Source organism: Thunnus maccoyii, chromosome 2 (assembly GCF_910596095.1).
Source record: "Thunnus maccoyii chromosome 2, fThuMac1.1, whole genome shotgun sequence".
NCBI classification, from domain to species: Eukaryota; Metazoa; Chordata; class Actinopteri; order Scombriformes; family Scombridae; genus Thunnus; species Thunnus maccoyii.
The window spans coordinates 36,778,120-36,919,789 of record NC_056534.1 but is presented as its reverse complement, the minus strand read 5'-3'; the positions used below and the strand labels follow the sequence as shown (position 1 = coordinate 36,919,789).

The 141,670-nt window shown below is 41.3% G+C and overlaps 8 protein-coding genes and 1 long non-coding RNA gene across 22 annotated transcripts; 7 read left to right on the top strand and 2 right to left on the bottom strand.

Moving 5' to 3' along the window:
- Positions 1-11,732: 11,732 nt before the first annotated feature.
- On the bottom strand, positions 11,733-18,576 carry utp6 (UTP6 small subunit processome component). The gene is made up of 19 exons (XM_042429093.1): positions 18,278-18,576; positions 17,592-17,676; positions 17,458-17,499; positions 17,188-17,280; positions 16,960-17,007; positions 16,809-16,872; positions 16,605-16,723; positions 16,436-16,513; positions 16,252-16,333; positions 15,883-15,964; positions 15,610-15,788; positions 15,357-15,436; positions 15,118-15,195; positions 14,708-14,887; positions 13,521-13,601; positions 13,093-13,202; positions 12,895-12,961; positions 12,602-12,674; positions 11,733-12,285 (listed from the first exon to the last, which is right to left on the bottom strand). Exons 1-19 carry the CDS (start codon positions 18,367-18,369, stop codon positions 12,131-12,133), a joined length of 1,788 nt encoding a protein of 595 aa, XP_042285027.1. The 5' UTR covers positions 18,370-18,576; the 3' UTR covers positions 11,733-12,130.
- Positions 18,577-20,753: 2,177 nt separating this feature from the next.
- suz12b (SUZ12 polycomb repressive complex 2 subunit b) lies at positions 20,754-31,258 on the top strand. 2 transcript variants are annotated; one of them, XM_042393367.1, is made up of 17 exons: positions 20,754-21,083; positions 21,320-21,464; positions 22,412-22,458; positions 22,559-22,623; positions 22,741-22,809; positions 22,966-23,015; positions 23,329-23,414; positions 23,507-23,738; positions 23,851-23,956; positions 24,041-24,146; positions 24,246-24,423; positions 25,462-25,547; positions 25,923-26,066; positions 26,180-26,337; positions 26,806-27,004; positions 27,477-27,556; positions 29,241-31,258. In XM_042393367.1, exons 1-17 carry the CDS (start codon positions 21,069-21,071, stop codon positions 29,554-29,556), a joined length of 2,082 nt encoding a protein of 693 aa, XP_042249301.1. In that variant the 5' UTR covers positions 20,754-21,068; the 3' UTR covers positions 29,557-31,258. The 2 variants fall into 2 exon arrangements, with proteins under 2 accessions (XP_042249301.1, XP_042249292.1); XM_042393358.1 differs by having other exon boundaries at positions 25,459-25,547.
- Positions 31,259-32,952: 1,694 nt separating this feature from the next.
- On the top strand, positions 32,953-38,640 carry atad5b (ATPase family AAA domain containing 5b). Of its 3 annotated transcripts, none has more exons than XM_042427332.1 (14): positions 32,953-33,804; positions 33,932-34,249; positions 34,328-34,424; positions 34,509-34,591; positions 34,772-34,920; positions 35,329-35,500; positions 35,594-35,862; positions 35,960-36,053; positions 36,133-36,197; positions 36,344-36,506; positions 36,623-36,744; positions 36,828-37,624; positions 38,006-38,161; positions 38,393-38,640. In XM_042427332.1, exons 1-14 carry the CDS (start codon positions 33,249-33,251, stop codon positions 38,469-38,471), a joined length of 3,120 nt encoding a protein of 1,039 aa, XP_042283266.1. In that variant the 5' UTR covers positions 32,953-33,248; the 3' UTR covers positions 38,472-38,640. The 3 variants fall into 3 exon arrangements, with proteins under 3 accessions (XP_042283266.1, XP_042283281.1, XP_042283274.1); XM_042427347.1 differs by having other exon boundaries at positions 32,954-33,804; positions 33,935-34,249; XM_042427340.1 differs by having other exon boundaries at positions 32,954-33,804; positions 38,396-38,640.
- A 95-nt stretch (positions 38,641-38,735) lies between these two features.
- tefm (transcription elongation factor, mitochondrial) lies at positions 38,736-41,718 on the bottom strand. Its single transcript, XM_042427379.1, has 5 exons — positions 41,436-41,718; positions 40,678-41,165; positions 39,681-39,830; positions 39,413-39,591; positions 38,736-39,283 (listed from the first exon to the last, which is right to left on the bottom strand). Exons 1-5 carry the CDS (start codon positions 41,662-41,664, stop codon positions 39,019-39,021), a joined length of 1,311 nt encoding a protein of 436 aa, XP_042283313.1. The 5' UTR covers positions 41,665-41,718; the 3' UTR covers positions 38,736-39,018.
- On the top strand, positions 41,668-48,342 carry LOC121907688 (arf-GAP with dual PH domain-containing protein 2-like). 7 transcript variants are annotated; one of them, XM_042427385.1, is made up of 13 exons: positions 41,668-41,734; positions 42,541-42,575; positions 43,240-43,536; positions 44,085-44,215; positions 44,783-44,874; positions 45,097-45,185; positions 45,295-45,407; positions 45,508-45,654; positions 45,850-45,933; positions 46,031-46,123; positions 47,177-47,254; positions 47,494-47,722; positions 47,837-48,341. In XM_042427385.1, the coding sequence occupies exons 3-13, from the start codon at positions 43,449-43,451 to the stop codon at positions 47,863-47,865; spliced, it is 1,173 nt and encodes a 390-aa protein (XP_042283319.1). In that variant the 5' UTR covers positions 41,668-41,734; positions 42,541-42,575; positions 43,240-43,448; the 3' UTR covers positions 47,866-48,341. The 7 variants fall into 7 exon arrangements, with proteins under 7 accessions (XP_042283319.1, XP_042283317.1, XP_042283316.1 ...); XM_042427383.1 differs by having other exon boundaries at positions 42,541-42,580; XM_042427382.1 differs by lacking the exon at positions 41,668-41,734 and having other exon boundaries at positions 41,834-42,575.
- A 988-nt stretch (positions 48,343-49,330) lies between these two features.
- On the top strand, positions 49,331-61,331 carry rhot1b (ras homolog family member T1). 2 transcript variants are annotated; one of them, XM_042427359.1, is made up of 20 exons: positions 49,331-49,732; positions 50,677-50,735; positions 50,895-50,976; positions 51,180-51,223; positions 51,339-51,392; positions 51,545-51,597; positions 52,038-52,146; positions 52,977-53,078; positions 53,211-53,309; positions 53,477-53,585; positions 53,696-53,816; positions 53,927-54,011; positions 54,322-54,467; positions 55,697-55,797; positions 56,104-56,234; positions 56,490-56,573; positions 57,264-57,386; positions 57,495-57,697; positions 59,133-59,255; positions 59,993-61,331. In XM_042427359.1, exons 1-20 carry the CDS (start codon positions 49,696-49,698, stop codon positions 60,108-60,110), a joined length of 1,983 nt encoding a protein of 660 aa, XP_042283293.1. In that variant the 5' UTR covers positions 49,331-49,695; the 3' UTR covers positions 60,111-61,331. The 2 variants fall into 2 exon arrangements, with proteins under 2 accessions (XP_042283293.1, XP_042283301.1); XM_042427367.1 differs by lacking the exon at positions 59,133-59,255 and having other exon boundaries at positions 49,332-49,732.
- Positions 61,332-62,042: 711 nt separating this feature from the next.
- On the top strand, positions 62,043-64,299 carry LOC121888824. The gene is made up of 2 exons (XR_006093307.1): positions 62,043-62,127; positions 64,133-64,299. It is a non-coding gene; the product is annotated as an uncharacterized LOC121888824 (long non-coding RNA).
- Positions 64,300-66,990: 2,691 nt separating this feature from the next.
- On the top strand, positions 66,991-127,507 carry rhbdl3 (rhomboid, veinlet-like 3 (Drosophila)). Of its 2 annotated transcripts, none has more exons than XM_042429362.1 (8): positions 66,991-67,488; positions 105,496-105,654; positions 112,563-112,787; positions 113,223-113,371; positions 118,182-118,294; positions 124,692-124,792; positions 125,506-125,566; positions 127,146-127,507. In XM_042429362.1, exons 1-8 carry the CDS (start codon positions 67,348-67,350, stop codon positions 127,415-127,417), a joined length of 1,221 nt encoding a protein of 406 aa, XP_042285296.1. In that variant the 5' UTR covers positions 66,991-67,347; the 3' UTR covers positions 127,418-127,507. The 2 variants fall into 2 exon arrangements, with proteins under 2 accessions (XP_042285296.1, XP_042285302.1); XM_042429368.1 differs by lacking the exon at positions 66,991-67,488 and adding an exon at positions 85,827-86,101.
- A 5,397-nt stretch (positions 127,508-132,904) lies between these two features.
- On the top strand, positions 132,905-140,483 carry LOC121908995 (BUB3-interacting and GLEBS motif-containing protein ZNF207-like). Of its 3 annotated transcripts, XR_006099344.1 has the most exons (12): positions 132,905-133,092; positions 133,676-133,802; positions 133,905-134,043; positions 134,362-134,547; positions 135,010-135,085; positions 135,207-135,268; positions 136,274-136,413; positions 137,463-137,711; positions 138,107-138,263; positions 138,375-138,551; positions 138,837-138,874; positions 140,125-140,483. XR_006099344.1 is itself a non-coding variant. In XM_042429347.1 (11 exons), exons 1-10 carry the CDS (start codon positions 133,052-133,054, stop codon positions 138,524-138,526), a joined length of 1,329 nt encoding a protein of 442 aa, XP_042285281.1. In that variant the 5' UTR covers positions 132,905-133,051; the 3' UTR covers positions 138,527-138,551; positions 138,837-139,178. The 3 variants fall into 3 exon arrangements, 2 of the variants coding, with proteins under 2 accessions (XP_042285281.1, XP_042285276.1); XM_042429347.1 differs by lacking the exon at positions 140,125-140,483 and having other exon boundaries at positions 138,837-139,178; XM_042429342.1 differs by lacking the exon at positions 140,125-140,483 and having other exon boundaries at positions 138,375-139,178.
- The last annotated feature ends 1,187 nt before the right edge of the window (positions 140,484-141,670 follow it).

The window sequence follows — 141,670 nt, the reverse complement described above, 5'->3', positions numbered from 1 at the left end:
AAGGAAGAAGAAACTCCACCACTTCCATCGACCACCAGACTCATCAGCCCACAACCAGGTCAGCCCGGCCGCCTGCTACCTGGCGGTATGGCGCTTTCTCCCGCTCAGCCTGACGCGGGTTCACTCATAGCCGCAGGAAGTAGAGGTGCTGGGGGAGCTGCGGCCTAGAGGCCCGTTTGTGTTGTCACAATAATTCATTTTTTTTCTGTCAAGCGTGAGCCTGTCTGGCAAAAACTGACCCTGTGCGTAACGACGAGAATGGAGTGGGGAAAAGAACCGGACGTGATACGTGCACGGCTCACGGACCCGGTTGACACATGCCAGTTAGGATTGTCTCTACTAAAAACTGTAGTTATCAACTTGACAGGACAGAGGAAACCGAATTAAACATGTAACTTCTGAAATAAATGTTTTAGACAGCTGTGATGGAGCTCAGCGGGGTGACCAGATGAGAACGGTTGGGGGTGGGCGGGGTCACATGGTCACGATATAGGTGTGGCCTCCAGTACATTACGTTGGGTGTTAATGAATGTATTATTTATCTCAATGGGGAGACGCACTTATATAACATTTTTTGGGATTTTTAATAGTCAGCACCCCCCACTTCCAACTGAAATCATGTTTTCGTGGCTACGGGTTCACCCGCCAATTTATGTGCCATTTATGAACCACGTTCACAGCTAAATTTGAACAGTCGATACTGGAAAATCAAGGTGCTTCTCATCAAAGTAGCTCAGACAGTTAATAGAGTGTGAGGACGCAGTTTTCTGTAAAATGTGCAGATTAGATTTTTCTCCGTGAGCTGACCGGTACTGTAGGCTGTAATGAATGCACGAGGGATGTGTTACATGTTGTCTGGGTTTATGTTTAGTGACAATAAAATGCAATAAAACAGTTCATTAACAGTACCGTGTGCTGTAGAGCCAATGCACAGCCGGTCTTGCTGTATTTTAGGTTGGGTAGGTGGGGGGGGTTTAGTTTGGCTTTCTGTCTATACTGTTGTGTACAGGTCTGATGCTCTGTTGGTGGAGCATGTTGGCAGTGTTCTCCTGTTATTGCCTTTGTGATGCAGAATGTTGCAAACTAAACCGGTCGCTTGTTTTTCAGTTTGTTCTTTTTTTCTTCTTGTAACTTTTCACAAGTCCGCTTTTCTGGGAAAAGCTGGCCCACCCACTTTTGCATTGGCCCACCCAAAATACAATTTCTGCCTACGCCACTGCTGTGACTCAACACTACTGGCATGGATTTGGCTCTGATAGAGGAGTTAAAAAAACTCCGTTATTATCAAATTGTCACTTGTGACACCCCGAGGTGCCCATACCGGAGGGCAACCCGGCTTTGATGAAACAATTTAGAACCCTTCACGTGTGAATTTGACCCCCAGCTCACCCTGATCCCCCCATCGTCACTCCGTTCTGGGTTAGTAAGAGTGAGGCTGATTGGTTTTCAGCCTGAGGGAGTGACGGCGGCTGGATGGCGGGTGAGTAGCAGCCATGAGGGAAGCACACTGTCAGTCCTGTGATAGCCGTATGAGATTCCACATGCTCTGATGAGTAATTCCTCCCTCCCTTCTCCATCACCATGTGGTTCGTGGCCCTGAGTCATCGTCCACACTTTCCCTCACTCCCTCTCCCCTTGTCTGTCTGTCTGCTCGTCTGTCTCTCTCTCTCTCTCTCTCTCACTGTCTTTCCCTCGATGTGGAGAAGATTCTTCCTTCCTTCCTTCAGCGGCGGCCGTCCCACAGGGGAAACTCAACAGAATAGCCTCCCTCCGATGACTCATTCACCAACATCGAGAGCTCCACTCCACACCACCCGCTCTCCAGCCACGACAGCCCACCACACCACACCCAGGCCTGGATCCCAGTCCTCCACGGCCTGCCTGCCTCCATGTCTTTCTCTGTCTTTACTTGTTTCTGTGTCTTTCTTGCCTTTCTGTCTGTCATTTTCTCTTTCCCAGCGTGCTCGACTCCTTCAAGAGGTCTCATTATTTACCTGTCTTTACAGTCTCATCTGCCTGCCCTGTATTTCAGCCAGCCTGTACTGTGTATCTTCATACTCTTCGCTGCTTGCCAGCCTATTACCTGCCTCTCTGCCTTTCTCTCTCTGTCTTCCAGTCTGTTCCTTGGCACTCAAAACGCAAAGTAAAAACACCGAAGGACACAGAGCGCCGTCGACTCCCCTGTCTGCATGTTAAACTATGAGGACTCGGATAGAAATATAATGACAGCGTAATTCATAAGTCTGCCAAAAGGGAAACATTGGTATTGTTTAGTTTAGAGATGCTTTTCATTCTGCCTGCGCAGTTCCCTGATACAACAGTGAACATTTCCAACTTTGCACTAATCGCCATCAGCAAACATGGTGTGAAAGTTTTGACAAAACCTCAAAGGTTGCTGCTGTTGCTGTTCGATTTCAGCAGCTCCCATGAGACTTCATCCTGAAATGCATGTGTTCAGTAATTCAGTAAGCCCTGTGACTTTCATGGGTGGTTTAACTGAGGAGAGAATCTGTGAATGTGACACGTTACATATATACATTGAATAGTGCCCTGGCCCTGCAGTGCGACAGGTTGTTGATGTGAATCCTCTACATGCTGCAACAGGAGATTTGTTGACCATTGCAAGAGCAATAAGGATTTTTAGGGGCATTATGACTGGGTTAATAAAACACAGCTGCCCCTAAAAGTCCCTCACTTTTCTTGCTGCCTTTTCTCTCTCTCTCCCTCCCTCCCTAGCTTAATCGTTCTATGTCTCATTCCAAACGTTTGAGATCAAACTACAGCATTTGCTGGCTCCTCGAGTGCGATTCGGTGCATAACTTTGGTATCTGTTCAATCGTGGCTGAAGAAATGCAACAACCTGCAGTGACCACAACGTCTGAAGTTTGACCTTTTAAGGGGGGGGAGGGGGGAGGGGGGAGGGGGGGGGGGGGGGGGGGGCGCTGGGTCATATATTTCACACAACGCAAGCATGCTTTCCAGTGTTTATGAATTGTATATTTATAATGGCAGAGTTTTATTGGGATTTGCAGTGACGTTTTTTAAAGGGAGTTGAATGAGTTCAGAGCAGAATTTCCGAGAAGGAGCGCTCCGTGTGTTCATTAGAAAGTTCAGCTTTCACAGAGAAGGTCAACACAATACCTTAGCACAGTTTTTGTATACGATGCTGGCATTAACATACCTGTGCACCGATAGTTGTGGTCAGTTGGAGAGCTAAGCGAACCCAGTGACCCAAAGCAGAAAGCAGAAACCTGGGAAATGTAGGCAAAATCTATTTAAAGTAAGTCTACAACCCTGCTAACAAATGGTGCGAGGAGAGAGAATATGAGACAGCCGTGCTTGGAAAAAAAAAAAAAAAAAAAAAAAAAAAAAAAAAAAAAGATGTAAGCAACACTGTGCAGCAAGTGGCGAGATGAGTCCGATCGGGCCTTTTAAACAATGTGAAATGCCACTGAGAGAGGCTTGGCAGGCGGTAGCAGCCAGCACTGTTTAATATCACAACTTTAATCAGCACACTTGGTGACTATCCCAGAGCTCCCCGTAGCCATGCTGCTTATTCAAACCAGGCTCATTCCACCAAGCCTCCCTTACTAGGCCCTCAGCTCTCATACTCGCGCTGGCTCCTACTCTCCTGCAGCATATATGGAGAGCTTTTGGCTGGAGTGGTTTTATCTGCTTTCTGTGATGTGTCATGGCACTTTAGTGGGCTACGTTGGAGGGAATCGATGATGACGGTTGAGAGCATCTCTAACAATCTGGGGAGCACTCGAAAACATTTTCATGTAGTCTCTACATTTGATTTTAAATATGTTTAACGATAACCATCTGACAACAAGGCCGTTAAGAGGGTTTGAAATATTTTAAACAGTGTTAATTAGCATTAGGATATCACTTACAATCAAAAGGAATTTAATTAGAGCTTTAAAAAGAACTTCAGTCCACAGCAGGTTATTACTTACTAACCTATTACTTAATGCTTATTATTGGAAGGAGGAATAGCAGGCATGTAAAAACAAATGACCTGCCACCCATTTGTTATACACAGACTATGAATAACTTATGATCACGCAGTGGGCTTTTTAAGAGGTAAAACTGACGGAAAGATTAAATATAAATGTAATGCTTTCCCACCTACTCTGACTGTCAGGGGAGCCCGTTTCATTTACAGGACTGCTTTAAGTGTGTTTTAATAATCACCGAGGTCTCGCTGAGTTTTTAAAATAAAAATCCCATGCTTCAGCGAATGTCTTACCTATGTGTCACTTGCAGCATGGAGATGCCACCGTGGCCCTCCGCTCTATTAATTACATAAAGCATCTAGTGTCAGGATGCTAAATTCATTAGTGAGGTATGTACGGCATGCTAGGGTCAGGACAGATATAGAAACAGGCCTCCAAAACAACTTCTTCCCCCACTTGACGCACTTGTTCAGTATAATAGAGGATTGCACGTCTTGTTTTTTTTTGTTGTTTTTTTTTTTTTTTTTTTTTGGACAACTCTTATCTGTTTCTGTTCATTTCTCTCCAGTTTATGTAAAGTTTGAGCTGTAAGCAGATAGCACAGACACGGTTCAAGTTTGGATTCAATTGTTCATCGAAATACCTGGAGATCAAGTTTTAAAGCTTCAAGTTTTGAATTCAATAAATCAGCTGTTTTCCTTGGATGTTTAACTTCTTTCTTCTTTTCTAATTTGGCCTATTTTAGTTCCAGCTTTTTTTTTCTTTCTTTTTTTTTTTTTTTTTTTAAAGCCAGGGGAAAAAAAATTGAGTTGTTTCAAAAACAATTTATCAAGAGCTGTAGAGCAGAATGGGGCCAGTTAGATGCAGAGAAATGACCCATGAAGGTTGTTCATCAATGTATGCAATGTACCAAAGAACCTGGTTTCCTGTGACACTTAATGGGCATGCTTCTCTCTCACGATTGGCTGCATGTGAAAAGTTCAAGTCTGACTAATCAAATGTGGAGGTTTTTTTAGCCAATTATTAAGCAATGGCATTCAGCGTTTGACCCTCAGCTTGATTTTACATTCATTCTCTTGTGTCGTTTCACAACCTGAAGTGAAGCCTTTACATTAAATATTAAAGAAGAAACACTAGAATGATCCCATAGTATCACCTGCCATTTATAACGATATCTGCGATATTAAATATGATATTACGGTATCTAGTTAATAGTGTGGCGATAATTGCACTCTTCCATCTGTTCACTGGGCCTGTTTCTGACCTTTAAAAGATGAATATTGTGTATTTCCTATAAGTTGGTGGTCACATGAGCCAGAAACTGGGACTTTGTAGGCCAGTTGAATGAATTGAGGACTCACCTTGCCCGCAAAGACCCAGCCTCTGACACACACCATCATCATCATCATCATCATCATCATCATCATCATCATAATCATCAGCCCCATCGCCGGGGACTCAATGAAGAGGAAACTCCAAACACCTATAGATTCTAGAAATGTCGTCTGTGCTACTACAAAATGTTACTTCCAGACAAGGTAATGAAGGAATGCGATGGCTTTCATCTGTGACCACGCCGATACATACCCAATCATCTGCTGTCTGTCAGTGTCTGGAGAAGTAGGTGATGCTGCCCGACTGTTGTTACCTGCGTACCGGGCAGGTGTCAGCATCCAGTAGCCATATGGGGGGATTGGGGAGATCGCGTAAGACGCGCCGACTGTCTGGTTGGTTGTATGGCTGCCTGGAGAGGAGATCGCGTCTGCAAGCGAAGTTTAACTTCACCCCGTCCATCCACCGCCAGCACCACTACCACCGCCGCCCCACTAATATCTGATCACTTGGTGTTGCACGCATCCCAAATTGAGCAAGATTATCCTTTTGGGGGTGGGGGGAACAAATTGTCTTTTTGGAATAAGTCGGACAGTCCCCCTGGCCTATCTTTTCCCCTCTGTCCAAGGAGAAAAAACATGCAGACGCAACAGTGTCGCGCCTTGTGCCAGTCTCCCCTCCTCCTTCCTTCCCTCCCCTCAAAAAAAAAAAAAAAAAAAAAAAAAAAAAAAAAAAAAAAGCTTCTTCGTTTCCCACCGAGAGATCCCCGGTGCGCACCCAGCACCCAGCCCCGTCACCCAGTATCCATTCTGGCAAGAGACAGCCGGAGAGAGACAGGAAGACGGAGAGAGAAGGAGCCCGCTGCTGCTATTGCCATGCTGCAGCCTCGATATTATGAGCAGGATATTCCCAAACAGCTGGAAGGAGCTGATAGCCTATATGGTGCTGCGCCCTCGTGTTGGGCCCTCCCCAAAATGGACCGGTGCTAAGTGGTAACCTGGTTATTTTCAGCGCGTCACTGGCTCGTCTCCAATTATAGGTTTCCGTCGGAGGGTGCAGCAATGTGGCCCCGTATTTCCAATTATTCTGAAAGGGGGGGGACTTGAAAACGCGCTAGACTGAGTTAAAATGTCCGAGTATGTGTGTTTGTCTGTAACTGCACACATTCCTGCAGTGTGCTGCCTCGGCGCTGTGCTCCGCTGCGGCTGCGGCTCGTCTGCGGCTCTTTCAAGGTGTTCCCTCTTTTATCGATGCTGTTCAGGTTAGACACAGGGTGCGACTTGCCGGGGGGGTGGTGGTGGGGATCACACACCCCCTCTAGTCTATACCTGCCTCTGCTGTATTGTTTTTTTGTCCCCGGTGGGGACAGACATGTATCCCCCTCATAATGATTCATGCTGCTTCACACATATACAATATAAAATATCTCAAATAAAAATAGGCTATTATAAAAAAAAACATGTAAGTAAAGCGCTGTCACGTGAGAACAGTCATTAGTGCAAACAATAATAAAATCAGAAATGGACTTTCACTGTCAGCGCTCGTGTGACAATAGAGATGACACCCCGTCTGGGCTACGTGATGACGCAGTACATGGACCAGGGGTTGCCTCCTGCCCTGCTGGGAGGTTTGCAGAGATGTGGGTAAAAGAGGGGCCACACGCCGCGGATGGACCCCCCCCCCCCCCACACACAGGAAAGCATTCAAAGAACACAGAAGTCTATCATCAAAGCAGACTGTTCTGTTAGTCTGACTAGTATATAGTAGCCTGTTTACTTTTATAATGACAGCACGTTGATTATTTTCTATTCAGTTCTGAAGTTTGCTGCGCACAGAGATGAATTAAACGGTGACTTGAAGAATGACATCAGGTGATTTAGCACATCTGGCCGAGTGGCGCTATCCACAGTACTGAAAGGAGCATTGAGGGATTTAAAGCATTTAATTCTGGCAAGTTCAATTAGCATTTAACCAAAACCCTGTATGATCACATCTCCTGTGTGAGCAAAGGACGAGGTGTGAACTTGACATAACATCGTTGCAAATGAAAATAACACAATACTTCATGAATTAAATAAAAAAAAGGATTAAAATGTTCCTGCAAATGCAGTGGTCAAGTTCAAGTCTAGTAACAGCTTTATTAAAGTTCATAATTATTGTATAAATGTCACAATAACAGCTGTAAGAAATAATCTAATGGGCTTGATAGTGTGTATAAGGCCCACTGTGGCTCTCATTTGTTTTCATGAAGAAAAACGTTTCAAGCCCCCTCCCTCTCTCCCTCCTCCTCTGATTTTTTTTCACACATCGCACCCTGGTCATACATCCCCAGGTTCATCACACCTCCCTGACAACCAGCAACATGTGAGTGAGCTGCGACCCCTGGTGGCAGCGACGCCCCACGACACGTCATTTAACGTCAAACACAAACCTTTATTGTTTTATTCAGATGACTGAGTGGTGGTCACGTGTCGGGGGGATTACAGCCTGATTGTTGTGGAAATTGAATAAAAGTCTCCACTCAGTCTGTTCTGTGCTTCATTCTCTGCTGTTGTGTATTCTATTTTCCTTTTTTTATTTTACATTAATACATTATGTTCTGTTCTTTTTGTCCCCCTCCTCCTCCTCTCTCCCCCCAGTTTATTTAGGCTATATTTCAAACAATAAATAAATAAATATAAGAACACAATTCTTCACAAACTATTCTTAAAACAACACAGCTTATAAAGAAAATCAAAATACACACGAAAAGGAGAAAAATAAACAAAAAAGTAGAAAAAGAACCAACAAGAAAAATAAGTCAATTCTCCCATATTTAGTTTCTGTTTGTGTCTTTTGTCTCTAATCTTCTGATTAACATCATTTTAGTAGTGGAAGTTGGAGCTTTAGAGCTTTTCTGCTGCCTCAGGATAAATCTCCATGTTGTGATTATACCCAGATTTAACACTTCAAACTGCAAACTCTGACTAATTCTTTCAATTCTCTTCTATTACGTCTACTTTACTGCCGTTTTCTCTTTTCTTTTCTATTTTGCTTCGTTGCATTATTTTTCATTCCATTCTGTTCTTTCTGATACTTTATTGTTTATCTGTTGCATTCTATTTGTTCTACTATGATATATTTTTCTATTCTGATATGTTTCATTCTATCACTTTTATTTTTTATTCTTTTCTATTAGATTCTATTCTTGTGTTTCTCATTCTATTCTCTTCTATTTCATTCACCTTTAATTTTCTGTTGTACTCTTGGGGTCATGCTCCACTTTCAGCGCCTGTGGAGACTTCTCATATGGCAACAGTCAGCTGCTTCACTGTAGTCAAGGAGACCACATTAATACCGGAAATGGGGCGATTTCACTTTCAAAATTCAAAGTATAACCTGACACTCTGTCCTGGATGAAGTGTTTTAGCTGAATAGCGATTATATTTCATCTGCTGGCCTCTCACCTCTTCCTTGTAAAACACATTTCTGTTCGCTTTCTGTCACTCAACAGCTTTGCAAGTCATGTTAAGTATGGAGTCATTTTATTTTGAAAGGTGTGACCGGAAGCGACGTGTTTACTTCAGACTGCTTTGACACTGACAGTCATGAGCCTGACAGGAACGGCCTGGCCTCTCCTAAACAGGATCCTTCCTCACTCCAGCTACAGCAGGACGGATGTTTATCCTCATCTTCATCATCACAGCGACATCTGACTCCTGTCGGTGAGTTTTGCTGCTCATTCATATTTGCCTTCGTCATGAACCCCGCGCGCAATAATCTCTGCTGGTCCTCGTTGTTGTGTTGTTCAGACCTTCAGACCTGTTGTCCTGTTGCACCGCAGATTCACATGTGTGTCTCTGAGGAAGGATGATCTCACTGAACCGGATCATGTGAATCCACTTCAGTACCGGAGCAAGTTTAATAGAGAAATGACGTCAACATGCGAGCTGTCAGTGCTCCAGAGCAGACGGTGGGGGGGTGGGGGGGTGGGGGGGTGGGGGGGGGGGGGATGTAAAGAGTTGAGGGCAGAAGGACAAACACTAACTCATACATCATAGTTGAAAGATATACTGCAGCTGTGGCTAAAGCAGGGAAATAAATACATCATACATTACTTAACTAAAAGCATCAATACCTCACTGTAAATTAAAAACAACAAGCAAGTAAAAGTACACAAGTATAGCAGTATCACCAGTAAAATCACTCAGTGTTGTATTATTTCATATATTAATCTGTTGGATTATTATTGTGATGCATTAATGTGGAAATCTAATTTGTTCTACTTTGTATCCTGGTTAGTTTCATCTGCTTCATATTTTATAACCTTTAGTTAAATCAGCTTTAGTTTTAGTTTAAGTAAACTCTTAAAATCTGCAGCAAAAACTACAACAGTCAAATAGATGTAGATCTCTTATGTATGTATCTAATTGAAATCAAATTGGCCCCCATAACATGATTGATTATGCTATAAGTGACTCCTAAAAATGAGCACAAATGCATTAAGATGCATAAAGATGGATAAAGATGGATGTGTTGATCAGAAACTTTTCCCACAGCAGTTCTGCTCTGACAAAGTTGTAGGATAGATTTTACGAGGATCAAATGATCTGAGATATCAGAAGTCTGTGCTGGAGGCTTTCAGCATTGCCCACACATTGCTTTCTCCTCACTGCACTCTCTCTTCTCTCTCTGTAGTGCTGTGGGACCGGCAAGCGGCGGATGCGGCCGACACCCGGCTGCAGGCGGCCCTCTCGATGGTCTCTCCCACCATGAAAGCGGTGGTGGATGCCGTATGGGCAGTGTGGAGTATCGGGGCCTCCATCTATGACTACATCCACACCAACGCCATGGAGGAGCGCATCCACGCCCTGGAGAACGTCATCACCATCCACCAGTGTGTGATTGGGCTGCTGTCCGCAGGCGTGTTGGTTCTCTTCACCTACATCCTCTTCAAGAAGCTCTGAGGATGTGTGAGCGAGAGTAGGCTGGGGGTGACATGACAGGGAGGTGGACTGACCAGAATCAAATGTTTGTTTCCAGTGTGGTAAAAGCGAACATCTACCAGAGAGTGAAAGGTAAAAAATCTAATCTTTAGGTATGAAAGAGGAGGTGGTGAGGGACCTCAGACATACAGGAGTGTTTTATTTAGACAGAGTGGTGAGATGCAACCAACACACTGATGGCTCATGAGAAACTTAACCCCCCACAAAACCACATGGGTGAATTTTTTAAAAACTTTTTTATCATCATTGGAGCAAAAAAACAGAGGTTCATGTCTTTCATCAGCATCGCAGTGGTTCTGTAGGAGGTGAACATGAGGCGCTACAGAGTCTGTGCAAATATTAAATATCTTTACATTTTCATGCCTAAAATGCCAAAAGGATTCATAGCCCCCCCCCCTCCCCTCCAAAGTGTTACCACTTGTGGGGTTAGAAAGGCTGTGAAACAGCGTTTAGATCATGATGACATGTAGTGATTCAGCAGCTCCTGAAGGTTTTTGCAGACCAAAGCTGTTGACTAAAACACAGTTAAATGATTCCTCAGGGTAGATATCTGATAGAACAACAGCCTCCTGTCAGCACAGAGAGCAGTAAATATCAACTGTCAATATCTTATTTTTAATGAAGTCGGCCTATATGTCAGCAAACCAGTAGATCTGTCAGAACTATTTCATCATTATCTAAAGGGATCATTTCACCATAACAACTCCTGCCTTAAAGCATCTTATGTTTTCACTCGTTTCCTCAAAGCTGGACAGACGTCTCAGCAGGAGTGAACTCTGCTGACACTAGTGTCTGTCAAACAGGTGACCAGAGAGCCTGGAGGTGATGTGATGTCTCAAAGACCTTTTGGTAGAAGACGTTAATAAGACAGAGACATCAGGGGAAAGAGTCATTTCCATCATTTTCTATCATAGTCCTCAATCACAGGCCACGTGGATCTCAGAGGACCATCTTTCAATGAACAGAGGAGGCCATTAAGTCAGATGACTGTAAGCATTTTGCATTTTGAGAAAAAAAAAAACATAATTGTATAATTGTACAGGTAGACTTAAAAATTAAATATCATGATTTCTACATTAACATCATGTTATACCTCATAGCTGTCACATCACTGTATAAAACACAACCATCTGAAGTGTCCTTAAAAACTATAAATATATTTCACTAACAGTTTTTTTTTTTTTGGACTGAAATATTTCATAGATGTGCTGCGGCTTCATATTTATGCTTTTGTTTTTTAAGGGTAATATTTTCTACCATGAAAGGTGAGAATGAACTTAGTATTAGACATGTTACTGTAAATGTAAATGTGAAATCAGAACTATATTTTAGCGGATAAAGGATGTTCTAGTAACTTAAAGTAACTTCACTAACCTACCAGGAGGACTGTTAAAGAAGAAACTCAGAAAGTGTGTTTATCTGTATGTTACTGTGCCAGACGGGACCACAACACCCATGAATGAGAGACTGTTTTAATATCATTATAACAGCATCAAAGCCAAATAAAATGTGGAATTCTCTTAAACAGGATCTCCTTAGAAGACTTTGTTTCCAACATCACTCTGATATCAAATGCAGCACAAACAGCTGTATATAAAAAATGGAAAATTGTATCACAGCTGTAAAACTCTTATCACCAAGAACACTGTCAGTCAAATGTAAGAATATATCTCCAAACACTGGAGGAACCTTTGATTGAAAGTAGACAGGCCTGTTCCTGATGGACAGCAAACTTCACAAGTAAAAATACTTAAAGACGTTGAAACAAGAAGAAGGCCTGTTCTGAGAAACTTTGGCTGTCGTCATCTGAGTTTACAGGCCTCGATCGACATGACTTGGACCTTCTGGATCTTCTCATAAGTGTCCGGTCTGAAGCAGAGTGTATCTGGAAATGAATCTTTCCACACTCTCCCCCTCCAGGAACTTCATGGCTCTCCAGTGGATCTTGCCGCAGTTCTCTGGCCGGCCGAGGTCTCCCAGCTCCTCCTGGATGTACTGCAGCCACAAATCTTTAGGAGAATAAAAACAACAGGGAAAAATGTTAAGCTAAATTTAAAAAGGTGGAGACGCACAGCTCCGTGTCTCCACTGAAATATTTATGCTCGTTCTAGCAGCCGCACTGTAAATTTTTCTTATGTGGGGGTCTTTAACGTCTCTGCTCCCAGAATGTATTTTCCTCCTGATCCTCTAAACTAGATCTGAGCTGCATCTGCTCAAATAACACAAATATGTCCTTGATACTTGAATAACAAGAATAATTGTGAATAAATATTTTGGACTACTTTTCTTTTTGACTCTCGTTCCTTTAAAAACGCATCATCTCACCGTCATCTGAGGAGCCGAACTCCTGCAGGGCCCGTTCGTAGTAATCCCTCAGATTGTTCATCCTGGGAGTCTCCTGGAAGATCAAACAGATCAGGATTATCTTGACTTATTAGTAATACAAATCATATCAGAGTCCACTGTCTGTCTCGACAAGTTCTTCACAACAATAATAACGTGTCAATCAAACTATCAGTGAAACCAAATCAATCAATGAATTGTGTAAAACAAGTTTAAACTAAACTAAAACCACCGGATGTCTCAGTGTTTTCACACACAGCAGTCTGGATTCTTACTTGTTCTTTCTCCATCTGAATCATCCTGGTGAAAAAGGCCTTGGAAAAGGGACGACTTTCCTGCAAGCTACAGGAAAGAAAAAGATGATTTTTTCCTGCCTCAAATCTAAAAAAGAGTTTGTTTTACATTTAAAGCCCCAAAGCATTCTGGGATTAATTAACACTTCCTTTTGTCTTATTTATCATTTAGCTTTTTACCTCGTAAAGGTCTTCCTCGCTTTCTTGTAGCCTCCAGTGGAATACGACCAATCAAGGTAGCTCTCTTTCATCTCCATGGCAACAGCCGCTACTGCAGACAGCAGACCTCTCTGGGAACAAACGAGAGAACAAACTGTCTGCGAGGTGTTTCGAAGGTAAAAGCGTTGTGCAGACATCAAGCACTATTAATCTTTGAGTATCTATCTACCAGTGTCCAGTTCTCTCTCTGCATTACTGAGCACTTCTCTGATGTCATCTGCACAAATAGAAACTACTAACTGCTTTGTTCCAGTGTAAACTAATACACAAATGCATGTGCTTTATAAGGTTTATAAGCAGCTCTTTTTGCCAGTTGTCATTGAAGAAACACATACTATCAGAATAGAATCACAGTGATTCTCACTAGCTGGTGGATTGAGGTGGATTACCTTGAAGACGGCTTCGGTTTCTTCAGGACTCTGGTTGGCAGCGCTCCACTGGACCTGCAGCTGCCAAAGTGGTAGACTCTCCTGTCCAGTCAGGAGGATATAGAAGGTTTGAGTGAACGACCATCAACCGTCTACATCTAGTGCTGCAGTAACTGGTTGTTTTTCATCTAACCGCATGTTTCCATTATATTCATACTGTATATATCATCTGTATTCAGTATCCTGGTCTAACAGGTATGTGAGCCTTTAGAAAGTGCAGTAAACTGTCTTGTAATGCTGTGTGATATGGAAACACATTATTGTTCAACATACCGGACGCCAGTGTGGTTTAACACTCTTTCCCAACACTTAAGGAGTGTGTTTATCTTGAAAGAATAGACTTACATAACGAGCGGCGCAGAGTTAATCCTCCTCACGCAGCTACTTCTCAGGGCCACGGTCTTGTGAAACCTCCACCAAAACAATAACCTGCTATTCTGTTCACTACTATGAAGCCTGTGGCCGAGGCGTTCATGGTGAAACGGTAGCATACTGTGATGTGCTGTGTAACGATGTAGGAGTCGTGTGTGTATAGTGAACGGCAGACGTACACCAGAAAAGATGAATTTGTAATAACGTGAGGAAATCGTCATTTATTGGCTTAATGATGACCAAGAAAAACATTCTGAGTCAAATATCGGAGGTGCAGTAGAGGATTTCTGAGGATTAGCTCGCTATCCATCCAAAGCCTGTTAATCTGTTGAGAGTATAGTGTTAAACAGTAATCCCAGCAAATTACCTTCATGTTAAATTAACATGTGAATCTGACTTCAAAAAATTAATAATAAGTCAACTCCAGATTTGTGTGTTGCGTTTATACCTGAAGGCTGCTGAAGTACATGCAGGCTTAATTTAAGATGTCTTCAGGTTTCCTGGCATATAGAGGGCGACGGAGGAATTCATCTGAGGAAGTTAATACGACAGGAGACTAATTGGGCCAAGGAGATGGCCCACTTACACAGCAGTGCTGGTGGCTGCTGTGTGTGTGTGTGTGTGTGTGTCTCCATTCTCCAAGGACAATAATTACACTAGCACTGTGAGCTAAACGGATGTGCTCAGTGTAAGCAGAGAAAATTACCAAATCTGACGTGATTGAGAATAAATGATGTGGATTCAAAGTGTGTGTGTGTGTGTGTGTGTGTGTGTACCTTGGGATTAATGTGTGTGAGAGCGTCCTGGAACAGTCGGCCCATGTCTCCGCTCCCCAGCTGCATTAGCGTCTGCAGGCTCAGGCTCCACATCGACACCGATTGGCTGTAGCGCTGCGTGGCTGCCATGGCAACGCTGGCCGCTCCCTCGCCGTCTCCGGATGAAAGCAGGATCTGAAGCTGGTCACGTGGAGAACAGGACATCATGTTGGTTGTTTCCACACATTAATGCAATGCTCTTTTTTTTAAAAACGTTTTTAATAAAACTTAATTTGGAAATCAAGATAGTCTCCGGTTTCCATCTTTTTTTGTTTTTATTATTTGAGCCCTGCTCAAGAACAAACCATAAAGGCTGATCCTGCTGGAGTTCTATGACACCCGTTAAACATTTCATGACGCTGTTATCTTACCCATTTCTTATAATAATCCTCCTTCAGCAGTGAGGAGTCGTGAGCGCGCTGCAGAACTCCCAGCAACCTCTCCTGCCTCTGTGATACACACACAAACACATGAACACGTCTCAGGATTTAACCATAAACATTTAAAGCCGCTGACGTTTTTCTGTGTTTCATTTCTATCCTCAGGAGCAAACAAACTCTCATAGTGACATAGTGAGGATGAACTGTGTTCCTTTCATTTATTCATTTACCTTTTCTTTCAGCTCTTGGACGTTGGTTTTCCTTTTCAGTCTTTCCAGGCAGAAGGCTGCATAACAAGTCCACATGGGCTCTAGAGCGCAACACACACAAGCACAGCTATGGTTTATTATACTCACACATCACGTTAGCAGGGAGTGTACAAGTACGGCATTAATAATAGTGCACTCACAGGTTTCAGTATGGTGAATTTAAGATGTTTTGTCAGTTTGGAACTATTCATTCTCTGTATGTGCGGGCGTCTACCTGTGTTAAGGCTCTTGACTCCTTCCTCATAGACCTGACAGCAGCGCTCCTCTCTTCGATTGATATCAGAGGCCCGGCCTTTAGCAGTCTGCAGCTCCTCTCCTGCCCCCGGCGCCTCCAGCTCCCTCTTGGCCATGAAATCCCACGTCACGCTCTCCTCTGTGTAGTTAGTCTGTAAGCTGGAAACAAGGGGACATACGTTTGTGCTTTAATGATGAGAATATATAGACTCTGTGTACGTGAGTGTGAGAGTGAAGTATAGTGGCGCCTCACTCTTGCAGGATGGAGTCCTGCAGTTCTTTGGTGAAGTCAAAGATAGCTGCGATATTCAGAAGTGTGATGACGAACTCTGCGTCTGTGGAGCAACATAAAGGCAGAGTTAACATGGCTGGGCACATACATAACTAAACCATTTAACAAAGTCAGCCCGGTTTTTCAAATGCATCAGTTTGAAGATCTTTGCTTACATAAAGCAGAGTCTGTGTTATCTTTGGAGCTTTAGTTTCTGATAGTAAATGCTGCAGACAAACTAATATTCACAGCCAGGTTGTTAAATGTAGTTTAAATGAGGAGTAAAAACTGCAACTTATATTACTAGAAAGTCTAAATATGTTACACTTTGTCATGATTTAGCACACCTACCTTTGATTTTCCCTGTAGCATCTCTGTACACAACCTCAGCCAGTTTACCACTCAGGATCTCTGGAGAGAATTCATATTCACCCTGAGAGGTGTGAAGAGTGACAGTGAGAGCTTCTGTGTATGCATGTGTATATTGACTTTTTTGCATTTCCTGCTGTTTGTGTTGAATGTGTTACACACTCACCGTGTCCATCTCAGCTTGCTCCAGCTCCTTCTTCTGCTTCCTCAGTTTCTCACAATGCAGCAGCTCCATACGGAAGTACTAGCACACAGTCCATCAAGAGAATGAGAATGTTAGCTCTGCTCTCTGTGAACAAAGGCTCCTTGTATAGGTGTTTATTTGCTTCTTTTACCTCCTGGTACACCTTCTTGTTGTTCGGGTGGAAGCGTAGAGCTCTCAAAAACAGGTGTCTGGCGCTTTCAGAGGAGTTTCTGTCCTCCAGCTCACTCTTGGCAGCCATAATCCACAGGGCTGAAGAGAAAGAAGTACAAAGTCATTTGTATTTGCAGGTGACATCCTTTTCCCACTTTGTTCATCAGCAAATAATCATGTGTACCTGGTTTGTCAGGGTGGATTGCTAACATGGATGAGAACACCTTGCTGATCTGACCTTTGGTGGCCTGATGAGTGAAACCCAGAACAGATCATTATAAATACGAGAAGACACAGATTTCTTCCTGAAAACAAATGATGAGATCTTTACGTACCCATTTCTTACAGAAAGCCACGTGCGAGAGCCACAGCTGCACATCGTCCTGTGAGGGAGAAGAAGATGTTTGTCTGTTTGTGCCTTCATTCATATATTAAAATGAAAAGTGATGACAATCATTTACACACTGTGTGTAAGTGAAAACAATTAGATCTGATTATTCCTTTTAGTGGACAGATGTGGCTGAACGGTCCATGTGATGAACTAACAGCAGCTTTTTAAATACCTTCCATTTGTTTGTTGCTCTCCTGAAGACACTATTTATTCTATGGATGATGGGGAACTCGATGTCTTCTCGTTTGAAGTGGTAGTGAATGTGCTGTAGAGGAAACATTCATCATGGTCAAAATTTCACAACATCATCTAACGGCACCAGATGTTTGCTGCGCGCTCTGTTTGGTTTGAATGTTAACCACGAAAATAGAAAAGAATATTTCTACCATTGATAGCAAGAAGAAACTATGAACATGAGATGAAGTGATACAACGTGACTCACCGCTCTTCTCTTCTTGACCAGCTCTAAAACGTTGATTTCATACTGTAATTAAACAAAGTAAGCATTTTAAACATCACTCACAGCCTTTATTTCTTTGTTTAAAGAGCTGAGGTTTCATGATGAAGACACTCTACCTGTATGTACGCAATGAAGTCCTCTTTATTTACAATCAGCCTGTGCAGTTTGTATTCCAGCGCAGTCGATTTCTTGATTATGGATCTATAATAGTGAAAAATAAATACAGATGAACTTGTCTGCTACTTTATCACTACATACAGTCCAGGGAACAGATCTTGTACCGAACCAAGAAACCTTTCTCACATGATCCACCTGAAAGCTTCGGGACAGAAAATGAGCAAAATGTAACATGAGACATTCTAATATACAGTAATGAATGAAGTGTATTGCACATTTTGTGTTTTAAACTAAATAAATATGTATAATTTGTAGGTGTAATGGGTATTATAGTGTTACAGGGTTATTATTGCACAGTGTCACTGTGAGTTAACTGTTCATAAGTCTGACTGAGAATTCACATATGAAACCTGTACAAATGTATGAAAACAACAGAAAGTATATGGGATTTATTGTAGGGTTTATTTTTCATCTAGTTCCTCTAACACCTCATGTGAAGTAGTGAGGACAGAATAATAAGAGGACAAAATGGATGTTCATCTCTCCATTTAACTGCCATTTAACTGCCAAATCATGACCTCTCACTAAAAATCCTCCGGTATCTTGTCACACAGTGTTCCGGTATCCGCTGCTCTGCTGTTCTACCGGAGGAGAGTGTCTGCAAACCCTCTGATGTTTGTCTTACTTAATTTCTTTCTTGGTGAACAGTCCCACTCTCTCCAGCTGCTCCAGCTCCGGGATCCTCTCCTCAATCCGCTGCTGAACGATCTCCGCCATCTTGACGACGCGGCCGTTACGGGTTCAGGTCAGGTGCGGCTGTTATTCTGGTGATATGTAACGTTATTAATGTCAACTTTATATTGGAATACCATGTACGTTATGTCAATGAGACCGATGCTCTCCCCCACACATGTGTGGAAGTTGTGATTCACTGCTCTTCCGGTTCCGTCAATAAATAGTTCCGTCAGGAAACACGATCGAGTGTGTCGGAGTGGCGTTATTTTTTCCCCACCTGCATTCTACGATGACCCGCCTTACTCTGCCTCTGATTGGCTCTGACCCTGATAATCTTACCCTAACCCAATCATCTCACTCCTCATGCATAAATATAACCAATCGAACCAAGGAAGGGAACGAGTACTAGCCAATCAGAAGCAGAGTAGGGCGGGTCTTCCCAGAATGCGGGTGGGGAAAAGGCCATGGTATAAAGGGAATAGAGAAGAAGCGCAGACAAGAAAATTCTCAAAATTCTTTGATTTAAGATGTTCAAACTGGCGAATTTATTTATTTAGGAGACATATACAGTATCTTCACTGTTTTTAAAGTGCATTAAATGACAAATATATCCGTCAGACAGTTCAAAGTAAATAATAATAATAATATACCTTATATAGCACATTCCATACAAGATATCAAAGTGTTTTACAATAAAGAAATGACATGCATTGAGAGCTTCACATAAAAATAGACATAAAATGAACATAAAAACAGGGGTTGAATGCCATAATTAATGTGACATTAGATGGAAAATAAAACTCACTTGATAATAATAATAAATAAAAAACAGAAGTGAAAATAGAATATATAGAATGCATAATAACAACAACAATAATAAAATAGAATAAAAATAAATTTAAGAAAATAGTAAGAACAAGGATAGAATGACATAATTAATATGACATAAGATGAAAATTAAAATCCACTTGAAATCGTTTATTTTTATTTATTTATGCCAATTCGGCAATTTGATTTAAAATACAAATCTATTTATGGGTAAATTCTAATAGAGATATGCTGATGAAACTTGTGTTGGTTTGATTGAAACTGTCATATTTAGTGGTTCTAAAGTTTTCCATTGCTTCAGCCTGAAAAACTTGAATATATAACTGTTGTATTGAATTGAATCCCACTCATAGGGAAATTAAAAGATTTCTAAACAGGGTTATGAAGAATCTCCTGACAATTAATTAATTTCCTCTTATGTTCTTGCTGTCTTACTTTCAAAATGATGTTCATAACCATACTGACAACATCAGTATACTAATGTATGTTATTAAAAAGTTCAGTTTTAATAAGAATTATTTTGTATATCTGTACCATACAGTGTGATGTTATTACAAACTAATTAATTATACCACAAAGTGGTAATTAATCTATACCATACTAGTTCCAACAGTAATATAAGAAATAATGTAAAAAATCACCCTTAACTCTAGTGATTACACATTTTTCTTACTGTAATAATTCCTCCTGTTCATACTGACCATTAGAAGATCCCTTCATAATGCACTTACAATGGAAGTGATGGGGGACAAAATCCACAGTCCTCCTTCTGTGCGAAAATGTATTTAAAAGTTTATCTGAAGCTAATATGAAGCTTCAGCATCCAAACTAGTCAAATCAAGTAGATATCTTTCAGCGTTAGTCTTTTTAGTGCCAAAGTTCCTCTTTTTGTTACTATACTTCCACAGCAGCTCAACAGGGAAACACTGTCCGAGGAAACACAAAGAGGGAATTTGATGCTGAAAAGACTGTAAATGTGTCAGATATCCACTTGATATGACTAACTCAGACTGCTGAAGCCTCATATAAGCTTCAGATACACTTTTAAATTCATTTTTGCACAAAATGACTGTGTGGTCACACACAGTCATGACTGTGTGTGGATTTTGGCCCTCATCACTCACACAGAAAACGCACTTGAAGGGGATCTTTTAATTGTCAGTGATTACAGCGGGGAAAACCTCTTTCAGTGTTCATTTAGGTATCTGGCTGTTGTTTTAAGACAAACTTGAAAAAAATGTGAACCTATCCTTTAATATCTTTCAGCTATATTGTATGTTGCAGTTGTTGTTTTTTTCATTAAATACAATCAAATGGAGGATAATCAGCATGGAGGGCTGTACTACCAACTGTCTCATGTGAATGATACAGTTTGAGCCGCAGGATCATTCTTCATCATTCATGACGTGAGTGATTATGTTTCAGTTGCGGGATCATTCTTCTTCACTCTTGATATGAATGATACAGTTTCAGCTGTGGGATCGTCTTCTTGATCTGAATGCTGATAAACTCGATTTCCCGCAAAATCGGAGAAAGCGAGAGCGGGTTGTGTGTCATCTCCGGAGGCCGGCAGCCAATCACAGCGCTGCATTCTCTCAGCTCTGACGCTATTGGCTGATAACTGAGTAATGCTCTGTTGTTCAGTACAAATTGAAGGAAACCAACCCGACAATAAATTACAAGATAGGCAACATTAATTTGATCCAAAAATACTCAAACCATCTCTGATTCCAAACAATATTTGTGACATTTGAATGCGGCGAAACCTCAGGCGTACCGAGGTTTGTTTTCCAGTCAACCATGTTAGCATTGGTAGCTAACTAGCAGCGTCTCGTCGCCTCCTCTTCATCTTCATGGGTTTCTGCTGTTGAGTCTGCCAGGCTGGTGCTGGAGGCAGCGAGGCTGACAAATTAATGCCATCAGCCAGGGTGGGTTGCCTTTCTTTATGTCCAATATCTACCCCATGCCGACTCGGAGGTTTTCGTTTAGACTAGTTTGAGTAAATGGAAGAAGTACGCTGAAACACCAAGCTAGCATTGTGCTTTTAGCCGAGTTAGCTCGCCGGATTGCTAACGCGAGCATTTTTGCCTCCTGGCTACAAGCTAACTTGTGGTGCTGCCATGATTTTGGTGTGTGATAACATGTGCTGTTGTTTCTCTGGCAGAACTCAGGTCATATTATGAGTGGGGCGAGTTGCAAAGCTAACGGCGCCGTGTACCCTGCCTCATCAGCAATGATGAGCTCTGTAAAGAAGCCGAAGATGGAGCAGATTCAGGCCGACCATGAGCTGTTCCTACAGGCCTTTGAAAGTGAGATTTTCCCACTCGACACTTCGTAATTTAGCGTTTTTTTGTTTTCGTGATTAACTTTTCTCTTCAATGTTTTCATTTAGCATTTGGTGACCCGTTGGACTTCCCTCTGTCTTAATTTGTTTTTACTTTCTGCTTATGACAGGCCTCCTTTAGTTTAACTTGCTCTGATAAAGTGAGTCCTAGATAGTGTTTGGTAAAGTTTACGTGTATAATGATAGCTGTATTTAAGAAGAAATAATCACACTGCTATCAATTTAGGATATGTGTTTTGTTTATACAGCTTTGCTTTGGAAGGTGGATGTGTTTCCTAATCAACTACCACCTGTTAACAGTTCTTGTTTTGGCATGTTAGTCGTTTGACTTTATTTCTCAGGAAAAACCTGTTGAGAAATTGAATGACTCACTGCTACACTCACCAGTTTATTGGATACTCTTAGAATAAAAACTAATGCAGTATAGCATAGAGGCCCTGAGATAAACCCATAAAGGGTATAATCAGTTTTTACTTATCTGTTTTAGAAAGGTGTTGATTTATTATGGAAGCTGTAGTTTGAGGTGCTGTTTACACATGGATTGGGTTGTACAGAGAGAGGTTTCTAATATTTTGTCCACCCCATTAATATGAAATAGGATAGACTAAATATGAGAAACACCTTTTTAATGTAATAGAATACAAGCAGGCTTTTGTATTATACTGTATTTGTTCTTATCAAGGTGTACCTAATAAACTGACCAGTGAGTGTATTACGTATTACAGCAGACTGTCTCATAAAGAAGAGCAAGTACTCAGTAAAACGTCTCTTTTTCAGCCCATGTTACAGATAGGAAGGGGTTGAAGTTTTAACTTTGCCAAGTTCTCTCTTATTTTTAAGCCTAAAGTAGCTTGTTGGAAGTCTCTTAAATGTTTGGTTGTTTTTTTTTTTTTTTTTTTTTTCAATTTCCAGAACCAACTCAGATATACAGATTTCTGCGCACAAGGAACTTGATTGCAGTAAGTTCATCGCTCTAAGTAACTTTTCTTTTAGTCAATATATTGATTATCTTTCCCGCTAAAATCAAGTGATTAATGATTCTTCTTTTCCTCCTTTCAGCCCATATTTTTGCACAGGACGCTCACCTTCATGTCTCACAGAAATGGTCGATCAAATGCCAGAAGGTAAAAATTTTTCTTTTTAAAGATGATTCAATACTTGATATGTTTATAATGGCATTTATATGTTTGTGACGGTATTCCTGAATAAATTCTGAAGCTGTGAGACTTTATTCTTCCCAGGAAAACATTCAAAGTAGATGATATGTTGCAGACAGTGGAGAAGATGAAGGGAGAGCAGGATTCTCCAAGGTAACACTGAAAGACCAGCTGATCTGTTATATCTATTATAAGATTCATCGCTATTGCTGGGAAGTTTTCTTGTTCATTTCACCATACATATGATCAGCTGGAGCACTTGCATTTGAACTAATTTCACCTGTGCATTTTTCTTTTTTGCTTCTTTAGCTTGTCTTCACATCTACAACTAACTTTCACTGGGTTCTTCCATAAGGATGGTAAGCAGACTTCCCTCTTTTACCGAGTACTTTTTATTTAGTCTTTTTTTAAAGGGAAACATTTAGCAAATATGCTGGAAAATGGCTCAGTGGACACTTCTCCGCTCCTCTTCAGCAGACACGCAGAAGACTTCAGTGTTATGGCTGCTAATAGAGCATCAGCCCAACAACTATTATAGAGAGATGATGACAAAAATCATGTGCGTTTCTCTTTGATGTTAACCAAGATTTAGTGATGGTTTTTTTTTTTTTTTTTCAAACTTTGATTTACTTGACACACTGTTGTTTTTTTGTTGTTGTTGTTTCCAAACAGAAAAGCCATCACAGAATTCAGAAAATGAACAAAATTCCGTGTCCTTAGAGGTGCTACTTGTCAAAGTCTGCCATAAAAAACGCAAGGTAAAGTAAAATACTACTGAGGCTGCGCGCCACATAAGCAGAACATTCATTTCACTCACTGTTTAAATCGTATCCCGTCATTTCTCTTTCAGGATGTCAGCTGCCCGATTAAGCAAGTGCCTACAGGTAAAAAGCAGGTGCCTTTGAATCCTGACAGTAACCAAACCAAGTCTGGCTCCTACCCTTCCTTACTGGTCTCCAGCAATGAGTTTGAGCCCAGCAACAGCCACATGGTGAAGTCCTATTCGCTCCTGTTCAGGGTGTCACGCACAGGGAGAAGGGATACAAACGGTCTGGTCAACGGAGAGGCTAACGAGAACATCGGTAGGAAACTCCTCGTAGTAGTATATGATGTAACAGTGGTGGTGTATGTGGAGTATGGAGATGACAGTCAGTTGCTCACTCTATGTGTGTACATGTATTTTTTTGTGCATAGATGTAACAGATACTCCTAGTAGAAAGAAGAGAAGCTCGTCACATAGAGAGGAAGGAGACACCACAGAGACTTATGTTGCACAGATGACTGTCTTTGATAAGAATAGGTAAGTTATTGTGACTTTGGGGGTTGTTAAAGCTTCCTTCTGTTTGTTCCTTTTTTGACTCTACATGTGATCTGTCCTCTGTAGGAGATTGCAGCTGCTGGACGGGGAGTACGAGGTGTCGATGCAAGGGATGGAGGACAGCCCTGTGAGCAAGAAGAGAGCCACATGGGAAACCATTCTCGATGGGAAGGTAGGGTCTTAACTTTTACTTACCTTTTTTAACTTGATCTTGTTGTCTTCTTCATAACACTGCATCACTGATAAGGTCCTCTGAACGACCGTCCCACAGAGACTGCCACCATTTGAGACATTTTCTCAGGGACCCACATTGCAATTCACGCTGCGCTGGACAGGTGACGCCAGCGGGAAGTCCACCGCCCCTGTGGCCAAACCTCTCGCTACACGAAACTCAGACAGCTCCAGCCCCATGGAGACCCGGACCAGCAACCACCGAGCTGCCCTCATGAGTAAGTATGAACGCACCACGGGGCGGCTTGAAGTTTTGTTTTAAGACGATGTAGAAATACACTGACGCAGCAGGAACCAGAGAGCATCCTCAAATGATTGACTATACATGTTAGTAAAGATGGGAGGGGACATTAACAGTTTATAATTCCGCCTTCTGCTTTATTGAAATGAGTGTAAAGGTGTTTATAGTGAGTAGCAAACAAGCGAAGCATGTCTCCAAGCAAAGCGGAATGGCTCGTGGGTTTTTGGATTTTTCACCACCTGTGATATTTGTGTGGGATGATCTATTTGTAACCGAATCTGGCAGAAGGCGCTCTGAGTCATAACTGCTGAGTCCCTTTCAGACATGCACTTCACTTCATAAACGTGCTTCAAACACGTCGCTCTTTGAATTTGTTTCTATAGACGTCCAGACGGCGCTCTTCCTCGCTGGTTTTTTAAATTTTAAAGTATGTATGAATATCCAGCAGAATGCAGGCGTAGCACATGTCAATCAACCAGACATCCTGTCACTCTTAACTCAGGTGCTCCATATAGCCTGTACCATACATTTACTACCAGATTGACAACTTATCACTACTGCTGCTCACCCTCTCACTCAACCACACACATTACGTACTGTGCTATTCCTTAAAAGGAGTTACGCTACCGAGAGTTTCCCAGGCAATGACACAGAGGTTGACTCATGTTTCGGCCGCCTGGCCTCTACAATGATGGGGGGGAAACACTGGAGAGGGAAAAGGGGGTTTTGTACCTCCTCTCATGTACCAAACGGCAAATAATGCACAAACAAGTAACAGAGACGTAAAGCTATTACTTTTAACAGATAGATAAAGCCGGCGATGTTACAGATTCCATGTCTGAAAGGGGCTTTAGCAACAATCATATGTGCGCTGTCATTTCAAATCAGGATGTCATATCTACGTTTTTCTCAAATATATATATATATATGTTGAATGTATCAAATTCCCCAGAATATTTATTATTTGATGATTCTCCAAAAAAAAATTAACTTGTCCATCTGTTCCCGTCAGCAGTGAAAGAGTCAGTCAGCACAGACATTCAGACGAGGAAAGAGCAGGTCCTGTGTGAGCCGCGGCAGAAGCTACGTATATTTTATCAGGTACACCACACAACAGTGAAAGGAACTCAACTGGGGCCTGGGACACTGGTTTACAAGAGTCTGGTGGTGAGGTTGCTGAAAAGCAAAGTGTCTGTTTGAGCTTATTTTGCTGTCATTGTTTAAAAAAAAAATAATGTTGGATTTGCTGTTGAAACCTATGAAATATTTGTACTGATTTATAATTGCTCACCAGCACTCTGATACAGTAAAAGGCTCCTAATAAAAGCTTTAATTGTGCACTATTCTGACCCTGTTGTCGGGGTACGTTTACACTAACTCTGAAATTATGCAACACTGTTTGAAGTACATCTGCTATAGGATGACCTTCTCTGATTTATCTTGTAGTAACTAATGTAATCTGATAATCTTGACCAGTTCCTGTACAACAATAACACACGGCAGCAAACAGAAGCAAGAGATGATCTCCACTGTCCCTGGTGTACCCTGAACTGCAGCAAGCTCTACAGCCTGCTCAAACACCTCAAACTCTCCCACTCCCGCTTCATCTTCAACTATGTGGTAAGACAAGAATGAACACTGTATCAGAAGACAGACCTATCAGACCTTCTCTGCTTTTACAGAATAATATTTTTACTGCAGCGTCTCACACATGTGTTTGTTTTTATCTGCAGCCTCACCCCAAAGGAGCAAGGATAGACGTGTCCATTAACGAGTGCTACGATGGCTCGTATGTTGGCAATCCTCAGGACATCCACAGCCAACCGGGCTTCGCTTTCAGCCGTAACGGCCCAGTCAAGAGGACCGCGGTCACTCACATACTGGTCTGCAGGTAAACTCGTGACCTAAAAGCTTTGTTCATGTTCAAAGTCGATGCATGTCAGACGCTGTAATTAACTTATTTTAAACGACCACTTTAATTGGCTTTTCATGAACTCTGGTCTGAATTAGCTTTAATGAACTATAATTCACTTTTAATCAAGTCTTGATGAGCAGTGAGCTGGCTTTGAGGCACATGGCAGGAGGGTAACCCTAAACAGATCAGCTCTCTCAATCAGCTGGTTTCTCAGACTGGTGTAGAAAATAAATGAATGAAAATTTAAGATATTGTTTATAGAACAGTGTATAAGGTGCAGAAAATAAATGCGACACATACGAGAATATACCGACAAACACAGACCAGTGTTAGTAACTGAACTATGTAACAAGTGAGAATGTACATTTGAAATTCCAGTGTACATGGTGTATATGCAGGATTTGTTTTCTTTCACCCCCCCCCCTTCCCCCCTCCCTTCCCTAGGCCCAAGAGGACCAAGCCAAGTCTGTCAGAGTTCCTGGAATCCGAGGACGGAGAATTGGAGCAGCAGAGGACCTACGTCAGCGGACACAACCGCCTGTACTTCCACAGTGACAGCTGCATGCCCCTGCGGCCCCAGGAGATGGATGAGGACAGCGAGGACGAGAGAGATCCAGAGTGGCTCAGAGAGAAGACCGCCACGGTGAGAGACCGTTGCCCTGACGGTGTCTTCAACTCTGCAGCCAGTCACTTGTCTTTAACAATTTACAACATGAAAAACTGAGGCACTGCAATACTTATTTTGGTGTCGATTACCATGGCAACAAAAAGTCAATGTATTTGGGTCAGCCCCGTTGCCCATAAATAACCAGCATAAACCACTGCCAACACTGCACTCTTCCTCAGCTCGTTAAGACAACATTTGTATCACTTCAGTATTGATTTTCCTGAACCTGTTAGTGTTTCCTGCTGCAGAATCAAGTCTCTGTGTCTGTTGGTTTGTTTGTTTCACCGTCATGGTGTACAGGAAAACGCTGCTGACATCATGACTGGTGGTGACCTGCCGCCCTTTTTAATATTTTAGTGGATCTATTTGAGGCTGTTTGAGCAGATTGTTTGTTTTACAGATAACACAATGTGTTTTATTTATTTATTTGTCTTTTTGACTTTTACAGCAACTGGATGAATTTACAGATGTCAACGAGGGAGAGAAAGAAGTGATGAAGCTGTGGAACCTGCATGTCATGAAAAACGGGTACGTTGAATACGTCAGTACTGGAAAGCAACAGACATGAGCACTGAATCACACTTAGTGCAGCGTTCTATAACTTTATTATTTCTCACAGGTTCTGATGGTAACTTTCTGATATTCTGGAGAGAATTTTTTGGATTTTGCTGCCATTGAGAAACTGGATTAATAAAATATTAAAGTTCAAACATCTTTAAAACAAATCTGTGAGGTTAAGGTGTTAGATTTTCATCAGGGTTCCCACGCATCTTCGAAAACAGTTGAGCAATTTTCCAGTCATGGAAAAAACACATGGAAAAAGTAACAAATCCAGGAAAATAATTTCAACATTCTCTTATTTTCCTTTAGCTGAGAATGAACTATCAGGCTGTTCATCCTCCTCAAAATGGACAACACTGCCATCTGAAAGGGCGACGTTATGTTCAGGATCATATTAACGTTTGAATGGAAGTTTATGGACAAAAGTATTTTAAATAGGCTGTTTTCGGTTATGTTGTGTTTTTGATGGATGCTTAAATAAAGTGACACAAAGAACAGATGGATGTTGTTATTTAGATTCAGAGTTTATGGGACAAACTCAGAGAAGCTTTTGTATTAAATCAAGAGAAACTACGTCAACACTTGATCCTAATGAGCTCTTGCAGGTCTCAGTGGATGTCCGTACGGTCATCTGGAAGTTCCTGAGGACATTCCAAGCAGACAAGAGCCAAGTGGACTCAGATGCGCCAAAGATTATCAATCTAGGAAGTTGTGGTTTGCATGTTGTGCTTGGAATTTCAAGGATTTCCTTAGAAATTCTGTGTCCATCGACGGGCGGAGGACTTAGCGGTTGCCGAGTAGGTAATGGAAGTGTTGCCAGCAGTGCAGGAGTACGTTCTGAAAAGTCAAAAGCCATCATCTGCATCTGATTGTACAGTACAAGAGGCCACTGATTACCCTCTTTTTCAGGCTAAGCTCCAGTTTTTTTGGATTTTTTTTGCAAGACAACTGAAGCCTTTTATGGAGACATTCCAGACAGATGCCCCAATGGTGCCTTTTTTAGCAAAAGAGCTCCAGTCCACCCTGAGAGGCCTGCTGTCACACTTTATCAAAAGAAAAGAACTGAAGGAGATAAAGACACCTGTCCAGAGTGAAGAAGGTGTCTGAAAAGCTGTTCAAGAAAGACTGTCTCCTTCCCTGCTGTGACATACAAGAAAATCATGGAGCGAAGTCCTCTTGTGTACCTGGCAGAGTGGCACATGAGCTCCCATGACAGAAGCTGAAAGTGTAATAGCAATATTTAAGAAACTCCTACAGGTTCTCCTCAATGTGGGATAGTACGCTGCCTCTAAGTGTGACGAAGCAGTCTCATCACATGTCAGTGCAAACCAAAGATCAGAGTTCTAAGATTTTGTTTACAGCTGCAGCCTTGATGCATTTCTTGAAGATTCATCAGTGGCTGAACAGAGTATGTAGCACTGTAATGAAATGTCTGATGGACAAGCTGCAGTAGAAAGAGGTTCTCTGTCAGAAAACCTGAGAGGACTCTTGCACTTGGTCCAGGATGCAGCAGCTGGGTATGCATGATGAAGCCCTGCCTGTAAAAAGATGGGAACCCTGTTCATGTCTCCTGTTTACATCTGTTTTATTGTTGCTACTCACTCATTCACACCAGGACTAACTACTTCTGCCCTTGTTGTTTTCCCTGCAGCTTCATAGCAGACAACCAGATGAATCAGGCCATCATGCTCTTCGTGGAGAACTGCGGCGCTCACGTCACCCGCCGCAACCTCTGCCGCAACTTCCTCCTGCATCTAGTGAGTATGCACGACTTCAACCTGGTGAGCACGGCCACCATCGACCGCGCCATGGCCCGTCTGCGACAGATCCAAGAGGAGCTGCCGGACACTGAAGAGGAGCACCAGGACCAGACTCTGGTAACGGCAGGAACCTGCAACGGCAACGCCGTCATCACCTCCAGTGGGGGAAAGCAGGGCAAGAGGACAAAAAGCGCCCTAACAGACTGATGTCGGCTGGACGGAAGGATGGATGGAACAATGATTGTCGTGTTATTATTATTTTAGTTCTGTTTTTGTTTTGTTTTTTCCTTCTTCAATGAACATTACCAACCCTTTGGTGCTTAGATAGGTGGGAGAACTGGTCAGCAGAGGATCTGACTTGAAGCAGACCAGTATACAAGGTAAAACAAGTTTTTTGGAACTTGAGAACTGAACCAAATATGAACAATATAAAAGTGAATCACCCACATCTACACAAACCAGGAATTTCAGGACTGGATGATGTAAGTTGAACCTACTTATATGCATTTTGTAGGAGCCACTGAAGTATCTTGTCTTTGGGTGAGAGAGTGAACAAACTGAGAAACCTTCGATGTGGTGCGACTGCCCTTTGGTATGTCTTTGTTATAGACAACGGTTATCACGACTACAGTTAAAACTGTAACCGGTAACATTGTCACTCTTGATTATTTGTACACATACACAATAACCTTGTTGAAAACTTATCATTTTAGCTGATTATTTTAGCACTTGGTGTTTGTATTTAGAAAACTTACCTTTTTTTGAAATCAACTTTTTTTTTTTTTCTAAATCATGCTGCGCCAAATGTCAAAAGCAGCTTTTCCACAGTCATCAGTGGAGAATCTTTAGTGGGTTTGAATTCACTTTGGTGAATGATGTTTCATTTGAAGAGAACATTACAGTAAAAAAAAAAATCTTCATTTTTTTTGGAGTATATAAAGCCTGTAAAAGCTTGTGTTAGGACCCCAAAAACAGTTTGTGGGGTTTTTTTGCTGGTTGGTTGCCGTGACAATAGTGTTATTAGGCTGGGATCCTGGACATGAGAATAAATTGTAATTAGGGTCCAGGCTTGAAAGTCATCACTCCTTCACCATTTTTGGTCTGCATTGATAAATACAGTAGCTCAAGGAAAGCCAGGGAAATCAACTTTTCTGAATCTTTTTTTTTGTTTTTCCTAAGATTTACTAAGACAACCAGCAACACATCACCCCATGTATTGTGTAGAGTGTATAGCATTGAAGATATAAATGTCAACAGTTTTCTGATTGATGCGGGCACCTGTAGTTTCTTTTCACTTTTAAAGTTTGAACACACACACACGATGTTTAACATGTTATTTTTTTAACATGGGGTTCTGCGTATCAGCAGCTGATCCACAGAGATTTGTATACATTGTAATTGCATCGAAAAATGTTTAGTTGTGCCCCCGTTTCTGAATCCAATAATTAACAGATTGCAATTCTTCTCTCAAAGCAATATGCTGTTTATTGGATGGTTGGTTTTCAGGCCCGACTCGGTTCGTCTGTCCTGTTTAGGTGCAGTTTATGCCAAAGGGGATATTTTCATCAGTCTCTTATTTCTATATATTTTTTAGTATGTTTATTTTGTTCATTCCATGACAAGTTTTTAAAAAGGCTGTAGTTGTGTTTTTTGTAGCGTTGACATAAATTGGTGAACATCACCGCTCATTATTTCATCCGACTTCCCTCGTGGACAACCAAATTAACAATATATTTTTCTCCCTCCATTATTCATTGAGGGTTTCTGCTTTCATTTTGAGGAAAAAAAAAAAAAAAAAAGGGAGACTTAGTCACCATTATTGTTAAAACACCCTGTTAGAAATTGTGAACTGTACACTCTGGCTAAGGGGGTTTTTATATTTAAAGAAATAAAACACATTTGTCCTTTATTACTTGCTGTAATGTTTAAAGGATTTTGAGCTGAATGGAGACGCCTTCATCTATATCACGGTCTTTCTTTGCTGAGTGGATCCAGTCAGGATGTCCTGCAGAGTCGGACCTCTACTAACAGACAAAAGAATCTATTTTTTTGTAATGTGATACCTTGAAGAAAAAGTTATTATATTCAGTGTTTCTACTGTTCAGGTTTTCATCTACTAAGTTTATTTGCGAGATGAGATGCGTGAGGATGTTGGTGGTTTACCACCTCAGCTAAAGCATTTCCTGGGAAAAAAAAACCCTGCCACTTATATAATAAACCTGTCTGAACTATATGATTCCCTCCAGGCTAAAAGCTACTTTTCTAAATTATACATTTAATTCATGCAACAAAAAGTTCACATTCAGCAGCAGAGCTGTTTGTTCTCGATGGAAAAGTCGGTTTACAGTTTGTGATTTTTAAAATGTCAAAGACTATCAGATCAGTGACCTGCGTCACGAGGCATGAAATGAATTTGATAAATATGTTTAGTAAATAATTATATTGAGTCTTAGTATCATTTTTCCTATTAAAGCGTAAAATGAAACGTGAAGGTGCAGCATCAGTGGTTGATAATCAGTCCTAATGAGCTTCCTGTACTCAAGATCAATGATGTTTTTATAATGAATGTCCATATAAGGCATCACTGAATACAAGGAGGGCGGCATCTAGTGATTGTTTTCATTGCTGATTAATCTGATTATTTTATCAGTTCAGAGGTTAGTCTGTGCAATGTCATAAAAATAGTGAAAACATGCTTATCAAACTTTCCAGACATTCATCATAAATATTGGACTGTATCCAGCTCCATCTCTCCTCATAATACTGTGAAAGCTCCTTTTAAAAATCCCTCATATTTCTTCTCTGCTGCTGCATCTGCATATTTTCTCTCAGTCGTGTGTTGATGTTCACTCTCAGTGACTAGTTTTTAATATATTGCAGCAATCTGCTTTGTTTTAGTTTAGCAGATTTACTCACATACCAAATGTTTTTGGTCAAAGAAGAACACCGCACTAATATCAGGTTAAGAGGGTAATAATTATTTAATGCTAAAATTTTGCAAATGATCAATTCATATCAATCAGAATTTCATTATAGCTTGTCAAAGAATTCAAAAAGAATAAATATAAGATCATTTGATGTATACACTATTTTTTAACATCTATTACTTTGTCCTTTCTCACAAACTGACATTTTTACAGTTATTCTATTACACAGCGGTGTTCACTTTCCCTGTTAGTTTCTTTATATTTTGTAAAGGTAAGTCCACTCACACTCACTGTAGATATGATGTCATCATGTTTATCAATCCCCTCACTTTTTTATTATTCAGTGTAAGTGTTTGTTTATTGTACATGTATTTCCTGCTCTGTACACTCATCCTGCTGGTTTCACTGTCTTGTTGAGTAATTATGCTCCTGCAGAGATACTGGTAAGTGTCTAAAAGTATATAAAAGTATAAAAGAAAAGAAAATATCTTCAAATGACACCCACTCATGTTTGCATATGTTCAGAAGCATCTTGTTTGTTGTGTCGGTCTTTGTTTTAGCGTCGGTCTTTTTTTTGCAAAATCTGTTGCAGCACCGACAAAAAAAAGTGTGGGAGTATCTGTAGGAGAGCATCAGCATCTGTATGAAACAGACGATCTTTGGCAACATCAAACTCTCGCGCATCTTTTAGACGTCACAACAGATCAGTTGGGCTGATTTCGACATAAACAGCGACATGTAGAAGAGTTCAGGAGTTTTATGTATTTACATGTAGCTTTTACTCTTTCATACTTTAGTGAGTTTCCCTAAAATAAGCCGGTAGTTTGGGTCACGTAAGAGAATTGTCCAAAAGTTTTCGTCGCACAAATTGACGTTTCCACCGCTTACAAAACGACAGGCGACGCATAATCACATCCAAGCGCCAAATCCAAAATGCCACCGGACAACCTTTGAATATTTAATCCTTTTGAGATGCTAAACAAACTCAAACGAACCAAAACAAGTAAGAATGCTTCGTTTACGAGTAAAAACCCTCCGCGAGCCACCGAGGTGATAACGTTAGTGTTATCAGAGGATGAAACATCACCGGAAAGAGATGCAGTCTTACTGGCTGCAATAGACTCAAAAGCTTCAAATGCTGCTGCAGGAAGCATCTCCTCCTGTAAAGCTCAACCCCTGCAGGAGAAGAGGAGGACGTGTTGCGCCAAAGACGTTAAGATCGCTCCCATTTTCTTACGTACAACACAGCAGGGGAAGAGGAAAAGGAGCAGCGATGGTGGACTTGATCGACCTGTAGACGAGCTGCAGAAATCAGTGCATCCTCCTAAAAGTGATGACTCACAACTGGTGAAAAGTCAGCTGTCAACACCTGCAGGATCTCACCTGACGGAGAGAAAGGGGTCCCGGAGAGGACAGTTGTCATCCTCAGCTGTCCTCAGCTGTCTGGAGGAAATTCAAACATCTAACCCGGCATTTCCGGTCCAGAGAGTGTTTGACACTCTTCAGGAGAAAGATCTGGGATCCTCAGGTGAGATTGAGCAACAGTCTGCTATTAGTCAGACCATTTATCAAACCCATTCATTTATAGAGTCCAGATTATAATTGAACCTTATCATCCTTCTGTTGTCATAAATACCTTTCTTCACTTTCCAAAGCAGTAAAGTCTTCATATTCAAGACAGAGCTGGTTTAAAGGGAAGAGGAAATGTGGAAATGAAAGCTCTCAGGTGTCCAAGCGCCTGAAGTCTAGTCTCACTACAGAGGGCACCACTGGTACGAGTCATCGCCCCCTGCCAGCGCACGGTGTCCAGGGAAGTGCCGACGTCTCGGTGAAGCAGCAGCCCAGAAGCGGCAGGCTGAGCCGCACGCACAGACTGAAGCAGCAACGTGAGAACGTAGGCCTAGTGAACAACTGTGAGACAAACTCGGGATCAGACAGACAGTCACTTATCACCTGTGACATTCTCCAAAGAGGTAAAGCTTCTCATTAACTAACACATTTGATGTACTTTTAATAACATGAAATAGAACTTTTTCCTTTTTTTGGTGTAGATTCCAGTTTTGAGGATGTGCTCTGGACAGACAAGTACAGTCCTCAGTGTTCAAGTGAAGTCATTGGCAACTCTGCTTCAGTGAAGAAATTGCACAGGTGAGTTTTATATGATTAGATACCACCATCATGGAAATCAGGGTGAGCATAAAGATTTCTGCTTTTTTTTTCTCTGTAATTCAGTTGGTTGAAGAAATGGAAACTAAGAGCTGACTGTGACGAGAGGAGGAAAAAGGAGGAAAGAAAACAGGAAGAAAACAGCAGTGGTATGAGCTACAGTAGCTTTTCCTCCCATATCTCCACTCAGGGTCAAACCATGAACAAGCCTGCTCATCTCTGGGTCGTCACATGACTAGACTTCAATTTAAAATGAGCCAGGATTTCACAGAATTTGCTATGTGTGAGATTTTGTCTTGGAAATAAGTAACCGCTGTCCTCTCCTGCAGACTCGTGGGACTGTGGAGACTTCCAGGGTGAGGCTGTTACCGAGGGCGACAGAGTGGAGCCGCTGTGTAACACCATGTTGATTACGGGACCTTCAGGTGTGGGCAAGACTGCCTCAGTGCACGCCTGCGCTCAGGAGCTTGGCTTCAAGGTTGGAATCAAACTGGAGCGATATATTTAAATTAATGGCTTTGGGTCATTTTTGAAGAAAAAATGCTTAAATTCTCTGGTTCCAGCTTCTTAAAGGTGAATATTTCCTGCTTTCAAGACTTTTGAGGATGCATCTCGGGCTTTAGGAAATGGTGTCAATCAATTAATCAATAAAATAATCAACAGATAATGAAAATAATTAGTTAGTTGCAGCCCTAATTTGAATCAATGCTGCCAAAAGCTGTTAATAAGCTTCCATATTTATATCTTTAAATCTGACCATGCCGTCATTTCCACCAAACTGTGATTCTTGTGAGGGTGAAAAATCTCAGTATTAAGACTAGCATCAGGCTATACGCCATCTGAACATGCATGTAAATATTATCCTTTAAATGATATTAACTCAAAGGTATTTGAGGTGAACTGCTCGTCACAGCGCAGCGGACGCCACATTCTGTCCCAGCTGAAGGAAGCAACCCAGTCGCACCTGGTGGAGACGTCAGGGAGAGACCCTCTGAAACCAGCTTACTTCAACAACTACAACACCAAAAGCTGCTCAACTAACTCTGAAAATATACCTGGTAAGACATGATAAAGACCGGGCCTTCAGTTAAAATTCAAATACTCAAACAAAATCTCAGTCAGTCTGAGATTTACGTTCTCGTCTTTTACAGGAAAATCTGCGGCTCCCAAAAATGTCATTTCCAGCTCAAAGAAGAGACCAGCACAGAAATTTGGCCGCAAAAGAAAAGCTAATCCAGCCGCAGTCACTTTGGCAAACTACTTTAAGATGAAAGCCAAAGCAGATCACTTACACTTTGGTGGCCTGTCGCCGCCGCCCGAGAAGCCAGACATCAAGAAGCTTAACAACTCATCACCAGGCTGGGATCAAACGGCGCCACAGAACAAACAGACGACCACATCACTCATTCTGTTTGAAGAGGTAAACCATTTGGCAACACCGCACTTCAAAACCTGTAATTACATTAAACCATGTTCGGTCTGGGGGTTGAATCGTTTGCAACTGTTGGCTCTCGCAGGTTGATGTCGTATTTGAAGACGACGTCGGTTTCCTCGCAGCCATCAAGACGTTCATGACGACCACAAAAAGGCCGGTCGTTCTGACCACCAACGGTAAATGAACCCACTGTGTATTTTAGAATAGAAAAGATCTGAAGACGAGCAGTGATGCAAAACAAATGTCGTCTTTTAGATCCCTCATTCAGAGAGAGATTCAGCTGCAGCTTGGAAGAAATCATTTTCAAGACACCGTCCGCAGTGAGTCAAGCTTTGACCTCTCCGTCCGTGTACAGCTTCAGTGTTGAACTGTATGCTGTAGACCTTCTGAGCCAAAAACATTATCTCAACACATCCAACAAAAACTTATATAAAACTTGTCATAAACTCTTCAACTCTGTTCCCAGATGAACGTCAGCAGCTACCTGCAGCTGGTGTGTTTGGCTGAGAACGCGAGACTGGAGTTGGACGACGTTCTCGGCCTCCTCACGCTGACCCGAGGTGACGTCAGACGCTGCCTCCTCCAGCTGCAGCTCTGGGTGAACGGTGGTGGAGGACGGGCATCTCAAAGTAAAGAACCTACTTGTTTACATTGAATAGATCGTTAACAAATCCCAGTTTTATAGAGTCAGAAAATACCTTGAATACTTGTACAGATTTATATGATTTTTTACTACATTTTCTAGACTCAAACGTTGAAGGGGGGGTCAGTTTAGACTCCCAGCTTCCCCCACGAGACGCAGGCTGTACTTCCAGCATGCTGGGTCTCCACCCTGCAACCCAAAACCATCTGCTGAACCTCCTACAGGTAAGTATCGATAATATCTTCACTACTGTACGTACATTTCATAAGCCTGTCAATAATTTCTGGCTTTGATTCTTCATCATAAGTCCTGGACCGACCCAGACATGAACGAGCTCCTGCAGCTCCTTGCTGAGAGCTGGAGGAGAAACGTGCCTCTGCTCTACTGCAACCAGGAGCTGCTCCTACCCATCAGGGCCGAGGGAACTCCGGTCCATTACCTGGACAAGGTGACCTCTTCTGGGCAGCAGAGCCAGCTGGATGGAAATATTAATCCAAAGGCAACAGCAGCAAACAGCGACTCAGTTAGAAATATATCCAGGCTGAGCAGAAGGAAATATACTTCAGCAGCATTTGACGCCACATCATCTTCCAATTTAACACAAAAACCTCAAAGGGCCTCATTAACTTTCAAAGCGACTCATTTAAGAGCTCAGAGTTCTGATGACAAGACTGAACCAAACGCAGACAAAGTAGCGACTGACTGTTTGGATGCTCTGACCGACTTCTTTGACCTCATGTCATACCTCAACGCCACAAAACCAGCTGCAGAACCGCTTATTTCAGGCTCATGCCGACCGGAGTTCGTCTGGACAGGAGCAGAGATGAAGGACAGCTTGTTGGATGAAATGAGAGAGGAGGAGGAGGAGGAGGAGGAGGGCCGGAGTTGTTGCCAGGAGAGGTGGTTAGATATTCAGGCTGCTGTTGAGGGTTTGGGGTTTCGCAGATGCTGGAGGCGAGTGTCTGAATCGTGGACTGAAGCCCAGAAATGCAGACAGGAACTGGGAGGCACGAGGTGGGGGAAGCTGGTGGAGACGCTGACACTTCCTGTTTCTGCCGATAGAGAGAGCCTCGGCTATAGTTTTCAACCTCTCTGCGCACCAAGGTCAGTCTGTTCACACTTTCAACTTCTGAATACGTGTTGAGATTGTTTTGATGTCTGGCGTTTGGTTTCAGTCGTCACGTCCAGCATTTCATATACAAGGTTCTCACAGTTATTCAGACATCGACTTTAATTACATTTAAGGTTTTGCCAATATCAGACAAAACTGAGGCCTCGATTTTTTTTTTTAGTTGCGATCCTGTTAAGAAATGAATTCTGTCTGCGTATCTCAATCATTTTTTGGAATCTTTCAAAGAAACACAAGGCCCACAGGAACCTTGGATACATTTATTTGATATTATTCAGTCTAAACACCCTTAAAATTACCTTTTTAAAACGTCTCAGTTCTTTCACCATATATAACACCCATGCCTGTACCTACAGCGTGTTCCAAAGGAGGTACGAGATGAACAGGATGGTGCTTGGCAGTCGGTCCTTCAGCCTACTGGGGAACAGACAGGCTGTCAGTGTCGACTACATGCCAGTCCTCCGCTCCATCTGTCGCTCCCAGAGACCTCCGCGAGGAGACGAGCCAGTCAGGTGAGCCAGACACAATAACACAGGATCAAATTCACTTCAGAAGGGCTGCAGTCTTTAGAACGATGGTGACGTTCTTAATAATGAAATTCAGTTTACGTCTATTATAATTAACCCCGTCACATCCAGGTAGTCAGTTATCTTTAGTTTTAGTTGGATCCAAGCCAACTCATTTTATCAGTGAAGTCTTCCTCTTGAATCATTGTATTGTATTGTAATGTATCATTTGTACAGTAGGTGTGTGAACTACCTCAGCAGCATGCAGCTGGGCCTCTCAAAGTCAACGTTGCAACTCCTGGCAGAAGATTTCTGATAGAGAGCATCACGTCTCCTCTACCTCGCCTCACTCCTGTTACTGTGCATTTATTTCATTTATCAAAATACTGTAAAAATGAATTTAATGCAGTTGAGATGAGAAGTCCATGTTTTATTTACACATAAGTGCAACCATGAAAACTAAATAAAAATCTCTATTTTTGTAAGTTATTCATCATTTTTTGGAGTCTGCAAAGTACTTTCAGTGTTCAGGTATTGCTGTAGGTTTCTAGTGAGATCAATGTGTTTTTTCATTCTTGTTAAAAAAAAAAAAAAAAAGTTAGTGAATAATCCATGAAGTCCTGAGACAGCAGCAGCTTTACAATTGTCCAAATCAATGATCCAAGACAGACAGCAGGAATAACAAAATACCGTAGCAACTGTCGTCAGCGGCTCCAAAGTATTCAACATAACAGTAAAACAGCTTAACAGTTTAAAATATACCATCAACTGCCACTAAACCTGGTAAACAGATGTGGAGTGTGGTTTCCTGAAAGGGCTCAGAATGCTTATGTTCATCTTTAGTGGATGTTAGCGCGTCACGGCTAACTGGAAGATTCACTGAGCAGCTCGTAGAAAGCCACGGCCTGCAGCAGAGCATCGCAGAGTTCCTCTCCTCCTCTTCTGCTGCCCATTTGGAAGGAATTCCTGTACTTCACCAGCAGGTCCGGGGGGAAGTTTATCCGAGGAAACTTCTGTGTCACCGACTCTGTCATCAGCTGTCGCACCGTCTGAGCGCCGCTGGTCCGCGACTCACCCACCATCAGTCCAAAGTGACGTCCCACAGCGGTACGCATCATGTTCAGAACTCTGCAAAGGAAGAATGAAGTCATTTCAGGAAGTAGGTGCAAACAAACAAACAGGGCACACTTGCTTGTTTATTTGCTATTTTGGTGGCTTTTCTAGTTAAAAACAGACATTAAATCCCTTTTTACCCACCGGGGAGGGATATTGGACTCTGGCGGGCAGTTTCTTGGCTCCAGCAGAGCGAACAACATGGCCTCCACAGTTCTCATGTGGGCCATGACGGGGAACAGAGCCGTATTCTGGGCTGAGATGGACGACTTCTCTATTATGTAGAAGTCAGCAGAAGGGAGGAGTGACACGACCGCCGAGACCTGTTGACAGGAGAATATATTTCAATCCGTGCCGTTGTATATGGATTGAAATGATTGAGCATTTCTCTACAAATAGAGGATTTACTCACATCATTCAAGTAAGCAGAGGCCATGTATGTGCCCTTCAAGAAATTAGGACAGTCAAGCTGTTGCCAGTCCAGCACTGCCATCCCGCGGTCCACGTGCGCCCAGGCGATTTTATTTGTGCCACATGCCAGTGACACTATGGTGTTAGCATCCTGAGTGAACAAACAGAATTATAACGAGCAGTCATAGTCAAATATCTGGCTTTCTCTCTCTACATTTCACATTAAGATCATATTCATCAGACTGATTCAGTGAGCCCTGTATAGAAGGATCTGCATTTATTGTGTTTTTCCCTTTAATTAGTCACGTGGCTGTATAATCCTAAATGTTAAAGGACAAGTTCACAATTTTTCAAGTCTGTCGTAAGACATTATTCAGGTGTCCGAATGAATATTGAAACAGGTTTTGCTCTGATCATTCCTCCTGTTAGTACTGGCCATTAAATATAAGAGATGAGGGACAAAATCCACAGTCCTCGTTTTGTTCTAAAATGTATTTTAAGTGTATTTAAAGCTAATATGATGCATCAGAGCAGTCTGACGTAGTTAAATCAAGTGGATATCTTCCAAAGTTGTTTTTTTTAAATATATTTCCTTCTTTTGGTTTCCTGGGACAGTGTTGATCTGCGGTGGAAGGATGGTAACAAAAACTGAGAATTTGGCTCCACAAAGGTCTGCAAAGGTGAAAGATATCCACTTAATTTGACTGATTTGGACGCTGAAGCTTCATATTAGCTTCAGATAAACTCTTAAATACATTTTTGCACAGAAGGAGGACTGTTGTCTCCCATCACTTCCAGTGGAAGTGTATTGGTGAAGGGTCTTTCAATGGCCAGGATGAACAGGAGGAATGATTACAGCAAGAAAAACACGTGTCGATGTTTATTTGGGCAGACAGGCATGAAAATTGTGAACTTGTCCTTTAACAGGCCAGCGCAGCAGTGTGAAGTTTGTAGGGGGCCACTAAGAAAATGTAGTGAAAGTGAGCCTTGACCCTCACCTCCAACCAGGACCTGTCGATCTCTGGCCTGATAAACTTGGCCAGCTGAATCCTCACTTTCTTCTGCTTCTTCACCGGGTTGAGGATGGAGTTGAAGACCACCACGGCGCTTTTGTGCTTCAGCAGCGGGACGTTCACCACGCTTTCCAGCGTTTTAAAGGGTCCGTTTTTAGTCCTGTACTCCACAATGTTGAGAGACTTGCGGCCTCTCAGGAGCTTGACGCCGGCCAGTTCTGCAGGTGTCGCGTTGTTAAGCAGCTGCAGGATGGCGACCCGCTGCTCGGGGGTGTAGCAGGCGTCCAGGGGCACGCTGCTGTCCTCTTTGCACGGCTCGGAGGAAGACGAGATGGTGGCGTTCAGGGTTTCAAAGCCCGCCACGGGAACTCGGCTCCTCCAGCAACATGTGCACTGGAGATACCGCAGCTCCAGCTCAGGGGGGGAGCCGTGCTGAGGGCGCCGAAATAAGCCGGACTGCCCCGCATAGTGACCTGCGGGGGGAAACACAAGAGAGGCGGCTGACTCATCGAATAAGCATCAAGAGTATTTTTCTTGAGTCTTCACAACACGGGTGTCGAAGCCCAGAATTACTATGAACATGTCAACTGGATAAAATAAAGAAAGAGCCCTGAAACTGATACAACTGTGGAGATATTGACGTGAGTTGACATTTCCAACGAGCCGGGTTAAATTAGCTGAAAATTCACATCATGCAAAGAAACGGTGAGTAAAAGGAAAAACATTTGACCACAGCTACTCGCCTCTCTGAGCAACCGACGATATAAATCGCCTGGCGACCCACATCGTCAAAAGTCCCAGTAAATAATCGACAATATTGGCTATAACATCGTGCAGGTGAGTTGAACAACTTGTTCTGTCCTTTGGTTGTTGTCCGACGCTTTTCAATCCACCGGTGTAGCACAATAACACGTCCTCCGTTGGTTCCGCTTTCTTCTTCTTTGTGTTTACTGCTGAAACGTAAAGCAGCATTACGTGTCGTACTGTCACCTGCTGTATGGGAGTGTTACTGTTTACTGCATCGCTACAGAGCTGCTTTCAGGTCAGTAACAAAGATTTAAGAAATGACATTTGACCACATATCTGACAAAGAGTCTATTTTTTAAAAATAATTTGAATAATGCATATTTATATTTATTTATTCAGTTAAAGGTTTAATTTCTCAATGTGAGGATGTAATTGATTTTTCAAAGCCCTTGTTCACACTGCCAGAGATAAAATTCTAGTAAGGAAATATTGAAATATTTTTCTGGCTGAAAAGTGGCCAAGTATGAATATATTGAGTCTAAATATACTGCAATCAGGCCATAAAGTGTCCACCATGTGTAAGTTGTTAATTGTGGAGTGTAAACTTCCCTTGGGTTGCCAAACGCCTCCTTTTGGTTATTGTTTTAATTCTATACATTTCACTGTATTAAGAACATAGTGTCTGATGAAAAACAACTACAGCATGGAGCCTTATGTGAAGCAGAATTTATCCCAAAGTTACACAGTTATGTTCAGATACATTATCATTAGCTACAGAAACAGGCAGGTTTACTGGTCTCTCTCTGAGATTTAGAGGAAACTGACGACTCTTTTTTCTGGATGAATGATTATAAGAAACTTGAGTGAGTGTTTAAGGAAGGGAACTTTTTGTGTGGCTGATTAATAGAGCTCGGTGGCACAAAAGACAAAAATTCTTTGTTTGCAATGTAGTGTTTGATTAATGTGTCAACACTGCACCACCTGCCCAGAGCCAAACATAGAAGAAGTAATGACTAACTTTAGCTGTAGGTCTGCTGAATGTGTAGAACTTTAGTAGGAGGGATTTTTGTTTTTTCATTTGTTTGTTTGTTTTGCTAATAGGACGTTTTTACAGCAGACACACTTGCCATGGTAAGGTAAGGTAAGGTGATTTTTTTTTTTTCAGTTCACCTGTCCCCTGACGGCCAAAACACGTTTCTGCACACAAAAAAGGAACCTAGATGAGACAAAAAAGGGAGAAACCCCTGAGCAAATATCAAGGGAGTGGCAGTGATAGAGTTACATCTTGTGTATTTCCACATCATCATATTTAAATTACATGAGGGGCGTTGTCCCTTTCTTGTTTCTTGGCCAAATGAAAATGATATATTCTATTATACACTTGCCACTAGCAAGTATTTGTATAAAAGTAAATCACTTGCTGGTCAGAATTCATACAGATTGTAGTGATTTGGTTTGAACTTCACATATTTCAATAGGTCTAAAAATAAGACTTAACACAATGTACTAGAAAGCTTTAATGCTTCAATACATTTATTTATACATTTTAGTTTCTTTATTAAAGATATATACATATACACATAACAAGTTTTTGTTGTGTATACCTTGCATTGTATTTATATGCAAAATATGCCTCAATAAACAAAACTTTATTTCAGATATATCCGCCCATATCCATATCCACTCAAGCCAAACCCACAGTTTTCTATGAGCCATACACAAGTCCATCACTCTGTGAAATGGTGACGTCTCTTTCACTTCCTTTCTCTGTTATTTCTGGACCTCTGCGTTTGTGTGCAGAACAATAAACTTCATGATGCTGTGCTGGTAAGAGGAAATGCTCGGCCACAACGGTGTAACTGGGCAGGGAGAAGAAATGATGTTTTTCACCTGCTATAGAGCAGAGTAGATCTGTACCTTACAGTGAGAATCAATATGGAGTTAAATCCTAGTAGCTCTTTCGTCGGGACTCAACTGTCAATCTGACAGAAGCGATACTACCTTCACTTATGGCCAATCTGGAGAGAAACAACAAAATCCTGCTCGATTTGGTGCGACAGCCAGGTAACAACATGTGTGCTGACTGTGGAGCTCCTGGTGAGTAGACAAATATTCATGACCACAATCTATTCATTTTAATAAAGACATGAGCATTGACTGACTTATTTCCAACCATGAATAAGTTCTCAATGACCATGATCATACAACCTGATTTCAGTGTGAATCAACATGTTTTCCTTATACAAGTTTAAAGAATGGTAAACAGCAGCCTGAACCACCAGGTCATGTGAAGTTGTTTTTTAACACAACGATGTCCAGAATAATATTTTATAGCCAGGTCATGTTTTATGATAAACTTTCATAAGGGGGAAGTGGCGGGTGCTGTATGACCTCATGTGTTCCTCCTATAACTCCCAACAGTGTGTGTGTTTGTCTGTCTGAGAGGAAAAGAGAGAGACAGTGTATTTGAACACAAACGAGACATCATATACTTTGATTTATTTCGGTGTATTCTACTTTTGCCTTTAAAAGAGATATTTATTTGTGATTTCATTTTATCATACTGTATCTTCACATGAATACAGTTTTTTTTACTGTATTTAGTTCCCTACTGACAAAATAAACATCATAATCTTTGCTTGCAGACCCTGACTGGGCCTCCTACACTCTCGGTATCTTTGTGTGTCTGAACTGCTCAGGGATGCATCGTAATTTGCCTGCTGTCAGCAGAGTGAAATCCATACGTCTGGATCACTGGGAAGATTCACTAGTAGAGGTATCCATATGTAGTTTTTATATGACTGACTAATAACATGCATGTACTGTTTCTTTTACATTTTTATATACTGAGTAATTCCACAGTCCACTTAATGCAGAGTCAATACTTCAACATTTCAATATGTATATTGCATATATGTAGATTTAGTTACATTTTTATTTTTATTTATTATTTTGAATATATATGTATATATTCAAGCGAATGGGAAAGTGGTCTCGGACTTTGGACCCCATTCACTTCAATGAGACAGTGTGTCCTTCAAGAGTATGTCACCCTGCATTTCACTGCACATGTATGAGCATGTGACAAATAAATCTTGAAATGAATTTTGGAACCTAATCCGTCCGCTGTTTTAATGCTCTAAATTTGCCCAGATAGGTCATTGTTGAAGAGTATCTCATTATGGATACCGGTTTCGTTTATTGTTTACAATCTCATAAGGTCTGTCTTGCAAAGCAGGATGCCTAAATTCATTGGATGACTTTGCATAGTAACTGTTGAACTGGGGTCTGAATATTAGTTGTCTTGTTATAACCTTTTAAATCTCACATCTTGTGGTTTCAGTTCATGCGAGAGAAGGGAAATTCTGCAGCCAAAGCTCTTTACGAAAAGTGTGTCCCTGCCTTCTTCTACAGACCGCAACAAAAAGACTGTGTGTAAGTGAATTTCACCGCAACCACAATCCATTGACCCCGTTAATTCTGTGGAAGTGAAAAGTGAAGACTCGACAGATGGTCTATTTATTTTTAGTGAATGGGAATGTTGCACATACAGAAAGAGGAACTAACAGTCAGGGTTGGGTACAGAGGTGGAGCCACTGATACAGACAGCATGAATTAGACTCATTCATTCTAATCAGTATTTTGCTTTACTTGTAGGGTTCTTAAGGATCAATGGATACGTGCAAAGTATGAGAGAAGAGAATTCACAGGAGAAAACAACGACATCCAGCAAACTTATAGCTCAGGTATATTTCCTCGAAGTATTCCCACACCAAAGTATTCTTCCCAACAGCAAAATACTCAGAATTCAGCATTTTCTTGTCATTTTATTTATCTGATGTATTTGTAACCCAGACGTGTTTGAGTCAACACTATGGAAGAAAGGAAAAGACAATAAGCAGTTTCTTAAGAGGATCTTCCTGCTGTCCCGGAAAGACTTTACCCTCAGATACTTCATGAAAGAGGATGTGGGTAGTTTCTTTGGCTTATCATCATTTTTAATACACAGTGTTTTATGAGTATACTTGGGTTACAGTCAATTATCTTTTTGTTTTCAATCTTTTAAAGTCTAAGGTTGCCAAAGATGTCATCAGCATGAAGGACCTGAATGCAGTTTTCCAGCCAGAGATAATTGGTAACGCTCATGGTCTGCAGATCTCCTATGTGCAAGACGAACGTACCAGGAATCTGTTTGTTTACCATGAGAACGGACAGGTGAACGCATCTATTCATTTCTTTTATATCGAGACTTAATCTGATCCGAGTTTATTAGACCTACTGAAGTTCCCCCTGTAGACCCCTGCCCAGGATTCACTTGTTTACCTAAAATTTATTCAAGTTTTTAGACAATATTTACTGATTTATGTGTTAGTCTTCCTGATATAACGTCCTATATCTGACCCCTTACAGGAAATTGTATCCTGGTTCAACGCTATTCGGGCAATACGCTTGGCGTACCTCCAGAGGACAAACCCCACTCGTCAAGAAAATGATGTGAGACAAATTTTCAGATTTAGCTATAATAGCTAATTAGAGTGTTAAACTGCAACTTTTGTTCAGCTAACAGTGTTATCCATGTGTCTTTACACAGTTAATACCTCATATAACAAGAAACTGCCTGAGGGAGGGGTACATGGAGAAGACCGGCCCAACGGTCCGTCAACTATCTGAATTTATGGCCGAAGTTGGTAGAACTTCCTGATAAGGCAGCCTTTATAAAGGGTTTATAAGCATTCATTAATGGCTTAATTAATGGTTAATAAAATTATTTACTAATGCTTTATAGACCATTTATGAGCCATTAATAGACATGATTTTTAGGTTGCCAGGTTGTGAAGAATCCCTCTTTTATATACCACCATATAATTAGTTTTATGTCATTCTTGAGGAAATCATCTCCGATATACCTTCTGGAGAGGGCTGCAGGGCATCTAGATGAAAATCCATTGATTAACAATTTATTACCATTTATAACTGCAGACTTTATTTTCATTAATGACTTATTAAATATAACTGCAGACCTGATGATTTATCAGAATGTGTGAGATATTTAACCTTTTATTAATGATTCATAATCATTTATGATGATCTACTGTTTGTTGAGAGACACACACAAAGCCTGTCCAGTGTGACGGCAGTCTCAGCATGTGTATTGATGTGGTAATACTAGACTGGTACTGATGTTTTACTTTATCCTACTGTAAACATCCAATGTGCTATTTTTCCTTTTTGTCCTCGAGCTTCACCCAAAATATTTCATGATAAGTTCCTGGGTGTTAATAAAGGGTCAATATTGCATAATTTCTAAGTCATCAGGTCTGCAGTTATATTTAATAAATCATTAATGAAAATAATTCAAGTCTTCAGTTGTAAATGTTAATAAATTGTTGAATGGATCTTCACCCGGACGTCCTGCAGCCCTTTCTAACTCTAACCTGGCAACCCAAAACTTCTGCTAACTCATGGCTTATGAATGATCTATAAAGCATTAGTAAATGATTTATTAACCATTTATTAAGCCATAATTTAATGGTTATAAACCCTTATCAGTCTAATCAGAAAGTGGTACCCAAATGTTAATTGGATTTCTTTTGATTTGTGATATCTGCCAAACTAATTCTCATTCTTCTCTCTCTCTCTCTCTCTCTCTCTCTCTCTCTCTCTCTCTCTCTCTCTTTTTCTGTGTGTGTGTGTGTGTGTGTGTGTGTGTGTTTTGGGTATGTGTGTGTGTTTTCAGCAACGGGAGCCATTCAAGAAGAGGTGGTTCACATTGTGCTTAATGAACAGAACGCTTCTATATTTTAAGTCCCCACTGGTAATGAACAGAGAATAACAGTTTCTACAGTGTGTGAAAACTCTAAATAATAAAAAAACATTATAAATAAATAAATAATCAATAAAATGTTAGTCAAATATTAAGCAATAACTTTATAACAACATTTTCATGAAAGTATTGTGGTTGTAATCAAATGCAGTCTAATATGAAACAAAACATCATGTTTGCAGTTAATTATAGCCGTGCTCTTTGAGTGAGTTGTTTGTCTTCATTGTCAGGATGCTACAGAGTTGGGAGCCGTCTTCATCGGCACAGAGAGCCACAGCTACTCTGTTTCAGGGAACAGCGGCCGGAGCACAAGAGGAGGCCGGTGGCACTGGGGCATCACGCTGCAGACTCCAGGGAGGCAGTTTGTGTTCATGTGTGAGCAGGAACAGGAGCAGACGGAGTGGCTGGAGGCCTTCAGAAAGGTCATCTCTCAACCCATGACCCCAGAGGACTACGCTAGTAAGATACTGACCTCACGCAGGCCAACTGATCATCACATGCAATATATTAAATAATGGTTAACTACGTTACGGCTCTGTACTCGGTCTTAGTCTGTGTCTTTTTCTTTGTCAGGAGAAGCCGACTTCAGAAGGGGGAAATGAGTGGAACCTGGTTTGCAAAAGTCCAGGATGCATTAAAAGAGAAAGTATTCTTTTGGGACATTAACAGACTGAAATCTTTCCTTCCAAAAGATTCTACTGAAAACCTGTCAGTGAAAAAACTGGAGACAAACTCTCTTTTACTGGCTTGACTGCTTGACATCACTGACAAATAATCAAATCTAACACTTTGCAGAGGCTATACTAACTGTATGAATTCACACATTGTATTTATTTATAAGATGACTGTAATTATTTTGCAAATAATTTTCAAGTTTTGTAGTGATTTAGTTTTTTTTTTTTCTTTTTAAGTCATTTTGCACATATTGAAAATATTAAGTTTGTCTTTATATTCACACACTTGCATTTTAGCTGTCTGTATAGTTCTGGTGAACTGAAAGAACTTTATTTTAAATAAATTTACACAGTTTCACAGTTGATTTGTGCTTTCAATATTTTACCATTTTATGATTAAATGTATATTCCTCTTCAGTAACACAGATACAGATATATATTATGAATTGCAGAGTGGCCTCTATTCCAATGCCTTTATTATTATGTGCACTGGGCAGATTAAGGTTGGATTACCATCCAGGCAGAGCAGGAAACTGAGGCTCTAGATCCACAGGAGGCACAAACATTCCCTAACAATCTTTTTGGCCTTTGATCTGCATCGCCTGCTGTAAATTTCCTGCAGGTTAGGGAGGGTGGTCCTCCCTAAGAGCCAAGTAGTCCTGTTTGGTGCTGCTCCCCATCCAGGTGGTGATTCTCCCAGACAGGATGCTCTCTGCAGGTGTAAAGGTTCCTGTGCACCTGTAGGGGAGCTTAAAGTGTCTTAGATGTCTGAGGTTGTAGAGATGCAGACGGGCTTTCTTCACTAGGGTGGTGATGTTGCAGGATCATAATAGGTCCCATCGTGATATTTGAAACTGAACACCCTCTCTACCTGGGCTCCATTGATCCTACGTGGGTGGTAGTTCCTCTGCTGCTTCCTGTCAAAGTTCACTATCAGTTCTTTAGTTTTACTAACGTTTTGTATCTGAACTGGAAATGTGCTAAAAGCTCACTGAGAGTATTATATCTAAGTTTTAATTATTTTATAGTATACCACAATTATAAAAAAAACTAGAGCAGCTGTGTGTACTGTGTGTAACTGCATCTCTATTGCTGCTGTTTAGTTTTCTTGCCTGTAGGCGGCGCATGTTGACAGGACAGCGGCTCCCGAGCTGGGAGAAAACAGAAGACATCTCACTCTACACCTTTCTCTTGGTACCAGAAATGTCATTGAGACTTTGAGCAGAGCCGAGTCTGAAAAATAAAAGGATTGCTCCTTAATATTTTAAGTCGCAAGTTGTTATCATACCAACCGTAACAGACTACTAATGTTGACCCTTTCGGGACGCATAAACAGACGACTTTTTAAGCTTTTACGCGGCTCTTTTATTAATATACGATCTTTGCTCGCCCTCTCGGTCAGCTGAAGCGGAGGGGCGTGGTGCAAAGCACGCTTGCTAGCGCTCACTAATTCAAGTACATATGAGTAGGTTAGCTAGGTGAACACAACAGCAACAACAGCAACGGTTTGACTGACTGTTCATGGCAGGTGGAATATAATAAAACAACACCGCTGGTTCCTTGGACATCCGTCGGGTTGTATTTACAGATCCCTGCTGTCTGTTGTGAACCAGCGTAAACCGGAGCTGAAATGCGAACGTAGCCGTTAGCAAGCGAGCCAGGCCGCGGAGAGCTGGCCGGCTGTATCCTTCATCTAGACAGGAGCCTAAATGTGTCACACAAACCAATTTACCGAGTTGGATCTCGACGCTGGAGAAGATGCGCAAGGACGTGAGGATATTATTAGTAGGGGAGCGTAAGTGAAGCTATCATTAATTTACATTGTGTTGTCTGCAGAGTCTCTTCACTTCACAGTCATGCTACCAGACGGGCATGTGATGCTGACAACCAGACTAGTATATCATGATGATTTCAGTTCATTCTCCCCCTTTTTTACCTTCATTTTGTTCCATATGGTGTTAATTTGCAGCGTGTTGTTTGTCTGTAACACATTGCTATTGCTCCTAATCTCAACAAGGCTCCTCAGCAATATCATTGTATGTAGACTGAAGGAAAAAAAGGCTGTTGTCACTTTGAATGGATGTCATTTAGGACTTATGTCAACCTCTAGACAGACAGACAGTTAAGCTACTGAATGCGAAATGTCCGATTTTCTTGAACAGCACATTGAAATCACTGCAGAAATGCGTCAGTTTTACAACAGTGTCAAAGAAGTGAATACTGTTTCACATCTGTGCACAAACCTCTGCACAACTCCAGCTCTGTCAGGTGACATCTGCCTGTCGGGGGGTTCCTGTGGTCACTTCCCTGTATCATGGGATACAGGGAAGTGAACTCCTGACAGGCTAAATCAAAGTCTTTTATCTTCCAGAATCTGTGCTACACATGATATATATGTTGTACACTCCTCTACTGGAACTTCAGCTGTTACAGAGAGTTTTTAGGTCATGGAAGCTTTCTGTCATCTGCCAGGATGAAAGCTGCTAATTCATAGTCACACACATTAAAAATATGGTGGTGTATTAATAATGTATAATGATCATAATGTGAGATCTGTGTCCCGACCACGTGGCCTGAATACAGTAATTGTTTTAGTGTTCATTTAATAAATGATGTCCCAAGATGATGTCCCAGCCAGTTGGCAAACAAGCTTCAGTGTATGCTAAGACCAAAAAAAAACTCACTCATCCTTCTTGTCTCTGCCCCCCCCCCCCCCCCCCCTCCCCCCTCCTCCCACAGCCAAGGTGGGAAAGACCTCTCTCATCATGTCCCTGGTCAGCGAGGAGTTCCCACAAGTGGTACGGATGAATATTTCTTATATTAGTCTTGGATGTTGGAAACCTTGATGATGTCTCTCCAACGTAAACTTTGTCAGTATCTGCCCTTGACTGATCTGATTGTATTATTGAAGTAAACCTGTCTGTATAAGAGTGACAGCCAAGTTGTTTCCATCCCAGGTTCCCTACCGAGCTGAGGAGATCACCATACCTGCAGACGTCACACCAGAGAGAGTTCCCACACACATTGTGGACTATTCAGGTAGTTCAAGACCAAGATTGTTCCTTTGTTTAACTGTGTAGGTGACTGACAAAATCTTTTCATGCCATTTCAATTTAACTACATATATTTGTGGTTAAGATTGAAAACTCTTCTTTAGATACCTTTTTTTTTAACCTGGTAAGTTGAGACAGAAGAGCACTTTCCTTGTTTTTATTGAAGTACGTTCGTCTTGGCGTTTACAGAGGCAGAGCAGACAGACGAGCAGCTGTTCCAGGAGATCGCCAAGGTCAGTTAGCACATTAAGCATCTCTGTTAGTGCATTAAGCATCTCTGTTATACTCGAGAGAGAGAAGTGCTGAGTCAGTAAAAGCCTAATGAGCATCTGTGTCTGTCTCTTATAGGCAAACGTGATTTGCATTGTGTACTCTGTCAACAACAAGAAGTCCATAGAGAAGGTGAGTTACCTCTGCTGTTAGCATTTCCATAATTTGTTTGTACAGTAGCACAACTTAACATTAGAGACTGTTTGTGTGACTGCACGACACTCACATTAGGAGTTTTATCTCAAAGTAGCGTTTGTCTTCTACTTTTGTGTCCATCGTTGTAGGTGACCAGCCACTGGATCCCCCTCATCACTGAGAACACAGACAAGGACAGCAGGTATGTATGCACTTGTATATGAATAGTCCTGTGTTTTCCTGCTCTTGTCACTTCAGCTTTAGGCTGATGAAATATTGGGGAGGCAGAAGGTACGTACGTTTCACAGCAGGACCAACTTCAGGAGAAAGTCTGCAAAAGGCTGGTCTCTGTTCTACTAGAGTTTGAAGTGCTGACCTATATTCACAGGGTGGAAATTTTTCACAATCACTTCTCTGTAAGGCGGGAGCAGCAGCGGACGTGCAGCACTTCACATGAGCAGATTCAGCCCTGTGTTGTGAGATTGTCACTGTAAAATGAGTCATAGCTTTTTTCTGGGAGAGAAATTTCCATCCTTTATTTTCAGTAGCTTTAGTAAAACATGTTTACTGTCTCGGAGCTATCATTAATTTCTCACATAAGAAGGGGTTTGATGTAATCTCTGTTTGTGTTGATGTGTCCAGGGTTCCTCTGATCCTGGTGGGGAATAAATCAGACCTGGTGGAGCACAGCAGCATGGAGACCATACTGCCCATTATGAACCAGTACAGTGAGATAGAGACTTGCGTTGAGGTGAGAAACAGCAAAACCTTAACATTAAATAGGGGTTGATTGGCCTTATAAATACTTCCATCTTCAAATTTAATGCTGTAGTAATGTTATTTATTCAGACAACAGACAGATACAGATGTGTTACTTCTGACGTTGTCATTAAACAGGACCTAAAGAGGGGAAGAAACAGTAATACCGGGTAGAAACTTTTTAGGAACCAACCACCTTGTTTTTTATCTGCAGTGCTGTTAGGGGGTTTTATCAGTTCATTGAATGTACTTTAGTTGAAGTAAAAACGTGAAAATCTATTTTTAAATGCTATTTTTTGCATGTTTACTACACAGTGTGGAAGCCCCACAGTTGTTGATGTGCTATGTTTCTGTTTTGTACGGTCGTGTCCAGCGTTTGATACATGAACGCAGCGCATGGCGTGCACATGAACAAGATGAACCTCAAGCACAGTCTAGTGTCATTCTGCTAACAGGGCATCACTTGTAGGTTTTCAGACAGGTTAATTAGACCAGGTGTGTCGCTCAGACGGATCTTGTGTGTTAATACCCTGTCTGGCTTTTACTTGGCTCACACCTACACACAGACACACACACACACACACACACACATAGAGTACATACAGACATACACAGACACACAAACACACACACACACAGTAGGTAAACAGGGCTGGCTATACTTACCACTAGCTTATCTGTACATGTCAGACCGTTTTGTTTATAGGGTTGCAAAGGTTTTAAGGCTAATTTGCTACAAGGCTATGTGCTGCACAGTATGCTATATAATTGAAAACCACTGTATATGTGTATAATCAAACACCCTTTTCCTGCTGTTCATAGTGTTCAGCGAAGAACCTGAAGAACATCTCAGAGCTGTTCTACTACGCTCAAAAGGCCGTTCTTCACCCGACAGGTCCCCTCTACTGTCCGGAGAAAAAAGATGTAAGAGATCAACGTGTTCGTTATGAGGCCTCTGTCACATATCCAGGCGTGCAGAGACTTTTCCAGTTTGTGACATAGAGTTATAAAATTAATCATTTTGAGAGACGTTTGCTCTGCTGCTTTTGTTCCCAGATGAAGCCACTTTGTGTAAAAGCCCTGACTCGAATCTTCAAAGTGTCTGACCTGGACAACGATGGTATTCTCAATGATAATGAGCTCAACTTCTTCCAGGTAAATCAACTTTTGTTGTTCAATAGATAATATATATATATATTATAACAATGAGTAGAATTTGTTCTTCTTTTTCTTAATTTTGAGGAGGGGAATCCAGTCCCTTTCTTACTCTCAGAGCCCTTTTTGCTCGTTATACAAGCATGTTTTTGTCTGACTTCCCACAGCGGACGTGCTTCAACACCCCACTGGAGTCTCAGGCGTTAGAGGATGTAAAAAATGTGGTGAGGAGGAATTTGAGTGACGGTGTAAGCGACAACGGACTCACTCTGAAGGGTAGGAATAGAACTGCTGACCTCCTTTTCGTGTTTTCTAGCACATGAACCTCCGTCACAGTATTCCTGACTGTGTTGTTTGATTATTTCTGTGACTTTCTTCTCTTTTAGGCTTCCTGTTCCTTCACACGTTGTTCATCCAGCGAGGCCGCCATGAAACAACGTGGACAGTGCTGAGGAGGTTTGGATATGATGATGACCTGGAGCTAAATCAGGACTACCTCTTCCCTCCGTAAGTCTCTGATTTAACCCCTTCTGACACTTTTTCTTGTGAACTCTTATATTTCTCCTTTTTTATCTTTGCTGTTTTAAATATGACTGTAAGATTTTCACCCTGTTCAGGTTGAAAATTCCTCCAGACTGCACCACAGAGCTCAACCACAATGCCTACCTCTTCCTCCAGAGCGTCTTTGACAAACATGACAAGGTACAATCCTGCTTCCCTATTTACTTTTAGCCTCTGCCCTTTAGCGACACTTACAGGAAGCAGCTCAGTACCTAACACTGAATGAAACCCGAAATACTCTCCTCCTGCCAACGCTGACCACCTGCTGCGGAGTTCACTTCTTGCCACCGAGGAGGGATTGGCAGGAGAATTAGCCGCGAGGTTAGAATGAAAGTCAAGGAGTTTAAAAAAAGAAAGTGGCAGCTTCAGTCCATCATGTTTGTTTTCTAGGATCGACAGGCGCATTGATTGTCTTCCTGTGTACACCTAAACCAACCTGTGTTTATCTCAGGACCGTGACTGTGCCTTGTCACCAGAGGAGCTGAAGGACCTGTTTGATGTTTTTCCCTACATGCCCTGGGGCCCAGATGTCAATAACACAGTTTGCACTAATGACCAGGGCTGGATCACTTACCAGGGGTATCTCTCACAGTGGACGTAAGTGGGCATTTAGTTAATTTAAAGGCTCCAAGTATGGATCCTTAAAAAGACTTCATAGGTCATAAAATGTCTTTAAAAAGTTTTAATTATGGAAGGTCTTCAATTTTGAGGTGATGCCTAGCTGCTTTAGAAATATCTCCTCACAGGATTCACTTATTTAAATATTTTTGTCTTCGGCGGCGACTCGCTGCAGTCCAGCTCTTTTTTTTTTTTTCTTTTTCTGGTGATGTTTTGATCGGTTCTCCGCAGGCGGCCACCTGCTCTCACAAAGGTAACAGGATTAAAGAAGCACACAAAACAGTACAGATGATGCTCAGCTTAAGACAGTTGGCCGGGGGGGGGGGGGGGTTCAGAGGAAACACAAAGCCTTCTGTTATTTCTGATAGTTGCCAGAATCTGGATAATAAGCCGCAACGACCGACGTGCGTCATGAAGGAGAAGAGTGGTGACTGCTCAGCTGGAGTTTACAGATTTAATAGACTGTTAAAATGGATGAAAGGTTGATATACTGTAACATGTATGTGTCTTAATGGGGGGGGGGAGATTAACTACAGCTGATCCTGCGGGTGCGAGAACGACCAAGAACGACCAGAACAGTGTCGTCAAAATGAACAATTACAAGCAAATTGTAATTAAAATTAAGATGCTTTTTCTAACATAAAGAGTTTTATCTATTGTAACAGTGGGACACAGTTCATCACATTTTCCATTAATCTGATTACTTTGTGATTTTACATGTGATTGTTATATGGAGATACAAAATTACCCAGAAAAATGTCCCTTCAAACATGAAGCTCAGCCCTAATGTGCATTTGTTTTGCTGTGGAGAGGGTATTCACTTTTCTCTGTCAAGGTCTTACAAAGCATTAAATTTGATTTCAAAGGTGGACTTTGACATTATTCCCTGCAGTGATAAAATCAAAAAAGACACTATGTTCGACATGGAGACGCTGGGTTGACTGGGCTGAAAGTAACACATAGACAGCAGCATTTTTCTCCAAACAAAAGTATATTATATTCCACCACTAGGGCTGATTATTGTACTTAGTTATTTGTGGGGTATGGACTGTCTTATTCTTTGATTAGACGTTTGCAGAATAAAATCAGAATGTAGGAACGTATTTGATGTAGGAAATGTACATGCATGACAAAATAAAACACTGAATTGTTTTGTTTCCTTTTATGTTTGATGTAAAGTACTTTGGATTGTGTTACTTTTTGTCCAGGTTAACAACATATCTGGATGTCCAACGATGCCTGGAGTATCTGGGTTACCTTGGTTACTCAATAATCGCTGAGCAGGAGTCCCAAGCAGCAGGAATTACAGGTGAAGCTTCACATCAAAGTAGATCATAACATCACATTCATGGTTGTAACAAGGACATTTTGATTTCAGTTACTTACCATCATTCATTCTAATGTCAGACCCATTAGTATTATTCAGCATCATAAGTTCATTTATCTGTTGAGTAAACTGCTTTATTGCCACATCAGTAGTCACCTCTGACATCACAGCAGCTGTTGCTGCAGCAGTTCAAACTGAATGTTGTTGCTGTCTGACTGCAGACATGTGTTGTGTACAGCAGCAGTCTCAACTAATCCTCTGATACCCGTGTGTGTTTTGCCCCTGCAGTGACCAGAGATAAGAAGATTGACTTGCAGAAGAAGCAGACCCAGCGCAGCGTCTTCCGCTGTAATGTCTTCGGAGATGTTGGCAGCGGCAAGAGCGGCTTCCTCCAAGCCTTCCTGGGTACAAACCTCATGGTAAACAGAGATAAACACCAGCATTTTAATGGAGGCTTTGCTACTGCAGAATATTTCACCAGGTGGTTTTACTCTTTCATAAGCCCCGCCCCCCCCCACCCCCACCCCCCAGGCACCACAAAAACAAAAGTATACATGTTAGTGAGTAAAATATACAGTATATAAGAACTATTCTACTGAAATATTACATGTCACACAGTCACATACAGTATAACATCAAAAAGACACTCGCTGCATGTTGTTTGTTCTTCTCAGCGCCAAAATATGATCAGAGAGGAACACAGATCCTACTACGCCATCAGCACCACATATGTTTACGGTCAAGAGAAATACCTTCTTGTGAGTATCACAGTCACCTTTTAATAGTGCATAATTTATGAGCATTTTTTGTATGTAATGTATTGTTTGTATATATATATATATATATATATATATATATACATGTGTATAGAACTATTCTAGTGCTTGTATAAAACAATAATTACTATATATGTATATATGTACTACAGTGCTTTGTGTTTAAGATTCTCACTTCCAAACCTTCAGGGCCGTGAGGATAGCTGTGCTTACCTGGCTGTTTGTATAAGCCTCTTATCATGTCCACCTAATGCTTTTGTCAAGGAAGCATTTATGCTTGCATGACAAAAGTATTAGCATCACATAGCTTCACTTACAAAAGTGCAGGAGTCTTTGCATATTCTGTTACAATACACAACAATTGAAATATGGCTAGTTTTGGGGTCAAGCAAAAAAGCGTTATTAAATTAGCAATTAAACCACAACAGATGAAAAAGTATTGGATTACTTGCTATATTTAAATATAGTACACTCCTTGACTCTTGATACCCGGCTGAGTTACAGTGATGCCCTCAAAGGTGGAGGGAAAGAAGCCAGACAGACCATCTTCTTATACATTAGCTGATGACATTAGTAAACTGTGTCTCTACAGCCAGCAGCAGTGATACAGAGAACATCAGCAGAGACTAAAGTTGAAACTCAGCAGTGTTCTTTCTACTCTCCTCTCCTCAGCTTCATGAAGTGTTCCCTGACTTTGACTACCTGTCTGACGCTGATCTGGCCTGTGACATCGTCTGCCTGGTCTATGACGTCAGCAACCCTTACTCCTTTGAGTACTGCGCCAAAGTCTTCAAGGTAAAACTGTGTAACCGGATCGAAAGAAATATGTTCAACCCTGTTGTGACTTCATCTTGACATCTACTTGATAATGATCATTCATCACCTGCATTTTTCCCCCCTCAGCAATACTTCATGGACAGCAAGATCCCATGTATGATGATAGCAACCAAGTCGGACCTGCCAGAGATCAAACAGCTGTATGGCTGCAGTCCTCTGGAGTTTTGTAGGAGGCACAAGATGCCACCTCCCCAGTCCTTCACCTGTAACACTGCAGAAGCACCCAGCAGAGACATCTACACCAAACTTACCACTATGGCCATGTACCCGTACGTATACAGACACATCATCTGCACTGGTTCAACTTTACCTAAGCATGTTTACACATTAGGTTCCCCAGATGGTAGCAGATATAACTGTAATTTTACAGACCGAAGTCTCATATATTACTTGACCTGATTACAGCAGCATCCGACTGATAGAACGTGTGGAAAATATATGTATGTTCACCATATTGCACTATTTCTTTTACCAGGATATTCAAAACTTTTATTATCACTTTGCTTGTTCATAAATCTACCAGCTAACGGATAGCTAGCATGGTAGGCTATGATGGTTAGTACACACTATCACCCACCAGAACCAGTTTTTATTTTTGTTCCCAATGTCAGTTTGGTAACTGTAATTTTATTTATGCAAACTTCGACCTTCTTTCAAAAGACTAAACAATGTCTGGTTTGCAACATGTGTGCAATCCTCTGTGTATTTGTGCCAAATGTCACAAGACAGCTTTTTGTTTTTGTTGGCTTAATGCCTTCTTTTCAGTCGCTGTCTGGGACAGAAGTGTGTGGCTGCTGATTAATTATTAATAGAGAGTTTTGTATTTTTTGGATGGATTAGATTTTGCTCTGTTTTAGCCACGTTTCACTATTTAGGCTGAAAGCGTAGCACTGTTTTCATGGTTCTTTAGTGTTTGATGGTTAAGATTCACCTAAAGTTAAAAACACAAACTGTGATCAGAATTGTTCGGAGCCCCGGAGTGGTCGTAGAGAAAAAACGCAGACTTTATGGTGAATAAATTGTTGCCAAGTTAAGGTTGATTTTATAGTTTAATACTTAATTGTCAGTGTACAATTAGTGCAGTTTTTTATTCATATTTATTTCTTATCTGTTTGCACAAAGCACAACTTTCTGGTTTAAAATGTTCACATCTATATACATCTTTTTCTCTCTGAGACCACTCCGGGGTTCTGTAGAATCGTTCTGTGACATCACTCCCTACCTCAGATAAACTCACTTCCCGTCGGGATGTTTCTTCTCTTTTCGAGTGTCAGTATCTGACATCATGTACTGCGTCTACACGCATTAACACACTTCACTGCCCTCTGGACGTGTTGCTTTCAGTCTGAAGCCACAGAGGGTTTCCCTGCTGAGCAGGGATACTGATCTCTCCCAGAGGGTCACAGTCCTGCAATCATACTGAAGCTCACTGTCAACACACAGCACCGCTCTGCACGTCACATAATTACATGACAGTAGATTTTAACCCACAGCCTAGTCAACTACATAGACGTTTTCTCAAAATGTATTTTCATCATCTTTCATGGATCTACAGATGACTCTTATGATGGTGGTGGCATGTTTTAACTTGAACCGTCTTTTCTTCCCCTCCTGTGTTTTGTGTGTGTTGTATTTGGTTCTATATGCGTTCATATATATATGAACGTGTGTGTTGGTGTTTGTCCTCCCCGTATCTCTCCTCAGCCATGCCCGGCTGCGCTGCATGTGCACTTGTAACCGGTGCACCTTCTGCTTGTGTCAGAACTTCCTCAACTCTGAGCTGCTGCAGACGGTCAGGGCCAAACTCTACACTGTGGTACTCAGAAGGTCCTCTTTACCTCTTACATTCTTCTCTTCTTCTTCCCGTTCATTTCTCTTCCCTTCATTCCACCATTTTTTTTTTGCAAAGTTACTTAATCTTGTGGCATCAGTTTCTCAGAAATTAGATTAAAACCTTGACTTACTTCTAAGTCCCTTTCGTTTTCCCGCCACTTTCTCCTTATTTCATGCCGTCAGAGTCCTTTCAGTTCATTCTTTTCCTCTCAGAAGCCATTCTGATATCTTCGTTTCCTTTCAGCTTTCTTTGATATTCCTCCCAAACTTCCTTTATTAGTATCGAAAGCACTTCCGTTTTGATTCCAGTCCCGTTGTCATTCAGTTGATGTTGGTTTTTATTGCTTGTGCTGCGTTCCTCAGCTGTCTCATCTAACAGAGATGTCACAACTCATGTCAGGTCCTGCTGTCTCATGTCATAACTAAAACCCCCGCCTGCCTCTCATCTGCCTGAGAATCTCCGTATCTGAAGGCTTCGTCCCCGCTCTGTCATCAATATCATCCATATTTTTCTGCATGTCTCTTCTTCCTGTCGACATCATCCCTCTTTGCAATATGTTTACGATTGAGACTATCTTTATTCATATTTGTTGAGAGATATCAGTTGAAGAGAAATAATGTGCTGTACAAACTTCTGTGAACTGTGTTAACTCTTTGCTGTCCTCCCCCTTTGTCTCTGTGTCCAGACTTCATTCTTATATTCCTTTTTGTTCTGCTGCTCTGTTTCACAGACACATGAGTCAAGCAGACCTGAAGAGCTCAACCTTCTGGCTGAAAGCGAGCGTCGGGGCCACAGTGTTTGTAGTGCTGGGCTTCGCCATGTACAGAGTACTGCTCAAACCACGGTGATCGTCAGGCACCTTGGTCCACCCCCCACCCCCCACCCCCATTACACTGGGTACATATAGAACTATTTTGACCAGTTGCAACACTAGACTTCCCCCACTTGTATTCAGCAAATTTATGGAAAAATCTGTCATAGGTTTATGGTTGAAAAGGTCCCAATAGACTGAAAACAAAATGTGTGCAAGCTTACCTTAACTTTTCTTTTCTTTTTTTTTTTTGCATTTTCATTCCACTTTACATTTCTCTTCTTGGGGATAAAAGAGAAAAAAAAATATTTAATTTTGTACCAAAATTGCTAATTTGCTTAATCTGTTTGTCTGCAAGTATTTGCAAAGTAAAGATAATATATTTATATTTATATTAAAGAGAAGGATAAGCTGCTGATGAGCCGTAGTGAGCTGCATCTGAGAGTTGCTAAATAGATATTTTTTCGGTTGCTCGCTGATTGAAATAACGAACAACTCGTGTCACTTGTAATAGGGATTGTGATGTGTGAGGTATGCAATAGAATTTATGATTTTATTAGAGTGAACAATATGTAAATATTGTATATAACATAGTAGATGTACATTTGTTTGTCATTAGTCCAAAAGGTCAATGTTTGATTCACATTCAGACACTAAATGCAAAGATATCAGTTCAACAAACAGGTCATAAATGACACTTAAAGTCTCACAAACATTAGCATCGATTGTCAGCACTGACAGATTTCTGGTTTGCCTGTCATGGCCGAACGCTTGGATGTACACTTTTTCTTTTAACGGTTGTACATCTGAGCAGGTCAGTGTTTGATTAACGGATGTGAATGTGTGGAACGAAGCTGCTCTCTCTCATGTCTTCCCATTTCCTATGTGTGTGTGTGTGTGTGTGCGTGTGTGTTTGTGTGCTAACATATTGAAAATCTATACTGTATGTTTGCATGCTTCAGAATTTCTGACCACATTCCAGTGTGTTAAGAATTACTGTAAAAAAAAAAAGACCATGCCAATTTCTCCTCATTGCTTGCAAGCTGTCAGAGACCCATGGATGCAGAAAAGTCTCTTAGATGATACTTTGACCCTCTTGGTGATCCCCGGTTAGCTCTCCTGGTTGCAGAAGATGCAATAATGTCAGCCCATTATTAATTTTCATGCAATTGCAACTGTCTGCCATGAAGTTCAGTTTGATGTATTCACTCATCCCTGCCTTTCCAGAAGTTTACAATAAATAAATACGTCTGCTACATTTGGTGTGATGGAATTCTTTTCAGTTTACCAAAAATCTAATTGTCTTGCTTGCTTTCCAGTGAAACATTTTTAATACAGCCCCCAATTAATTATGTAACTTTGTTGTATGAATCAGGTTCAAATCAGGTAATGAAACTAATAATTACTTCCTTCAATCCATATAGTCTTGTTTTCTTCCACTGCACTAAGTATTTTATTAGTATGTAATTAATACTGTAACTGCACCATAAATTATAAGCTGAATTATAAAGTGTTATTGAAATGTTTTTATTCTTTTGTGTATTTCTGAATTGCCCGTGATCTGTATTTTTTAAATAAGGCTGATCTTTCAGTCTACGGACGACTCCAATGGAGGGAAATGCATCACATGTAAAGAACATGATCCAGACAATATTTGTTAATTAATAATTACAATCACAGCTTCTATCTCACCAAATAATCAACTTTGATCTCGTCCTGTCTGTGTTATGTTGGGTGAATGCAGTATCGGCAAGCAAGACAGGAAACTGTTCAGACAAGATGAGAAGTTGTATCCAGGATGATATGAGGGTAAGATCTGTTTAAACACAAGAGGGCAGCATTGTGTCAAAAAAGAAAAAAATCCTCACAAGTGTAAAAACTGAGTCACAGATTTCATTGGCTGTATTGTAATGTATGTTTTACAATTCATTGTGAAACTGACTCAAGTCTGTTCCAGTGTTTAGAAAAGTAAACCAGCTTCCATAATGAGCCAGTTTCAGGGGAGGATGAACCAGAGTGGCGTCATGTTTAAGTGGTCAGTGATGTTGGACAAGGTGAGGCTTTTCTGTCTCTGAGTTTGAGAAGATGTGTAAGGAGTCACTTTGAGAAATATCACATTGATGATAAACATTTCAGATCATTGTCTGAGTGTGCTGATGTTCCAGTCTGATACAAAAATATGATCAAGGCATCATCTCGACTTAGGAAATCAATTTTTCCTTCTGTCATTGTGAATTAACAGCGTCCCTGAGTCATCGCTGTCAGTCACACAGATGGTTTCTCACAAAGAAACCATCTGTGTGACTTTAAAATTTAATTTGGAGTATTTTCAATTCAACTTTTTCCTCAGTTTGACTTTTCACAGCATGTTTCAAAAAGAGCAAGAGGATATGATAGAGATCAGGCAGAGTTTACAAGCTATTACTGTGAAGTCATGAATAAACTAATCATTTATTTACTGGAATATTAGTCTGAAGCAGCTATCGGTTAGAGCCGCTGGGCAGTTTTGAATCACTTATTCATGAGGGATGTGACAGAGAGGATTATGTCTGGTTTACTCAGAGTCCTGACCTTGAATTTTAATCTCTTCCAAACCTTTACATTTCAACTACAGTACTGTACTCTCTAACCAAAAACTTTCTTAAAAACAGAATGCAAAATTGTGTTAAATGAAGCAGTAGGGTACACTAAAAAGACCCCAGACCTATTCTGGGTTATTAAATCCATAAGACATCTGAGGCTGAGTTGTCTGGTGCAGCTGCTTTGTCAGGACATTTAAAGCACCACTGATTCTCTCACTAATGAGTATCTGTAACTATGTGAGACAGTCAGACACTGTGCTGCATGAGAACTCCTATTTATCCATGAAAATTAAGTCCCTGCTAGTACATTACCAGCAATGTATGAACAAAACGGCCTTTCTGTAGTATTACCAAGCCAACACTTAGTGCCTGCCAACAGCTTAGAGAGAGAGACTCCTGTGAAAAGAAGGTAATACTCCCCGGTGGTTAATTTATACATGAGCTAATTCTCCCACATAGCAGGTGTTTTGCTTATCGCTCTCGTTCTTTCACCCCCTTGTTCACACTCTCTTCCTTCATCTCCCTCCATCATCTTTCTCCGCCTGTCACGTTACGGCTCCTCAGCTAATGTTAGCACATGACTTGCAAACACATCAGAGCTTATTCGGTCCAATTAGCTGCATTTGATGGAAATTCCCACTGCTGCCTTTAGCTAACAAGACAATAATTCCCTTTACATCCCTCTTGTTAGCAAAATGACCAAAATGAAAATCCCCTTGTTAACCTGCCACCCCCCCCCCCCCCCCCCCCCCCCCCCCCCCCCCCCCCTCCATCCCCTAGTAGCAGAGAGAGTGCAGGGGCTGAGGGGTTGTTTAGTTGAATATGTTAGTCTAGTCTGCCTGAGTGATGGATCCTTTATCTGACTGAGGTTTGTGCAAGTTCGAATCTATGACCCGACCGTGGCTCTGAAATATCAGCAGCCTAACTGTGCTTTGTATTGATAAATCCATGGTGCTGTCCGTGGTGCTGAAATAGCAGACAGATTTGTAATTGTGCCTTTTTTTCTCAATCCCGCCCTTCTGTCAGTTTTGTTTTAGGTCTATGATATTCTCTAAACTATATACTATAAATACTCAATTCTATACTATATTGTAGCCTATATACTCTACGGAGTAGTGTCACCTTCATGATCAAAGTGACAAGTAGCAACGTGTAGTTGCGGAAGAGTGAGAGGCTCATAGAGACACACTGCTGCCGGTATAGCTGAACACAGAGATTTGTTATAAATTCTTAATAGAAGCAGAAGTTTTAAAATGCAGACTGACTGGTTTTGCAATATCATTCAGAGTTTTGAGTATGCAGTGATAATATAGAAACTATTTATATTGTAAAGCTTTAAATGAGTGGATTTTGGGAAACATTATGATTGAGATGTTTTTACAAGCTGAACTTTAAACATCATTGAGTATATGATTACCCTTGTTATTTATTTGTAGTATCAGTAATATTTAGTTTGCTGTCTCAATTGTCTTCACAGGCCACCATCCTCTTTTCACAACTGCTTCCAGGAAGAGCTGAAAAAAAATTGTTGTGTTAATTGTGAAGCTCAAAGGATTCTAATGAAGTTTAACGTTGCATCTGTTATGCAAATCCCAGCAGCTTTATACCCTGAAGTCCTATATTCTATTAATAAATGTGCAACAATATGCTGTCACCTCCGTTCTGGCTTTTTTTTTTTGCATAGACTTTGTTACTTTGAAATTTATTGTTTAAGCTTTAATGATTATCAGTATGTGGGAGGTAACAGTCAATTATTTTGCAGCTGTTCATATTTTGTCAGACGTCTGCATTCTGATCCAACCCTTTTGGCCATGGTTTGCTGACTTATGACCGGTGACGCAGAACAGCTCCTGGGTGTATCTCAACAATGTGGCAACAGGTAACAGACAACAGGCTCCAACTTTAACCCAACGCTCCTGTGTAGGAGTCAGGAAAGGACCCCCAGGGTTTAAAATATCAACTGTCCATATTGTTTCCATGGCAATGCTATCACATAGCTGGGGGAGTTTCACTAGAGGGATACTGATCAACCTACACACTGTGGACCACACCGCCATCGCATCATTTCTCTTCGTAGATGGCTTCCACCCAACTATTAAGTGTGTTTGATGTCTCACTAGTTAATAGGTGGGTGTTTGTCTGAAATGGGACCCCATCATTTGAGTGACTGCTGCAGCAGACCTGGAGGGGACAGTTTATATCCCCATAAAACAACCTGGAATTTAAAAGCTTGGACACTCCCTTCTTCCTGAGTCTATAAAGGAGGATACTGTGCAATTTAGGAATTTATGTATGCTGTTTCTTTGGGACACTTACCATTTATAACATGAGATGAGATACGATTAAATGTGAATCACTAAGAAACTGGGTCATTGCAGCAGTAAATATTATCAGGATACATAACAAAAATGAAGTATTTCAACAAATACACAACAGTAAGAACATGTTGAAATGTAACTAAAATTACTGAAAATGAAAATCTCATATGTCCATACTGTGTGGAAATACAGCAACACAATAAATCAATGCACTAAAGAAGAAGAAGAAATTAGTTAAATTAATTATGTCCGAGAATAGCTGTCCTCTAGCAAGAAGTGAATTAGACATTTTGGATGTTAATCACATTTGCACTCCACATGGTGAATACTGATTAATAATTGGAAAATATGCACAGATTGGAAGAGGGTGTAGTGATCGAATGACACTGCTCGTCTCCAACAGAGCTGTTACTTTGTGGTACCTGTGTCTACATGAACAATCTGCAAGTTTTAATTCACTCTTGAGTAACCAGAACCACTAACAATCCAAGTGTCTGTTTGCTTCATCTTTTACAGACTCTGGAAACAGTGACCTTAATGTAACTTGTGTAATCCTGCCATCAGTTATTATCCATAGAACAAGGCTGAAATTAACCTCACATTTTATATATACTGCTTTTCATGGTCATTTGACAAATGGTCATTTCAAATGAAATGCAAACCTACAGTAATAGCCTACCTTAAGGTCTAAATACTGAATACTTTGTTTGGCATCATTATGATGGTTGAGGTTGAATCTGAACAACCGCCACTTCCATAAACGATACCTTTTTATAAGTTGATGTTAATAAATAATTTATTATTATACATCAGTTATAAGTTATTAATAAGAACAACTTTGGGGTTTTCCAAGTGTGTGACAAATCCTATTGGCTGGTGTTAATCCTTCAGTTCTTCTTCCTCAGGAGGACCACTCCAGTGGAACTTTAGACCACTTAACTTCTTAGAAAGATTTTCAGAACATTGGACCAAAATCCATTTATTATTAACAACATGTACAACAGCAGATTGTATTAACGATTCTAAAAATCCTTTATTAATGACATATTAATATTTATAACCACAGATTTGATGACTTATTAGAAAGTGAGAAACTCATGACCCTTTAATGGATTACCGACATTATCACCTGCCAATTTATCCCAACCTGTCAATCCGAAACTTATTCTTATTGATGGCTTATACCTGATCTATGAAGTATTGGTTATTATACAAAGGGTGCGTCATTAGGAAAGGGTACCTAATTTTGTCACATTATTGCCCATTTGACTGGTGTAATAATGACCACATAATTATAGAAGTGCTACATTTCATCATCAGGCATAAATGACCAAACGACGTAAACTAAACCGTCTGAGCCAGTGACAGAGTGACAGCCAGCTGTTTAGGAAGCAGGAGTTCCTCGAAACCCCAGAGCGGGAGTGGCTGGTGATCCCTCCTCACCGCCGGCCAAATCTCTCCATGCCTCTCCGCCCCCACCCTCTCACTCTGTCTCTCTGTGCCTGGAAGGACGTATGCGGCCAGAGTCCCGGTGTCTCCTGGAGCATCCCGGCGGAGGCGGACAGTGCCCCCCTCCCTCCGTCCCCCCGGCACACAGCGGAGAAACCAGACGGTTGGCCCCGCGCTGCGCCGCAGAAATCAGCGTGCCAGGTATCATGACGCACCAAAAAATCGGGCACTTGCTTTGACTTCTGAGTCCGTCATGTGACTGTGCCCACTCTGTTGAAGTCGAGTTTCACCGGCTCCCCCTGGACGAAGCAGCCAGGTGAGACTTGTGCGTCATTCAGTCCGGTTTGTCATTTCTGTCCTGCGTTTCTTGTTGTTGTCAGTATTTGATGATGTCATTATTTCTTTCAGATGGATCTGCGCTCCGCTGCCGCTGCCGCTGCGTCGCATCTCTCAAAGTGAAAAGCTCTGCAAATGTGCGTCCCCCTGCTTCACAGACTTGGACCTCTGCCTGAGCCTCTGTTCTTGGCGAGGAAAATTCAGGCTCCCTTCCAGCTCTGCAAACCTCTGTCACTGCTGCCCGACAAGACTAACGATGTGCTGGACGGTGGTGTGACGCCGCAAGGGGACTTTATAGCCCAGAACTATTTCTAAACTATTACCAAATCAACTTTTCCTCAGTGGGTGGTTTGTTTGCAGATTGTGGAAATGCGCTGGGATTAACTGGAGTTCACACACCCCTTTGATTTATTGCTGTTTGTATTTTCACTTGGACTCATCCACTCATCAGAGAAAAGAGATGCGCGAGTGATCATGATGCTCAGCGTTTACATCCTTTGTTGTTGCTGACGCACACTGGGAGCGAAATTGGATTGTAAAACTATGTGGAGTCATTCCTGAGGACTGAGTCGCTGCTCTCCGCGGGTTTATGGAGAAGAGCAGTCCGAAGATGACGGGCGGAACCCGGGAGGCGCCGGTAAACTCCTCTCCGGCGGTGGCGGCCAACGCGGAGGGCGAGGAGATCGAGGTTTTGGAGAGCACCGAGGTCCTTCCCGTGGCCCCAGAGGACGTAGGTTTACACATAGTACAGAGGGACCTGAAGTGAACATTAGACCATTTTTCACAATTACGCAGCAGGATTTCTTACGCACTGGAGCAAATTCAGCAGTGTATTTGATTCTAAGAAAGTATGAGCCTGAGCCTATAATTAATTTTAGAAGGTTATTTATATACATTTCATGGCGTGATTTAAAACTGGAGTTTTACAGTGATAGCAGAAGGAATTTAAAATACTACTGAACAATGAGAGTAGCTACACAGCACATCCTTTTCAGCAATATATTTGTTTTTTGAGGGAGACAACACGTGCACATGCACACCACTCTTCCTCCTGTAGTTGTCTCAGACTTTGAGATAAGAGACCCCTCACACATAATGATCTACACCTTGATACCCTATTATCTTTTTCTGCGGCTCATTGACCACAATGATCAGATAATAACAGGATGTGATTGCAAGACTGCAATTAAGGCAAATGCTCACAGAGTGAAAAGTCCTTTTAGCCAAGATTCATCATTTCCAAACAGGTGCACCACTTAGTTCTGGCACCTGTTCCAGAGATTTTTTTTTTCCTTTTTCCACTGTCATCCTCTCTCTCACTCCTTCACTTTGCTCTTTTTTCTCTTTCCTTGTCTCAGCAATGGAAGTCTCTGTTTGACAAGGTATGTTCTGCAAGCTACGGTGGTTTGAAGCTCTTTCCACATGCATGTTTCACTCATTGTGGAGCGGTGTTTGTCTTCAGAGGTGCTCATCTGTGTGTGAACTGTGTGTGACGTCTGACTTAATCTGTGTTATCAGCGAGAAGCAACACAGATGTGTTCAACAGACGAAGCACCACAATGGTTAAAGGTCATGAGACATGGGGGAATTTTTGGAAGAGCAGAGATACAATATTGCACTAAAAGCAGAAGGGAAACTGGATAAATCCACTTTCTAATGTGAAACATATTAATAATACATGGCTATAAATTACATTAAAGACAAATGTTGCCCATGTGTCATGACCACAATGTTGTACTTACGCTGTAACACTGGCTCTGTCACTAATGGAAGTGACTTAAAGCTGCAATAGGAATTTTCTTTTGGCAGTAAGCGGTAACTGTGAGAAAATTTTGAACTTCAGTTCTCACAAACCACAAGTCATAAGGTTAGGTAACTGCACACAGCTTTCTCATGTTTGTCAGCCATCCCAAAGAGGTTAGGTAAGAAAAAGAACATTAGTGAGTCCTTTTATTGGTCCAACTGAGTGCATCACTAATAGATTTTGATTAGTCTCTCACCAGAATTCCATTTGGCTAAAGGAGATGAATCTACTGGGTCTCAGCTGCTGGAGATGAGACACTCTTCTTTCCCTCAGCCTCAGTTTGTGATTTGGGCTGATTAGACAAATGTATTTTTAGATCGAAATCTTGGCTATTGCAGCTTTAAATCCTTTGCCTGCTGGGTAACAATCACGGCATGTAACATGTAACCAAGCTGTGGCTTTGTCGGACTAAACTCCTGCAGAGAGGCGATGGTGTCAAAGGAGTGCGAGCACAGTGGAGGTTTTGGGTGTGTCATCCGCTGACATTGACCCTGATAATGCAATTAGAGCGATACATAATCCAGGGTGCATTGATCTGTCAGCAAGGCCAGTTTTGTATGAAACACATGCAGGCGCATGCACACACACACACACACACACACACACACACACACACACACACACACATTGATACAGCAGAGAAACCCCAGGAGAAGGGAAACACAGACCAGCTGAACATGCGAGCAGCAGGTCGGACTGACAGACGGCAAGCGGACCCCCTACTACCACACGCATATACACACACACACACACACACATATTCATGTGCGCACAGTCACCACTCTGTGGGACTGCCCCAGCACCTGCCCAGCCTGGGGCCCCCTACTTTCTCCTGGGGGGAATTGTATGCATGTGTGTGTGTGTGTGTGTGCGGCGGGTTAGTGGGGATGTTAGGGGTTGAATCAGAGGCTCGTGTCAGGCTCACTCTTTCAGGGGGAGACTGAGGTCCCGTGGGATTAGGGGAAAGGCTAGCTGGGGTGTGGTGTGTGTATGTGTCAGTGATGGAGCATTTTCTATGGACGAGCATTAAGTGGGCCTCTCAATCCACTGTCTTTATGCGTGTGGCGTCATGGCTTTGAATTTCCTGAAGTGGACGTCGGTTACAAAAAAAAATCATGGGTTTGTCCAAATGGCGAGGTCGGTGCCCGGTCTGGCAGCAATAAGCGTCCTTTCACTCTTCTCCTTCCCTCCGTCGTCCTCACAATGAGTTGTTCCATTTGTCAAGAGGCTGACCCCGGAGACCCACAGCTTTTCTGAAGTGTCTAAGGAAGAGAAATGATGGGCCACTGAAGACCAGGAAAAGAAGGACTTTAAATCAGTCTGGCAACCTGTGTCACTGCATGAGGGACAAAAGATAAATGTGGCTCGAAAATAAAGAGCAAGATCTTTTATACGTCTAATGCAAAGACACACACTGCAATGTGCAGCTAAGTGTGCGAGTCCGGTGTGTTTGTGTAGTTCAGTTTAATTGCCAGCAATATGAGAGGGAAGTCATAAAATACATCTACAAATGTCAAGGATGACACTGTGTGGACTGCTTTTATCCAAAAAGCTTCACAATTTTGCCATCATTCACCTATTCATACACTCGTTTAGGGCCTTTAAGAGCAGGAGGGGAAGAACACCTTGATGTGGAGCTTGGGATTGAACTGCCAATCCTGCAATTAATGAACGACTAGCTTGTCCAAGACATTTTCATTGTGACTCATTATGTAAACACAAGATATCATAAAGGTGTTGGGACATGAAATATCTGATAAATATAATAAAATCACAGTAGGCTAAACCACACCTCTCCGATGTCGGAATTAGGATTCGCACAACAATTATTGCGTCCAGCGATTTTTTGTAACCTTTTGAAACTGACGATCCAACAAACACGCCCACTTCACGCAACAATTGGCCGGGTTTCCAGAGGTGAGACATCATGTTTCACTCTGCTCTATGACAACAGACTTTTCATCCTGCCTTCGAGTGTGTAGCCATTTGGAACAGCTGGTTTTAGATGTGGTCAGATGACTCTCTGTGTGATCTAGTCTGTTTCATGGATACCCGTCATTATGCTTACAAACTTCCCACAAGCTACAACTTGACTTCTAATGCCTGTAATTTATTCATTTGAGTAAAATGTTCCAGCGAGTGTAACGTGTTGGCGAAATAAGATGTCCAGAGATGAAGACAATGATTCATCTCTTGTGTTAATCAATTTTGGCATTGCTGCCTTGTTAAATGCAGAGCACATTCTATTCTGTCCACCCCATCAGGGATGTTTACACAGCAGAGAAAAGACAGGATCATCTTTGGACTGTGGCTTTCCTCCAGCTCCTTTAAAGCAGTTGGGCTGTGTACAAAACCCTCCCCATCGTATCATTTTTACCGGCTCCCATGTGAACTCGGTACATACAGCTATCAATTTCTGGGTTTCAGACCATCGGGGGCTGGAATCAAAGTGCTGCGTCGCTCTGTTCGCTTTCCCCTTTACTCCTCTCTCCTGTCCCCGGAGAGGATTTTGTTGCTGTATAAGTGCTTTCCTCCTCTGCGTGCAGGAAGTAAGTGAGCAAACCTCAGAATGCTTTGATTCATGTTCCCTATCGCCTGAAACAAACATGAGGACTGAACTCAGACAGAGACAAAGTCTAATGAAGCAGAGGAGATGCTGTTAGGAGGACAGCAGCTGCACTGCCATTTAATCAAAGTGTCCCAGCCTCTGTCTGTCCTTTTGAGACACACAAACCAATCAGGAAAGACTGCAGTCATTGTGGTCGGATTATTCACAATCTACTGTATGTATCATCCAAAAGAAGAAACAGGATGTTTGTTTTGAAGTCTCCATTCTGTGCTGATTTGCACTGAAGTGCCTTCATGTTGCTTTTTTGAGGATTTCTGGGGATTTGAGGATGGAGTGTGTGTCCAGGATTTATCTGATAAACCGCATTAAGCATGTTTAGATCACACTACGATATGAACCAAACACATTTGTTTTGTTCTCCCCGGGAAGGCACCTCTAACAGATTTCCTTGTATGACTGTGACTGAAGGACTTACAAGAATTCTTTGTTCTTCACCAGTTTCTGGTAGAAAGTGCAATCTAGGGGGCTTCTCTGTCTTTCTGTTGGAAGTTATGAGGAGCTACATCTACAGTACAGACACAGAAAGTCATTATTTAAGAGGACAGGGAATGTCCCAGTGCTTGTAAACCCTTAGAGTGGAAGTCCCCAGTTATACAGACTGGAAACCTGCAGCTCAGAGTAGATGGAGCACTTGTAGAGACAGGATGTGCACAGATACTTTTCTATCCAATAGAACTCTACATTTTTAACCCAGGTGGCTCCTTACTGCAGCCCTGGAACAGGAATATTTGTCAGTTGTGGTGATTTAAGTCTTGAAGCACTTTTACTATCAGTGAACAGTAACGTTTCTTTGATTCGGGGTTGAGTGTGTGTATCATTATGTGTGTCCACATTTGCCTCTGTGTTGACAGCTTGCTCCCGATGGCATGTTGAAATGCCCCAGGCACGCGTCCAGAGCAGCTTAGTGATTAAACACTTTCACATGGCTGCATACTTTCCATCAAAGTGTTTTCCCTTAATATCTTGCTTGGTGGCAAAAGGCTCCGAATGTGAGCCGTGATCCCAAAACTCCTCACTGGAACAGCACAAATTAAAAATCTTCTAGGTCTTTTAGGAATGTCTTGTAGCCAGAGGGACTTACTCAGCATGTACTGTTATGGGGAAAATGCTTTATTAGCCATGTGATGCATGATTTATGATGATGATCATCATTTTTTTTTTACTAAAGTAATGACAGTGGGTCTAGTCTCAGAATAGCCCAGCAAGCATCATTAATTAAAACAAGCAGAAATTCAATGGTGGGGAAGCCACCTGTTCCCAATGGGACTCATGTTTCCCAGAGTTTCTGTTGTGAGCTTGTTAGTTGGACATTCAGTAGCCAACTCTGAGAGAAAAAGAAGGTCATTATTTAAAGTTGTTTCGTCTGGCATTGCCGTCTCACCTCATCATCCCGTCACAGCACAGTTGGCTCTGTCTCCAATGCTGCTTTTTTTTTGTTTAAGTGCACTTCAAGCGAATGGTCCACCACCCAGGTAACTGGTACTTAATGGATAAGCCAACTGGGAACCCTGAGCTGTGTTTAGTGGTGCCTGCATGGATAGCATGTCTCATCACACCCTGTCAGTTTTACCTACATTAAACGCAACAGGAGTTTTAGAAAATGAGGTCCGAATGTCAGTCACAGCAATTATTGATGGCAACAGTAGAAGATACCGTATGCAGGATGTCTGCTTTCTTACTGTCTCAGGTGCATCAGTTCAAAGACTCATGTAGGAAAAAGACCAAAAGGAACCTGCAAATTGTATGAGTGATAGAATTCCAAGAAATCTAAGAAGTCAACTAATGGAAAAAAAGTTATTTTACTTACATCACAGAACTGATGGTGGGGTTGTGACTAAAATATTTCCTGTTTGTCACTTAAACTTGATCAACTGATTAACTGACAAGCTGTAAACACAACACTGATATAGCTTAATTCTCCACTATGTTCACCACTTTGTCTGTCTGTTGTTTGGTGCTGGTCTGGTAGCAGATGGTGTGTTTATGAGAGCAGCTACCTTCTGCTGAAATGCTATGTAGAGGTTAGAGGAACTGCAGAGACAGGTGACAGCTCTGTTGTTTTATCACTACAGGCAACCCTTTTTCACATGAAAGTAGTCAAGTGATCTATTGTTAATATATGAAGGAATATTTTTTGCATCATTTGACCTCTCCTTGGGTTTGTTTCCTTTATATTGTGCAGAATCCTTTTGGTCTTTTTCTCTTTTATCCATATCATCTATGGTATACCGATGTGCTTATCAGCCTAATTGCCATTGACACATACACAGATGGTGGGGTCACAGTCTGCTGACCTGTCATCTAACACTACCCCAGTGATTGACACCAGCTGAGTCTCGGGGATAAACGGTAAATGGCTGCTTATATATATATTATATAGCGCTTTTTTTTTTTTTTTTTACAGTGTTTATGCTGCTCACTCATCCGTTCACACACACACTCACATGCTGTCGGCGGCAAGCTACCACACAGGGTGCTGGTACAACCATCGGGAGCAATTAGGGTTTCTGTATCTTGCCCATGGACACTTCGAGATCCGACCACCAACCTTCCGATCGGTGGACGGACCCGCTCTACTTCCTGAACCACAGCCTATTCTACCACAAACAGTTTGAACAGCGCAGTCTTGATTCACTATCGTAAAAGCAGTTACAGCCACCAAACTGCACCCCGCCCCATTGTATTAAAAAGCAGCCGGGTTGTGTGGTGATGAAATAACAGACAGCGCCTCAAACATTTTCATTGGAAGATTTAATCAGAGCTCATCTTTCCCTGCTTGTCTGCCTCTCCCCTGTTCAGCTCTAAATAGATTTCCTTAATGAAAGGCACAGTTCCAGTTGGCGGAGTGTGAAAACAGCCTCTGCCTTTATGCAGAGGTAAAAATAGCTGCTGTGCCTGTCGATCTGTAAATGGGAGAAAGAAGATGTGCCAGTTTACCCGTAATTGGCTACAGTGTGCAAACTCATAGCAACCGTGGCATGAAATCGAAGTGTCTCTTTTGATCGCTGAATGGCCCAGTGATCTGGCAACCTCCATATGCTTTGTGTCTGTGTGTGTGTATGCGTGTATGTGTGTGTGTGTGTGTTCATGCAGTTTGTTTGTACATACAGGACCTAAAAATGTTAATCCATTACTAGAGGTCGAAGGAGGGCAGTTGAAGTGATGACAGCAAGTAACACCTGCTAAATACTGTGTGTGTGTGTGTGTGTGTGTGTGTGTGTGTGTGTGTGTGTGTGTGTGTGGTGGAGACTGGATATGCCTGTTGCCTTTTAGGGCAAATTAGTGCTAATTTGTCTGCCTTCTATCTTCTCTTTCATCTCCCTCTCACTTATTACCTCTCTCTTTCTCTCTGACTCTCATCTTTTTGTTCTGAAGTCCATCAGAGTAAAGTGGATGACACTGCAGATATGAAGAGGCCCGAGTCTCAGTCTGCTCATCAATGCTTTTATCACGTCTCTATTCATCAGCTCTGTTTACTGTTCACTGCCGTCACCGCATATGAGTTCATCAGTTTTATAATAACAGCACAAAAACTCAAGGGCTCCAATGGGAAAACATCTAATTAGGGTTTAATCAAGGAGGTTATATTGTTTTCCATAGAGGTTACGTGTTGTGTCATTGTGAAATCAGTGGGTGTCACTGCTGGCTGTAACCTGCGTTTGTTTAGAAGCGTATCATGTTTCAGTCTTTGTTGTTTTCTGATGGATGTGTGATGGTTTCGGCCCTTGTTAAGCTTTGTTCCTAAGCAATGTGCACACTAAGCTGGATAAACCTGAAACGCTGTTTATGTGTTTTTCATAAAGATCTCTGTCCACACTGAAATTCAAACACCATGGATAACTTTCTTCTTCTTCTTTGTCCTCTTTTAGTCAGCAAACAACAAATTTGTGCCTAATAGCTGTTAAGAAGTGGGACAAACACAGGTGGTCACATTATGAGTCTCAGCTGCTTTCTCTGATCACAATTTAGTTATATTTTTTTAAATATATTTTTCACATATTTTTTCTGCTTTGTGTTGTCAAACAGCTAAAGAAGAATTTATAAATGCTACCGGTTTACCAGGCGAACAGTAATTACTATGCTCCCTCGATCAAATCACTGCTCTACGATAACAAAGTCATGTGACAGAATCTGTATGGTGTGATCAGCTATACTGACATTTAAAATGAGGATTCATAGTGAGGGTTAGAAGTGACAGAAAGGTGTCTTCCGACCTTTTCTGCCACAAAGCCCAAGACATCATTGTTAACCAAAAGCTTATTTTCCTGTCCGCACTAAATAGTGATGACTAACTAATCAAAATCTCTGCTTTTTGTGTGTAGAAAAATGCTGATTTAGGGTTGATTTACGGTCAATCAGAAGTGGTTCTTACAACCAAATGTGTTTATATGGAAATCAAACGTGTATATAGTCATTCTGAGTGGCCACTAGAAAGCGGAGTGAAAAGCCGACTGTCACGGAGAGGGGAAGGGGACGGGGGAGACTCAATATTGTGTAAATATGGGGATAACGGTGCATATTTTCACAGTCTCTCCTGGAAGGCAGTCACAGTGTTGTACTCGCTTGTTCATATAAAAAGCGACAGAAATAGTTGTGTCAAAAATGAAAAAGGAGAGTTCTGTTCTCACCTCCGCACAGCTGGCCAATCATCGTGTGAAGTGAGTGTGAATGTCAGATCGTCTGTGTTGAAAAGTTACAGAAATAGCCCCACACAGCCTCCCCCTAATCCGCCGTCGGAAAGGTGTGGGTTTCCGAAGCTATTCGACCATCCGACAAGCTGTTCTGGAGGAGTATACTTGCTCCTTTAGTGTGGACAGAAGGCCAAAATAGATTTAAAAAAAAGTCAGCGATTTAATTGTCAGTATGCCTGAAATTAACTCGTTTAACAGCCGCAGTTGAAAGTGGGGTGAAAAGCCGGCCGTCATAGCGACGGGCAGGATGCAATAATCATTTCAAAAAAGGAATAACAGCTCACACTTTTGGACAGTCTCTCCTCGAGAGTAGTCATAATGACAGAAATAATTGGGTCAAGAATGAAAAAAGAGAGCTTGAGAGAGAAGTTCAAACCATGCTTACTGCTCTTCCTCACTTCCACACATCTGTCCAATCATGAATGTTGGGATTGGCGGTTACTGAGAAAACTCTCAGAAAACAAGAATCCTAACGTTCTTCGGTGTTGGGGAAACATTCAGACGACATTCAACCATCGGACAAGCACTTTGGTTGAAGCATACTGACACCTTTAGTGTGGATGTAGTCTTTAAGCTACAGACCAAGCGCCAGAATTTATTATTAGGTTGTTTTCTTTTGGGTTCACACATTTCAACATTTGCTCAGAGAGTAAGTTGAAAAATCCTCCTCCTTACCTGAAGCGCACCAATCAAGCAGCGCTTGCAGTTAAACAGCTTCCTGCTTCCTATTTCAGTCTGTCACTCTGATCTTCGGGGCATCAAAGACACAGTGCAGCTTCATTCATTCCTTATGGCTGAAACTGTAATACCTTCCCATAGGCTATAGTTACAGTGTACTGTTGACAGAGTGCCATACTGGCCGTGACCCATCACACCAACACCTGGGGGCTCTGTGTGTGTGTGTGTGTGTGTGTGTGTGTGTGTGTGACAGACTTGGAGGCCTGTTGTTTCTCTGTTTTCTAGCGACGGCTCAGAGTTTGTATGAAATGGAAAATGTCTGTTGTTTGTCACCAGACTTATATATAAACCCCCCCGCCCCCCTCCCCTACACACACACACACACACATAGTTTGGAACACATTCCTACGTCACAGGCTGTACAGGTCCACACTGATGTCTGGCAGGATACAGGTACAATAACCCTGTGTTTGGTGCGTACACCTGTTTGTGTGCGTGCGTGTGCGAGGGCTCGTGTTAACTGATTTCTGCCTCTTCAGTCGAGTGCTGCCCATTAGGGAACGTTCCACACCGAATGTACAACTCAGCCAACTGTTTGATTCCCCTCTGTTCTCCCTTTGGAAGAACAGTTTAGTCTTTATTGAGACAGATGGCACGTTGATGACCAACGCAAAACAAATGCTGACAACTACTAGCACAGATGTATATGCTTGTGTGCGCTAGATTTATAATGCCAGCTACACTTGCTGGATTTGAACTGTAAATTGTTTGCTGGCTTTTCAGATCACTTTGTCTTGCTATGTGCTCAGCTGTCCGTGAAGCACTGTTCTAACAAACCGTCTCAGCGGCGTCTCCCTGTTTACTCCTCCTCCTCCTCCCTTCTCTCCCTGGAGAGTTTGCACTAAAGTCTAGGCAGACCATGGTGTAGACGAGATAATGCGAGACACTCATAATTCAGAGGTAATGGCATTTTTCACTGCTTCATACACGCCCACGCTAAACCTGTAGGTAGAGCGTTTCATTTGCAGTTCGCAGTGACAGCTCTCTCTGGATTCACTTCTCTCATCTTCTAAAAATGTTCCCTTGGAGTATTTGTTCTTTATTTTGTCATCGAAATCTGGAGAATATTACCTCTTAAAAACATCAGATACAACCAAGTGCTTATTCTCGCATTTGTGAAAACACTATTTGTCTTTCAGCAGATTTCGCCTTTTCTGGTTTGTGTTTACATGACAGCTATCGAGCAGCTTACTGCTTTCCTTGCAAACCTCAAAGCAGCGTCTCTTTACTTGACATCCCACTTACGGGAATAAAAAAACACTTTCCACTTGGCACAAAGCAGGTGGGCTCCCACTCAGCTTTTAGGCCTGTGAACAAATGTGATGAGCACAGTAACCTCTCCCAGAGCGTTTGTTCTACGCGACGAGCACTGCGAGATTGCTCAAATAAATTAAGCTCACATAAGTGGCTTCCCCCAGACTCTGTGGATGTCCCAGTTTTAAGCCTGGAGAGACGCAGCGAGAACGACGCTGTTTACATTCATAGAATAGTCGAGTCACGGTGAATAATTAGAGAAAAGGATCGCTTATTTACACGGTTTCACCCCAGGTTTGCATGCCTTGATATTGGCTCATTTATTCAGAGAAGTACATGCTGCAGTGACACTCAACCTTGCACCTAGATATACTGTAAAGAGTATTAGGGCCACCGTTACAAAAAGAAACTTGAGAAAACGGTGTAATTTTATGAGAGAAATCATAATATGTCAAGATAAAGTTGTAATTTTACAAGAAAAAGGCTCAATATTAAGGAATGAACATACTGAGTTAGTTAGGTTAACATCAGATCATAATTAGAGGGCATGTTAACATCATCAGTGTAATATTCAGGACAGTGAAACCAGGTTTTGGCCTGTTAAATAAAAGTAGTCAGTGTTTTTGGCATACTCTGGCTGTTTTTTGTTGTCATGGCAACTTGGCCCGGCCCATCCCAGGCAGGCTCAGCAGATGCCCAAGGTGAGCAACAGTGCTTAGTTTTCACCCAGATCTCCGTTCCCGTCCTGTCCCCACCGTGTCGTCTTACAGGGCATCGCTGCCAAAGGCTGCCAGCGGGGCTGAAGTGCTGAAGTGGCTGTGACTGTGATAAGGAGAAACCGAATCACACAACACAAGAAGTAGACCAGCAGAAAATATAGCCACTTTTGACCCTTTATTCCCTGGTGTGATATTTACCTACACATCTTCTGTCTTGTAGCAGTGTTGTCGGTGATGTGTATTCATGAAGTGGTGACATATTGCTCATTTGCAATTTGGAATGGTAAAAACTTGGCCAGATGTCTCGTGTATGATTGATGAAGGCTCATGCCAAAAAAGGGAAATAAAAATAGGTCACAGATGGAATTGGCCCCAGTGATGGTAAGAATTTGTTATTTGTTAATTTGTTTACTATGAAGTTCGAGGTTCTGAGATGATTTGATTCCCTTCTCTGAAGTATATCCACGGCCCAAATTACATATGATCAGGCATGCATGTCTGTAGTGATCTTGAAAAGGCATTAAGCAATTTATGACTAAAATTTAAAATCAATAGAAAATTAATTGGCAAATATTTTGATAATTGATTAATATTTATACTAATTTCTAAGCAAAAAGGCCAAAATTTGCTGGTTTCAGCTTCTCATATGTGATGATTTCATGCTGTTTCGTCATACTTGATAGTAAACTGAATATCTTTGAGTTTTGGACTGAACAAAACAAAACATCTGAAGACGTCACCTTTGAAATGGTCATTTTTCACTATTTTCTGACATTTTATAGGACAAATGATCATTAGTTGCAGCCATAATTTTCGCAATGCAAACATGTTTTTGTGCAGAGATCAGTCTAGTGAAGAGGTGACATATCATTGTGCACTATGCTGTAGTTGTATACTGTTTTGGGGCTTTAGCTTATATATATCTTGTGTCACTTGCTCATTTCATGGTAGAGCAGATGGAAATGCATGGAGGTTTGGTGGTTGGGTCTTTAAAGTGAATACTAAATATTGCCCTTGAAGTAGAGATGCATTTATCTAACTTATACCCTCCTGACACCAGTTCCAGTATCTCAACTCAGGGTACCTGCTGATATGAGTACTGCTCCAACACCAGTGCTCCCAATTTTATATAAACCTCACTGCAGGATACTCAACTGAATAATTTTAATGCAAGGTAAGGTGAGGCACTATAACATTGTGGCACTGTAATCTTTTAGCTGGAAGTTGGAAGTCCATGACTTTAGTAAATGTAACATTATATATATGTAAAGTTATGTCATGGTTGATACCCAGTCTGCTTCAGGGTCAGTACTGGGGGTGATACTGATCTGGAATATCAGACTGGTGCATCTTATACTTTAAAGTAAGTAATTGTTGACGTTGTGCTGTGTTCCAGCTTCCTCTGATACTAGTATGATGTTCTATGTGAAAGGTGCACCAGAATGGCCCATTATCTTGTAATTAGAAGCTGGGATATCAGGGAGCACTTCCAAGTTTCAATGTCTCTGTGTTCTACTATGTTCAAAACGTGAATATGAATTTAGATGTTCTCGCCAGCGTTTACGTCACTTCATTGTCAGCAGGTAACCCTAACTCCCCTTTGGAGATCTGCTATTATCATTTCTGTTCTGTGAGGTAGTAAAAACCTTATTTATTGCACCAATTTGAAGGTTTCTCAAGAAACCTCTCCACTGGCTGTTGAAATCCCACATGCTGTACTGTTATTATGCCGTCTTCATTACCAACAGTAGCGGTGAGGATGTTAGGATATGTAGGATAGGCCAAGTGTTAAGAACAGCAGATAACAAGGGAATATTACATTTGGAAGGATATCAGCGTGTATACTTTACAGATATACAAGCGATTTTGTAGCAATTGAATCCCAGTGTGTCCTTGATGCATTTTTGGGTAGAGTCACATCCATATTTACAGCTGTCTGCATGGAATAGAGCACCTTAACTGCATGTTAGTGCTAAGTGCGAAAACAGGGCCAAGGAGAGCCTTTAGGCTGTCCTGTCCCATGACAACACTATCATCCTGACAGTGTCGCTGTGTCTAATAGAAATCCTCTCAGAGTTTCAGGGGGGAGATGGAGAGAATTCTTATCTTTTGTCGCTGGGTTTACTGCAGCCTCGGCTGCAGATATAGCAGCTCATCAGGGTGCCTGTCAGCGTCTGGTGCTGAGAGTGTCATTATGATAAGAATTATCTGCTTCAGGGGAACAGCTGCCAAGGTTGTGATAACTTACAGTTCCATTACAGGTGGAATAAGGATCACTTTTTATTCGTCACTTTTAGCAGAGCCTTTCCAAAATGAACCTAACTTTTTTTTAATGGGGTATAGGTAAAAATGTGGTACAATTACATTTTGTGGTACAATTACATGTTTGGCATTGAAATCTTTAGTGAGGGTCAGTGGCAGTATGTGGTGTGGGTATGTGTGCATATTTCTGCTGATCTGTGTACTCTAATTAAACAGTTATGTGTGTGTGTTTTATCCAGTGTTCTGGTATTTTCTGTCTAAGAAATGAAGTCAGGTTCTGCAGTTCATTCCACTATCTTGACAGTCAGCACAGATCTCGTTATTTTGAGCTCGAACACCTCTGCAAGAACTTGTTAAGATATTTGCTATGAGATTCTGCTCTGATTAATCACACGGGGAAAGGTGGAAGAAGCGACTAACAGTGTCACCTCCTGAGTGTCATGAGCTGACTTCTCTTTCTGAGGGTGCAAGTTTCCTTCTGATTTTGTACCTGGGCTTTTCCTCTGATTTAAAGAATAGTTTGACATTTTGGTTAATATGCTTATTCACTTTCTTGCGGAGCATAAGATGAGAAGATCAAACACTGTCATGTTTGTTAAATATAAGGCTACTGCCAGGAAACAGTTAGCTTAGCTCAGCACAAAGACACGTGGAAGCAGCTAGCCTGACCGGTCCAAAGGTAAAAATATTAGTCTACCAGCCTCTAAAGATCCCTAATTAACTTGCTGGTTAAAGATTGAATTTCTTTAACCAGCAAGAAAAGTATTGCCAAGTTGTGGTTTTACCAGGAGTTATGTGCTGGACTGTTTCTTGTCTGGACGCAGTGACTCCATGGAGTCTTGTGATGTTGCCAAACAACCAGGAACTGTCCCTAGCTAAAAAAAATACATAAATCCCTGTAAAACAACAACTATTTGCTCTTAATTTTGTGGATTAAACAAACCACGTATAATCTAATAATTAGGGAAGTGCTGTTAGGGAGGTTATCTTTGGACAGAGCCAGGCTAGCATTTTGCCCATTCCAGTCTTTATGCTACACTAAACTTCATGATTTCGTGAAGATGTGAATCTTTTGGCTGCTACATAAAGGCATTATATTTGCCTTACTTCTTTAGCACCATGGACTGCTGTTTCTGGAGGTCCCCCCCCACCCCCCCAACTCCAGTAATGCAGTTTGAAAGAACTCCCTTCTTCTTCAGCCGTAAAAGGAAAGGGGAGTTGGTCATAGGGGGCGCATGGACTGTTTCTTGTTCGTTGACCTCTGAGGATTACTGGAATAGGATTATGAAGTAGAGGGTCCCTGAGTGGGGCTCTCCACCGTCACCAAGGATCAGCAGACAGCTGACTGGCTGACCGCCTGGTTGTAGCTGATTAAAAAAGCTCCTCGCAAAACAGCACAGGAAGTGAAATGTCAGAGGGTATTTGTCCCTCATACTTTTACAATATGGCCCCTCCTCTCCACAGCCTTAGGCTAAATTCACACAAAATCAGGCATTGCAGTGAAAACGCCAGTCCTTCCATTCATTTGAATTGGGCTGGTGCGTTTAGCCTGCAGGGGTGGGGGCCACAGGGGTGCCGCAGTACCCTAAGAGTGAACAGTGGTAGCGAGAATGTTGGTGAATGAGAGAAATAAAACGTTTTTTTCTGATTGTTTCATGGCGGTTGCAAATAAATACGTCCCCGCCCCCACACACCTCCTCGCAAACTCTACAGCCTTATCCTCCTGGTAGGGGAGGGGTTCTTGCCGAAGATTGACAGACAGTTTGAAGGGTCCCACCCGACCCAGATGGCAACCTTGAAAATATTTCCGACAGCTCCACCGGCTCCTCCATCCTCACCCCCCAGCTCTGCTCAGCTCCCCATTTTTCTTTCCCTTTCTTCTCAAGATTTGAAGAAAATAAGTCGGGGGGCCTCCCCTCGGGGCAGCCCCAGCCTCAGGTCCATTTGCCAGCTATTAGAGATCATAAATCTCTATGCTGAATGGAGCTGCTGCCATCAGTAGTGCAGGGTTTTGATGGTGTTGTGGTGGTGGTGGGGGGGGTTGACCTCGGGGCAGGCCTGGAGCAGAAGAAGGGACTGAATGGGAGAGAAAGACAGCCAGGGAACGGCTCGTTAAACAAATGTTCCTCCCCTCTTTTTGTCCCCTTCTTATTCTGCGAAGAGCCGCCTGAATGCGTGCAGCAGTGAAGGGATGTTTGATAGAAGGTTTGGCCCAAGAGGGGTTCTCACCTCGGTGTAAATGGGAGGTTTGGGGAGAAAAGGTCACCAATCTCTGTCTTTGTCTCTGTGCCGACCTGAGTGTGCCCTATGCCTGAGTGACACGGATACACCATCACAGCTTTGTGTGTGTGTGTGTGTGTCTGACAATGATTTTGACTTCTGTATGTATTTTTGCAATTGTGTCTCAGTGTGAGTGACATTTATAGCTGCAGTCGTAAAGCTTTCCCTTCCTGGTGTTTTGTGGTTCTTCATCCTATGTGTGTCCTGTTGTGTGTGTGTGTGTCCTGATGTGTGTGTGTGTGTGTTTGCGTGTGTGTTCGATCGTGTCCTCATACATGCTTCTCTCCAGTGTGAATGCTTTCACAAGCGGCGACAGGGGGTAAAGTGTTTATTTGAACACATGCTAGAGAGCCTGCTGAGGGCTGTTTGGTTGTCTGCTGCAATCCCCTCTGCTTCTGGAGACACCCTAGGGGCAGTACAGCGCTCCCTCTCATTTAGTCTGTCTCTCTCCCCTCTCTTTTCAACTATAGTCTGTCTGTCTGTCTCGCTCCATCTTGCCTTATGTCACACAAAATCAAACCATGTCCACACTAATGGTAATAATTTTGAAAACACTTTTGTTTTTTTCCTGCATCCATCCGCTGTTACAGTAGATGTGATCTCTCAAACGCTCTGAAATTGAGCTTATTGAAAATGCTTGCTAAGATGCCTCATGTGCTGTTTAAGGGCAAAAGAAGCTGACATACAGTATATTCAGACTTTAACAAACATACAGTAGCAGGCAAACAGAATTGCGAAAGAAACCAGCTGTCCTGAAATACAAAATATATGAGACCGTGGATGTATTACATGCTGGATAACATGGCGTAAAATGCATGACATGCAAATGAGGATTTTACTGGGGAAAGAGGGATCCAAGTACTTGTAAGTGTGAAAGTACATTTATGTCATATGTGTGTGAATGTATCCACATTTAGACAGACACCAACTTACAGACATAATCAAGAGACTGTAAGCAGAACTCTGTAGTGGAAGGGAAATTTTGATTATGATGGTCATTTTTCACTCTATACTGACATTTCATAGACAAAGCGATTGCTCAATTAATTGAGAAAATAATTAGCAGATTAATTGATAATGAAAATAATCTTTAGTTGTAGCTTGAGGAACTGCAGTTTTAGTGACATACACATCACATCTAATTGTGCTGAACCACAGAATTATATCACACCTTTAAAACCTGTAGACAGACAGTGTTTTGTAGAATGTCACTTTATTAAAAGTGTTATGTTTAGTGTGGATATTCCACATGGCAGATTTTATGGACCGTCTGGGCCCAGTTGCTCAGAAGTAATCTGATCGGATTTTGGCTATCGGACTGGATCAAAACTTGAAAATGGGTCGTTCAAAAGAAAAAAAAGGATTCTGAAATCTGATTAGATCACGTAATCCAGTCTTGTTTTGATCTGGATCAAACCTTCAGTATGTGTTGAAAACCTTTCAGTAGGATTGGGCTACCTTTGATCTAAAAAATCAGGATTATCTTGATCCCAGCACAAAGGTGGATTCAGGGTGGATTACAGGAACAAAATGCAATAAAACTATAAAACTGGTCAAATAATACAACATTTGTATCATGTAGTATATATAAATGTATTTATATTTTCACCTGATTTGTTTAACTGTTACAGTGCTTTACACTCCTTTCAGTCTGGTCTGGGTCTTCAACAGGCTCAGATTCATTATAAATGTCATCACAGAGATGGACATTGCACATGGTAATGGTGTTGTGCAGGACAATACAGGCAAGTATTATGTTGCGCACTCCCTGTGATTCCACTTGTGTGTAGTTAAGGCAGGCAAAGCACCTCTTCAGAACTCCATTTAAATGCTCAATTGCACATCTTGTTTTGCAATGAGCGGTGTTGAAGCGTGCCTGCTCAGGTATGTTTGCTGCAAGAAAAGGGGTCATCAGCCATTGTAGGAGTGGATAGGCACTGTCTTCTAATGTTATGCCATCTGGTCGGTTGGTTTGGAGCTGTCTGTATAGAGAGTATAGATCCTGGACAGACCCAGGCCACTTCACAATGCAGTTTGTGATGATGAGGGTCAGTGTTGCCCACAAGTTGGATCTTTTGGTTGATGTACTCCCACTCCCTCTCATGAGGCGCTTGTGTATGCACATGAGTGCAGTCGATAACCCCAATAGTATTGGGCATGTTCCCAAAAGAAAAAACTTGCGATTGGTCTGGGCGATCTGGTCATCCTTTGGAAATTAAACAGATTGATTGCAGGCTGGCCACTGCTGTTGACACAGCTTTCACCACATCACAGAGCAGAGCAACAAGGCCCTGTTCTTCCACAGACAGACCATGACTCATTCAGGTTCTGCGTTGAAGTTTTGACCTGACAGTGTCTGCAGTGTACATAACAGTATTCCCAAAGCGAAACTGAGCATACAGTTCCTCAGTTGCTCCAGTGGTTTTGTGCGCTCAACATACACCCTTTGATGGTATCTTCTCCTACCAAAAATTGTGGTGGCGATGGACAATATCTGCCATGTCAGTGCCTCTCTGTAAGTCCTCAGGGAAAGGCTGAATTAGATGACTGTGTAATTGGTCTTTTCAAACACACACCCATTCAACATCAATTAGCTGATGTGCTTCGGCTTGTGTTCAATTAAATCAATCCTGCCTAAGGCTTTCAAACTCTATGTTCACTACACCAAAGAGGTGGGACCACCTACTTTTGACTGTTGCAGAAATCTACGCACAGCTGGAGGGTGTTAGGTGCCATTATGCCTCAGTAGTAGGAAGCTTTAATTCTACTAAGGGTGGAGAAGTGACTCACAAAAAGTTAAAAAGACATTTGGGTTGAAATCACCCAGAATGTGAATGTCATGGGGTCTGGCCAGAAGAGGACCATGAAGCAAAATGAGATTTAGATGGAAGAGTCTGAAGGCCAGGGCAACAAAGGACCATGCTGAAGCAAAAAACACCCGACAGGAAACAAGTCATTTAGGAGAGGTGATTACACAGATTTGGTTATTGACATTATTAGAGGTGAAAACTTAAAATTCAAGGTGTTGTAGGGAACAGTGAGGCCACATTTGTAGAGGAAAGCAAGTCAATTTCTCCTAAGGCTGCGTTCAGGCCAAATCAGGTGTTGTGCTGCACCGCCGCAGGGTTGAGAGAGGTGTGGGCGTGTTTGTGCTCTAGAAGGTAACCGCTGTGAAACAATCAGAAAATAACGTTTTATTGATCTGATTCACTGGCTTTCTCGCTACCACCGCTCCCTCTCCTCATTCACTCCCTTGCTCGCTCAACCACAGCTGCTCTCTTTTTCTCTCTCTCTCTCTGTCTCTCTCACCCGCTGGTGCTCTCAGCTCTCTCTTTTTCTCTTAAAATGAGTTGGGAAGCCAACAGCAAAGTCTGACTTTACTTTTAACGTTATCAAACAAAGAGAAATGTCCCTCTTTCTTACTAGTAATGTCTTTGTCCTCCCTCATGGCAGAGTGTACAGCTCTGATCGGTCTCATCACCAGCTGTGATTGGCCACCGCGGCGTGATGTGGGGTGGCGGTTCTCAAAAGTTGACTCTGGATAACTTTTGGGCCGCAGGCTGCTGTGGCACTGCTGCGGCCAAAGCGCCCGCAGCCTAAACGCACTACCTCCATTCAAATGAATGGGAGGACTGGCGTTTTCGCCGCACCGCCTGATTTGGTCTGAATACATTCTAATGTTGAGGAAACATTTATTCTGGATCTCAGCACTGTTACTGAGGAGGAAGGTGGAAAAGAGGCCGGAAGTGTTCTTTGCAAAGTGACGTCATGCTGGTTATTCTACCCGTTGTTCTTACATAGCTAGTAGACTACATTGTGATATGTAGTCCCATTCAGAGCCCTGGTAATCCGAATTTGGTAATCTTGAAGTTTGTATCTGGATCCAGGTGATCCAATCCAACGTTGCTTTGAAAAACCAGCACAAAAGTAAAACGAATAACCAGATCCTGGATAGCAAAACATGGGATTTCCAAATCTGGATCATTCTGATCCAGATTAAACTTTTTGAACAACCTTGGTGGCCTTGGTGGAACGTAATTGTAGAACTTTTCTTCATTTTGTCAGAATTCCTGGTAGTGAGAGATAGACATTATTGCCAATATCTATAATACGGTTCCAGTAATAGCACTGTAAGAGCTTTGGTCACCCTTTTGTATCATAGCTGAGCATCGTCAGACCTGCTTGGACAATTTGTGTTGACCCACTCACACTGAGGGCAAAGATGTTTTTATTCCAGGTCACTGCGACAGTCATCTGTGGCTTCAGTCACAGCACTCAGAGGCTGGATGATGAACAATCCTTGTTTGTTTGATAGTGTAGCGTCTTTCCAAGAAAAGCCCTGATGATATTATGATGGCATCTCATCTCTCAGAGACCTGAGTACTTCTACTTATGCTACGATTGCATTAAACCTGCAGGGAAAGATGATTTTAAACTTAAAGTAGGAGGAGGAAACAGGCTCTGTGCAATTAAGTGTGTGTTTGTGGAGTGAGCTGCTGTGATATGGTAGGAATTAGTAGAGAAGGGACACAGACAGATCAAGCTGCTGGTTGATCAAGCGTATTGATACTGTGTCGCTTAGAAACATTTAATTTAGATTAAGATGCTCCAAGGTGCTATCGGTCCTTTTTATTCACTGTTAATTACTCAAACAAAATGAAGTGGACCACAGAATTATTCACAACAATGAGTGGGCTGGTTGCAGGGAAGGGTTGCACTTTCTGCACCTTCTAATATTACATCAGGTTTGCACAAATCTGAGCACAAGCTGCATACCATATCAGCACTACACACACCATCGAAACCAAGTGTCCAAATAAAGACTCATACAGTAGGTCATAAATAGTCAAATAACTGTTTGAGATCACCTAAAGCTCTGAGAGAATTCATCATTATCTCAGTTAGATTACCTGCCATGCACAGATGGACTGAAATGATGACTCTGTGATCTATTTTTCTGATGTTTAGCTGATCCAGTTTTTCATTTATATGATCTAAAGTGGATTTTTTGCACCAATGCTATTGCACCTTGAAGGATTATCCTTCTTTAAAGCATCTTGTTCTGTCAGGATTTCCTCCTTCAGTCTTAAGAACATGAAGAATGATTAAATATCAGGGAAATTTAACAATGGTTACAAAAGATTAAACCACTCCTTTGACTTGGATATTGAATCAGGGTTTGCAGATACTTGTGAATACTTGTGAGGCCGTTTAAGTCTTGATATACTGTATATGTCTGTGTGTGTCCTTGTGCGTCTGCATGCTCATGTGCAGCACAGTGAAGGGATCAGATGTCCGGGGATTTAAAGTAATACCTTAGTGTCTGACACCTATCCACATATCAAGCCTCATCCATGTGTGTGCGAGTGTGTGTGTGTGTTGTGTGTGTGTGTGTTGTGTGTGTGTACATGCCCACTGAAGACATCTTCACACTGACCAACGTTGCTTGGTTACAGGCCAGTTGGCAAGGAAACGGTGACGGCCCATTCTAATTTGTGATGGCCTCAGACGAGTGTGTGTGTGGCAGTGCATGTGTGTGTGAGATGAATGAGGTTCATCTGTCAAGCGAGACAGGTGACCCAGCACGCCGTTGATTAGCCCAGACAGATACGTCAGTCATCCCCGCAGCCACCGTGAAACACACTTCTGTGTGATAGAAAACCAATTCAGGACTGTCTGAAATCCACCTCAATTATATTGATTGAATGAGCAATTTAGGTGGCTTACCTAGAAATTTTTATTTCGTAACCAAAGTGGGCCAAAATGTGACTACTGGCAGCAGCTATCTCTAATTCTGATAGCAATTAATTTAATATTTTTTATTTTTTATATTGTTCCAACATAAGAGAATAAAATGATTTCAGCCAGCGCTGCAGAAGAATTACAGTTAAAAAGAAAACTAAATCTGTTCTGCGTATAGAAAAGCGTAACAGTACAACAGCTGCATGATCTAAAATTTCATTTTGGCTCCTGAATGTAGGGGCGTGAGCGTGTACTCTGTGTTATCTGTTTTATGGTGAGGAAGATGGAGAAAAAAAGAGAGCAGAGATAGTACATTAGACTGCATGTGAGAGAAAGCAATTATCTGTGGCAGACTACGTGCTTTTCCCATCACAGGAGGACAGGAGAGCAGAGGAGAGAATGGGAAATAAAAAAGAAGACAGAGAAGAGGAGAGGAGAGAAAGCGAGGAAGAGAGAGTAGAAGTGAGATACTGTAGACAGCTGGACCTGCCAGTCAGTTCTCTCCTGTGTCTGCTGATAAGACTGAATATAGCTCCACAAGTAATGCCATGCACTCCAAATTTCACTTTTTTTTTGCCTCATATTGGGACTTTGACTTGGTATCACTTGCAGGAGGAGATGATGGGGCTAGGTAGGAAGAGCTGCTGAGAGAGCTTCAGCCTCAGTGCAGCAAGGAGGTGGATTCGATTCTTTTTCTTACTGGTGAGTTTTTTCCCCTCGTATTCATGTGGTTTAAGTTGGGCAAGGCTCTGAACATGAGTGTAAATGACTTCCCATTTAAACCCCAAATTTAGGTCTGCCAAATTTTTTAATGTAATTTTTAATTGTAAGACTCTTGAAATGATTTTGGACATAAAGTCTGCTACTTTCAAGAAACACCCGAAAAACTCAGCTCTTCTATGAACACCTCAACACTCGAGCCCCTTTAACCGTTGCTTTTAACTGTTGATTGTTGCAGTACTTTCTTGTTGTTGGATGGTATTTCTAATGCACTTGTCTACTTTCAGTCATTTCTTACTTCGATAATAAAAAATAAACTTCTGTCACGCACTGGTACCCGGTCAGCCACTTGAGAATTTGTACCACATCTCTTTTTGAGTCACTGTCCTCTAACACTTGATTGTCTTGCCTCAGTTGTAAATTAAACTGTTGTACTTCCAGACTACTCTGAAGTCAGGAAGACACCATATTTTCAAGGTTCCAGTTGTATAGTCTGCCGTACATTGTTTGTTTTTTTTTCAAAATGACTGAAAAGATGAGTTTAATCTATTGCTCGACATATTACATGTGCTTATTCATCATCTTTTCACGGCAGCCTGTTAAAGTTCTACATCACGCTAGTGTCCCGGGGATGAAACAATGGGTGGTAAAAGGTTAAGGGAGTTTGACCCTTAAGAAGCTATAAGAAAGTTTTTTTACTGCTAGGATACACAATATACATTATACACATTTATAGCCATAGTTTGTGGTTTAATTGTACTGGATACCTAATATTTTGCCACTTCTGCTCTTTTCTACACCAACCCTTCAATTGAAAAATGACAAACAGCATTCACCAACACCCATCACCTGTTAGTGATTAGTCCTCATCTTTTGTCTCTCTTCCTGTTCCTGTGTCAAACACTTCAAAGCAGACTGGATTCAGTCTGCTCGCTGTCCTATACAATAATCACCCCCTCACACAATGAGCCAGGGAAATAACAAGTTCAAGTGTGCAGTCTGTGCAACGCTTGCCCCCTCAGTCTTTCACCAGGAAAACACTGCTCGTATTCAAACATGAGTAACGAGGGGAAAGAAAGGAGAGTGGGTGAGGAAACGCTGGAGGAGCTGCTGTTTAATGAAAGCGCATTATAATGGAGTGCTGTGCTGGGATGAGCGAGGTCCTCTCTCAGCTTGTTGATCTTGCTGATGAATGCTAACTCAGATTGTTGCTTAATTGACTTGGTCGGCGCCCAGCTGAAGGGTATCCTATCAAAGGTAGCGGTTCTATTTCTGTCCAGCTGTCTTTGCTATTTTTCTCCAATAACAATAATAAAGTCTTGGTATTTCTTAAATCTTATTAAAAGCTTACATTGTAGATGAAGATGACAAATCAGCAGGATAGTTAGTGTTGAATAGCAGCTTCTAGTCAGGTGCCCATATGAACTCTGAAACAGGTTTTGCTTGCTGTAATCATTCCTCCTGATCATAACGACTATTAGAAGATCCAAATCTAAAAGTGCATTATAAAGGGAGGATGTGTCAATGTTCATTTGGGCACCTGACTATTGTTTTAGGACCTATCCATTCATTTATCCTTAGTTTCCTGAGCTCAAGCAGGACTGTTGCTCCCAAGTGTGTACAGGCGAGCTATATATTACCTCATCTATTTATAACATCTCCTCTTTTTCATAGTGCTTTTTTAATCCTTTACCCTTGCTTTTTTCTTCCTTAATGCCTTTTACTCCTTGTTTTATTCCTTTTCTTCTGTCCTCCCTCCGTCTTTCCCTCTCTTTCCTTATTTGTCTCTGGCCTTGGCCTCAGTCTCTGAGTCTAGTTGTTGTTTATGGCCACATTAACAGGCAGTGCTGTGGCATTTTGGGGGCTATTAGAAGTCTTGTTGAGGCATTAGTCATGTCTCTGAAGTGTGATGTGGGCAGAGCACTGGCTGGGCCGGCGGGGGCCGTATCATGCATGGTGAGCTGGTCTTTATGCAAGCCAGACGGCTGACCTTTTCCTGCAGGATCCTATGTGATGGGAGAGGTGATGTCTGGGTAATTAATGGTGTGAAATCGTGGCGGCTCATCACATCCCTTCCCTCTCGTATCCCACCCCACTCAGCTGTCGCTGTGTCACTCAGCTGTCAAGTGACACCAGCAGGGGATCTCACTGGGAGGAGCAGGGAGGTATTGGATCTGCCCATCTGTGTTTGTCTGAGTTGAAAATTTGTTATGTAGTCAAAACGCAGGCAGAGTTCAATTTCAACGCTTAGATGATAATGAAATTGAGAAGAGGAGTGAGAATGTGAGTGGCAGCCGGACTGAAAAGAGTCATCAAGTTTCAGTGTCACACAAGTCAATTTGAATTCATTGTTTTCATCACTGTAGAAAAAAAAGATGTCTTCTGAGATTTACAGGAAGACACACACACACACACACACACACACACACACAGACACAAATTAGAATTGAGATTTCTCCCTTTTGTATTGTTCTGTAATGGATTCTGCAACATTCCTGCATCGTTTTCATTCTTTCTCTCTGAACAGTATTGCTTTTGTGTGGGTAATTCTGAATTCCCTCTCTGTCAGAGAACAATGAAACAACCCACTGGCTACTGACTGGTACCCTGTCAGCATCAGTGCCTGCTCGAGCCGGGAGCTGTCAGGTCAGACCCACACTGTGGTGGAGATTAGACCTTCTCATGTCAGATCGACCTCCATGAACGTGGCACTTTAATCTTACAAGCTACACTGACCACTGTGTGGGTTTACATGTGTGTTTGTGTGTGTTTGTGCAAGGCTTCACAACACTTTCAGTTCATACAGGTCGGTCTTATTAAAACATCTTTATTGCATTTAAAGGTACAGTGTGAAGAATTTTTTTTGCATCTAGTGGAACGGACTTGGCAGAAATGGAATATAACATTCATAAGTTTGTTTTAATTAGTGTATAATCACCTGAAAATCAAAATAGTGTTTTCATTACCTTAGAATGAGCCCTTTATATCTACATAGGGAGTGGGTCCTCTTCCATTGAGCTCGCCATGTTGCACCACCATGTTTCTACAGTAGCCCACAATGGACAAACCAAACCCTGGCTCTAGAGAGGGTCTTTCATGCTTTTTGCAACCACCATAGGTTCTCCTATACACTCGGAAGGGGAGGGGGAGGGGTATTAAGTTGGTTGCAATCTGCAGCCTCACCACTAGATGCCACTGAATTCTACGCACTGGTCCTTTAAAGTAGATGTACAGGGGCATGTTCACACGAAGGCAATTATGTCAAAGTTAAAGTGGCTATAATTGATATTTTTTAATATAATGTATCAAATCACAATGAGTAATTTCAGAAGCATTGCTTATAGTGATGAACCTTCATCGACCCTACGGTCCCCTCGGCTTTACGGAGCTTTATAGCGAGTTTCAGCTCAATGTTTAGATGTCCGGTTGCAACCAGCTCAGCACCAAATGGCCAACAGACACAGTTAGTGACTAGCTGGTCAACGTAATGGAGCATTTAGCAGCTAAAGAACCAGATATTTTCCCCCAGGAGTTGATAGAGAGGAAAAACAGAGCTAAAAGAGAGTGAGTATTGGACTTACATTCATCAGATTGACAGAAACAACTTACTTACCCCCAAAATTAGCTCCAATGCAGCTGCCAGAGATATTTCGCTGCTATTCTACCCACTGTGCCAATGTTCACCGAGCACGTTACTGGAGAGACTCGTCACGACTCATGAGCAGCTATGTAGTGCACTACATTAACCCCCCACCATTTTATTTGAGTGTCTGAACTGCAAGTGTGTAATTTATGCTCTACATAGTGCCCTCAAAAATCCTACATTAGAATGAAAAAAAGTGGTGTTCATGGTATGTACACCACTTTGTGCTAACAATCCCACAATGTTGCATTTTACAGATGTGAAAATTACTTAAGTGCATCTCCACAACTGTCAGTGATGACGATGATAAATAAGTGTCTGGAATCTCAATTTACTGTTCACTGTTGAGTAAACTGAGGGTCTGTTATAGAGGGAGTAGTGAATAGGTGAACAAAGGAGTGACTTTGGACACACACACACCTTCACTGACATCAGGATTTCAATTCTTGATGTTGGATTACCCCACAGGCTTGACTCTAACTAACTATACTCGCAGTATGTACTGATTCGACCAAAATGAACAAACAAAAACCCGGATGTCACACAATTTTACAGTATGCATCTGACCAGTCTACTTCATCTACTGTGTCCCACAATGCAAAGCGCTGGAACGGTCATAACTCTAACATGCGTGCACTGTAGACTGTCTGGGAACTGCACTGCCCTCATAGTTCATTGTTCCACCTTTTTCGGTCCGTCAACATCAAGTTAGTAAATAACATTTAGAAAATCAATTTTTGACATTTGTAAATCATGAAAACCCACATTTATGACTTGCTACACAATAGCGGTGGAATTCCATTAGCCGTGCTATTATTTGTCGTCGGTATGTAGTAGGCAGTTCTGAATATAGCCTCTGTTCTTCTGGGCGATGTCAGCTGTCAGTCACAGGGTCTGACTTTTCACCACTCTATCACTGCCCTGCCCCTCCCATTCAGAGCCAAGCTGTCGGATCCTCTCAACCTGAACTAGTCTCCTAAATGAGACTGAGTCGAGTCCCCGCCATCGGGACCGATGATACGCCCCAAAACCACATAGCGTCTCCCAGCTTACGGTGGCCAATAACACTGATAATGTACTCTTTCAGCTGTGTCAGATAATGTGACAAAAGAGTGTGTGTGTGTGTGTGTCTGTGTGTATGAGAGAGAGAAATAGACAAAGATAGAAAAAGATCTCACAGAGGAAACCCCCCTGGTGTCAAGGCCACGGTCTGAAAAGCTTGATTAACATGAGAAGGTGAGTGTGTTTCCATTGTACCTGCTATGTAGGAGTGTGTGTAAGTGTGTGTGAGTGATGGCCAGTGAATGAAGTGCCCCTGGTCTCTCCTGTCCTCCCTGGTGCTTCAGTGTAATTAGTGGGGAGACTAACGAGCTTCTCCCACTTTAACGAGGCTGGCTTTTTATTAGAACTGCTAATTGCCGCGTATCAAGGGAATATGCAGGCTCTGTGTTCAGGAAGCACGGGGAAGCAGAATAACTGTGTATGAGGTTTTATCGTGTGTGTGTGTGTGTGTGTGTGTGTGTGTATTAACATGTACAATATGTTAGGACTCTGTTTTAATGCCCACAGGCAAAAATAGTATAAAAGCTGAAGAATGGATCACTTTTAAAGACTTAATTGTAATGTCTGTCTAAATAAAGGTATCCATATATCTAAATTGATGTCTAAATATACAGCATTATGACCCTAATTAGCAGTTGTCAATTAAGTACAGTGTGTACACCTACTCCTACAGTTCTGAGTAGAGGTCTAATCGAGCAAAAGTGAGAACACCTGTGTGGGTGTAACATGAACATGTAGCCCTTGTTGCCCTTTTTTATTCATGAAGATTAAGATTAGACTGTTGATCAGTAACTGAGGATGTTGATCAACTGGTATAATGATTTAATATTCATGGTTTAAGTATCATTTTGAAGCCCCTACTGCAGCTCAGAAGAAGACATTTTTTAAGGCGTTTGAACTGTCTAAGTCTTACACTGCTTGACAGCAAACACTGTAGTTATGGTGAAGTACTATAGAAGTCTAATTTGCTAGTAGTTGAGTTCTAAATGTAAGTGTGTGTGTGTGGAACTCCCCTCCTCCTCCTAAGCAGAATGTAGCTCTTCACTAATCAGTGTAAATTGATTAATTGGTTAACAAGCATGCTCTTAATTGCCTGCCACTGTTTCCCTTTCCTGCCCTACACAAGGCACCAAAGCCCCATTCAGACTGGATTATTTCCGTACTTTGGGTGATTTTAATTTTTCATGTGCCAATCAGTGCTTTTAATCCCATTTGGAGCACATACGTGTGCATTTCTATTAATTATAGTATTACTTACAGTCACAAATACCTACTGTTTGGTTGGTTCTACCAAACTTTTAGTCTTATCCAGACATGCTTTGCATGTTAAAAGGGTATTTCTGAGTTCACTAAAAGCCTGCAGTCTGTAATCAAGTTGGGGAACCCATATGACTAAGAAACAGGGGGAAAGCCATTAGGAGACCCTGCAAGCTCATCAAATTGGCTGTTCTAATGTCAGCCACAGGTAATTAGTCTGTCTTGGCTACTCTGCCTTCATACAATATCACAGATTTTATGCGTAGCGGTATACCCAATCACCTCATAGTAAGCCTTTAAATTAGAGGCTTGCAATTGTACAGAAATGAATTGAAAGTTGAGTAGCTGGCCAATATGGAAAGTATCCAAAAGAGCCTTAATATCTTCAAGTCTTACCACCTTTACTGTAAAACAAGGTTTTTTCTTTTCTCTACAAGGTTTTTTGTAGGACACTATTGTATTTTTAATTAGATGTTTGATGCACTGTAGAATATAAACCAGTGTCTGGACAAACTAATATCTTGTTTTGTCTGTGGGTCAGCAGATTGAGCAGGTAGAGGCTGTTTTTATTGCATAGTCTTCATAACAGCAACAACTCAGCGGTGCACACTGTCTGACTTTGTGGGAGAATTGTAAGTAATTATACTGCTGGACAGGCTCTATATTTAACTTGAAGAGGGCTATAATAGTATGCAGAGAATCTGTCTTATAACAATACATTTTTAATACTTTAAATAGTACATAGCGTAAAGTAAATATTTGAGATGAGCACAGCTTCGTAGCATCAGACTTATATTTATATTGACTGTGTTTCCTAGGAATGTAATTTTGTGATAATAATAATAACAATATAGGGATATATTCTATGTTGTGAAATATACTGTAAGCATTTGTGGACTGATAGATTGAGTTAGTTTGCTCTCCTCTCTGATGCTTGTTTATAACAAACAAATGTAAGTCTTCTGCATCTCAAAGGCAGGTTTATTTTTGGCACTTCCTCCCTCCGACTACTTACAGTATATGCATGCGCACAAAGAGCCACACACATACTTACTCACACATGCAATTGGGCACCTACTGCAGTCCTTTGTCTGCTGCCCCTCTATCATTATGACCATACAGTAACTCAAGGGCTATTGGAGCTCCTGTTGCTTAGGTTACACGTGTTATTGCACCCTCTGCCAGTCCTGTCACGCGTGTTGCCATGCTGATTAACCATGGTCATGCCTGTTATTCTGCTTCAGCCTGGGAGGTGTTATTATTTAAAAGTGTGGCATTAGAAATCTTTACTGAGGTCCCAGGCAGCAGCCAAGGTTTATGTTAATGCAGTGTGTTTACTGCTTATGTCCTTGTCCACCAGCATACCTTTGCTGTCATTCCAGGTAACCTGCAACTTAACTTCGCACAGCATTTCTGCTAGAAGAGAGTGACACTAACTATGGGAGAAAGCTCCACCTGCTGATATCCTGCGTGTCATTGCATCCAAATGAGGCAGGTCACACATGTTATGGTGCTGAATGACTGCTTCATACTGCATGCATGAGTTGTATTACTTTCCAGTGTGAAATTAGATCACTTAAAAGGGGATGAAACTTCAATTTCCTGCCTTGTCAATTTGCCTTCATGTCATTTTTTCTTTACTATGTATAAGACAGCAAAGAGTGAAAGACTGACTGGAGAGTGACAGACAGGATAACTTGCAGCAAAAGTATTCATACCAATTCAATACCAACATTTCGTGATTACATGGTACAGTGTGAGCTGCTTCCTGCAGAGCTCCAAGGGTGCATCCTGTCTGAAATGGTATTGCTATCTGGTTCCATTTTCTGTATACGCAGCATAAATTGGATACAAATGTATCATCACCAGTGTAGCTACTGATCTTTTTTTTTTGTTTGTTTGTGCCCTTTCTTGTATTTTCCAAAAAAAGTTGGCATGGAAGCACACACTAGTTTTTGAAAGGTGACACTGGACTGATATAGAGTAGAAAAGAAAAAAGATTTTGCACTGATTTATATCCATTCCATCCACTTCCTGCTGCTTTTCCGGGACCAGGACGCGGTGGCATCAGACTGAGTAAGGTAACCCAAACATCCTTCACCCTGGCAACGTCCTCCAGCACTTCCTGGGGGATCCCAAGGCATTCCCACACCAGAAGATATATGTAATCTCTCCAGCGCATTCTGGGTCTGCCCTGGGGCCTCCTACCAGTTGGACGTGCCTGGAACACCTCCAGAGGGAGGTTACCAGATGCCCAGACCACCTCAGCTGGCTCCTTTCGACACGAAGGAACAGTGGCTCTACTCTGAGTTCTCTCCAGCTCTCTGAGCTCCTCACCCTATCTCTAAGGCTGACCACAGACACCTTACGCGGGAAACTCATTTTGGCTGCTTGTATCCATGATCTCATTCTTTCAGTCACTACCCAAAGCTTGTGACCACAGGTGACGGTTGGAACGTAGACTGAATTTAGAGCTTTGCCTTCTGGCTCAGTTCCTTCTTCACCACAACGATCTAGTACAAGGCCCACATTACTGATGATGCTGCACCGATCTGCCTGTCAACCTCACGCCCCATCTTACCCTCACTCGTGAACAAGACCCCAAGATCTCCTTCACATGGGGCTGATTTTCAAGGAATTCAAACAAATGCACATGAGAGTGTAATGTTGTCCCACTGCTGAAGCACTTTTTGGCTACACACACAACACGTCAGCATTCACTACATCAGCTCTTTAATACAGTGTGATAAAGAGGTGTAAGAGGATTTGAGTGTGGCCACCAGTTTGCTGTTAGTAGGCCAGGATATAGGATAGAGTTACTCACTGTCTCTCTTAATCAACTCAGGTCTCTCTCCATTCATGTCCCTGACTTCCTTCTTCCACTTAGCCTGTGCTCACTGTTCCAGACAGCAGTTCAAGGCTCATGGAGAGTGAACCGTACCAGTCTGGGTCAAATGTCAAAGGTCACTGGAAGTGCTGGAGATCAGACAGGGCTGAGACTCAGCGGTGAAGTTGATCAAATACTCTTAAACCTCCTCCTGCAGAACCTCCCTCTTTTTCTTAGTCTTAAGGGATTTGATGGGTGCATGTAACTCAGGGAAACAGGTTAATGGCTTGTGCCAGTGGATATGATTCATGGGTAAGGTGAAAGAATGAGTCATGAAAATTACTGCATTTTGAGCCACGTTTTCAGGTCTGTGAAGACGACATTAAAACAGATTCTTATTCAGGTGAATGGGAAGGTGTGCCCAAATGTGAGAGTAAGAAACTCAGACAATTTTTCCAATTTTCTCCATAACTAAATCTTCTATGGACAAGATGGTTCTTACTTTTTTTGACGCTCATGAAGGCTCAGTCTGTCACCCTGAAGGTGATATAAAATCAAATTTTAAGTTATCCAAGGAGCATTGAATCGAGGGCAACTGGACTTGGATGTAGATACTTGAAGACATTTCACCTCTCACCTAAGGGGCATCTTCATTTCTAACTAACTGGCAGGGTGCCCCAGGTATTTAAGCTCTGCGGGGTTGTTATCAAAGTCATTGGTTTGTTAGTGCTGTAAAGAAAGTCGTTGGAGTTATTGGAGTCCGGAGGCCAAGTGTAAACGACAGTCGTTGGAGTTGTCACATGAGGTCAAATGTAAATGGTTGTTAAGTCTCCTGGGAAGTGTTGACAGGACAGCATTATAGGTGGGGGATAAATAGTGTCATAGACCTCCTCCTCTGTTGAAGGATGGTTTCTCTACTTTGATGTAGATAGCCTCCCTCACTCCTCTTTCAAAACATCTGTCCTCCATATCCAAAATATGTACGTTGTTGTCCTCGAAAGAGTGTCCCTTATCTTTTAGGTAAACTGCAGAGTCTTGACCTGAGGAATTGGCTCTCCTGTGTTGATCCATGTGTTTGTTTAATTGGTTGTTTAGTTTCCCTGATATACAAGTCTGTGCATTCCTCACTGCATTGGACTGCATACACTAGATTGCTTTTCTTGTGTCTGGGTCTGCAGTCTTTCAGGGAGGACCAGTTTCTGTCTTAGTGTGTTTCTGGGTTTGAAAAACACAGGGATGTGGTGTTTGTTGAAAATCCTCATGAGTTTCTCAGATATTCCAGACACGTATGGGATGATGTTGTTGCATTGATTCTTCTTTTCTTCACCACTGGCAGTGTTGGAGTTCTTCCTGGATTTTGTGGCTGTTTTCCCAAAGGTCCAGTTGGGGGACGAGTTTTAAGTATATCCTTAAGGTGTTTGTGCTTCTTCTCTTGGGCCTCCTCAAACCATGTTCACAAAGTCCATGGAGTTTTGAATATGGTGAGGAGTGTTACCAATCAAGGGGGCTAAGACAGTAGATATGTTTGGTAATGTTGTAAGTAACTGAGTTGATGCTGCTGATAATGGGCCTTATGGGGGCTCTTTCATTGCAGATCTTGGGGAGCCCATACATGCATGGGATGGCTTCTCCAGGATACAACTGATAATATTGTTTGTGATTGATGGTTTACTTCTTCTGTAGCTGTTGTAAATATTCTATAACCTTTTTCTTGTTCTTATTGAATCCACTGGTGGGATCTAACCACAGTGTTTCAGACGTAGTAGTGTCACTGAGTAGTGTGGTGACCCTGGCCTGGTAGTCTGCTGTGTTTAGGACCACTGAGCATCTTCCTTTATCACCCAGTAGGATGGTGATGTTTTGGTCCTTGCTCAGTGACATCACAGCCTTCCCTTCCTGGATGGTGAGGTTAAAAGGAGGTGCCTTTGCATTGGAATGGGCCGCCGATACCTTCAACCTGAGCTGTTCGGCCTCTGTTTCCATTAAGTTGTTTTTCTGTAAGGTTGATTCTGTTGCTGTGATGATGTCAACTATTGGTAAAAGTTTAATCCTTTGGCTAGGACATCTTGCTCTAACTGGGTAAGTTACCTGTTTGACAGGTTTTTCACTCATCTGTCGTATGTTTCATCCAGTATGGAATTATCTTTCTTTTGCATCCAGATAAGTTCTTCAGCTTTCTTAGTATCGCTGGCTCGTGACTCTAGGTTTTGGAATTTTCATGTCTGTCTTTCCTTGCTTCTGGCGTATTGAGATAATTATGCCTTTTCAATGAAGTCAGTGACCTTCTTCAAGACTGCACTGGGCAGATGTGATTTCAATATCTGGAGTAAGCTGTCAGCCTCTTTATTCAAAGCTTCAATGATGAAATTGATCTGTCTCACTCATTCTCATTCATTAGCTGGTTCTGTGCCTTCTCTAGGTTCTTTCCAGCTCTGTGGCCTTTCACCGTAGAACCTAGACGTAGGCTGTTTGGTATGAGTCTGTGTTGTTGGCATCTCAGGTTAAACCGTAGGTGGTTTCTGTAGTCTGTAGTTTGCATCACGTTGTTTTTGCTGTTTGCAAACAGCAGATTTTAAGTTGTTTTGATTATATTTTTCACTGTAGCCTTTTGTATATTTTGTTTGCCTGGGCTGCTTCATTTCTCCAGGCTCTCTTTACAAACTGTGAACTGCAATACTTTGTAAACTCTCTGACCCATACAAACTGCCTACCCTCTTGTTCCTTAATATTCAGCTTTATGAAAATGAGGATGAAGACAAACAGCCTTGCATTGTGTCCAATCTGCACACCCTCCCACCCTCTGCAGTTTTCCTCCTCTGCACTGACATCAGGCTACGGAGAAGCCCTCAGTATGAAAGCTTATTGGTTGTGAATGTTTTGTGGTATTATGTCTGCACCAGTATATGTGTGTGTGTGTGTGTTTGTGTGTGTGTGTGTGTGTGTGTGGTGTGTCTGTGTGCTTATTTTAATCTGAGGGATTTGCATCACACTCTTTTTGCTGTTTGCAAAAATAAGCCCCAGGGAGCACAGACAATAACATAGTTATAAAATAAAAACGTCCTCGGATAAAAGTTAAGTTAAATTCACAATCTATTCTTATATGCACAAGCTAAATACTTACCAGCATGTAAGCACTGCATTACCCAAAACCTCCCCTCATCCAAGTCTATATGCACTGTAGTATCAGTAATGTTGTGACCCAGAAAATAAGCATCTCCAGTTTTGTTTTTTACCACATTTTCACTTGGAGCTCACAAGTTCTCTGACATTTAGAACATTTTATTACAAATGCAAATAAATAAAAGATAGAGATATAATAGCAACATGGTCAAAACGACTGAGTAGAGCTGAGACAATTAGTTGATTTATCAGTTAGACAGTCAAGTTATTCTGCAACAATTTTGATACTATTTTTTGAGAAAATTATGCCTAAAATGTTCTGGTTCCAGCTTCCTGATTATAAATATTTTCTGTTTTTCTTCAACTTCTGTGAGAGTAAATTCAATAACCTGAATATCTGAATATCAGACCAAGAAATAAATAAAATATCAAGCAATAACAAGCAATTTCAATATGTCAACTTTGGCCCTGGGAAATTCGGATTTTGCACAGAAACTATAATCGGAAAATAATCGTTAGTTGCAGCCCTGTATGAGATTTTTAAATCTTAAATCCTAAAATGTGCCATTTTTAGTTTGGATGGAGAGTTCTTGTATCATGTAATGTCCTTCTCTGTGTGGACCTTTCAGTTCTTCAGTAGGAAATGATCACTAATTGGAGTGAAGGGATTGGGTAAACCTTGCATGAAATTGCCATCAGAGGCCCATTGTTGAGTGTGTGTCCCTCTGCAGCTCCACCCCAGCAGCCAGCCTGTTGACTTCAGAGAGTGCTCACTCAACTATGAAGCCTGTGGTGTTGCAAACTGGAGCCAGGGAATGTTTGTGTATGTGTGTGTGTGTGTGTGTGTGTGAGAGGAAAATAATGTATGGCTGCCTGCGTCTGGGAGTGACAGTTGGAGAGATAACAGCCACATTTATTGAACTATTTATTTTTCTTGTGAGGGAGCTTGCATGTTTGCTTTAGAGAGAGAAAGTGATGGGAGAAAGTGTGATAGTCAAGAGAGAGCGGGGCACGAATGTAGGGTGAGGGGGTGTTCTATGTGGGGCGGAGCGAGGAGGGTGAGAGGGGGCTGACTGGGGTTTTAGGGGTGTGTTGTGTGTGTGTGTGTGTGTGTGTGTGTGTGTTTGAGAGAGAGATGGGGGAGGTGTGTGGCGAGGGTCTTGGATTGGACTGTAATCCTTTAGTCCTGGTTGGGAATAACCCTGCACAGTCTGGGACAAACAATATGACAGGGGCTCACACGCACACACACACACACACACACACACACACTCACACACAACATATTGTCTCGCTCACTCACTGCGTGGTGAGACGGGCTTTGGCTGACGTTACTTCATCATGACAAAATGTCCTGGCAGAAACTGGCTGATTTACTGCAAGAGAAGGTCAGTTCTTTCTGTAAAGTAGAGCTTTTCTTACATTTGTGCATCAAGAGTGTGTGTGACAGAGAGAGAGAGAGAGAGACAAAGATGTTTTGGTGTGTCGTGTGCATTCAAGGGCACAATGTTGTGTACATGTTGGACTCTGCAGTGCAAATTTTATCCTAGTCTTGAGTTAACTTCTATTTTTTTTCTTATTATAGAATATTGTTGGAAAGATGAATTGTTAATATATTCTCTAGTACTTTATTAAGAGGAATTGTAGAAATTATTTCTGTACCTTCTTCCTCCTCCTCTTCTTCTGTCTGAAGTCATGAGGCAGATGGAACACATTTAGACCAGTTGGTTACACTTGTGATCAATGATTACTTTTTCCTTATCCAGTCACACCACATCTCCCACACCAGATAAGTACACGTATGTAAGTTGTCACATACTCACGTCATGACAGAATCTAGTTTAAATAGCCGTACTGTAACTGTGAAGTCAATGTGAAGTGGGAAAAAAACGTTAAAAAAGTTGACAATTTTCTCACAAATGGCATCTATCTATCTATCTATCTATCTATCTATCTATCTATCTATCTATCTATCTATCTATCTATCTATCTAATAATCATTTTGCATCATCACAGACAGCTACAGAGTGGCACCTCTGTAATTTTTACATATATAAAATGCAGTGGATTGCATTGTGGGATTGTTAGCAGAAAGTAGTGTAAATGTCACAGACTCTTTTTGAGAGCACTAAATAAAATGTCAGACGTTAAACATAGTGCAGAATACATGTATGGTAAATAGCAAGTGATTTCAGACAAAGCCTTCATCTTTACATTTTGGTACTTGTGATGAAATATTCCTTCTCTGGTTTTTCTTCTTTTTGTTCCAGTAACACAAGTAAATAAAAGTGTTAGTGGAGGCAGGTGTCCCTCTGCAACAGAGCAGACTAACGTTCACCTCATCTGAGAGACCCTGCGTGTGTATAATAATGCAATCTGTGCACTCCTGAAGAGTCTTTCCATCTCATATCCCCTCTTAAAACTTAATATACAGTACCTAATACTGCATTAGCATGCTTGCCAGACAGAGTTATCGGCCAAAGGCACGGATGATTATGGAGATAATCCTCTCACATATCACTTATTAAGGAAGCTAAACGTGCCAAAAATCAGTACATACATTTAATTAACTGCAACCACAGAAGCTGCATAAAATCAATTTTCAGCCAAGTGTGAATATACACTTGATTATTACAGTAAGATCTCAGATGACATTGAGTGGAACGTATACTGACAACCGTCGTCTTAACAGGGGGAAAAACTGCCTTATCACTGTTAGGTAACATTGTGAAAAACAACATGAGGGAGAGCCAAAACCTCGTCTCCCTGTTGTCATTTGGTGGAGCATAGAGCACCTGCTGCCAGACTGGCTTTACTCAGCGTCTGCCAACACCAGCATATGGCAAACACACACACACACACACACATATATTCATGCATGCATGTACACAGGCACTATTCTATTTCTGGTTCAGGGGTGTCGGAATCTGGCAGACGGCTCATTTTGTCTGAATGTCACATCTTTATGCATGGATTCACTGTATTTACACAGAAGGACATGGTTACTCTCACACACACGTACATTTGCAAATATACGGATTCAAAGACACACACACAGTTACATTTACAGTACACTCACACACAGACGCATAGAGACTGAGAAGTAGCAGCTTTCTTCTGCCTGCACTCACAAAACAACCTGACGTTCAAATCAAACTTTCAAGCCCTAAATACTGTATATTCCAACCCAGTCTACTCCATTAGAAACAGAGTAATGAGTGCCTTTGCAAACCTCTATCATTGCTCTCTTGGAAGTTAACAACATCAAACACAAACAAAATGTATAGTTTTTCATATTTATAAGTAGCAGTTTAATTATAAATCACCACTTCAGATTTGAAGTCTACAGCTATTCAGTGTGAAGATGATGTCAGGGGTAACAAAGCTTTAGAACGACGTGCGAAGCTCTTTTCACATTCAGTGCTTTAAGTAATCACTGCTCTGAAGGTCTTTTGAATTTACATTTAGGTTTTGTTAGAATATCTCTGGTGTTTTTTTTTAAGCCATATTTGAATGCCTTTTCTGTTCTGGCTGTGAATATGCATAAAAAACAGCCCGTGGTTAAATGTGGCGCTCAGTGTCGTTTCAAAGTGAAATCCAAAGCTGTTAAAAGTTGCTGCTGCCTCTCGGGCCGTTTTCGAGCAATTAGGGCTCTTTCATAAGGAGCTCAAACTATGACTAAACTGCTGCTGATGGCTTTTTGGCTTTTGATGTTTGGCTGCACAGAAAATTATGCACTGGGGGATATTGACAGCTCATGAACTTCACATGTTTTGTTTTTTTTTGGATCTGGTGCTTATTTGATACACTGCATGTGTGTTGTGTTTGTAAGATACTGTTGACCGTTTAGTTTAGTTTGCTTGAAGTGGAGATGTCCTTGAAGTGTTCCTGTCTATTCTATTCAACACATCCATATCCTTTCAGTTAGACAGATGATATAAAGTCTTAATCATTTTGCATGATCTGTTTATGTGTGTGTTCAACTGCAGTATGACCCAGAGAATTCGGGCTTCATCAGTACCGAGCGGTTCAGGGACCTGCTGGCGACCCACAGCTCTGAGCTTGACCCCCACAAACTAGAAGTCCTATTGGCCCTCGCCGATGGTAACGCTGATGGAAAGATCTGTTACCAAGACTTTGTCAACCTGGTGAGATACTTTAACCTTTTATGGACTCGCTGACGTCAATATTAAGCAGAAATCAGTAGTTTATTAGGACCTCTTGCCCACACACTTACATCTAGGTTTAAATTTCCATCTCAAACTCTGGTCAATCTGTAATTCATGTTAGTATAAGAGTCTCTGCTGTCAGCTCTGTGAGGCTGTACCATAGACTGTATTGTACGTAGACACAGTAGTGCTTTGAGCTCAATGCTTACAGCATGCTACTGTTTGCTAATCAGCACTTAACCCAAAGTACAGCTGAGGCTGATGGGAATGTTTTGCAGGAATGTAGTTATAAACCAAAGTACTTGACGCATTCAAGTTTTTAAATTTATGCTGGCACAAGAGGAAAAGTCAGGAGATCATCAAAGGTATTGCAATTCATCCTGAGGGGAGTGTGAATGTTTCATTTCATGGCAATCCATCCAGTAGTTTTGGAGATATTTCACTCAAAACCAAAAATGTCAACCTCATGAAGGTGCCAAAGGAGAATTTGGGATCAGGAATCATGAATGTCAACACAATTTTATGACAATCCATCTAATAGTTAAAACTTATTTCAGTCTTGACCAAAGTGGTGGAGCGACTGACCAACCTAGAGCTGCTTGTGTGTCTAGAAACCTCACTGTCTCCATTATCTACACTTTGGTCACACATCAAACTTTTTTTTTTTTTTCCATTTTTACATCCAGTCTCAGAAGCAATATTCCAAGATCACCTCAGTTACAGAGTGGAGAGTCTTTCTAATAGGAAATGACTCTCTGTCTGGTGATAAATTCCCCTCTAACGCTCACCTTGCTCCACTTTAAGTTTCTCCTTCAAACTGCTGCCTGCTGCTGATTGTCCAAGGTCTCAGTCAAGCATCTCCAGCTGCGCTTGCTGCCTCATAAAATTCTCATTTTCTGTTTTCCACTGTCTTGTTGCTGTTCCTCATGGGAGGCCGAACCGCTGACCCACGACAGTGTGACGTCCTCTTGGTGTGGGAGTATCTGTGTGGTAAACAATAACTACTGGGTGGCTGAGGGGTGGGAGTGAGGGGTGCGTCTGTAGAGACTGTAGGGAATTCATTGTTGTCTGTGATAGTGAGTATGTCCATCTCTCCCGTTCTCTCTTGTTCCTCGGAGTTGTTTATTGTGTGATACAGTGGGTGAGGAATGGGCTTGTTGGAAGCTTGGAAAAATGTCAAAAGGGCCTTTTGCTGTTGGTTTCCAATTGGTCCATTCATGTCACGCGACACGCTGTATGCGCTGGTGTGCTACTAGAAGTGAGACAGAGAGGAATGGGGTGCAAGTATCTGTTTGTACATTCACATTTTTTTTCCTTAGTCACTATTGTGTGTGTGTGCCCCCTCCACAATGGTTTATGTATTCATGGATGCAGCCACAACAGAAGCTGAACACGGAGAGCAATACATGCAGGAAAGAAAACAAGAAAGAATGGAAGATCGATGTGACGTGTTTTCATGATTATGGTAATGATGTGAACAGTTAACTTATATGTGCTAAAAAAAAAAAAACATTTGCTGGATGCAGCTCTCTGATGCTGCCTCACTCTGTATATTTGGGGGTTTTGGACTGTGTTGGGTCGGACAAAATGAGTCGGGAAAATGTGATGTTGTTTTCACTATTTTTTGACATTTTATAGACCAAACAATTAACTGATTTATCAAGAAAATAGTCACTAGATTTATCAATATTGAATTAAATATGTAGTTGCAACAACTCAACAAGAATAGGGCTTTTTTTGTATTATGCTGGTGTTTTTCAGCTGTTTTAAACTGTACCTTTTATTAAAAACTATACAGAAAAATGTCTCCCTTTATCTTAAAACATTGCCGATGCATTGTGCCCTTCAAACTACTACTCCCATATATCTGGGTTTTACACCGTCCAAAACCCTGAACGAGCTTTTGAGCGCGTCACTTTGGGCTGTGAGATGTTTAATGGACATTTCCATTATTTCCTGGCAGTTTTCAGACTAATCTGTTAAAGGATTTATTGAAAAATAAACAAATTGACATATATTCATGCCTATAGTAATATGTAATGAATGAACTGGTCCTGAAAAGACTATTTTGATAAAAAATAATAATTCTTGAAGTCAGTTAACAGGGAAAATGTCAAACATTTGCTTGTTTCAGCTTCAAAAATGTGAGGATTTGCTGCTTTTGTATTTTAAAAATAATTGTAAATGTTGACTCTCTTTTGGTTTTGAACAGTTAGTCAGGCAGAAAAAAATCCACAATTTGAACCTTGGAGTTTTTGAAAATGTGATTTTCACTATTTTCATTTGTAGACATTTTATAAACTAAACTATCAATTGAAAAATAATCATAAGGCTTTTGGTTAGAGGTTACACCGAGGTTTGGTAGAGTGAACACCTCCTTTTGAGCCAGTATTAAAGGCTAAATGTTCATGTGTTATCTGTAAGGAGTCTTTCACATGTGCACCCATAGTTCTGTGAAAAATTGACCATGTTGCCCATAAATATGATACGAATATCTAAAGGAATGTAAAGCATGTAAATACAAGATAATGGATTTTCAAAGGGCAGACATTAATGGTCTGGAAGATAAAGATCAAAGGATTAAGGTCAATATGGGAACTTGAGTGAAAGTGATATAAATATTCCAGCAGGTTAATCAGTGGTGTCTGGTCTCTGTTGGTACATTTCTGCCTCGACGGAGGGAATAAATGAAGGAAGAATAGAAAGGAGAGGAGGTGGGCCATTACAGACAGAGACAAACTGCGAGGGGTTTATTTGTTGCACCATCTCTCCTTTGCACCGCAGCTCCTCCATCAATGTGATTGTCAGTAATTGCCTGCTCACTTCTCTGTCACAGGCGGCGTTCAAATCACCGCTCACTCCCGCTCTTTACCCCTTCCTCCCTCCCTCCATCTTCTCTCACTCTTTACCTTTTACCTCTGTCGCTCTTCCTTTGCATAAGCTCTCAGCTTTTTTTCCCCCCTGCTGCTTCTTCCTCATCTATGCCTTTTCTCTTTCTTTTTTTGTCCATCTGTCTCTCTTTATCTGACTCTCTCTCATACATCACACTGAAGCGCTGCCTTCCTTGCGACTATCCTGGGTTGAAATGAGCTTTTATAAATGGTTTATGCTTCCCAAAATATCTACAAACTGATTCAACCAGTCTGTTTTTCCACAGTGGGGTGAAATTATGGAATGCTTATGATGGATTTGTATCTGTTTTGAGTTGTGTATGCCTGATTCAGTTGTTTTTTTGGTAGCGATACACTACAGGGGCAAAAATATGTGGACGCCCATGCTGTTTTTCACGGTTTAGACAATAGTGTGCTTCCAACTTTGTGGCAACATGGCAACGGTCTTGTGCACCAAGACAGATATACAAAGAAATGATGTTCCAAGTTTGTTTTGGAGGAACATGACTTTTCTCCACCCCATCAAACATCTTTGGATGAATTGGAGCACTGATTGTAAACCAAGACTCATCACCCATCAGTGCCCATCTTCCATTTGAATGTGGCCACCCCGTCGACACGGTGGAAATGCTAATAAAGAGGGCTCCGGCAAAAAAGTTGAACCTGGCTCAACTTTCCTGGCTCGACTCTGCTTTGGCAAATCAAATATGTGCCAGCACACATTCATGGTAGATTACTTTGTAACATGAACGCTGTTTTTCTACCGTTTCCCTCACAAACATTGCAAGAAAGATAAAATATAACATCTGTGATGACTTTCCAGTTATAAAGTCCTACCTAATAACATTAAAGATAACTTTTAAGTGATTTGACATCTTATAAGTAATAAGACAGTAATAAGATAAATCTCTCACTCAAACTGGACTCTCTAGACTTATTACACAGTCTCACTGGAGCCTGGAACAAGCAAGCCCCCTTCAATTCAGCCCCTTGCATATTTGAACACAGGGCTGTTTTCAGACTGAACGCCCACTAAAGCTCTTGTGGCTGAATGGGAGCAAATCTCTGCAGTCAGGTTCCAGAAATATATGAAAAGCCTTCCCTGAAGAGTGGAGGCTGTTTACAGCAGTATATTAATGCCCCTAGTTTTAAAGGCAGATGTTTAAAAAACAACATATGGGTGTAATGCTCAGGTGTCCACAGACTTTTTGCTGTGTCATGTTTTCCCTCTCTTCCAGCCTTTATCATTTTCCTGTGCTTCCCTTTTCCATCTGTCCACTTCTGTCTCCTTCTTATTCTATTTATATGTCCCTCCGTCTTTGTCTTGGTTACGTCTCTCTCCTCTGATTCCGTTTTCCATTAATCAAACAGGGAAATTGTTTCTTGCTGGTCGAATACACATTTGTCCCCTTCACCTCCTCTCCTCCTCTCTCACCCTTCTCCTCTCACCAGTAGGTAAACAGACAGAATGTCATTCTTTCTTTTGTGTCGTACAAAGAGGAGAGGAATTGCAGTCACTTCACACGAAGAATTGACTGTCTTTATGGAGCATGGCTGCCTGGGGGAGGTCTCTGTGTGTATGTGTGTGCGTGCATGCCTTTTTGTTACCTCATCGGGACCTTTTCCGGTATAAACACCAACCTTGTCGGGACCAGCAGTCCTCATGAGGACCAAAGCCCGCTCCTAATGAGGCAAAATATCTTTTCTGTGGTCATGGTTAAGGTTAGGGGTTAGTCATGAATTGGTTATGGATAGGGTTAGGGTTTGGCTTAGGCTGTCCACAATGAATGGAAGTCAATGCAATGTCCTAACAAGGATAGCTGCGCAAACTTATGTGTGTGTGTGTGCGCGCGTGTATGTGTGCACACTCTCTCTATAGTGTGCGGTCTGGAAGTGGCCATGGTAACCCGTAATCATTTTCCCACAGTTCTCTCTGCCTGACAGAAAGGCTGAAATAATTGGCTTTTTCTGAAGTTTATCTCCAAGCAGTGATCCCTGCAGAGACACTAAAAGTCTCATTAAACAGTGCCAGAAGAACCATCAGCCGACTGTTCATACAGCGATTTTTATTGATATTCTGATTTTACATCTGTCTTCTTATCAATGTTTTCTCCTCACTGTTTTTTTTTGCTGTACATATCTTTTTCAACTCAGTCAGATTGAAATTACTTAGAAATTGTGATATTGTACATGTTGTTTCCAAGCTTTTTACAGATAAGCCCGTTATCTTTAAACCAGAAGGTTCCTTCTTGATAAGTCTGAGCTTCTATTTGAATAAACATCAATCACAACTTCATTACCATTTTAAAGCAAGTAAAAGTTGTAGCTTTTGTAGTTGCAAATATTATATCCATCCACTATCATTACTATTTAGTAAACCTTTACAGCTACTAGCCACTCTGCCACATTAAATCGATCCGTTCTGCCCTCGCTGAAAACAATATCAACCATCTTTATTGCCTTAAAATAACATCCACTAACTGACACATTCGGGCTTCCTGCAATCCTCGAACTCAATAGAGTTGAGTTATGGAGTGTGACATAAACAGAGCAGAGCAAGAAAGAGATTGGGGAAGGTGAGGAAGAGAGAGAGAGAGAGACAGACAGCGAGAGAGAGAGTGAGGGAAGGAGACTGTAGGAGAGAAGTGGGACAGGAGTCATTGCATCGTCATGGAGAATCCCATAAAACGCACAGCAAGTGTAATGAAAGACACGAAGCTTGGAGACGGGGAAGCTGAGACTGATACAGATACAACCAGAGTCTGTTTCTCATCGATGCAAAGAAATAGCAAAAGTTGTTTGACCATATGAGCTCCGCCCCTTAGCATTATTATTTCTTTGTTTTGCTTAGAATTAAATTAGTGATACAAATATTTGTATGTCTATTGCATACCACTCTTTCAAGGATTATTTTAAATATTTTTCAGCTTGTTGCGCTGTTACTGAATTGCGGCCCCTCAAAAAGTAACTGGAACAGACTAAAAATGGCTACCACTGTATGTGATAAAGCTTGTGATCCTTTATTGGCAGCAGATTTAGATGGAGCACTGGAGTTGTAATTAAGCTGTATGATGAGTACATTCTCAACAGTTGCTTTGGAGTGAGAAATAAATGCATGTACTTCCATAATTTCTGCATCTAAAATTCAAAAAGACGTGTTTCTGGGCTCACCCGCCTGGTCTAAGGGAGGTTCATGAATAATTTCAACATGATTTAGCTAGAAAAACATTTCTAATCCCCTCCGTGGACCGTTTTTTTTTTAATGCAAGTAGTTCAATAGAAAATGTGTGTGTGTGAAAATGAGATGCCCACAATTTGAAAAATGTCACGGCTAAGCTCGGAAAAATAATTGCACCGAATCAAAATAGATGACAGTGCTTTTGAAATGAAAGCAGGAAAGTCATTTCATAAGGTAAGAAAAACAACAACAACAAAAAAAAATCACTGACAGGATCTTTTATAACTGAAAGCTTCTGAATGATGAACTACTTGAGAGGTCCCTGCCCCTTAAAAAATTGACATACTCTGCATATGTTTGGAAATGAAGACAGAAAGTGATGAAGAGAGGGGTTTGGTGGTTGCTAGGTGATGATACAGGCATTTTGTTGCCACGGTGAGGTGGGAGGGGTCTGTCAGTGTGCTTGACTGAGGAGGATTGTTGTGTGTTTGGCCTGAACCCAGAGTACCCGTGTGTGTTTAGGCTTTATTGAGTAGTTCTTAAACATTACAAAATAATCTGTGAGTATATTTAAGTGTTCATATGATACATAAAACAACTATTTCTAGGTAAACTGGATTGTTATTAGTAAAAGTAAAGCAGTAAAAATCTCTGACCTGTACGTCACCCCTCTCTACTTCCCCCTCTGCCCTCCCCTCCATCGTCTTTCTTCCTCCCTGGCCTTACTCTTCACTCCCCTCCCTCCCCCTGTCTCCTCTTCCACCTCCTCACTATACCTCTCTTTCATCCCCTTCACCCATTTTTCTCTCTTCCTCCAGATGAGTAACAAACGCTCCAACAGTTTCCGGAGGGCCATCCTCCAGGGCAGCAGGCAGCTTAAAGGCTGCAGTCTCAGAGATGAGGTCGGCTTGGGACTCTCCCAACGGCTAGTCCGACACGTCGCCTACGAGACGCTGCCCCGCGAGGTCGACCGCAAGTGGTACTTTGACAGCTACACCTACTGCCCTCCACCCTGGCTCATCCTGGCTATCACCATTGCTGAGGTAAACTACATAGGACAAACAGACCAATAAGTGTTTTATGCTCTCTCTTCTTCTTTTAGAAATCTCCATAGGGTACCTTTAAATAAGTCATATATGTAAAGGTTTTGCATTATAAACTTCAATAGACTGCAGCAATATCTATTATCACAAGTCATTGTAGAGAAACAGTGTTGTTGTCTGTGTTAAAATGAGAGGAAGTACTCCAAAATAATCAGCTCTTGATGATAGCTTGTTTATCCTTTGGGATTTTTATTTGCCTCCACTTCCTTCCTAATGTAATTTGGCTGATAACTCTTGAAGATAAGTACATAAATAAAGTCTGTATTCAGCATTCATCTCATTACTGGGATGACTCATGGATTGATTTTTGATGCTGAGCAGTATTTCACTGTATTTACTGTGTTGACTAATTAATTTTCGCCTGTGCTCTTCCAGGTAGCCGTTTTCATGTACTATGGGTTCCAGCTGGACCGTTTGGTCCTGCAGGTTTCCAGTCCGTCATTCCTAAAGAGTCCCCTACCTTACCACCCCCAGCTCCGAGCCCAGGCCTGGAGGTACCTCAGCTACATTTTCATGCACACTGGGTGAGTTTCTCTATTAGAATATAATATTATTAGTGTTTCTATGAGCAGCTTCCAAATTTCCTGAAAATTCCTCAATCTTATATTTTACATGACATGAACTCCACTAGAATGAGTTCACATCTGTTGTTATTTATTGATAACAACAAATTAGATGTACTATATAGCAGTGATGCCTCAGTTTGTTTGTTACATAGCTGAGCTTGTTACATAAGAATCATTAAAAATACAATTAATTTTCAGTGAAACAAACCAACTGAAAGCAATTAATTCGTCCTTAGTCATGAAAAAGAAATGCAGATAAGGAAGAGAAGCGTCCTTATCTCATCCTTTGGTCAAATGAGGGATTCTAAGTTGCCAATAAGTCTTTGGATGCGGTTCATAATATTCAGTAAATTCAGACTAAGTGAGGTTACAAACCAAATAAACAAGTGACAAATAATCTTGTGGGATTAAGTATCATGTTCACAAACAAGAGATTATTATTGGATAAATGGTGTAATGTGTCTATACAACAAAGCCGCTGTCTTATCTGAGTGTGGGGAACACGCAGATACGACTGCTCCTCTACGCCATCAGTTCAGGCCGGGTCATCCAGGTTTCACTACCCCTCTAGGTAAATGTGGTCTCAGGCAATAGTGAGAACTAATAAAAATGATCAGTTAGTCAGGAGAGCCTGGAGGTGCTGAGAGACATGCTAGCAGGGATAACTGTGCAGTGAACACATAAACTAGAAGTGATGAACCAAGGGATGCAAGGAGGAAGGTGAGATGTTTAATATGAATTGATTACAAAGGGACATACTGGCTGTAAAGTAAAAACAGTTCAGCATATAGTGAGCTAGAAAGGAAGAGAAAGTTTAAAACCAGTTTTATACAACCTAATCTTATGACATTATGACACTTTAAAGATGATTTTGGCAAATTCTAAGAAGAATATCATCGATCTTCTTGTTCTTCTGCTGTGATGCAATATCCATTTGTGTTGTGAAGGAATCCAATAGATTTTCTATCAAATATTTTCTGATAGCTGACAGCGTGGACTGAATTGTTGGGACGGCCAATGTTTGAAATAAAGATCTCTACCAATGCTCCTACATCATGGAGCATCACACAGCTGGCTCTTGTTAAACCAGAATAAGTTCAGTCAAAAGTCAGATCTCATCCACTGTAGTTTTATGTTTATTGCTGCTCTTATGGGATGTTCGCCACCACTCAGTATCTGATATATGTATCCAGCCAAGATGGTGGAGATGCAACTAAATGTTTGCAAGTCTACAAAACACTTTTTGTATGACCTTGATGACCTTTTTGAGCAAACAGATTCAAATTTCATGAATACTGAACAAACTTTAATATATCAGTATTAGTTATGTTTGTTTGTTTCTTTCTGGTCCACTGGTCCACTTTGACAACCTAGAAGATTACACTTCAAATATAACCTTCCTATCATTATTCAGCAGCCACTGCTCATGACCCTACACGCTGTATTTTCAGACTTTCACTTGCGTTCACACACACATGCACACATGTACACACCATGTAATCCCGTCAACAGCTTAGCAACACTGATCCTTTTCTCAATCTCAGCGCTAAAACAGAGTGTAAATATCAGCCCCCAAAAACAAACCTCACGAGACCACTATGCTCTACCGTCTTTTTCTCTCTCGCTCCGTGTCACGCACGCAAAAAGCGACGTGTCTGTGGCAGCTGTGACGACTTCAGGATGATTAGCTTCCTGTAGGATTACACCATGACTCTAAACAGCTCTTTGCTTTGATTTGGTTACATTTGGCCTTCTTTTGTCCACTTTTCATTACTTTTACTTCATTACATGATGTACAATAATAAATGTTAAAGGGGAACTTTGAGATTTTTACACATCAAAGTCTATATGTATGAGAAAAGTTGTATAAAGCCCTTTGAGGCAACGTTGGTTTGGGCTGAAGACTACAAGTCTGAAAATGAATAAAATCTGTGGGTGTGGAGCAAGCGGCACCTACCATGGCTGCAGAAGTGCAATGCCACCAACGGCCACTAGATGCTGGCTCCAAAAATATCTCCAATTGACTTCCATTCTAAAGGTCTAGATCTAAAGGTCTTCTAAGGTCTAAATCGCTAAACTTGGGCCCTCTAATAAGCGTGCTGGTAGTCATTTTGGATATTATTGCTATTGTTAATAAGATTTGAAGACTTAGAGCAGGCTTTTATATCTACTGTGTGACCGACCATAAGCAGCAACTCTGGGCTTCAAACTGGCTCCACTGTAAACCAGTGGGTGACGTCACACCTCGCTACGTCCATCTTTATATCAGTCTATGTTGTGGAGTTAGAAAGAAGTGAAGTTACCACACCTCCTTAGTAGCTTGAGGTTACATCAGCAGTTACTACACCTGAATCTGTACAGTCCAGTGAATCAAGTTGAGTTGCTCCAGGTTTTGACAGGCAAGAGGAATGTGTGGAATAAAAAAGACAATATTTCTGGTTCTGCTGCATTGATGTTGATCCTTTTTTATTGTTCAGTGTGAGTCCAACAGTGTCATAGGAGTGCGAGCAACTTCTGAAAGTTGACATATTGAGCACGTATTGTTTTGTTTTTTTATATGATGTTCCTTGTTAGGAAAACAACACAATTTGTGTCTCTTCTCTTTTCTATTTCAGAAGTGCATCACGATCCTTTCATCGGTTCGATGCAGCTGAGACGTGAGAATAAGTTGTGCTGAGTGTAGTACTTAAAAAAGTTTAGCTGTACTTTGGTGAGCCAGTGATAAAAAAAAGGAAAAGATTAAACAGTGCTTTTGTCGAGCTCCCTGACAGACCATGGTCATCTGGACACAATAGGACCTCTCGTGGGTATCCACAAATCTGCCAGACAGTGCAGCCCATCCCTCACAGCCTCATTAGCAGTATAGAAATAGATAACCGCTGTTATCTGGAGTGGAGTTGTCCTTGTGCATTTGGACAGGCCTCTCCGAGCTAATCAATAACCCCCGTTGTCTCTCTGATCACTGGAACAATCCTCTGTGCCGCACATTGTAGTTGAGGTGGCTGGTTTATATCAAACTAAATAGATTATTGGCCTTGTCTCGTGTTTTTCCTGCCTGTGTTGGGGGGATTGTTTGTGTGTGTGTGTGTGTGTGCTTGTTTGTTAGGGGACTGTTTGTGTTAATTTCTACAAAGATGCAGACGCCGTTTGTTTTGTTGAGAACAAACAGTCAGGACACACTGCATTCACCAGTTGAGTCTGTCAAACTGTCAAACGGGGGTGGGAGGGGGGAAGGAGACTCCTGAAAGAGTCATTTTTGTCTCTCTCATTTGTCTTTCAGCAAATGTGAAACTGAGATGACAGTATAATTCAGACAGACACAGAAAAAAAAGGAGGCGATCGAAGCGAGTGAGAGACTGCGATACGGAAAGAGAGGAAGAGAGGGAGAGAGGGAGAGAGAGACTGAAAGGCCGGATTATGCTAGCTGCTGTCCTTTTTGGATTCTGCTGCGACACCCGAATTTGTCTGCACTGCTGACTGAGGTTTGGCTGGAAGGACTCTCTCCAGCCATGAAGGGCACACGGGGAATGCGTGTTTGTGTGTGTGTGAACGACGTATCCCTTTGCTTACAGTCATCACACTGAAACACAAGTCGTTGAGGGGCTTTTGGATAAATTTGCAGCAGCCACACAGCTCTTTTATCTTCCTATTGTGCATGGGTGTGCATGGGTGTGATTCTGCCAGCACTTTTCTCTGTGTGTTCACTGTGTGCCCCTGTGTCTGCTCATATGTAATGTTTGAGTGCACTGGAGTGTGTTGATGATTATCTGTTGATGGCCACAACAGTGTGGTTTGATGAAGGAGCAGATGTTCTGTGTGTGCGTGCGTGTGTGTGTGTGTGTGTGTGTGTGTGTGAGCAAGCATAATAATATGGTTTTGGAGGGAACAGGCTGGTGATAATGTGATATACTAGAAACTACACACTGCACACTCTTACACTCAGTAACTGATCAAAGTCTTATTACTTTTAAAAGAATTTTGGTGTGTAAAACACAACGGACTATTTGCTTAAGAATTTCCTCTGTTATTGTTTTCGTTATTTGTCAAAGAATTATAGTGTTTTTTTCCTTTTCCTTTCCTCTGTTTATGATGTTTCTGCACACTCACAGAAGAAGCCATTTTCTGCCATTCACTCTCTGAGACTGTGGAAAACAACTTCCATCATAGTAAACGTCAATCCACAATTTGATTTTGTTACAGTTTCTGTTTTATCATCGTACGGTGCCACAGTTAACTGTGTTTGCTGTCAATCATATGACACCCACAGGAGGAAACAGAAGCCTGTCATTCCTCCAGAGTTTATTACCACATCCATGTCTTAACATTTTATTAGTGGGGAAGGAGGTTCATTTCAAGCTGATTTTGATTATAGGTTTGCATAAAAATCTGAATAAGTGTGTCGTGTATTGCAAAATCCCCGGAGAAATGTAAACTATCTGTGAATAGATGTAAAAAGCAGTGGGTGGGCATTGATGTGTTTAGTTCATTTTGTAGTGTTTTGAAGCGAGAAAAGTTGCATAAAACGAGGGATTGGTGATTCATATGTCATTTTTGTGACATTTTATACTCACTAGATTCACACACATGCATCCATGACCCATGTAATCCTGTCTACAATTGAGCAACAGTGATAATTCCCAATTTTTCAAAACTAAAATTTAAAAAAACAAAACTTGGTGAACACTAGACAGGCACTCTCCAGCTCTCTCTCTTTCTTTTCCTATGTTTCAACACACAAATGTATAAATATGTTTTTTGTGTGTTACAGGATTGAACACTTGAGCCTGAACATGGCCATGCAGCTGCTTGTTGGAGTCCCTCTAGAAATGGTCCACGGAGCCCTGAGGATCGGATTAGTCTACGTGTGCGGTGTGCTGGCAGGTGGGCGCAAACACGCTCATACATGAGCCACATAGTATTCACAATCTCAACATACATTTCCCTCTGTCTTATCTACACAATCACTCCATCCCAGAGATAAAAAACACTCACTCTAAAGGCTTTTTTTCTTTCCACCGTTGTTCCATCTGCTTGTTTTGTGTGTTTTATGTATTTAACAGCCTATCAGATTCCAGCCAGTGTGTTGGTGGATACTGCTCAATGAGAAAATTGAGTATGTGTGTGTGTGTGTGTGGTGTGTTCAGGACAGATGGCACAGCACAGGCCTTGTGTTTCTGTCCTCCAACCAGACGTGGTGGGATACAGGGGGTTGTCAGTGCCCCATCAAAGCCCCCTCATCCCCCTACGGTCATGTACAATAGGGCAGAGCAAAGAGAGTCATCTCAAATGGAGCTCAATCAAGACAAACACACACACACACACACACACACACACACACACACACACACACACACACACACACACACACCCAATGATAATGAAATAGAAAGGGGGGGGAGTGTGTGATGTAGGGATGAGGAGAGAGAAGAGGAAGGGAGATGAATTCATAAGTGTTAATAAGCCTGAGAGGGTTTGGAGAGGGGAACCAGGATATGAGAAACATAGATGGGAGAAGAGAGGAGGTGGGTGAGATTCAGGAGAAACCGAGCGAGCAACTGCAACTAAGAAAGAGAAATCAGACACACAGCTTTGAACAAAATGTCACCGCTCCCTTCCTGCTTCCCTATCAACCCCAGACACTGGTGCAATTTCAGTGTTTAGCCCTGTCCTGCTGAGACAGTAAGTCTGCATTTCTGTGTGTGTGTGTGCACTATGTGTGTCATCACTGCTGTGTTTTTCTCTACTGAATCAGTACACACTAATAAAGTCATCCACCCTGGTGTTTCCTCCCCTAAACGAAGCATTAGTATTTTTTAAAAGCTTTTTCGGTGGCCGTGGGTGACACCTCCAGCCACTATGTAACTGGGGTGGAAATATTGGTCTACTTTTTTGACTTTTAGGGATGGAATCGTGATGCCTCATCGCGGCAAATATGTGTTATTGGAAAAAACAGAGAGAATTGCGAAAGATGTGCGATTTTGTTTGATATTAATGAAAATGATGTCTCTTTTTCTCTCTATGTCTGAGTTTCCATCTGTGTGTGTGTGCAGGGGTCAGTGACAAACACCCTGGGGATGCCAGCTGTAGCAGCCTGTAGCATTAACCTCACAGTGAAATGAGGAGGAAACGCACCATAAATCACACACATTTATGTACACACACAGACACACGCGTCTGCTGTTTTAATTAGATATCGACCAACAGCGGAAGAGGGGAGGCACGCTCTGCTTGTATTGGTTGTGATGTTTTGGTTCATTGTGTCTGACTAGATTTTTTTTTTCAATTTGGCTGTCGAGCAACTCCAGCCAACGTCACAGTTCTCTTCTCAGAATATTTAGCAACAAGTGGATGAATATGATAAGCTGAGTTATATATATAAATATGCATCCATTTTTTATAGGCTGCAGTTTTATGTGTGACTATTTTATGATATTTCTGCCTTTATTGGATAGTTAACAGGTGGAAAATAATGATTAAATTTACAATGAAGTTTAGTGTTGAAATCATCTTATATTACTGTAATTTTTGACCATGCCCTATATTTATACTTTTTTTACAAGTTGTCAATAAGCAAATTTGAGGGATCATTGCGAAAAATGTTTAAAGTAGCAAGATCGGCTTATCATTTTTTATAAATGTACTTTTTTACTCTCAAATATCACTACATGTATCTGCCTAAAAAATCACATATCTGTGTGTGTGTGTGGGCAAATTTTCAGCTTATTCACAAGGACATTGTTGTTAAACAGTGCTGTTCTGGAAATTAATTTACTATGTATATAAGTATGTATATGTACCATATATAGATATATACTGTATATGGGACAGTTCATTTTTTTCAAATGCTTTTTCAGCATTTTGAGCATCTTCATAAGCTTCACAATGTAAACTATCAGTAACAACACAAACACTGACTTTTAAATTGATACACTAATTGTGTGAAGAAAAAAAAAAGACGCAATAGTGAACAGAGAGGGGCTCAGCTGGCACACACAGGGGTCATGGCAAAGTTCAGAGGTCAAGTAATGAGTCAGAGAGAGGTCAATGACCCTCTAGGCCCAACACACACTCTGACACTTTAATGGAAACAATGGACTTGCATGTAGACAGCAGACAAGTACACAAAGACAATAAAAACAAGTCTACATACACAGAGAGCATCAGACAGGTGCAGCAACAGGCCAGAACAAGTATTCAACAGCAGAGAATCAGACATAGAGACAATAAAGTAAACAACAGGGTCTCTATGGGAGAGAGTGAAAACGCACAAAGTCACACAACCCCACACAATCAATAGACAAAACTCTACTATTATGACTTTGTAGATCCAGTCAGCTCAGCATGCAGCCAAACTGTTGATTTTTTTTCCATCATGAGCGCTGATGTATATTATTACCTTCCCTCATATCTCGGCTTCTTTTGTCTCCAGTTTGGAACAACAGCCAAGATAAATGAGATGCCACTTCCTACTCTAAAACCTACAGGCCTCCTGGGACCTGCTGAGGGACTATGAGAGACTCTGCCCTTGTCTGTGTGTGTTTGTATGCATTGGCAACCACAGTACTAAAATAATGTTATTAAACCAAGTTAATTACGGGGACGGGGGTCACCCTGTGTAGACACAATGCCTGAACACAGGAACTACGGAGGTGAAGGTGTCCTGAACGTCACTGTACGTCTTTAAAAGGGTTTATTTTAGAGGATGGGAATCTTTTTCAATATTACTATTCAATTTTATTATTGAGGGTCACAATTCAATCCAAAATTGATTCACGATTTTAAGATGTAAGTAAATCAAATCTTGATTCTTCATGTGTATCTGTATGCGTGCCTGTGGGTAAGTGAGAGGAAAACAGTTAATGTGCCTATTGTGAGCGTGTGTGTGTGTGGGTGTGTGTTTATGTGTGTAATCATCTAGCTGTTTTAGATTAACTCTACAGTGTTTAATGGCCTGGTGATTCAGACGCTGTTATTATACCACCTCGTTGTGCTTTTATTATGGTTCACATACCTGAGAAGGTCACACATTAGGAAAAGAAGAAACTCCCATTTGGTGCTAAATGTCAGCGTCAGTTTTTTGAAAAAGTCCTTTCATTTCACTTTCAATCACGTCCTCCTTTGAAAATACAGGGTTGGAAGCCAGTGCAGCCAGTAGGTAATCCCTGATTATTTTGAATAATTTCAGTGCAGTTTGAAGGCTTATCAAACACAAAGACACAACACAGTGGTTTATACATTTTAAAACTCTGTAATGGAAATTACTGAAGCAATTTCTCCTCAGTCTTGATGCTAGTGAGGAAAACAACAACATGTACGATAATTATTATGAATATAATTACTATTAGGACTGTATGTCTCCAAATGTTTTTTTAGAGGTTGCTTCACTGAACAACATTGTGTGGTGTTTGTTTTAACAGAAACTTTCTCAGGTAAATGTGCAGAATTTAACTGCATATTTACAGCGACAGAATGAGGCCACTGTGAGAACAATTCATGTTTGGATGGTTTGCATGTATAAATGTACTGTATGTGTCTCTGTTATTGTTTGCACATCTGTATGGTATGTACTGTATCTTATATACAGTATTTTTGACTATGTGCTTGTTTGTATGTGTTTACTTTTGCCTCATGCTTTGCCCACTCCCATAAATAGCACCATGATTGAGATGCCAGAGCTTATCATCACTTCTTATGGTGATTTGATATCCATGAAATCCAATGACCTTTCTGTCTGCTGTAATTATATACAGTATGCCCTGTGAGAGAAAACTCAGTTGCATGCTCATAGTTTGTCATTTCTTTCTATGTTAATCATTTGTTAATTATCATTTGACTTTCAGAATATGCTTGGTCACTGTAAATATGAGCCATCTTTTAGTGTAAATGTGTTTTATATGTGTATTATATGTTTTCAAAGTCACAGTGGTCCTTTGTTGAATGGATATATCATGTGTGTGTGTGTTAACACCATGGCTTTGGAAGAGAGCCCAGAATCTTGTGATGTGTTGTCATAGCAATATGTTTAAAATAATCCTATAAATTTAACTCATTGGATGATGTGATGCCTGACCAAACAGCTTCTTTTGTTTAGTTTCTTATAAAAATCACCCCTGATGTGTTTCATCTGAGAGATGCTGAAAGATTCCCGTAATCTCCATATTGTATCATATATTCATTTTTCCAACAACCTGCAAGTGTTGATGTATATTGTTTAAGGTTCACAGGAATTTAAGGCAGTTTTCCAACACAGCCTGTAGTGTAATATAGGCTGCTCTGTTGTTTGTGTGTGTGTGCTAGTGTGTGTATGAAAGAGAGAGATAGAGCGACTAAACATCTGTGTGTGGAACTGAGCTTAATTTAAGCTGAGCACGGCCCAAACTGCACGACTGCATTAATGTACAAAGTTACGAGGTCGGCTAAATGTGACTTAAGCTGAGTTGGTTCATTTTACAAGTATGTGAAGGCTGAGTATCGCCGGCTGCAACTAGAAATCATGCAGGCTTATATGTCTAAATGGGGTCCAATGCTCAGTGGGTCATATATATATGCACATAAAGCATATTATACATTTGTGTGAGACAGTAAGAGAGGAAAAGAAAGAGGGCTGGCGAACATAGAGGGAAAGTAGAAGACCATTCATCAACAGCTCCATGTGCTCTCATGCAGTATGGGTAGTAGTCTCTCATACACTAAGCATCAATTATGTACACAGGTCAGTGCCGTGGCGAGGAAGAAAGGAGGATACAGTGAGAAATGGAGAGTTTCTGTGGAGAAGAGAAAGAGAGGGAAAGAAAGAGAGAGGAGGGTTTGTGTTTGGGTAATTTAAAAGTCCAACTATGCATTTCTATATCTCTCTTTTTCTTTTATTCTGTGTCTCGCACATAGACTGCAGTAAGAACAAATCTTCTCTGGAGAGTCTCTGTCTCCTTCTGAATGTCCCATATTTAAAATTTTGAATGCTTGATTGGATCTTTTGTGCCTGCGATGAATTGGTACCAAGGTGCTGAAGAGAGCAATTTCCTGTTTGCTATTGCCCAATTTGTATGAATGAATTAGTTTTACAAAAAATCCCAGTGTGTGTTGGTACAGTATGAGCCAGACTCTATTCATGAGGGCCTATTTATAATACACCCACATTAAATAGCGAGTAGCAAAGCTGCCTTTATGCCATACAAAATAGATGTTTTCAGCGCACAAATGGTCACAGCTAGTACAAAAACATTTTAAATTAGACAGTTAGTCACAGTGTCTGCCAGTGTGACTGTCTGAGGGAGAAAAATATTTGAATTTTCTTCTGAAAAGTGAAAGCACAGACTCAAGATTGTAGTCATAATTGAAACAAACAAATATTGTATCACTTTCATTGTATGTCGTTATAGAAAATATGCAATTGGCAAACAATATATATCCAAACTGTATCTATCCATTCATCCCCAGATTGACTGATCTCACCACAAGGTCCATTTAGTGGCGGTTTAGGAGCTTTCAATCATATCACATGAGTTGCCCAGCACTTTAAAGGACAGGTTCACAATTGTTCAAGTTTGTCTTTAAGCAATTGTCAGATGTCTATATGAACATTGAAACTGGTTTTCCTCTCTGTAGTCATTCCTCCTGTTCATACTGACCATTAAGAGATCCGTTCCTATTGTGCTTGAAGTCCTCCTTCTGTGCAAAAATGTATTAAAAAGTTTATCTGAGACTAATATGAGGCTTCAGTTGTCCAAAGTAGTCAAAGCAAGTGGATATCTTGGATATTTACAGCCTATTTAGTACAAATTTCCCTCTTTTTTGTTACCATACTTCCACTGCAGCTCAACAGGGAAACACATAGAGAGAATTTTCTACTAAAAAGACACGAACTTGGAAGATAACCACATGATTTGACTAACGTGGGTGGCAGAAGTCTTATATTAGCTTAAATTAAACTTTTGAAGACATTTTTATGAACAGGAAGAATCATTACAGCCAGCAAACCTATTTCAATGTTCATATGGGCTCCTGATGATTGTTCTAAGACAGACTTAAATAATTGTGAATCTATCCTTTATATCCTGTTTAAAAGCTGAGGTTCAAAGTTCCTTCTTGACCTTGGAAACAGCAGTTGAGAAACACTGAGATTGTTGTTTCAGGGTAAAGAATGAACCTCTAATCTAATCTAACATTACTAATTTCCCCTTCCTGGGTATCTTTCATGCTGTGGATAATACAAGAATGTCCAACTTTGTTTATAAATGTATCTAAAACATGTTCACTGACCTATGACTCATCACTACAGGGTCTCTGGCGGTGTCCGTCACTGATATGACGGCTCCCGTGGTCGGGTCATCTGGGGGAGTGTACGCCCTGGTCTCAGCACACTTGGCCAACGTAGTAATGGTGAGTTTTTTTTCATATGTGTGTGCATCTGTGTGTAGATAATTATCACATCACTCAGTTGTCCCGTCACTACAGAGCATCGTCACATCATCAAAGCCGTCTGATTTGGGGCCCTGCAGGTGCTGCTCTATCTACAGATGCCATACATTCCACAACATCAGTTTTTCCTTTTCTCCCCCCCAAAGATCTGAAAAGTGTGTGAACAAGTGCACGTGTTTGTGTGACAGCATGTGAAGAAATCCCATCACATCCCACTGCACTATGATGTCCTTTTTACATCTATGCTTACTCTGTTTGGTTTAAAACCCAACCCGTTCCCACCCTTCCTCTGCGGGTCGTCACACACACATACATTTGGCAACAGGCACTCAAGGTGAACCTCTATTATATGTAACAGGGTACTCATTATGTACCCTTCCATATCCTTGGCATCATTCTCGGGGTCTGGATGGAGGGGATTTTCTTCCTCTGCTCAACTGAAATCATATTATCTCCCTCAGCAAGAACAGATCGGGGGTCAGAGTGTCTCTGAGGCTTTCAAAATTGACATGAATTGGGACAGAGGGTGAGATCTCATGTCATGTAATGTCAGCATGTATGTGCGTCTAAGAGAGACGTGACCTTCTAGCACAGTTTTTCCTGTCTTTATCTTCAGAATTTGAAAATGTCCTCATGAATTCTACATCCCTCTCTTTCTCTCTCTCTTTCTGTAGAATTGGTCGGGAATGAAGTGTCAGTTCAAGTTATTCCGGATGGCCATGGCTCTGGTTTGCAGTAAGTCTGAATAAAGTGGACACACTCCACTTTCACCTCAGCTTAAAGGATAAGGCTGACAATATACTATATTCTATATTTGTTATTGTCAACACATCCCACTAAAAACTAACAATGCGTTAAGTCTGTCTCTTGGTGTTTTACAACTTCTCTATTCTGTCTGTGGCATCTTCAAACCCATTTATTCCTGCTGAGGATATATAGTTTTTTTCCCATTTTGATGTGTTTTTAGTTTTTGGACAACACTGGTGGAATAAGCTATATCAGGCTTTGGCTAGACAGACTCTACTTGTTAGGACGATCAATTTGTTGTTGATTTTGGTCTTTTCATTGGATTTGTTGACAGTAGGAAAAATACAGAATAGACTCAGATAAAATAAGATAAGAGATACTTTAATGTCCCCATAGGGAAATTTGTTCTGGACTCCATCCTGCAGTTCCACAAAAGATAAAATCATACATACTGCATAGTAAAAGATATCAGCATCTTAATAGCACATGGCTTCCATACACATACACACTTTGCACATACACATATACAACAGTTTGCCTGTACACATATACACATACACACCTATTGACAACGGTGACATATTGCACAACTCTCATGGCCAACGTCTACGTTACATGTTAGTGTTGAGAAGCTAAATGCACACAGTCAGGAATTAATGTGTATAACGGTTCAGCCTGCTCTCGGGAACCTTGAATGCTCTACCAGAAGGTAAGAGCTGGATCTCTGGCTGGAGAATGTGAGTTGGATCAGACACTATTTTCTGTGCCTGTCTGATAATAGACTGCTCATAAATTGTTTGGAGGCTTTTTTTAATCTCCATAATTTTCATAGCAGTCTGTGCCAGATGAGCGATCTGTGATTTCAACTGTACTGTCGTTTACTGTACCAGGCTGTAATACCATATCTCATAATACTCTCTAATGCTGCATGGTAAAATAGTAACTCCATAGATCCAAAGTCTACATAAAAAATACTGTTGAAGTCTAAAGCAGAGACATTTATTTCAAGCTTTACTTTTAACCTGCTTGTTATACTATTCCACCATTAGAATTTAGTCTTACAGCAAAGGTATAAAAATTTCCCCCCAAAGGCAATAGTGTTGAACATTTTGCTGGTGTAACATCTGCACATGGTGACTGTCTAATAGGGTAATGGGAACAGGGCCATAATCTGGTGGGAACCTCCTTAGTTTTTGTTTTATTTAGATCATTTAGGATAAAAGTGGGTCAGCCTTCTTGTGTATTTCAACTAAAGGGTGTGCTTGCCCTTGACCCATATTGTTGAGAGGAGGTGTAGCTTTGAGCCACGACATTTGTAAGAGTAGAGAGTTGAGGCTTTCATTAACACAAAACTGTCACTAGTGGTAATTAAACTAAACCTTTTACCATTACAATTGTTATTGATGGAGTCTCTAGTGAAAGATCAGCTCAGACTGTCTTGAACAAAATTACATCAAGACATCATCCTTGTTGTCATGAGCTCAGTGAGCCGGTATAGTTTTCACTAACTTTGTACTACATCCTTGCTCACATCGTGCATTTCTCTCTCCTTTTTTTCTGCTCACAGTGAGCGTAGAGTTTGGTCGGGCAGTGTGGCTGCGATTCTACCCTCCGGCCTTTCCTCCATGTCCCAACCCCAGCTTTGTAGCTCACCTGGGAGGGGTGGTGGTTGGTCTGACGCTCGGCGTGGTGGTCCTGCAGAACTACGAGCAGCGACTCCAGGAGCAGTCTCTGTTTTGGATCTTTTTCTGTGTCTACACCTTGTTTGTGCTCTGCGCTGTCTTCTGGAACATCTTCGCTTACAGCTTGCTGGACGTGCGACTGCCCCCACCACCATGACGTGCTCATTAGAGCCGGACAAGACAATGTATTTCCTTTTTTCCTCCATTGGTGGATGCCTGACCGCCTGGCTGGATGAGTCACTTCACCCTTCATATTCTGAGCACCATTGAAGGGTGATCAGAGTCGTCTGACAGCCACCTTATTCCTGATGCAGGGTTGGATACCTGACATGCAACGGCCCCTTCTGTCGGTTTCCACACACTTGCTTTCTTTTTGGGATAAGATTTACCATCCTTCCCGCTTACCATACAAGCTAACCCAGCTAATACTTGTCGTCATCTCTGTTGGATGTTTGTCTCACGAGTGTCAGCCAGTGGGGCTTTTTGTTGACAACACTGTGTTGACAAATGAGAAGCCTCAGATCTAACACAACAGGAACAAGCAGGAACAGTTCTGTCCACATCGCTTAACCTTCTCTGCCTCTTCATCCTCGACCCAACGGTGCCTACTCATGGAGACGTCAGCCTGATGAAAGTATATCTGCACAGCTGCCTCTTGTGTAGGGTGACAGCAGTAAAACCCTGCAGTAGAAACAGTTTTCAGACAAAAAAAAAAAAGTTCCTGAAAATCCTGTAATCTGCCTGTGCCCTCATCATCAGTAAATGAAGAATAAGATCATATGACAATTTAGGCTTAGTTGATGTTTTGTCCTCATCATGAGCATGAGAGGTTCAGATTAAACAGACAGCAGAGTTGCTGAACCTCTGTTGCATTAACTCCAGGTTTCACTGTAGCGAGCGGGTTTGCAGTATATAGGCTACAACAACCTTCAAAAAGGAAGAGGAGGGTTATGTAATCAGTGTTGCCTTCAGGATTTGGCACTTCTTCATAAAAGGATTAGTTTGTGTTCAGCACTATTTGAACCTCAAACTTTGTGTCTTTGACTTTTTTTGTGTGTGTGCAAGAAGCGCAACAATTGTAACATTGTGTATACAGATAAAAAAGAAGCAGAAGTGCCATTCAGACTTTTAAGCTTTCAAAAATGATGCCAAACCATTGCTACAAGCACCAGGGGAAGAGCACATCCCTTGACAAGTATTGCTCTTGTGTCGAAGCGAAATGAATCTAATTTTGTCTGTAAAGAGTCAGTCGAATGTAACAGAAAATCTCTCTCTCGGGACAACCCAGAAGTGCAGTCAAATTCTTGTCATTTGGTTGCCCCCTTTGGGCATTTGCAGTGATTTTTGTGCTGGTTGAAATCTGCAAAGAAGTGACAAAAGTTTTATTTATTGATGGGGAGGCGGTGAATTAATGAAAGTGGGATTAGAGTAACGAAAGCATTCATCAACGGGGACAGTTTGGCCATTCTGAATAAATCTAGTCTTTTTCTCATAACCAAACGTAGAAGAGCACACATGCCTGACCTCGACTACATCCGGGCTGGGGTCATTTCACTCTCAGTTCAGGACGCAGTGGGGGGCGGGGGGAAGTCAATCGATGATGTCTCATTAGTTCCTGTCACAACTTAAATTGTTAATTGATTGAACTGGGATAGACAGCGACCCCAGCCCTATGCTGTAGGTCTCAAACTGTACTGTACTTTAACCTCATGTTACACTGGTAACTGCTTCGCACAAACATTATTATAATGTAATTAAATACAGATTAATATTTTAACATTAATGCATTTGCTGTTGATTTTTTTTTTTTTACTTGGTGATATTGGTATGTTGTGTAAATTGTTTGGTCCGTCTGCATTGTGATATGTTCGCTATATCCTGTATGTACCCTATTTAAAAATTGGTTAAAGATGGTCGGGGATTGTATATAATAAGGGCTATGATGCAAAACTGAGTGAGGGGTAAATCAATGATAATATTTTAACATTGTGCATATTTTGTAGATTTGATATGTACATACTGGAGTACATTAAACAGTTTTATACAGAAACAAAATGTGATTTCTTTGGATTCATTTCCTCGCCTATATCCGCGTCTCAGAATTGTTGCCATTTCATTCGTTTCACATGATTTAGCTGTTTAGCAAACAGAAAATAGAGAGAAAGACATAGAAAGTGTGCTAAATGTTCTTGTCATCTTTCTTGTGAGTGTGTATGGACGCACATGTGTGTCTCTGTATATGTGAGTGAAGGTTTAAACCCATTTGTGCTGCTCCAAAACCTCATTGTGACATTACCTCAGGTCACACATGCTCTCTCTCACACACACACACACCAGTTTTATTCAATATCCAAGGACAGGAATTACCCCTCATTGTTCAAAGGAAAGTGCTCAAACCAAGCCGGTCTGCAGCCTTGAAACCAGATTAGCTTTAAACCCAGTGTTTAGAAAGAGCTCAGGGCCCCAGACTGGAGAGCCGGGGTAAGAGCCTCTGAGAAGAAGCATACGTCAAAGTGATCAATGAAATGTGTGAGCATACAAGAATCAGCCATAATTCATTCAGAGAAGGGACCCCTTAAGCTGTCACTGAACGTCTTCTCTGTCTAGCCAGTACAAGCATATGGAGAGCAGCGGTTTTTGAAGGCGTACAATGAAAAATTCATTAGGTGGCCAAGGAAAGTTGTCTCTGTTGCATTTCCCCTTCATAAATCTCACATTTCACAGGTAATCATTCACCTTGGTGAAGAAGAGAAGACAAGGGAAACTGTAGGGATGGAAAATCTGTCTGCATGCATTTGTAGCGTCTCTGCATTTACGCGTCCTGCTGAGAGCAGCACTTGTAACAATTTGGCTCTGATTTAATATGCAGTGCAAGTAGACAAAGCAAGGTTGAGAGCTTGATTTATACTCTGTTGAATGATTATTACCACTGTTTCTAACTAGAACATACTGCCTCAGTAGATTATGTATTTTAAATAAACGATGATGATCATGATGTGAAAGTGTCATAATTGGTGTAGCAGTTATGTATGTTTTCATTTTATCTTGTAAGCGTGTGTGAATGTTATCTATGCATTGCATGTGTATCTTTGTATGATGTTGATCAGTGCTGTGCGGTGGTTAATTCAGTGGTCTCTAGTATTAATGTGGCACCAACAATTACTACACTACATGGCAAAAAAAATTATGTTTGTGACAACCAAACAAAGTATTCATCTCAAAGGTGCTGAATGGCTCAGTGCAGGCCAGTCAAGTTCTTCAGAATCAGGAACAGGTTTATTGCCAAGTAGACTTACACACACAAGGAATTTGCTTTTGTGTTGTGGTGCATAACAGTCAAAAAAATAGAAGGTAAAAAGAAAAATACCACTACCATGAAAGATAGGTGATTTAAAATTAAAAAGTGAAATATCATAAATGCAGTAAAAATATATTTTAAGTGAGAGGAGCTATGGAATTGTACAAGATATTGACCAGGAAACTGTAAAAGTTCACAGTATAAAAAACAGTGTAAACAGTTCATGTAATGTGCAAATGTAAAATTACAAATAATTGCATTAATGTAACGCGCCATTGTTCAATGTGATGGTTTCACAGGTGTGCAGATGATGACATTTTTACAATAATATAACACCAAACTTAGAAAATAATTTTTTATTGACTATGGTTTGTGCGTTGGGGGCATCGTCATGCTGAAACAGGAAATGTTGCTACAAACCTGAAACATTACTGAATGTTGTGGCATGAAAATGTCCCTTAATAAGACCTGAGGGGCCAAACCATGAAAAACAGCCCTGGAACTAAAGTGGACAGGGGAGTCCACATACTTTTGACCAAACAGTGTATGGATATTATAGTTCACTAAAACTAAACTAAAAACTAAAACTAGTTGTGAAAAAATCATTTTAGTTAACTGAAATAAATTACAAACTACACTTTAGGAAAAAAAAAACTAACTGAAACAACATTGTGTACTAACACAACTAACTAAAGTAAAGTAAAAATATACAGAAAATGATTTTAGTTTTAGTCTTTGTCCGATTGGTGAATTATGTCAACACAACACGCATGTCTACATGACTTCACAAAGTGTTGTGTTTGTATTGTAATATCTATATACTTCTTAAATCTGAACTTCTTAAGTCTCGCGCCTGACAAATATTCCCCATATTATAATTAAAAACATAATACTGAAACCAATAAAAAAACTAAATTAAAACTAAACACTTTTAAACAATAAAAACTAAACAGATCTACAGTATCTACTCCTGCTACGTTGTCTCCATCAAGCGGACGATGACGAAATAACAAGCAAGGTGTGCACGTGAAAAGTCTCGCGTGTTTAGGTACGTCAGTCTGAAGCCCACCACGTGCACTGCTCACTGCCCGTAGTGAAACATTTCAGTCTAAAATAAATAAATGAAATACAAATAAAATAACAGACTTTTCCCCAACAGTTTAAAATACACACTTATCAGTGACCAGAAAAGTTATCAGACATCAGGGATTTTTTAGATGCTTCGAAAAAAGTAGGTTTATTTTTCTTTAAATAAAACAAACAAACAAACAAAAACAGTCTGAAGTTTGGCTTAAAATGTTCTTGACCTAAGTGTGAAACTTCCCAAAGAAGACACAGATTGATGGCATCATCTGAATTTTCAATTTATCATCCCAAAACAAAACAGAGTGAGCTGTCTGTAGCAGTGGAAATAAATGACGTCTCCAACGTCTTATTCTCTGTTGCAAACAAGGAATCATGAAGAAATATCAACATTAGATGCATCTTGAATTGTATTTGGTAATAAAATGTATGAGGCTCACATGGCTTTGTACAGCAGTAGAGACTTTGGTGTTGATGTGTAGTTTTTAATGGCACAGTCTCAATAGGTGATTAATGACGTCATTCTGCTGACTGACATAAAATGAAGGAAAAGTTGGATAGTTTTGCTTTTCATTTACAAAAACAGACACTAAACATGTATCTGCATACTCAATCTGAGCTGATATAAATGAAATGTTACCTGTTATTGTTCTTGTGAGGAGACCTGTGATAAAGCCAGCTCTCACAGTTTGTCATGAGTGATACCTCACAAACAATACCGCATTAATCCGAATAGCAAAAAAAACCAAACAAAAAACAACTATTCTGTGGGAATCATGGGTGGATAAGAATATTAGAAAAGTAAGTGATTTGTATAGAGCAAACATTTGTCAATCCTTTCAAGAGCTTAAAGGTGATTTTGATTTAGTGGACAGGTGTGAGTTTTGGAGGTTTATACAAATAAGGAGCTGCATAAAGAGTTTGGGGAGTTATATTAAGTGAAAAGGGGAACCAACTACTATCCTATTTTTAATTTGCCTATGAATGCACAACCAGCATGTCTTTTATAAAATGATGGAAAACACTCTATAACTGTGAAATTTTAAGGCAAATATGGGAAAGAGATCTGAACTCAAACATAGAAGCAAAACAAAGAGTTAATAAAAAAAACTTGAATCACAAACAACACAACTTGAAGCTTGACATAGCACCCGTCTAAACCATTAAGAGGTAATTACATAAAACCAACTTTGACAGAGGTTTGTCGTGAGCGCGCACGATCCGGGGGCGTGTATATGACGTGACGCTGGCTACGTCTATTTGCTGGCTACGCGAGACCGTCCACTACAACTTCCTCCAGCGAAGCGCCATTTTCGGCGTCGTCACGGGACCAACAGCATGCTGTTGTCAAACAGATAATAAGACTGGGATATTGTATTGTACGACCTCTTTTTCAGTATTCATTGAAAGATGGGACGAAAAAAGAAGAAGCAAATGAAGCCATGGTGCTGGTATCCTTTTGAATGGATGACAAAATACCAACATAGGAATCGCAGCGGTTAGAAGTTAGCTTGACAAAAGGAAGGCCTAAGCTAACGTTAGCCTCTCCGTGGGTTTTTAGCGTTTAAGATAATATAAGCCTAACTATTTGGTCATTGGAGGTTTGAAAATAATTGTAATTATTGATTTTATCCAGTCTATACGTAGTGTGTGTAAAACAGTTGGCCTCGAGTATATTTACACGGTAGTAGATAACGCTCAGTCCACGGTAATGCTACGAGGAAGCTCGCTAATCTGTTAGCCATACATTAGCAATCCAGGGTATCATTTATGGCTCGAGCTTAAAGGTTGAATAGTTTGCAGTCTTGCTTTCTTGTTGTGTAATCTTACCGTTTGTGCTGCTCGTCATTGATCGTAAATAGGGATTAACGTTTCTAGGAAGCAGGCGGATTGTTTGGGCAACGCTCACGTTGTTTTGGAGGCTTGTATGTGTTTATCCGCTTTGTTGAACTTGGGTGTTGCATCGTGCAGTTTTCAGTGTTTTGCTGCGCACGTTTCCAGTTTTCGAACACAATCCATAACTCCTCCCTCAAGGTATTGCAATCGAGACTTTGATGATGAGAAGATCCTCATTCAGCATCAGAAAGCAAAGCATTTTAAGTGTCACATTTGCCACAAAAAGTTGTACACTGGCCCGGGCTTGGCTATTCATTGCATGCAGGTGGGTGTCTTGTTTTTCTTGTCCATAGAGTTTCCTCATAGTGTAGAACAAATTTGCATTTGTTGTTGCAGTATGTGCTTGCTCACTTTGCATGTGTTTCAGGTACACAAAGAGACGATTGACAGTGTACCAAATGCAATTCCTGGAAGAACAGACATCGAGCTGGAGATTTACGGCATGGAGGGAATTCCAGAGAAAGACATGCAGGAAAGAAGACGAACGTTAGAACAGAAATCACAAGGTTTGTACAACTCCGCGTACTTTACTGGTTAATTTGAAAAAAGACCAATGAATGAATCTTTGCAGATGCTAGCCTAGATGACTGAATTAAATGTTTTCTTAGACTGTATTATGGAATTGTCTAATTGATACACACATACAAGGTTAAGAAATATTTCAGGTAATGTATAACATTATCATGTGATATATTCTTCTTTCTTATTGAAGGCAGCTTGCTTACATCATATGAACCCACTAACCCTCACCTTGTGAAAGCTTGAGTTAATTAACATTTAGTTTGTGCACCTTTTTAGTATGAGCATTACCTTTCTGTTTACAGAGAGTCAAAAGAAAAAGTCAAACAATCAGGACGATTCTGATGAGGACGATGACGATGATGAAGCCGGACCGTCGGTTCAGCAGGTTGCTGGTATCCAGCCCCAGCCAGGCTACGCGGCTCCGATGGCTCAGCCTGGGATACCACCTGTGGCTGGTGCACCTGGGATGCCTCCTGGCGGATATCAAGGCAAGGACCGCTTTAGGGCTGAAGATTTAAATATAACTTGCAATACTTTTTTTGTAACAATGACAAACTTAAACCCCCACTATTCTGTGCTTTAGATATGTTGTCTTCATCCCGTCTCTGGATTTAATAATCTGTTTATGGATTGACTTTTTCAGCTCTCGTTTATGTGTTTTTCATGTGTATATATGTATTTACTTCAACAATAGCTGTTTAATCCTGTGCTAATGCTGTGAAGCATTGACAGCGTCCACAGGTTCAGACCTGCAATCTAATAAAAATGTAGCAAAACAGAGTGCAAAACACCGTCTAAACCCAGCTTGGAAAACTTTGAGAGGGTGTGGGATAATTGCAAATGCATTCTTTTGTTGTGTTCAGTTACCAAGATGTGTAGCAGCCTGTGTGGAGTGATGCACCGTTGAATTTTCGGTAAACAGAGCAACGTCCTCTTATTCATTGTTACAGGAATGCCTCCTATGATGCCAGGTGTTCCTCCCATGATGCACGGCATGCCTCCTGGTATGCATGGAATGCCACCAGGGTAGGAACTCGCTCATTAATTGTGCCATGCTCTGTTTTGAGGTTACAGTTTTATTATAGGGTAGACTGTATTGATTACATGCTCATACAACAACAACTTCTGATCTGAATGCCTTTTGCAGCATGATGCCAATGGGAGGGATGATGCCTCCAATGATGCCAGGGATGCCTGGTATTCCCCCAGGTGAGTTCTGTGTTTCTGATGAGAGATTTCAAACCCTCTCTACACATCAATTGACTGAATAATTGTTGGTGGTTTAAGCTGTCATTTATTTTCCAACAATATTGTCTGTGAAGTGTTTGATTTATGACACTGTACCACGGAAAGCCACACTACTGAAAGCCTAAACATATGAAAATGGATGTCTGTTTATTTATCATAACTCAATTTAATACTTTTTTACCATCGTTGTGGCTCACAAACTATAACTTGCATTGCTGTTGGGCAGAGCAGTTGAACAATTTCTTCCATTTAAATAACGGATTTCAGACAAAGAATTTAGGACCATCACAGCTCTTTGAAATTCTCTTGTGTTTTTAAACTTGCAGCTCTTGTTGACCAAAAGGTTTCAGGAACTTTGGACTAAAAGTCCCTTTTGTGTGCTGGTTTGCAGTTGCATCACATCTGAAGACCGATGAAGTTTAGGCAAATTAGACCCATGACAGATTGAAAATGTCAGCGGTTTAAAACACAGTTTGCATTCACAAGGAATCAAAATAGTGACTTCTGCTTTTTGATGAATCTTGATGTTTGAATTAGATTCACTCTCAGCTCAACCGCAGGTCACTTTCTTGTCTCTTGCTCGCTTGCGTTCTCAGCTTAGTCACACTGTCTTTTTTTTAAAACAAGTTGGAAAGCCGACAACAGAGCCGAACTGTTTGACATGAAGATTTTTAACACTAACAAATCATGAGAAATGTCCGCTCTCATCATGTCAATACCAGAGTACTTCCTTGTTTTATGAATGAAGTTGTAGCCTCGGTGTTTGTGTTAAACCAATCTGTGACGGTCAGACCATCAAACCCACCTTTGAAGTTTCAGATTCTTTGGAAAGTTCCCTGATTCATTTGTTCCAAATGCAAGTTTAGTTTCTGAGTTCCTCAAAAGGTTAGTGATCCCCTGGAGAGCTTCATGTGATGGAAACCAGAGAACTCCTTTAGTAAGCTGACTGTCTGGTTGATTACTCAGGAATGCCACCTCACATGGCTCCGAGGCCAGGGATGCCCCACATGGCTCCAGCCCCCGCAGCAGGAGTGATACCCAGTCGACCGGCAGTACCAGCAGCCCAGCCCGCCATCACCAAACCTCTCTTCCCCAGTGCAGCACAGGTGATTACCATGCAACCCTCTACAGCACACACTCACACACTTGCACACTCACACACAGTATTCAGGAAGATTGTGTAAAGATTTTATATCTCAACATTTCTGATGACCAGTTTCCTCATATTCTGTCGTCAGTTGTTCCTCTTTTTCTGTCTCCTCCACTCCCATTTTATTTTTTAAAAAACCGGTGTCACTCTCACGTAGTAAATTTTGTTCTCATAATTAAATTTGGATAGATTATGTAGACATGTGACATGCCAATGCTGTGATCTCCTTTCCATCATGCTGCAGATGGGCTCTGGTGTTCACAGCAGCACAGCAGCCGTTTCCTCTCCACCTGCAGACCTTCAGTCTGCCTCCTCAAAGCCTCCCTTTCCTAACACTCCACAAGTACGCTCACAGACAGGACTTTGACTTGGACTGTGACAGCTGCATGTTGCTTATTTATTAACTCTGCCTGTAGATTATGAAGTTGTTAAACTAACAGGATCTGCCTTGTTAGCCTACTTGTGCATCAGAACGAGCATGTCGGCGACATTGATGATGTCAGAGATTGATAATTATCCCTGACAAGAACTGGCAAACTGTTTGTTTGTGCGCTTTTATTACTGTGCATGAGCTTTGTTTCATTAACACAGAATGAGGCATAACAAGGGAGTTTTAGTTCTGCATCAGCTGCCCCTCCTAACATCTGAAGCATGAATTCTGCAATAACTGCTCATCATGCTTTGAAACAACTTGCAGCAGTACATAACTTGCTGGCATTATTTTCCCCCCACAATCTGAAATCTAAATGTCCGAATTGACACAGTTGATTGGTTCTGCTTGTATATCAGGATTTGTTTCATCTAATAATCAATTAACTCTTGATACAAAAAAGGCATTTAAACATTCTTAAATTGAATGTTGGTGCTTTATACTTCTCAAAGTGATGTCTTACATAATGATCGTCTCAAATGTAAAATCCTTTGACTCTTGGAAAGGTATGGAAGCACCAGTTTGTGGTATTTTAGCTTCACCAGTCAGTTACCTGTATCGTCTCTTTTGTACAGGCCCAGCAGAGCGCTTCAGGAGCCGCAGCCTCAAACTCCCACAGCACAGCCTCCTCCTCCGACCCACCCAAAGCAACATTCCCTGCGTACACCCAGCCCTCTGTCTCTTCTTCCTCTTCCACTTCTTCTTCTAATCCTTCTAGCAGCACTGTGGCCAAACCCCCAGCCACAGTGACCAGTAAGCCTGCCACCCTCACCACCACGAGTGCAACTAGTAAGTTGATCCACCCTGATGAGGATATCTCACTGGTAAGTTGCTTGAGCTTTCTATTTTGCCCTTTTCACAGTAAGTAATGACTGATACATATAATAGTACAATTAGTAATAGAAAATAATAGGTTACTGCAGTATTTTTACCACCATATCTGTTCAAAATATTAATATAAGCATGGAAGCATATCTGCCAAATGTCATAAAGAGCATTTAGTTTGTATATTCTTACTCTTACTTGGTAGTTTCTCCTTTTGTGGTCATGTTGAAGGATGAATCTGAACTTGAATGTCCTCAGTCTGAAATCAGGGCACGCCAACATTGGTACCCAGTTTCTCAGCGTTTTTTTGTGAGCATTTATCTCTGTACTGTAAGGGGCCTATCAGTGTTTCTTTAGTCTGAATGTTTGCTTCGTGTGTTGTCCCTGCCAACAGGAGGAAATGAGGTCCCAGTTACCCCGTTACCAGCGTCTTATACCCAGGCCGGGCCAGGCCCATGCGGCTGCTCCCCCAGTGGCGGCCGTGGGCGGCATGATGCCCCCGCAGCAAGGCCTGCCACCTCAGCAGCCTGGCATGAGGCATCCCATGCATGGTAAGAATAAATTTAAAAAAAAAAAAAAGTCAGACTTGCAGATTTTGAAGTCATGCATTAGACATAAATAATTGAATCTGATGCATTCTGTCCACCCTGTGCTCTCTGCAGGTCAGTATGGTGCTCCTCCTCAGGGCATGCCAAGCTACATGCCTGGAGGGATGCCTCCATATGGGCAGGGTCCTCCTATGGTGCCCCCTTACCAGGGAGGCCCTCCCATGGGCATGAGGCCGCCTGTCATGTCTCCGGCTGGACGCTACTGAAGCAGCAAAGCAGCCACCACATTAGGTTTGAGGTTAACACCTTTCTCTCATCCTTGTGCTTTTTCAAACCTAGCTGCCAGCAAAGAGCAGTAAGACCAGTGGTGGTGAAGACAAAATAATTCATTAGAACACATGGACATTAAATGTAACATCTTTATTGGAAAAACAGCACAACACCACACAAGTTCCTGACAGCTATCTTGTTGTTATTTGATTACATGTGAGGATATATATTATTTTTTTTTCCCATAGGTTTCACTCAGGTTTATAGAAGTGAAGTGTGTTAAAATGATTCATATTTCTTTTGAAGCTGCTGGAGTTACATGAACGTACCAACCCCTTACAAAGGCAAGTTTATCTTGTAAACATTTGATTCATTTTTATTTTGTTTCTTTTTTTGGTAGATTGATTGAGGCCCTCACAGCACGCGTAGGTGCTGTTGGACTTACGTCCCCAACCTTGGTTGGTGAGGGTCTCAGTGACGAAGATGATTCCAACTGAGTAGTGTTAAAAAATCCATGACTCATCCGTGTCTCTAGCTTTATTCTTATTTCAGGTTTGTTTTAATATTTCCTGGTCAAAGGGGGTAACTGTATGCATCCTTTGTAATGTTTTATGAAACTGTTGTAATAAAATCCATCTTGAAATCCAATCCTGGTTTTTCCTGACGTACATGGAGGTGAGTCATGAAGGTTTGTACTGGTGTTGTATTTCTAGACATCTTCAGGCTCTTTTTTTTTTAACTACAAGATGTTATCAGCTATTTTAACACCAAGTTTGCCATCATTTGACCACTTTACATTGTATATGTCTTAATAAAAGACTTTATTAAAGTACAAAATGCTTTATATTAGTTACAGAATACAGATTTAGTGTGTTTAAACCTTTTTAAATGACCTGTGTTAAACTGAGATGGCCAACTTCTGGTTCCAAATACTGCATGACATGACTCATGAAAGAAGTGCACATTCAAATTCTGATACTTCAAATGAAAGAGACCAAAATTGAATCCTGACTCATTAACTTTTTTTTTCTTTTCTGTGTATACACTCAAACATGCATGAACGGTATAATGTTAATATTGCTCATATGTCAGTGTCATGCCCCCCATAATGCACTACATGGGGTAAACAAAATAACGCCCAACAATACAGACGCTCTGCAGGAAATGAAGTTTGTTTGCTGTTCTAATAGGTGTTGACTCTAATTTTAAAGTCACGCCTTTTTTTAATTTTAAACTTTCTAACAGTACTTAAAACCACAGCATCAAAAATATAACTGTTAATACGCCCAGTGATCTCCAGAGACTGAGCTTTGCCAGATTGGTATTTTACCGCAGCGCTAATTTGTATTGCTGGGTGGTTTTGAGTTTGTCCGTCCTTTCTATTCTTTCTATTCCGTCGTCTGCAAGCATCCTGTTTTGGAGATTGCTGTACAAAAAATGCAGACAGCAGCAAACTAAGGCTGATTTTGTCTTCAGGGCTGTAATGCATAAACATGGTGGCGGGTAAAGCTCTAGCAGTATTTCAGTGTGGCACAAGTTTTTTCCCCTCTGCTTATATCACTTACTGCTTTGTATTTGTTTTTGTTGTCTGTAGCCCATCCATCAGCTTTTCAGCCTTAAAACCCACTCAGCTGGCATGACAGGTCAGTTAAACTCAGTAAGTACATGATGTTTATTATAGTGTGGGTCTGTCCTGTACAACTGGATGATAGGCCTTGTATTACATGATGTGTTTAAAAGTGTTTTTAAAATTCAGAAGACGACATAAGTTGTGTTTTAAAAAGATAAGTTAGTAAGCAATCAGTGGCATGCTTCTTCAGTTTTACTTCTGAAAAGGTACAGAAAGAAAATGTGGAATTTTTATGGTTTTGTCCTGTCTGGTATGAAATGAATCAACATGGTGAGTAGTCAGCGATGAGCTCGTTTGGTGGTTCTTCATGTCAAAAGGTCAGGTCACCCAAAGGAGACACATCTACTTCACACACACACATCTCTAGAGGCATCGAGCCAAGCACATGAAATAAGACTGAGTTGAATGGACTTTAATTTCTGGTGCTCACAGGAAAAAAAATAAATAAATTTTAAAAATTGAACTGCAACATTATTTCCCAGCAACTGTGTTCCTGTTAGTGGAGTCATCAGTAGATCACACAGTCAACAGGTTCTCATTGGGACAATTTAAATGGTTCCAGTGAAAATCTGGAAAACAACATAGAGGTAGAAATTTTTTCTTTTTTTTTTTTTTAATGTAATTTTTCAGTTCATCAAGCACCACAAACACGTCAGTTTACCTCAGTTGTATTGCTGCTGCAGAAACATTAAACTTATAATAAATATAACCAAAACCACAACTGCCAGCAAGTTTGTTTGTTTTTTTTTAATTTGGGTGAACTAACTCTTTAAAGTAAAAGCTCAGAAGAGTTGGCAACATGTACTTAAGTTTCAAAAGTCAAAGCTCTCAAGCATGAGATGACCTTTCATGGTGACCTTTAAACGGGGGTTAAAGTTCTCAGGCACCAAGCCTGACTGAAGGCAGAGAGCAGGTTTAAATCTGTTTAATACTTCATTCAATACATTATACACATTTCCTCCTGGACAACAGTTCAGGCTCACAAATCTGCTGCTTTTAAATGTTTAACCAAGTAGAAACTTTGATAGAAGCCAAATTGCCAAGAGCTGTGAAGAACTGCTGAAAGACTTTAACACTTTTCAAACTTTCTTTTTTCTGGACCAGATGTATTTTTAATTTATACATCTGTAAATGAATACAAGCTGTCCCTATAAAGATACAAAAAGTAGCTTGACATTTACTGGAATGAAAATGTGATACATCACAATGTCAAATCAATGTTTTATTTAATGAAATAAAGTAGCTTAATTGCATCATTTTGCCGCAACGTGTTTTTCTTCAAATTTGAGGTGAAGTCACGTGAATCTCAGACACGTTTTAAGTGTTTGTGTGGATATTCACGAACCAGTGCACCACCAAGCGGCATATGGCAGAAAATGCGGACCCCTTATTAAATATCAGTTGTTAGATATTCACAGTCTGATGAATCTGTCATTATCTACAGGATATACATGATTATGAGAAGACGCCAATAACAAGTATGAAGCCTGATTAAAGTAATTATAGATGA

Coding starts and splice junctions, on each gene's coding strand:
- utp6 (XM_042429093.1), bottom strand. CDS start 18,369: ATGGCGGAGATCGTTCAGCAGCGGATTGAGGAGAGGATCCCGGAGCTG. Junction 15,437..15,609: donor AGTCAAGAGCCTTAACACAG/GTAGACGCCCGC, acceptor GTTGCGCTCTAG/AGCCCATGTGGACTTGTTAT. Junction 13,602..14,707: donor TCACACACATTAATCCCAAG/GTACACACACAC, acceptor CTGACTGGACAG/GAGAGTCTACCACTTTGGCA.
- suz12b (XM_042393358.1), top strand. Junction 23,739..23,850: donor AGAGGCTAACGAGAACATCG/GTAGGAAACTCC, acceptor TTTTGTGCATAG/ATGTAACAGATACTCCTAGT. Junction 25,548..25,922: donor AGCTACGTATATTTTATCAG/GTACACCACACA, acceptor AATCTTGACCAG/TTCCTGTACAACAATAACAC.
- atad5b (XM_042427332.1), top strand. CDS start 33,249: ATGCTAAACAAACTCAAACGAACCAAAACAAGTAAGAATGCTTCGTTT. Junction 34,921..35,328: donor CTCAGGAGCTTGGCTTCAAG/GTTGGAATCAAA, acceptor ATTAACTCAAAG/GTATTTGAGGTGAACTGCTC. Junction 36,507..36,622: donor TGGAGGACGGGCATCTCAAA/GTAAAGAACCTA, acceptor TACATTTTCTAG/ACTCAAACGTTGAAGGGGGG.
- tefm (XM_042427379.1), bottom strand. CDS start 41,664: ATGCTGCTTTACGTTTCAGCAGTAAACACAAAGAAGAAGAAAGCGGAA. Junction 39,831..40,677: donor TCGACAGGTCCTGGTTGGAG/GTGAGGGTCAAG, acceptor TTGTTCACTCAG/GATGCTAACACCATAGTGTC. Junction 39,592..39,680: donor CCTCTGCTTACTTGAATGAT/GTGAGTAAATCC, acceptor TCCTGTCAACAG/GTCTCGGCGGTCGTGTCACT.
- LOC121907688 (XM_042427385.1), top strand. CDS start 43,449: ATGGCCAATCTGGAGAGAAACAACAAAATCCTGCTCGATTTGGTGCGA. Junction 45,934..46,030: donor CCACTCGTCAAGAAAATGAT/GTGAGACAAATT, acceptor GTCTTTACACAG/TTAATACCTCATATAACAAG. Junction 46,124..47,176: donor TATCTGAATTTATGGCCGAA/GTTGGTAGAACT, acceptor GTGTGTTTTCAG/CAACGGGAGCCATTCAAGAA.
- rhot1b (XM_042427359.1), top strand. CDS start 49,696: ATGCGCAAGGACGTGAGGATATTATTAGTAGGGGAGC. Junction 51,598..52,037: donor AACACAGACAAGGACAGCAG/GTATGTATGCAC, acceptor TGATGTGTCCAG/GGTTCCTCTGATCCTGGTGG. Junction 55,798..56,103: donor CCAAGCAGCAGGAATTACAG/GTGAAGCTTCAC, acceptor TTGCCCCTGCAG/TGACCAGAGATAAGAAGATT.
- rhbdl3 (XM_042429362.1), top strand. CDS start 67,348: ATGGAGAAGAGCAGTCCGAAGATGACGGGCGGAACCCGGGAGGCGCCG. Junction 67,489..105,495: donor TTCCCGTGGCCCCAGAGGAC/GTAGGTTTACAC, acceptor GTTCAACTGCAG/TATGACCCAGAGAATTCGGG. Junction 118,295..124,691: donor CGTGTGCGGTGTGCTGGCAG/GTGGGCGCAAAC, acceptor TCATCACTACAG/GGTCTCTGGCGGTGTCCGTC.
- LOC121908995 (XM_042429347.1), top strand. CDS start 133,052: ATGGGACGAAAAAAGAAGAAGCAAATGAAGCCATGGTGCTG. Junction 135,269..136,273: donor GATGCCTGGTATTCCCCCAG/GTGAGTTCTGTG, acceptor TTGATTACTCAG/GAATGCCACCTCACATGGCT. Junction 138,264..138,374: donor CATGAGGCATCCCATGCATG/GTAAGAATAAAT, acceptor TGCTCTCTGCAG/GTCAGTATGGTGCTCCTCCT.